Source organism: Epinephelus fuscoguttatus, linkage group LG1 (assembly GCF_011397635.1).
Source record: "Epinephelus fuscoguttatus linkage group LG1, E.fuscoguttatus.final_Chr_v1".
NCBI lineage: Eukaryota > Metazoa > Chordata > Actinopteri > Perciformes > Serranidae > Epinephelus > Epinephelus fuscoguttatus.
In genome coordinates this window covers 47,154,363-47,263,920 of record NC_064752.1, presented here as the reverse complement: position 1 = coordinate 47,263,920, position 109,558 = coordinate 47,154,363, and the positions used below count along the sequence as shown (strand labels likewise).

General features: G+C 40.6%; 1 protein-coding gene across 2 annotated transcripts; it reads left to right on the top strand.

Moving 5' to 3' along the window:
- The first annotated feature begins 3,288 nt into the window (after positions 1-3,288).
- Positions 3,289-88,318, top strand: lhfpl4a (LHFPL tetraspan subfamily member 4a). Of its 2 annotated transcripts, XM_049571748.1 has the most exons (5): positions 3,289-4,481; positions 64,294-64,530; positions 74,092-74,108; positions 78,673-78,705; positions 86,641-88,318. In XM_049571748.1, exons 1-5 carry the CDS (start codon positions 4,076-4,078, stop codon positions 86,692-86,694), a joined length of 747 nt encoding a protein of 248 aa, XP_049427705.1. In that variant the 5' UTR covers positions 3,289-4,075; the 3' UTR covers positions 86,695-88,318. The 2 variants fall into 2 exon arrangements, with proteins under 2 accessions (XP_049427705.1, XP_049427714.1); XM_049571757.1 differs by lacking the exon at positions 78,673-78,705.
- Positions 88,319-109,558: the final 21,240 nt, after the last annotated feature.

Genomic DNA, 109,558 nt, shown 5'->3' with positions numbered 1-109,558 from the left:
CTCTGCTTTGCACTGCTCTCTGTGTGTTCAGGGCCTAGCTGCACTTTGCAGGTGTTCTGAGCTTTTAATTATGTAAACAGTTAATTAGCCTACATTAAGGGGAGTGGTAACAAACTTTGCACCACAAAATGAAACATACTACCACAAAAAACATTTGAGTTAAATAATGAATTGTCAGAAAAAGGAAAAGTGATGGAAAGAAGCCCAAATACTTGACTGCAAATCTCCAGATGTGCTCAGATGACACCAGAAGACAACACAACATACTGGTTAAGCTGTTACGTCATCAGCATCACACGTTTGCCACCAAAGCGACTGTCAATAGACTGATTTCACTGGTTGCAAAATAAACGGAAACACACAGATGTAGCCTACATGATACAAGGTAGCTGGCCTGTGGTAAGATGTAGACATACACAAAGTAGCAAGCTAGTGTGTAGGAATGTTGTGTGTGTTGCTTGGCAACAGTACAGTCTCGGTCAAGTTGCCGAACTATTTGTGTTGGCGGAGCTAAATAAATCATTAAATAAACCAAAAAAAATGAGAACCTGTTTCTGCTTTTCACTAGGCCTATTGATAAATGGCGCTTGTGAACTGTTGTATAAAAGCAATATCACACTTGAGGTTGTGCTAACGTACTGGCTTTTGCTGATTTCCTGGATTTGTAATCTGGCCTTAAAGGTTCTGTATGCAATGTTCAGAGCATTATTACAGCAGTAAACCTCTATTTGCTACATAGAGATAAAGTGGAGTAATGGCATCCTGAGTAGAAAATAAAGTCACACTTTCTCTCTGTGTGTCATAATGAAACCCCTAGGAACAGTGATGGGCTTTAAAGCCCATTTTACATGGTGGCTAAACTTTTACAACTTCCAGGTCCATCACGTGATGCCATGGGGCCCAAAAACACTTTCTCCCATAGATTTATATTGCGAATGACATACTGTAAAACTTCAATTAATAGCCCAGATTATTATTTGCTTAAATCACTGAAATCTACAGGCCTATATTTGGAACAGGCCTTTTATCCCTTGCTCTGCAAAGATTGGGAAATATAATCAAATTATTTATTTAAACCAGTATGAATATTACTCGTTCAAAAATTAGGCATCAGACAATATATCAATTATGAATCATTCATTTGATCTAGCTCCAACAGACAGTGCATCAAGGAGAGAGTGAGTTACAGCACTTGAGGATTACAGCACCCAGCATACAAACACAACATCACTCCATCCTGTTAAAACAATGCTCACAGCTTGGATACATTTTTATGAAAAACCTTTTTGATTCTTTTGATCTGAGGACCCCTACGGACTGAAGGAATATTAATAACTTACAGGGTAATTGAAGAATGGACGCATTATTTGAGGCAGCCAAAAAAACGCTTTTACACATCGGAAGAACTTCTATTAAAAAAAAAAAAAAAAAAAGAACTGCTTGGTAACCAGACCAGACATCTAATGGAGACAGGCATTTATTTGACAAAATGTGTATGCACACCGGGCTAGTAAAAGGGACTTGGCATTTAACTGGGACTAGGCTTTTAAATGAAGTTTAACATTATCTGAAAATCAGTAGATCACTGATCAGTGAGTCACTTCACTATCAGGATTTGATCCATTCAGTCTGATAACATTTTGTAAGTCTAGAAGAGCCGCACAATTAAATGATTTATCCCTATTAAAGTTAGCAGAGGGCGAAACTGAAAGTCTCCAGTGTGCTTGCTCTATGGGCCCCACAATGCAGAAGATCCATGTAATTCCACACCATGGAAATTGAGCTTTTTTGGCTTTATGTGCCACTGAGTAACTTTCATAGAAAGTCACAGGGCCCGCCTCCAAAGTTGTTTCCTCTTCTATTTACACACCCATGGTTGTAATCCAAACTTCTCTCTGGTTTGTGGTAGAGGACAACCTAACACATTTTAGTTTGGGCTAAATGTTAATAGAACTGCTTAAGATTAATCACTTTCAATATGCACGTCTCTCCTACAAATGAACAGCTGTTGTTTTTTTCTAGAACTTTTCTAGAACTATTCTAGAACTAGAACAGAGGGTTAGTTGTAACACTTGTTGGAAAAGTTTGTTTAACACAATAAATTCACTACAGTTCGATCTATATACCGTAGGTTGATACTGTTTATGGATCTATAATAGATATCCAAACATCTGTACATCTCTCACCTAACCACCAATGCTTCATGAATGGAAAGATCAACTCATATATTATATTTTTTTTCTTTCCATCTGTGATAGATTGATGGATAGATGTATGTAGATACCTATCTCTCCATCTACATCAGGGGAAGGATAGGTGTCCATAACGATGGAGAGTCACATGGCAGATGCCAAATACCTTTGCCACTCCTCTTACAGACTTGCCACTATCCACATCCCTGGCACCAAGACACAGAACCTTCCTACTCACTCCCCTATCTGTCATTTGTTTTTGATATCATTCTGAAAAAAAGGAGCAAAAATGAGCTGTTTTTGTTTCATTGGCGCTGTACACTATAGGTGGCTTAGTTGTAACACCACGTTACAAACTAACCCCACTGTGTGGAAATTTTATCAAGCCAAGCTAACACTTGCTGGGAGTTGGTTTCATAATTCAAAATGGTGCTGTGTTTTAGGCAACATGACAGTTATTAAGATGATACATGGTTGGATTCAGTCACTTACATAGACGTCCAATATCTGTGGATTTGGCAGGTGTTACAATTTACACCATGTTAAGAGGTTCCCCGCACCCCCCTAACCATGTGTTTTTCCCACTGGCTAACTCATTGTTTCTTTGCACTGCATTCATATGGCAATTACCACAAATATCGCCATGGCATTGTTGCAGAAACATAGCGCCCACCCCTCAGTTCCCCCCAGGTTAAAACCGTCGGCTCTGTCAGCACTGTTGCTCAACTGCCTCCATGTTGAGAACCATGTGCGGACAACTCCTGCACTCTGTATTTCATACAGAGCCCCTTTAATTCATGGAAGGGTTCTCCCTGGAGCTGATTATTATTGATACAAAAGGTGGCTCCAAATGCCTTTCTTGAAAACTGCTTGTTTAAAAAACGTTAAATTATGTGTGTGTGTGCGTGCGTGCGTGTAAGTGTGTGTGTGTGTGTGTGTGTGTAGACGGGGAGGGGATATCTAAGTTTTGTGTGTGTGTGTGTGTGTGTGGGGTCAAATTTCTGCAATATCAAAAATGTGTGCGCGCCGTCATCCACAAGTCGTCGACGTTCTTCGGCTGCGCGCACGGAGGGAGAGAGAGAGAGAGACCCAGAGAGTGAGTGAGAGTCACAGCATCCAAATCCACAGTCATGGGGTTGTCGGTGTGTGCAGTGCTGGAGGACTAATTTATATTTTTATACATTTTTCATGCATACTCGAACTACGGTCGTGTCACTTTTTTTCCTTTTTTGTCAAGTTTGATTGCTGAGTGAAGCATGTCAAAGACTGCATCAGTGTCTCCGGTTGTTTCTTTTGGATCATTTGCCGTGGATTCATCATCATCACCATCATCTCGGGGAAACTCGACGGGTGCATCTCGCATTTTCTTTGATACATTTTGGGTCTGAATGCACAGCAGAGCGCACGCCGTTATAGGCGGAGGTGATGTGCTGAAAGAAGACAATGCTGCTCAGCCCGTCCATCACTGGCCACTGTTTTTGGCTCCGTGAGCTCGGCTGTCGGCTCTGCTGTGTCTTTACGCGCTGAGAGGAGCGAAAGAGAGGGGAGGCTTTCCCGTCAGCTGAATCACGCACCGCCACAGAATTGATTGACTGATCTGAGCGGAGGAAGGAGAGAGGAGGGGGGTGGGGGGCATTTGGATGTGAGACTTCTCCAAAAAATATCTGCTGGTTTACTGAGGTTCAGGGGAGGAAGGGGACCAGTCACTGGACATTTGGACATTTGTTTGTTTTCTTTATAATTTTTTTCTTCTTTTTTTAATATAATTTCACTCCACCTTTTCTACCTAGGGATAGGGGAGGATAAAGGGAGATCAAGAGAAGAGGGAACACCGGGTTGACGCTGCTGTGCGGGGGGGTTAGTTGGGAGGGTGGGAGAGAAAAATGCTGCCTTCGCAAGAAGCCTCCAAAATCTACCATGACAATTACATGCGCAACTCCAGGGCCATCGGGGTCCTGTGGGCCATATTCACCATCTGCTTGGCCATCATCAACGTGGTGGTCTTCATCCAGCCCTACTGGATCGGCGACAGCGTCAACACTCCCCAAGCCGGCTACTTCGGCTTGTTCCACTACTGCGTGGGCAACGGGAACTCCAACCGGGAGCTCTTGTGCCAGGGCAGCTTCTCCGACTTCAGCTCCATCCCGTCGGGAGCCTTCAAGGCGGCCTCCTTCTTCGTATTGATGTCCATGGTGCTCATCCTTGGCTGTATCGGCTGCTTCGCCCTCTTCTTCTTCTGCAACACCGCCACGGTCTATAAGACGTGCGCCTGGATGCAGCTGCTATGCGGTAAGGACAGAAGACACTTTGACGTGTTTTGGGGGGGTGGGCAGGGTGGGTGAACAGGGGGGTACTCCCAACACTTTTTGGTGTGCGGGAGACTTTAAAGAACGAAGCATCAGTATCCCCACCTCACCTCTTTGCCTTAGGCTACACCTTATCTCGTTGTCAGAAGTGCCACCTTCGCCCAGATCCTCCACAGGATGAGAGCAGCGGGAGCGCGTCGCTCATTCTGCGCACGAACAGCGCACAGGGGACTGATTCCTTAACAGTAGCGCAAAGATGAGTGAAACGTCCCCACTGATGTATCAGAAAGTCATGTGAAGCATTCAGGATCCTCCCTTGAGAGTGACCTGCATGTTTTCACCTAACTGAAAAACACAGTATCTCAGTCATTTGTCATTATTCCACTGTGCCTTCAGACATCTCTTTGAGAGGTTTGGAAGGCTTGTTGGCTGGGTCCTCTCCAAAACCCCCATCATTGTGACACTGCCTGTGTTTTTTTCTGTGTTTTTTTTTTTGTCCAGCTGGTTAAAATAATGTGTCAGGGTGTAATTGTATGGCATTATGATAATGAAATGCCTTCAGTAGCATTGCATCAAAGATCACAGCTTCTACTTTGGTTGCCATATCTGCCTACCAGATTAGCCTGCATTATGCATGATCTGCACATGTATTCCAGTAATGTATCCCCACTCAGTGTATTCATTCATCCGTGCAACACTGGAACAAACTCCATGTAAAGGCTGTATTGCATATGTAATTGTATTAGGAGGTGCAATAAGCTGTCAGATAGACACAAGTGAGCAGATCAGAGAGGGACATTGGAATAAAGCAAGACTCAGTTTTTATCAATGTTAGGTACAGCAGAACCGAGTGAGGTTTCTAAATGAGACCAAAGTGATGAGAATTTTTAGTTTTGTCAATAATATTTTTCTTTAACCTTTAGTTTGCTTTGGACCTTTCATCTTCCTCTCTATAGGCGTAAAAATGCTATATGTGTACACTCAGTTGTGACAAATTCATGTAGTAGCAGTAAGCTGTGTATATGTGTTCATTCCCAGGCTGGTGTTCTCCCATCACTGAGTGTTGGAACAGATTGTATCAGTTCAGGTGGAGCCTACAAGAGTTGCCAGCCCAGTCAACATCAAAGAATCCCCTGGTGGATTCCTAATCACACAAACCGCTAATTAACTCAACATGATGCAGATGAAATTGGTTTTAAATGCGTTTAAAAGGGGGCATAGTGTTCATGGCAGGTGGTTTTCACCATGCTGAACATGAGGTTTGATGTTGCTTTTTGTTGAGTTTTCTCTTTCTACTCAGCAAGATTCATTCACAAATCATCACTCTACTGTTCTCACTGACAGGGTAGTTACACAGTTGTGTGTGTGCAGGGAGGGGGTGGGAGGAAGGTTAATTGTGCATTGGTCTGGAAGGGCTGACATTATCTGGGAGGAGGTATTGATGGCTAGATTATTCCCTCCCACAAAGCAGCAGGAACATGGACTGTGTGAGCCCGGGATCTTTAGAGATCATTGACTTTTCCCTGCCCTCTCTGGCTCTCTGTGTCCTCAGAGACAGAGGCAAGAAAATCATTGCAAAGAGACACATAGACAGATAAAGAAATTAAGAGGTGGAAGAGAGGAACGGTGAAAGTTATTTTAAAAAAGGCACTCAAAAATAAAGGATAGTTGTTCAATAGACGGGTTTGCTGTTTCAGAAAAAGCAGGATGTGAGTGTAGATTACATGACATATGGAATCCCAGTGAGAAACAGAAGCCGATAATGCAGGCTGTTCTCAGAAATTGTTCAGGTGTTTTCCTACAAAAAGCAATGCACCCAAATTTGTACATATCCCATGTATTTTGAAAGGCTGCAATCACATGACCAATGCACTGATGGCAGTAAACAGGGAAGCAGTCCCGAGCACTTGAAAGGAGGCAGGTTGGGGATGGGTCACGAAAAAAACAAACTGTCACACAGGACTTTATCCCAGATTTGTGTGTTCAGATCCGTGTGGACTTTCAGTCATTTTAAGGTATGTCCTCACTTCCTAAACCTAACCACAGCTACTTTTATTGCCTAAACCTAACCTCTGTAATTTTACCTTAATTATGTAACTGTACGTTAAGGACATAACATCATTCATGGGGGCAAATTCTTAAAATATCATACAAACTGTTGTGCATGCTTTTTTCATAGGATACCATACAAACCATTGTATGAGAATACATTGAATAATGCTAACCCAGACTTTACACAAACTTAGTTTCACAGGCAGTTATAGATCTTAAGTGTCTTAAAACATTAACCAGCCACATAGGTTAAAGCACAGAAGCCCCCTCTCACCACCTAACATTAGCAGAAAAGGTTAAAAGTCACATTAGCAGTTAGCATTACGTCACGTCACGTTATGTTGTCAGGTCATGTCACGTCATCGTGTTACGTCATGACATCACGGTGTCACACCACCTCATCACATCATGTTGTCACGTTATTTCATCATGTCACATTATGTTGTCACGTCATGTCGTCTCATCACATTATGCCATTAAGTCACATCGTCACGTCATGTTGTTCCGTCATGTTGCCCCATCATGCTGTCACATCACATTGTCACACTACGTTGAGTTCAGTGTTGGAGGGTAATGCCTTATTTTTGTAACGTGTGACAATAATATATTACTTTTTAGCTGTAAAGTAAGGAATTACCAATAAGATTTCAGATTGTATTATTATTACATTTACAATGTCGTACAATGCGTTACTACCAGAAATAATCTTATTGTCTTAATTTTGTCATTCATCCACACCACACCACTTCCACTAGGAACAAATGTCCTGAAAGGTTTTTGTGTCTTGTAATGTCATTATAGGCTATGTTATAGAAGGGTACCAGAGATCAGCACTCACGCCTCACTGTACCTTGGCATGTTAATAGCCTTTCCTGTCAACTGCACATTAGTATGGACCTGCATTTGTATAGCGCCTTTCTAGTTATCCGCCCACTCAAAGTTTTTTACACTACATTCACACACACATTCATACACTGGTGGCCGAGGCTACCATACAAGGTGCCACCTGATACTTCGACATGCAGACTGGAGGAGCCGAGGATCGAACCGCTGATCGTCTGATTGGTGGACGACCTGCTGAGCCACAGCAGCCACAGTATGTTGGATGTTTTTCCATTCATGCTTAGTCATACTTCTGAGGTCATTTTGGTGAAAGTAATGTGAAAGTGTAATCAGTAACACATTACTGTAAACAGAAAGTAATCTTGTAAAGTAACTTATCGCTTTAAAATGAAAGTAACAAGTAATATGTAATGAATTACATTTTGACAAGAACTTGCCCAACAGCGGTTCAGTATGTAGCAATACTTAAAGAACGTACTGTAACAGGCCAATGACCAATTCTGAATCTTTTTATAAACCTAACCTAAATGGTAGGGGCGCTTACTTAGTGGGTCATATTAGAGGGTAGGAACAAATGACAGGGCTGGATTTTAAAACCAGAAAATGTCGATGGGCCACATTTTCAGCAGCAAGCTTCCTCCTATCCACTTTTTTGTTAGCATATATGTATACACACACACACACACACACACACACACACAACCCTCTTCTTTTTTTTAATTTGCATTTTGCATTTTATAATATAATAAAAAAACAACAACAGCAACAACTATCAAACAAAATAGGAAAAAACAAAACAAAACAAAAAACAAAGCAAAACAAACACAACAAAACATAAAACAGAATAATCGGACAAATAAACAAGTAAATAAAAATAGTTCAATTAATTGCATAAGGTTTCAGTCAGAGGATACATTTTCATCAATACATGCACTAGGTACCATAACAACTAACACATGTAGACTGAGTACTTACTTACTAATGCATATGCCTATATTCAAAAACAAAGACAATGAGGAATTCATTACAGGTATCATAAAATAATAAAAAAATTTTTTTACAAATCATTAGAGATATTGTTTGTTATATACCTCACCCAACCTTTTGGCGTCTCTTTAATAAAAATCTATTAGTCCTATTACTTGGAAAACTGCCAGAAAACATTAGGAAGAATGATGTTCATTTGTTTTGAATAATAAGAGTAGCGTTAATCAAACAAATTACAAGAATTTGGTTAAAACATGATAATTTAAGTAACTCCAAATGGAAGGATCTTGTAAATGAGATACACGGAATGGAAAAAATAACAATGAGAATTAGAAATCAAGTTTATATTTTTGAAGAAAGATGGGAAAAATGGGTGAGGTATATATGACCCTCTTCACCATAATGCAGAAACAGAATAAAAAAGAGCTATCCATGCACAGAGGCATGGTAAGTGGCATTAACAGTAACTAATAACAAACTAAGATACACAGGATATAGTGTTATACAGTCTATGACAGCAACAGTCATGTTTACAACAACAAAGTCACAAAATAAACTCAATAATATCTCACTGGAAACAAATCTAACATGTCAATAAAATAAATATTCCTTCTGACGTCACAATACCGAGTGAAGAAAGTAACGTTATCTCAGCATGAAGAACATCAGTATCAGTCATTCATCCTGCGCTCTGTCCCTCCTCTACTGAGGAGACTCACTGTCTGCAGGTTGCTGCCTCAGGTACAGTTTAAGATTTTAAGACTATCACACTTAACTGTATATTTTGTATATATTTTTCTACTCTTCATATATTTTATTTTATCTTGTTTTTGATATGCCTTCTTTTGCACCAAAGTGGACAGTATCCCAATTTTGTTGTGCTGTGGTACACAAGTATGACTGTACAATGACAATAAAGATTTATCGTATCTTATCTTATCTTATCTTATCTTATCTTATCTTATCTTATCTTATCTTAAGATAAAATGTTAGACTACATACAGACAGTTTTCATTTTAGTTAGCCCTGCTAGCGTGATGTGCTTGTGGAAACCGCAATCATAATAGCTTTTTACTGGCAGAGGTTTTATTGCACTTACTTACAGTAACAAGCGTAGTTGTCATCAACTAGAGTAATCTTGAAATTACATTCCCTTCATATGCACAGCGGCCCCTCTACTGTTGTCTGACTTCACTCTGTTGTGTGTGTGTCTGAGTGTGTGTGTGTGTGCTGTAAGGAGGAGGTGGACCCGACATGCAGAGAGCAGGAGGGAGGCTGCAGACTGATGATACATGAAACCAAAACTTTAAAAGGTAACGATAAAAGCCAATAATGTTCGAGCTCACTATTATTACGGTCTTGATTAAATTAGCCTCCGGCCGTTTAATACCGAGTCTCAGTACCAATCCCTGCCACTCAGAGGTTGCTTCTGAGCCTCATGTGGCCTGTGGGCCCCTAATTGAATAGGCCTTCTATAGATTATAGAAACAATTGATTAACTGAGACGGCTCACTTTAGAGTCATTTCCTGGATCTGTGTGACATGGGTTTCCCCACGAGGGAAGCGGGAGAAGTGAGTGTGAAAATGGGAGAAGTGAATGTGTGCACAGATTATGACTGATTCATTCCACCCAAGGTCATTGAAGTAAATAACGGACCAATTTTTCACAAGGCACACATCTCAACATTCTGACACTAAAATGACATTTTTCAGACGGAAAAGAGAATTCTCTTTGTTCAAGACCTATCCCTATTACTTGTGATGCGTTACCTTTTGTTCTCACCATCTCACTGATGGTGTTGCTCAGAAACCCATTTATATGGGCCTGATATTAAGAGGGACTCATAGTAAGTGTACACCTGTGAATTCAGTTTTTGCTCAACCATAGTGCCTATCACTCCTTATAAAAAATAACCAGCAAAAGCTAAGGTCAGTGAACAGTAGGTTTTGTGTGTGTGTGTGTGTGTGTGTGTGTGCGTGTGCGTGTGCGTGCATGATGTTCTTTCTATTAAACATTATTAATCACAAAACAAAATGCTAAACTCTTATTAAGAATCAATCAGGATGTTCCCAGGTTATCTCTGTCCTCTCCCTGTGCTTCTCAGTGCCTGTGCCTGTTGTCTACCACTTACTGGCTGTAATGAACTGAGGTCCAGAGGTCCTGTGTACTGCAGCATGTCTTGTCATCAGGTGTGTCTTGGGCCATTAGGCTTCATTATGTAGGAGAGCTTCCTGTCTGGGGCGTTTCCCAGCAGGCTCCGTGGTGGTCAGTAAAAACAGACTCAGCATCTCCTCTTGAAGGAGCCAAGGCCATGAAGAGGCAATGCATATGGAATACTGTTAAAATGTAAAGGGAGTTGGAGCTTCATGTCAGATTAAAAAGCAGAAGCTTTAGTTAGAGTGGTTACAGCTCTTTTTTGTGGTCCTCAAGCTTTTAAGACCATATTTACCATAAACTCCTTTCACTTGGATAATTTTACTTGTCCTCCCTTAATCGTCTTCTTTTCTTTTGTCTTAATGAGTAAACAAGTGAACATCTTAGCTGATTATAATCTCAGTGGCAATGTTGGTGTACATTTGCATATTCACTTTAATATAAAAATACTTTCAGCTTGTGTTGTAAAGCAATCTGCCATCATGCTGTAAATACAAAGCTTCCCAGATTTTCTCAAATACTTTTGAATGAAAGATAATTGCTTATTTGTTTTACAGTGATGTTTATTGAGTCCAGGAAGGACTATGTTTTAGACTCATACTGCACAACACTTGAAGGGAGTTGGTACACAAAGCGCAGGACTTGTGGCACATGTTCCACATGTGGGTATGTCATCAAGTTTTATTCATGCAGACCATACAATGACAGTGCCTACTGAATCGCAGGCCACAACATACGATGCAATAGCTTCCCATACTGAGTGCGCAAGGATGCTGCACAGGTTATTACTTCTCTAACTATGAAGCAGTGTAAACCTAAAGTTTTGTGGGCACTATATACTGCGATGTGTCTGTGTGTGTTTGCTAGCTACTTGGTTGCTCACCTGGCAGCTGCAACCCCACCGCTATTTCCTTCAATGCTTCGTCCTTCTTTACGTGATCATGGTAAGCGCTGGAGGACACATTATACTGGTGAGGCTTCTGCTGGCAGAGCTCCACAAGTTTTCCTCCTTTGGCACGATTTGCCTCATGGCAAGCTGCTATCTGTCTGTTTGTTTGGGTTTAGTGCCAGTGTGTCATGTTATGCTGCATTTCTATTGGTTGGCTGGTAGACATAGGTCAGAACAGCAGTCACACAGTAAGATGGCCATGCCAAGTTTCTGACACTGTCAGAAATTTATCCCAGGCTGTCTTTGATCGCAAGACCATGATAACGGCCATTCTTGAATTTCTCTCACTGTGTGACGTAGGACCACTGTTTAAGAGCCATGACCAAAAATATTGCTAAGCTTCTTTCATGTTGGTCATCTTTCGTGTGGGACAGCCCAAAATCGCACAGTGTACACTGGGCTTTAGGCTAGAAAAAAATTTTAGATAAAGAATCTTTACCTCAGGGATACATGATATTGGACTTCTGCAGATATCCGATATGCCGATATGTAACAACTAATTTGGCCGATAACTGATGCTATTATCGATATATCCACTTTTTTCCCACCTAATTTTAGTGATTATCAAGTCTCTCCTGTAGTGGAATTGACATCATATTGTACCTGCAGTCTTATCGTGATGGCCCACCAGTAGATGGAGACATGGAACAGCGTACTTTTCAATGTATGTATTATTTATTCATAGTGCCGATTCTGATATTGTTACTGATGACATACTGATGCTACCATTTTTAAGTTATGTAACATAGGTAGGGTAGGACTTTGGTGTAACAGCATTTCTTATCTTGAAACCTGCTCTGGTTATACACTGCTGGAGTTAAGTTCACAGAATGAATGTTTAGCTGACAAATCTGCTACATTTGAATCCATTGTCATCTGCTTATCTGAGGCCAGGTCACAGGGGCAGCAGACCAAGCAAAGCACCCCAGACATTACTCTCTCCAGCAATGCTTTGCAGCTCCTCCTGGGGGACACCAAGGAGTTCCCAGGCCAGATGAGATTTATAATTCCTCCAGCTGTGTTCTGGGTCTACCCAGGGCCTCCTATCAGTGGGACGTTCCAAGAACACCCTAATGGGAGGCACCCAGGAGGGTATCCTAATCAGATGCCCAAACCACCTTAACTGACTCCTTTCAACGCAAAGGAGCAGTGGCTCTACTCCAAGCTCACTCCGGATGTCCATGCTCCTCACCCTCTCTAAGGCTGAGCCCAGCCACCCCATAGAGGGAAACTCATTTCAGCCGCTTGTATCTGTGATCTCACTGTTTTGGTCACTACCCAGAGCTCATGACCATAGCTGAGGGTTGGGACGTAGCTGGACCAGAAATTCGCCCTCTGACTGAGCTCCCTCTTCACCATGACGGTCTAGTGCAGTGCCCACGTCACTGCAGATGGCGCACCAAACTGCCTGTCTGGCTCATGCTCCATTTTACCCTCACTCATTAACAAGATCCCAGGATACTTGAACTCCCTAACTTGAGGCAGTAACTCTCTCCCAACCCAGACAGGGCAATCCACCGTTTTCCGGCAGAGAACATCAGATTTGGAGGTGCTGACTCTCATCCGGACATCCGGAGGTCACAGCATGATGAAGCCAACAGAACAACATTGTTTGCAAAAAGCACAGACACAATTCTGAGGTCCCCAAAACAAACCCCTCATCCCCGCCTGCACCTTAAGATCCTGTCCATGAATATCACAAAATGGATTATATCAAGGGACAACCCTGGCAGAGGCCAACACCCACTGAGAGAGTGTTTGATTTTACGCAGAGTGTTTGGATGCAGCTCTCACTTTGGTCATACAGTGAACCGATGGCTCGTATCAAGGACCGCAGTACCCTGTAATCCCACAGTACATCCCACAAGACTCCCTGAGAGACACGGTCGTAAGCTTTCTCCAAGTCCACAAAGCACATGTAAACTTGATGAGCTAGTTCCCATGATCCCTCCAGCAGCCCTGCAAGGGTAAAGAGCTGGTCCACTGTTCCACAGCCAGGACAAAAGCCGCATTACTCCTCCTGAAACCGAGGTAGGATAGTCGGTCAGAGCCTCCTTTCCAGCACCCTGGAGTAAACTTTCCTAGGGAGGCTGAGCAATGTGATACCCCAATAATTGGAGCACACCCTCCTGTCCCCTTTTGTGAAAATGGTGACCAAAATCCCATTCGGCCACTCCACAGGCACACATTTGAATCTATACCATAATAATCTAGGCAGCACTAATTGCAAACAACAATCCCCAAAAATGCTAACTATATGTGGTTTTTAATACTCTGAATTAAATAGTAGGGCAACAGAGCAAAATGTATAACATTTGATCTCTTTAGGCAATAGCATGGTAGGATTCATTGTTAAATTTACCATGAAATAATAGAACCTATTGATAAACTGACAAAAGTTATTTAATCATAATTTTATTTTATTAAATCAATGTTCTGAAGCCATAACTGTAGCAAATTGCATGTTTGTGTCAGAGGATGCAGATAACAATAATGCCACAATGAAATGATCTCTGGAGTTACCAAAGTCTCTGTGGCAGGTAGCTAATGCCTGTTAGCACAGCTTTGAGTTTTCTCTCCTGCAGCCACAAAGGTCACATTTTACTTTTTCTGGAGGAAGCTGACATAATATGTGGGAAGATTTCAGATAGGCTTCCTCCTCTTTATTATTCCCCTGTGTCATTTCCCGACACCTTCCTTTTCCGCTCCGTGTTCCCAGCATCCACAGGCCTGCTGGTGTTTCCCATCGACACATGGAGTATCAGCAGTAGCTCAGAGGTGTGAAACTGAGAACACACTTACAGTGTATTAGTCTTACACTCCTCGTCTGAAAACATAAACATTCTGAGAAATGTTGTCACATTTGTTCATGATTTTTAACAACATTCCTCTCACTCTGGGAAAAAAAACCCACTTTCTGCATTAGACGTATGCTCAAGTACTCCATGGATTACAAGGAAGCAAAACAACACATGCTTTTTCTCTTCTTTTTTTTTTTTTGTTAATGCAGCATAGGGAAACATGATCTTATTGACTGAGTTATAGGATACATTGTTCCAGAGAGCTTCTCTTCAAATTCAAAATTCAGGAATCATTCATGAATGCTGTTTTTCCTGTCTTGTCTTTCCCTTCACTGGCGAGCAAATCATGTGATGTTTGTGACTATTTTAAATGCTGGCATGAGCTCAGCTGTAAGCTCAGTGATCTATAAAAGATAGGTCCCATCGGTGGTTTGCTGGGTCAGTGCAAAATAGTGCAGTACAGACAAGTTCTCTGGAAAGTCGACTGTGCTCCAAAGACGCCAGAAAATGCTCAGACGGACAACTTTATTTCCCCAACAACAGATTCCTCAGGTATTGAAGAAGGTGGATTGCCAGAGTGCCAGAGTGATTCCATTTCTCAAAGGCAGCATTCTGTGCAGAGTCATCCAGTGTGATTACAGAGTGTCACTGTGTTGTACATGACACATGTATTACTCTATTCATTATCCTGTATCTAGTCGATTCTGCCTAACTTAAAAGTTGTTTCATGCTGATTTATTGCATCATGCACACAAAGATAATTTGATTTTAGCCTTGATTTTATGTCCAGTTTTGATACTGTTTCAGGTCAGTGCCACAAATTTTGACTTCTGACTTACCATTCCTGTGAAATTCACCTAAATTCACCTAAAACTCCTATCCAAGGCATACCCAAAGTAAACTCAAAACACTGAAATAAAAGCTTTTTTTTTCTTTTTCGACTGAATATTTTCTTGAAAAAAGATGCTGTAGATGACTAGAATTGGAGATATTAGCTGGTAAACACAATGGCATCATAGCACGAAAACTCACATAGTCAGAATTCAAAGTAGATAACAATATCACAGAAAATAAACATTTTACACATGTTTTTCTAAGGTTTGTCCAGGGGCTTTCAAAAAAGTTGGGGTAAAACAATATCCTGAAGGTGTGATCATGAATGAAAAACAAGACAGTAAAGACAGAAATATCTCTTTAGGAGCTTACTGTGTATAAAACACATCTAGAAAACATCATCTAATAAGTAAGATTGTTTTTTAAGACAACATAAGAGCCATTTATTTATCATTTCAGTACATTTGTAACAGTCTATGGTGCCAAGGAATTCAAACCTCCTGTGGAGGTGAGGGGTGTCATTGACTACAAGACACAGAAGCCACTGGGCCAATCGCTGGCTATTGATTGGCTCTGTAACCTAAGGAAGGGAGGCAGGCCCTTCCTTTCAACACAGGCCCTTGTTGGCTATTGAAGCCTAGACTGTCAGTATGGAAACGCCTACTGACTCAAGTGAGGTGTCAATCAAAAGCTTAGAGTTCAGCCACCAACTTATTGATACCAAGCTATTGGCAATATTTATATGCAAACTGAAGTTATTATGGACAGCATGTTGAGAAGGTTTGAAAGATGCAACAGCAATCCGTGGATATCTTTTGATGTAATAATGTTTTTGGACAATTTTTTTCTTGCTGGATTTAGATCGTCTGGACCTTTGAGAGTGTATGAGGAATGTTTTTGTTGGAATATTAGCAATCTGTGGATTAAAATAATGCATAATAGGCGAGTTATACCTGTTTGTTTGTTGTTTGGCTGACATAAGTGGTTATTGAACCTGCTGTGGTGGTTGTAACTTGAAATGGTCCACACCAGTGAATGACAAGAAGTATAGCTTTTGAACAATAGGTTGTACAAGTAAACTGAAACACAGCAAATACAGCAGAATGAAACCTTACGAGGATCTGCGATTATGCTGATTTTTAGAGCTTCCGGCCTGATCTGTCTGCAGGGATTGTCTTTTTTGGCCCTCTGTGCCTCGTTTGTGTTTTGTCTTATCCATTTTGCCACTTTATACCATGCTGTTTAATGAGGGAACACTGAGCCCAAATGGGGAAAGATGTGATTGGGCAAGCCAAGTGTCAATTAAGGAAAAAAAAACCAAAACAATGGGCTGATCAGACAAAACAAAGTTGTGTCAGCCCAAAAGGCACATTGGCCCATTGGGAAAGTGCCCACTCTGTCAGATGGCTTGTCCAGCCCTGGTTACAACACAACTGATGAACATTTTAGTAGCCTTATTAGTAGAAGTCTAATGCTAGGTGTATTCAACCAATACGGCAAGTCATATAGGAATCAAACAACCAGAATGGTATTAGCTAAATTAACCTTTTTATCTCATTTTAGAATTTAATTAACAAGTGTTTGATGCATTTCATTTTTTTTTTGTGTCCCGTGTCCCCTGTGTCCCCTGTGTTTCTTAATTTGCATGTGATTTGTCTGTTTGCTCATGTTTTCATATGTTGCCATGCATTGAGCTCTCAAGGCCACTGTCATTTCGACCTGAGGATCAGAAGACCGTCTTGATACTAGTTAGCTAGTTAACACATTAACAGCACAATCCAGTGTTGAAAGAACAGAGCATATTTACCATGTGCCTAGAAACCATCCAGAAAAGGGTTTGCTTTAGAGCTCAATGGCTAAAGAAGAATATCATACCTTAACAAGTTTGTTTTAGTCTTACTACCTCTAGACTTTAACTCTTTGTTTACTTTCCTCACCTCTGTCTCTTTTCTCCTGCACTGAGCTGAACTGCCAGTTGGAGGGATTTCATTTACTGACAGGTACTGCCATCGCCGATTCAACATGCTGAGTTGGGCAGGAAAAAAAAAAAAGTAGAGGGGAGCATTAATGCAGGATACTCAAAACTGACTAGGGCGACAGACGCTCACACACAGCCCAACACTGACGTCAGACGACCGTCGGCTTGCTGTGTCAGGGCCTCTAAAGCCACTATGTTAAGGATTTTAAAATTTATTTTCTTCTACAAATGAAGTATAAACAGCACGCTATTCACTGAGGTGAATCACTTACACTGCAAATTATTTCCAGAAAGTTACAATATGCAACTGTAATATTTCACAATATATTACATTATTATCACCTTAAAGGTTACAACTGTGGTATTTAACTGTATTCAAAATTTTATTGGGAAATTCATGTAGGTAAATATAGTAATTTTACTATACTTTAGCATATACAGTGCCCTCCAAAAGTATTGGAACAGTGAGGCCAATTCCTTTATTTTTGTTGTAGACTGAAAATATTTGGGTTTGACATCAAAAGATGAATATGAGACAAGAGATCAACATTTCAGCGTTTATTTCCAGGTATTTACATCTGGATCTGATACACATCTTAGAAGATAGCACCTTTTGTTTGAACCCACCCATTTTTCATGAGAGCAAAAGTATTGAAACATGTCACTGACAGGTGTGTTTTGTTGCCCAGGTGTCTCCCAATTACACTGATTATTCAAACAATAAATAGCACTGAATGTCTGAGCTCAGTTTCAGTTTATTGGGTAGGATAGGTTTTGCCTGTGCAGACTGCATTTAGAGGTGGAACCAACATGAAAACCAGAGAGCTGTCTATGGGTGAAAAAGAAGCAATTGTGAATCTGAGAGAAGATGGACAATCAATCAGAGCCATTGCACAAACATTGGCCATAGCCAGTACAACCATTTGGAATGTCCTGAAGAAGAAAGAAACCACTGGTGTACTAAGCAACAGACGTCGAACAGGTAGACCAAGGAAAACATCAGCAGTTGATCACAGAAACATTGTGAGAGCTGTAAAGAAAGACCCTAAAACAACTGTTAGTGACATCAGCAACAACCTCCAGAGGGCAGGAGTGAAGGTATCACAATCAACTGTTCGCAGAAGACTTCATGAACAAAAGTACAGAGGCTACACCAGAAGATGCAAACCACTCATTAGCAAGAAGAATAGGAAGGCCAGGCTGGAATTTGCCAAAAGGTACAGAGATGAGCCTCAAAAATTCTGGGGAAAAAGTTTTATGGACTGATGAGACAAAGATTAACTTTTTCCAAAGTGACGGAAAGGTGAAAGTTTGGAGAAAGAAAGGATCTGCTCATGATCCCAAACATACAAGCTCATCTGTGAAACACGATGGAGGTAATGTCATGGCTTGGGCTTGCATGGCTTCTTCTGGGACGGGCTCTTTCATCTTCATTGATGATGTAACATATGATGGCAGCAGCAAAATGAACTCAGAAGTCTACAGAAACATTTTGTCTGCTAATTTAAAGAAAGATGCAACCAAACTGATTGGGGGATCCTTCATCATGCAGCAAGATAACAACCCAAAACACACTGCCAAAACAACAAAGGAGTTCATCAGGGGCAAGAAGTGGAAGGTTTTAGACTGGCCAAGTCAGTCTCCAGACTTAAACCCAGTAGAGCATGCATTTTACCTGCTGAAGAGGAGACTGAAGGGAGTAACCCCCCAAAACAAACAACAACTGAAAGAGACTGCGGTGAAAGCCTGGAAAAGCATCACAAAAGAAGAATGCAAAAGTTTGGTGATGTCAATGGGTCACAGGCTTAATGCAGTTATTGAAAGCAAAGGATTTGCAACTAAATATTAAGTCTCATTCACTTTAATCTATTTTAAGTTTATATGTTCCAATACTTTTGCTCACCTAAGAATTTTGTGTTCCATTACAAATAATGCTATCTTCTAAGTTGTGTATCAGATCCAGATGTAAATACCTGGAAATAAAAGCTGAAATGTTGATCTCTTGTCTCATATTCATCTTTTGATGTCAAACCCAAATGTTTTCAGTCTACAACAAAAGTAAACAAATTGGACTCACTGTTCCAATACTTTTGGAGGGCACTGTATTTAAACTACTTTAGAAGTACACGGCTAAATCACAGTAATATATGGAGTTTAACTGTGAGATTACAGTGAAATACAGTAAATTTACAGGGGCCTACTGCTAAATCACAGTAATCCAATGTACATAAACTGTGAAGATACAGTTAAATACAGTAACTTCATAGGAACATACCATTATATCACAGTAATGTGGCTTGAGTGTGAGGTTATAATTAAATATAATAATTTTACAAGAGTATACTGCTAAATCACAGTAATATGTAGGTATAACTACTGTGGGATCTTAGTATACTGCTGCCATTTCACAATAATTTATTGTAAAAATGATACAGTAATTTATTGTGAAAGTAATGCAACTATTAGCTAGTAATTTACTGTAAATGTAAAAACTAATGACCATTATAAACTTCACTGCACACAGACACTTTGTGAGCAAAACCTCTGACAATACAAGATTTTTTTATTAATGTGAATTGCACAAAACTGAACTACACAGGCCATAGAACCTTGTCCTCTCCATAAGTAGCAAACTTTCTTGGATGCATTGTTCTGCTTTCTATATATTTAATGTTATAGTTTTTCTAAAATATCTATAAAGTGAGCAGTGTGTGATAAGCTTGAAAGCATATGAAAAAGAAAATTTCCTCCAATAAAAACTGATCACAGCTATTGAAAATATGAAAATATTGGTGCACAATTAAGACCAGGATTAGTTAGATGGGATACTTCATAGAGGTGAGACAATACTGAAGTGACTAAGACATTCATTAACAGTAAAGAACTTGTCCATACCCATTGAGTACAGCATACCATACCATGACTTAGTCATACCAAAAATTAGAAAAACAAAACAAAACAAAAAGCATCTGGCCACAGGGGGAGCCACAGCGATCTGTCGTATTTAAGCCATTTTTAAGCATTTTTCTGTTGTTATAGCGCCACCCAGTTGCCAGTTAGAATTACATTTCTCCAGTCACCTTGAGGCTTCCTGTTCTACATATCTACCAAGTTTAGTAAAAATCTTTATGGCGGTTAGGCCTAGATAAGTAATTAGCTCTCTAGCGCCCCCATTTTGTTTGATGGGGTCAATAATGGAGGGGTCCCCTCAGATTATGTCTGGTCATATGCCTACAAAGTTGCGTGGTGATCAGTGAAACCCTTGAGATGTTATACACCTTTATGTGATGAGCCACGCCCTCCACAATATTCATTGCCTTATAGAAGCTCAGTTTTAGTAAGTTTTACAACTTTTGCCAAGAGGGAACTTTAGATATTGGTCCCTAGATTATGTTCACCGGGTTTCATGCAGATCGGTCAAACTTCCTAGGAAGATATCAATTTTAAGTGTTTTTCAAAAAATTCAAAATGTATAACCGGAAGTTATGGGTTCTCGGGGCAAATTTGTTCTTCGTGAGGAGAGGCATCTCTGTGCAAAGTTTCATGTCTCTACGGCATACAGGGCATGAGATATGCCCATTCAAAGTTTGCAATTTCAATCGGTTGCTATAGCGCCCCCCTTTGGCCAATTGATGTAATATTGCTTCATTCGCATCCTCCCATGACCCTCTACCACTGTGCCAAATTTCACATGGATTGACCAAGTCAGTGAGGAGAAAAACATGGAACAGACACACAGACACACAGACAGAGTTTTCGTCATTATATAGTAAGATGATAAAATAATGATAAAAATCCCATGCCAGCAGAATATCTGTCAACAGTTGGACTGCATGCGATAAAGATGTAGCTCTTTCTTCTCAGTTTTGGCAAACGCCTCACAGAGTCATGGGTGTGTGGTGGCAGCCTTGGTGGAGACAGCAGTGCAGCCTTTGTGTCTGTGCTGTGTAGGAGAAAAAGCTCTTCAGTGATATACAGAGACAAAGCAGTTAACCTGCTTCCATCCACTGCTAGAGAGACAAAAGAGGAGGGCTGCAGCAAAGAGGCAGCAAAGTGCTATGATTTAAATTCTAGATCCACTGCCTCACCTGCTCCCAGCACTCACTCTGGTATCCTGCTGGAAACAAAGGCACTGCCACAAGTTTTAATGTCACCATTGACCCCCCCCTTATACCCCCTCGCTTTTATCCATGGCATATGTGACACTGATGTCATTTATCAACTCCCATTTTCCAACTTCTTGCATGTTGCAGTAATTTCAACAGGGTAGTGTTGTCTCAAATCGCACACTGCCACTTTGCACTTACCCAAAGTAATGACAGCTTTTTTTAAACAGCCTGTTAGAAAAAAAGGTAAACAAATGACATTATTTATCTCACGTGTACGTTGATCGATCACAGTGCGTATAGATGCACAATGGCTTATTTGTCACTGTTAGAAGATGTTGTGGATGGGGAAACTCAGGGACCATCATCTTCATCATCCTCAGGAACCAGCAAGACCTACTGGCCAATGATGATGAGTGGCTTATGAGCCAACTCCGACTGTGCAGTGCTGCTGGATCTCAGCGCTGCGTCGGGCCAGGCGTTACAAAGAAGCACCAAGCAGGAACCAAGCTGTGGTGGTGCTGTGCTGTAAATTGTGGCACAGCTGAAAAACCTGCCAATGCCCTGACCCCAAGCCCTACGCCCGGTCATTTGCTGCATCGTTTATGAAAACAAAGCATATTTTTAAGAAATCAGTTGAGTCAAGAAAATCAGATTTAGAGTGTTTATTTCAGATAGTCACTGAAAATTAGGGGTGGGAATCTTTGGGCACCTCACGATTCGGTAACAATTACGATTCAGGGGCTACGATTCGATTATAAAACGATTATTGATGTATCTTTAATTCATGTATATTGATGCACTTTTTCATAACACACATTTCTTTTTGTCTCACTGAATAAGCATTCAACACTTGCAATTTTTAAAAACAGTGCATTTGTAATAAGAAACAGTTGAATTCATTTCCATTATATTTTATTAAACATGTAAATGGAAATGCGTGCAAACTGAAAAGTTACAACTTCGTTGTATGGAACCAAAGGTAACAACAGGTATCTTAAATCACAAGATAAAATGCGTAGTTAGAGTAACAAATGATTCGGTGGCGACAGACGTCCACGCATCACATGTAACTGCGATCCTGCCTGCCTTCAACAGTGAGGCCATGACTTCTGTTTTGGTTTGGTTGTAGAGTGTCGGTGAAATAGCGTCAGGATGGGATGGTGTATCTGGGCTCCAGTGTATGCAGCAGTCCTCGAAATCCCTGATTTTCCACGACAGAATAAGGACGCAAATCCTTGGCAATAAATGCTGCGATGGCCTTCGTAATTCTCTTCACCTTTTCAGATGAGGGTGGCAGCTTTCTAATTGCTTCCTCGATTGTTCTCTGGTCGGTGGCACCACTAGTTGCTGCAGCAACAACAGCCTGCCGTCTCCCTGACTCCTCCGTCAGGTGGTATCGAGTTACATGGCTTCTCATGTTTGTTGTGTTGCCAAAGTATTTTATTTTAGCACGACACAGCTTACATATAATGTGGCTCTTGTCCAGTTCGCTTCTGCCGTCAACGTTGTAGAAGGAGCTGTTAAATTAGAAGGAGCTGTTCGGATCTCACGGCGAGGTGGGTGGCGGTCAGCCATGTTTGTTTTCCTCTGTGCACGTATTGGCGTGTCTGCTCCAGGTGCACATCCCAAAGTGTCCCGGAGATGACATGTACCGCGCTTCTTAGTTCCACATTATTTAGAGCCTTCTGTATTGCTCTAATTAACAGATTTAAATAATCGAAATTTGGACATTTGTGAATCGATTCAGATTCGTCCACGTCCGAATCGCGATGCATCTAAGATTCGGAAATTTCCCCCTCCCCTACTGAAAATGGCAAATGACAGTCAGCTGGAAACATCCCTCGGTTTTATGTCGAAATAAATCACCGCAAATAGCCTTAACACCTAAGTACCAGACCACATCTTCTTGACTTCTGAAACAGTCTGAGGCCGCAGCATTTACAGCATCTGCCATCAGCTGCCACTCTGCTGCATTTTTAGCCTTAGTAATGCCCATACTGAGTCCACTAAACAACTTTGTCTTTCTGCTATCAACCTCCCCAACAAGAACTTCAGCTTCTCTCTGTGTAAAGTTTCGTTTTTTACATTTTCTTGCTACATTTGCCATGCTCTTCTTCATGCAGTTTCTTAATGAATATTGATTCACTGGCCATTTATAGACACCTGTGGGTGGGGCAAGACCATAGGCGTTTCTAGCCCATTTTTGGGGGCTTAAATTGAATCCCAGCACCCCTAAAATTTGCCTCAAAAATGGTTTGGTCCACCCCATTGCTCTCACCTTTCCCCGACTCGGGCTCTAAGCGCTCTATCTGCACAGAGCAATGCGCTGCCTTCCAGAGTGGTGTAGTGGTGTAAGTACCTGGCTGAAACCAGGATATGTGGCACATTTCTTAACTTCTACCACTCAATACCAACACATTATTATCATTACCAGTCCTCATTTTTGCTGAATTTAATCGTAGGTCACTGTTTATGTTGTTAGGTAGGAGTTAGCTGACGTTTTTTCTAGCTAGGAAACGTTACAGGGGGTCAGTACCACTGTCCTCTGTTTGAATTGGAATGAGAGAAACTAGCTGTTGTGTCATGTGCACGTGTTAATATCAACCCTATGGGCCTGAACGACGCATAGTGCGTCCAAATTCACACCTGTTCTTCGCTATAGTTTTTCTCCGTGACCGTGCGTCATAGCAAGAAGCCACACATATCACGTGAAACAGCAGAATTGCAGCTTTCCAACAAGACCAAGCACTTGTCAGTAGTCCAATGTTTTCACAACGAAAAAAAATGATAAAATTACACTAAAATTATGTATAACAGAGCTTTCATACAGCTTTGCACACAAATTACTCTTGGATGGATTACTCGCAAATGCATTGTGCTGTCATCCCATCATGCTACAAATCCAGATCAATTGTCTACAAGATAAAAACCTGACGAATTTCTTTACAATCCATTATACAGATCTTGTTATCAGTCACTTCATATAGTGAGGAATATCGTATCTTACCATGTCTTAGGCTTGCGTGTGTTTCTCCCTGTCTATCCACATTTGTAGTCTGGCTTTCAAGATGCAAATATCTCCATATTGTCCAGTTGACACTCCATCAAACTTTGTATGACAAGACCAGCGCACTTCACCTTTGCGCACCCAGACAACTGAGGCCTAATTATGCATGCTGACAGGGCCGTAGTCACCATGCCCAATTTTTTTTTTTTTTTTTTTACTGCAAACAAAGTGGCAAATATTATCTTGGAGGACATCATTGCACTTGGTTGACTATTTTTCTATTATCTTAGATGTAAATATTGCATGTTTCTTTCAGATAAAACACATTTTTGACTTGTGAATGAGTCAATGGAATTTCTTGCAATAATGAAAAAATACTGGCAATCTTGCCCGCCTGGCACAAACCACATGTTTTGGACAGCTGTGAAGTGACAGAATGTCCCAGCATCATGGTTCTTATATTGCCAGATTCCAGAGAGTCTCCCCTCTTCATATATGGCAGAATATGTCTTCTTTCAACTTGCTATGCTGAGATACATGTAAAAATGTAAGAATTTAGTCACATGGATTTGTTTTTTTCATTGATAAAAAAATTAAAATAAAATACAGGCACATAGGAGGACATGGAGTGGTGGCAAATCTGGATAGCCCAGATTGTCCTGAAAAAAAAAACAAGGTATAGCATGTGTATGTAGCCTTTATAATGACTGTGATATGAGCTGAAAAGTAAAGGCAGTAGAAATACCCCCAAAAAGGCCTAGGGCCCATTGTGTGTGTGTGTGTGTGTGTGTGTGTGTGTGTGTGTGTGTGTACAGACAGACTCGTCCTGGATATAAGATTGTTTTTTCAAAAACAAAAAAAAGAGACAGTTTCAGGTAAGAGTGTAAGATCAAATGATCTATCTATCTAGAATGATGTTGTAAGTTGGATCAATGTATCAGTTTATATCTCTTATTAGATATAAAACGCATTGTTTGGTTATTTGCCTTTTTTGCCCCAAAAAGTGTTGTGCTTTTCTTTCACAAATGTGGGAATGAAATTGCATTAAAATGTACAAAACAGTGAAATTTATCTTGCCTGGCCGGGCAGCTCTCTGGGTGCTCAGCACCCCTAAACCTCTGATCCTAGACTCGCCCCTGGGCAAGACGCTCACTCACCTGCGCCAAATGTTGAGTTGATTGTGATTTATAAAGGGAAACAGGTATGGGACACGTGCACCGTGTTTTAAATCAGGATATTTTTGTATGTAAGCACTTTCAGTTTTATAAATGAAGACCCTGATCCCAGAAGTCCATTGGCGATTTAGTGGGAAAATCTGACTTTGTCATTGATATCTGCTATGAAAAAAGCAACATGACGCAAACTAATGTATTTATGTTTTTTACGAAACATATAAGTAAGTAATTAAGTAATTTAGGAGCAACCTGCAGAAGAGAACAGACTAGATGGAGAAGAAAGAGAGTTGATGGATGCTAATAGACAAGGACCAGAATAAAAATGAGTGGAAAAGAATGGTCAATGCAGGGCTTATCTCCTATCAGAGGGGAGACTCCCTGGGGTATCGCATCACAGCAGCCCACTCTGTGTACCCATAATCCTCAGTTCTCCAACCAGAGGTTAAGCCTAGACCAGTTATTCTCCATGCCATGTAAAACCCATCACCGCTGACAGGTCAGACCATCAAGGCTTCCTCATCCCCATAGCAGAAGTGGGATGCAGAGAGGGATGCTGGGATATGTGCAGGTTATTGTAAAATGGAGTTTGGCATTATTTGTAACCATTGTCAAGTCATTATACATGGCCCATGGCCACGAAAAGTTACTCTGTGGCTGCCAAATATCACCTGTAGGTGGCCCTTGTGGTTATCAAGTTTCATCAAGTCTCTCTTGAGAATGAGACTAAAGGTAAAATAAAAATTTAAAAATTCCCATATTGTGAGCCTTTGCCAACCCAGCGTTAGATACAGTTCTACAAACATCAATTCATTTACACCCTTCAGTTTAACATTCTTTGAAAACAGCGTAAAGTAGCCTACTTGTTAACTGCCAGCCAGGACTTAAGACCAACCCCTTTTTCCTGGGGGCTAAAAGATATTGTTTTGCGTTGTGTTTGGCTAACAAAGCTACTTAAACCAACAGAGCTAACAGCTAACTGAGCTAAACACAGCAGAACTGAGAGTTTCTGTTCAGAGGAACAAGAAGCTTGAAACAGTGAAGTTGAGTATATTTGGGAGGTAATGTCAAAAGTAGCCTACTTTCAGTTTGGAGTATCAGACACTTTCCATCAGTATTTACAGTTACATTTGACCAAACTTCTGTTATATATTTAGTTGTATATGCTCGATTTTGTACTTAGGTGTATTGCTGAGGTACTTGTACTGAGATAACAAAAAGTGTATGGCTTTTATTGTTGACAAAGTGCTTTATTTAAACTAAATACAAAACAGTTAGAAACAGCAGATACTCAAACAAGTGTTATTTCCTTAACATTTTAATGACGTTAGCTTTCATTAGCAACTGAAGATGATAATAACAAAGTAAAGAAACGATAGACTGTGAACTAAGAGACTGTGAGAGAATATACCATATGTTTATAATGATATTTTATTCTGTTCATGTCTTTTTATTCATTGAAGTGTCACGGTTAGCAAAGGCTGTGTTCTGTAATTTCATTTATTTAATTATTTTTTTGGGCTATCAAAAATGTACTTTGGCCACCCAGTGGAGGTGCTTGGTGGCCAGTGGGGCCAGTGCTAAAAAATATTAGCATTCATGTGCTACAAAATGTATCCAACCAGAGGGTCAGAAACACCTGGCCTCGTGGGCTTCATGTGCACGTGAGAATAGATGAATAGATAGAACACTTTTAAAATGCCACACAATGCACTAACTGTGATGTTAGCAGCCCTACCATGTGATAATGACCTTGGCAGAATTTAACACTAAAGAGCAAGAGGCAACTTTAGTGTCAAAGAGGAACAGTACATTGGCTGGATTCAAACAGAAGATGCTCGACAGAGTCAGTGTATTGTGTAGAATGTGCCTTGCTACTGTAGCTACAACTCAAGGCAACGGTACAAATCTGTTCCAGCATTACGAAAGCAAGGCTGTATGAGGACTGCATAGCTAAAAACCTGATTACCAGTTTGTCAAACAGGTTGACTACCAGCTGGTAGGCATCACTGTCGTTTAGATGTTTGGAGCGGCAGAGCCATAGTGAGATATTGCTATTTGTTGTTTTTGATATTTCTGCACTTTAGTTTGTGTTATTTGTAACATAACATCACATATATTTTCCACACATTAATCTTCACATCAGGCTTGTTCTGTAGTGCTTAGTTGTTCTGTTTCAGATTTCATTAAAAGTTTAAGACATGATGATTATTTCACATGTTTGCTAGGCTTGAAGTTGTCTGTTATTCTGCTGGGATTGAAGGTTTTTACAATTTAACTGCAAAATAAAGATTTGCTATTCATATTTGCATCAGTTCATCTCATTCCATCACAACAGGTAGACCAGGCTTACATGAAAGAGCAGTTAATATGTTGACAAATGTCTAATGTTGCATTGGTCATACGATACAATAATTTACTACTTGTGTATAGTGAATAATACGGAAGATTATGAACTACAGAAAGTTTGTATACTGAATCACAACCACAATACTGGTTTAAAAATTGTAATTTGATTATTTTTCAATATCATTCAGGACTACTTTCTTATTAATTTTCAGACCTGAGCATTGTATAATTTTAAAAAAAAATCTACATATGCTATTTTACACCATGAACCATGTCCCCTATTGATTTACTGTTTGTCTGTTTTGAATGTAGTATAATAGTAAAACCATATGGTCAACCTCTTCAGACAGTATAGATGAAGACCAAATACGGTGCAAAAGTCAGGAACTGACCAATTCACATCTTAAACTTTTTTATTATTGTTTGTTTAGCAGGAGGGTATCCCATACACACTATGAGAGGAGCTTAATTGTATATCTCTGCATGTGTGTCTGTGAGGAAGCAGCCTAATGGAGCTGGAGCTGGGCCTAATGGTCTTGGGTTGGGTGCAAATGATAGTTTAATCAGCTCTGTGGTGCAGCCCCACGCCGGGACTTATCAAGGCTGCTGGGCATGAAGGAGCTCTGCATTGTGCCAGCAGACTGCAGGACTGCACGACAGGCACTTGCCTGGGCAGAAACGAAAGAGAGGCAGCAGCTCTGCCCCAGACCAAATGACCACAACAACACAGAAACTATCACATGAAGAGAAAATGATAGACTTAGACAAATACTGTAAAGCAGCACAGTTTTTAATTCAGAGTATTTTAAAAGTGGCTAACAGGTTACATTTTAGATCATTAGGAAGTTCCATCTGTGTGCAGCAAAATGAACTTTCACTGAGTCTTGTTTAAGCACTACAGCAGACTGCTTCCTAAAGCTCTAATGAGCCTAATGGATTTCTATTATACAAGCATTATCATAAATGTATTTTGGCCATAAGCCATATGTGATTTACAGACAGCAGCACTTTAAAATCTGCTGTCCAACCAACCGGAAGCCAGTGGAAACATTTAAGAACAGGAGTAATGTGTTCAGTTCTACTGGGGAGGAAACCAGACAAGAGACCACTGCAGTTCTCCACCCCTCTGGGGATGAAGGCATGGATACATTTTCTGGACATGAGTGTCATATGCATAGCTGTTGGAAGCAGATTTGTGGTCCTCCAGGATTTGGCCTAAATGTATATTATAGGACCCAGCAGTTTAGCATTTTATTTTTGTAACATTGTCTCAAAAATTAGTTGAATTAAAGCTGCAAGCAGCGTTGGGCGGGATCTCGGACACTCTCCATTTCAGCCTCCAGCTCACGTGCGAATTATTTGTAAGAGTCGAGATGTTGAGAAAACAAGCAATGTTGAGAGTATGCAAGATCATTTTTGGCAATAGAGAGACTTGATATTACAGTACATTACAATATGTATTTAACAGTCGTAATCACAAAAGTAGCAACAGTATTATCAGTGATAAAGGCTGTAGTAGTATGTGATAAATGGAAAACACTGATATATAAGGTGTAGATGCTGTTTAAAATTAAGATTCTGCTGCTGTAATCTGTCCTATAAAGATTGTGAGACGCACACACACACAGGTCTGTGTCTGTGAGAGTGAAGGCAATGTCATGGTGATTTATGAGCTGCATGCAGTTGAGGGGCAGTTCAGCAAAAGGGACTTTTACATGGGAATAAAATGTCTCGAACTCCTCCCTTTAATTCCCAAACCATGGGTCTAATCGTCAATCTGTGCATACCAGCAGAGAGATACACTCGTCCCAAACGCAGACATCTAGTTTTTATATTTGTGGAGTCAAAAATGTGATCTTGGTCGCAAGTTTAAGATGTGTTGCCCCTCAGCTTTTTTCCAGAAATGTCTCCTCTCACTTTACATGGGAGTGAATGAGAAAAAAATCACTGCTCCCTTCACTGGTATAAATTGTGTATGTACAGTAAAAATTGTGACCTTGACAGCCAGTTAAAGACAAATGTTTTAGACGATTTTAGACTCCTCTCTACTCTAGCTCATTGCTAACAATTTCTCCACATTTGTTCATGTATACTTTCAGAGGCACAGATTAAAAACAGTAAAAGATATGAAAAAGATGAAAACATGACTGAATAGATGAGACCTGCGTCAACATTTGAAAGTTGGAATGGAGTCTGTAGCTCAAAGTATGGAGAAGCTGTATAGGCTCGAAAAAGGCCAATGAATGGTCCCTTTCTGCATTCATTTCCAATGGGACAGCTTTCAAAGATCGTCAGGAGGTTTTGTGGCATGTCACCTTTGAGCACTTCTAAAATCCAAACTGTTCGAGTAATGACAAAGTTATACAAAAGTTTTGCTCAGCAGGGTGTGAGCTGTCATGTGTACGAGTTTGAAGCCAATACGATAAATGATGTAAGAGGAGATAGTTTTTGAAAAAGAGCATTTTTGAGGCAACATCTTACTTTGAAAGGGGAAATAGCTCACTTCCTGTTGGATTTAGGTCAGGGGTGTCAGCGCATGATTTGTAGGTCTTGATGAGATGAACAAGCCAGTTTTCGTTTGATCTTTCTATGACATTACAATGGGCTGCAGTGGTCATTTTAGTGTGCCTTGGTGGCACTAGAGAGCCCATTTTGGCACTTTAGGGGTTAATTTTTTCATTTTATCTAATTTTTCGCCAGTCCTGACATGCATGCCAATTGTGGTTAGTTTTTGAGCATGTTTAGGCAGTCAAATTTGGGTTTGGGAGAAAGACTAAAGAAAGAAAGAATAAACGCACCAAAAACAATAGGGTCCCTATTAAAAACCCTTCGGCTGAGGTCCCTAAAAAAACAAAACAATCAAAAGATATCTCTGATTCTGCTAGATAGATTGACATACAGTAACTTGAGGCGATTTCATGCAGCCCTCTTGTAGCCACAAAGGGCATTAAAAAACTTTTTCATGTATGCAGTTGTACTCCCCAAATGGACTTTGATCTGTAAAATCAGTGGAGACCCCCTTTAAATAATAGATGGTTAATAAATGAAGCCTGTGGAACTCCGCATTTTTATTCCTACACGTCTGTTTTCAGGTTGTCCATCCATGTGTCCATATGTCCCATTCTCGTGAATACGGTATCTCAAGAATGCCACAGGGGATTTTCTTCCAGTGGTCGTATCGGTTGTCAAGCTTTAAGGTCACTGTGACTTTGTCCAGTGCATTCTCGTGAACGCAATATGTTAGGAACATCCATCCATCCATCCATCCTTATCCGGGGCCAGATCACGGGGGCAGCAGGCCAAGCAAAGCACCCCAGACATCCATCTCCCCTGCAATGCTTTCCAGGTCCTCCTGGGGGACCCCAAGGCGTTCACAGGCCAGACGAGATATGTATTCCCTCCAGCATGTTCTGGGTCTGCCCCAGGGCCTCCTACCAATGGGACATGCCTGGGATACCTCCAGCGGGAGGTGCCCAGGAGGCATCCTAGCCAGATGCCTGAACCACCTCAACAGAGCCCTTTTGACGCGAAGGAGCAGGGGCTGTACTCCACGCTCATTCCGGATATCCGAGCCCCTCACCCTATCTCTAAGGCTGAGCCAGGCCACTGCACGGAGGAAACTCATTTCCACCGCTTGTATCCGGGATCTCATTCTTTCGGTCACTACCCAGAGTTCATGACCATAGGTGAGGGTTGGGACGTAGATGGACCAGTAAATCGAAAGCTTTGCTTTCCGGCTTAGCTCCCTCTTCACCGCGACGGACCGGTGCAGCGTCTGCATCACTGCAGAAGCTGCACCGACCCACCGATCCATTTCACGCTCCATTCTACCCTCACTTGTGAACAAGACCGAAGGATATTTGAACTCCCTGGCTTGAGGCAGTAACTCCTCCCCAGCCCGGAGAGGGCAATCCACCGGTTTCTGACAGAGAACCATGGCCTCAGACTCGGAGGTGCTGACTCTCATCCCAACTGCTTCACACTCGGCTGTAAAACGCCCCAGTGCATGCTGGAGGTCACGGTGTGATGGAGCCAACAGAACCACATCATCTGCGAAAAGCAGAGATGCAATTCTGAGGTCCCCAACCCAGACCCCTTTCTCCCCCCGGCTGCGCCTCCAGATCCTGTCCATGAAGATCACAAACAGGATTGGTGACAAGGAACAACCTTGGCAGAGGCCAACACCCACCGAGAATGTGTTTGACTTTACACCAAGTATGCAGAGACAGCTCTCACTTTGGCCAAACAGGGACCGGTGGCTCGTAGCAGCGAGCCTGGCATCCCATTCTCCCGTAGTACCCCCCACAAGGCCCCCCCGAGGGACGCGGTCGTAAGCCTTCTCCAGGTCGAATTTAGTGGTCAGAGGTCAAAGGTCAAGTTCACTGTGACCTAACAAAACATGTTATTGGTCATTAAACAAGAATTCATATGCAAATTATGACAAATTTTCACACAAATGTCTAATAGGATAAAAAGATGATATATCCAAAAGGTCAGAGGTCAACTTCACTGTGACATCATAATGTTCTGCAAAAACACTGTCCATTACACAACATCATGTCTCTCAGGAACAGAAGGGTGCCCACCTTGAAACTGTGCGTATTGTATAGATCTTCCATGTTGCCGGGGGAAAGATGTGTGTGAAGCATCCTGATATTTTTTTTTAGTTTAAAAAGACCAAAGGAGAGTGGATACTGGACAACATTAGGTTAACAGAAATATGACTCTAAATAATTGCTATACTGTAATGTTGCTCTATGACTGTTGGATGTGTAATTAAGTGTGTTTGACCTCCAAAATATGACCACATAGGATGTTTTTATAAGCAGACATTACCTCCCAAATTTATTTTTTTTGGCCTGTAACTTTTTAAGGAAGCAAATGAGGAAGTCAGGTGACATAGTATGAAGTGCAAGAAAGACTACTAAGGGAGGAAGGGGAAGTGGACGGGTTGAACAAACTCCAGTGTTTGACCCAGGAGAGCGGTGTTCATTTCCTGTGTAAAACCAAGAATCGATTAAGTTATTTTAATAACAACGTAGTGTGCTAGTATGTGTAGCATACTATGCTAGTGACGTATGTATCCATCGTACTTATTTTGAACCAAACCATGATGTTTTTTTCTAAACCTAACTACGGGTGTTTGTCACTTAAACCTAAGTAAGTAAACCTAAAAACCAAATTTTTTACCTAAGGTCTAATTTTATCCTTAAAAAGACTGTATGCTTTCCAATACTCACGCAGATGGGTACATATTTTGACGTGTAGTACCTTTGACCAAGCGTCGGTATTGACAAGTTGGGACTGAGGATGTGTAAAAAACCCTTCAATTTGCAGCCAATTTTGTCAAAAAAAATTATTTTTTTATTTTTTTATGTGATTTTTGGCGAGAAATTGTGGCAAATGACAAAAATTGCGGCTAATGACAAAAGGAGAAAAAAAATGCAATTTTTTTTAAATTACTACCTCTAAAAAAATAAGTCATGTAAGCACTTGCTATAATAATCATACTGAATATTACAAAAATAGCTGCAAATGTTTTTTATAGTTCTCATCTTTAGTTTTATTTAATTAATTTCAAAACATGGACTCCAATTATGTTGCAAAAAATTCTGAGTGAATATTGTAGCTCTCAAACCAGACAGTTCTTATGTCAATACAGAGCGTTTCTCCATACTGCAATGCCATTAGCGCATTTGATGACGCGTCTCAAGACATTTTAAATGACGTTGCATGTGCAACGACTTCCGGTCAGCCGGAAAATGCGGAAAAACACAGAAAAACTGCAACTTTTAAAAAATTGCAAGCCCCCGCAAATATTGCAGACTTTCATTGAATTTGTGTTAATTATTGCGATCACAAGATTGTGATTTTCTGGAGGGACTGACTTATGCATGGGTTGGAAGACTTGTTGAAATAAGCAACTGTTTGACAATGAGTCAGTCTTAAAAACTTTATATATTAATAATATTTTAATGTTATCTTTCAGCTTACTCTGCTGCCAACAAGTTGCCAAAATTAATGAACGCAGCTTTAATGTGCATACCATTAAGCTATATATACTTCTCCCCAATGTACAACACTTCACTAGCTCATACACTACATTACTAACAGTACCATGCTCATTCCAAAATTGTGTTGTATTGTGTTCTAACTCCCCGTAAGTGATCATAACCACTTTGGATTTTTATTTTAATTAAATTCCTGTCCATAATAGAAGAAGAATAACATTCCTTTGCTCTATAGCAGGTGTGCAGAGGGATGTCCTCTCAGCCAAACACATGCTGGGAGATAATGAGGTAGAGGGTATACAGTGACAAATTGTCAATCAGCAGCTAATGCACAGCTATTGATTTTGTGGCTTGTTAGATGGGTATGCTGGTTTAAAGAGCGAGGCCTCAGGCAGTTGATGTCTTTTTATAACAGAATGCTTTGCTTCATTGAAACAGACAGTTTTCAGCTTTACTCTGCCTTTGCCTAATACTCCCAAATTCAGTACCCCAATTTTTTTTTGTAGGAGTGGAGGAATTCTTCCCTTTATATTTCTTTCTTCTGCTCATCTCCGTCAATATTCTATTTGTTCAACCAGACTGTACAACATTCAATGTGAATGGGAAAGGGAATTAATTTGACAATGAATACATAGAGAATGACTGGCAAGAAGCTGATGACTGTATTTACACAGTCTTTACTTTCAGTAGACTAAAGGAAACTCAATACAGACTTTTTCACAGATGTCCTACATTTGTGTGAAGTTTTGTCATAACTAGAGTATGAATTCTTCAGTCACAGCTAAAAACATATTTTGTGAGGTCACACTGACCTTGACCTTTGACCTTTGACCACAAATTTCTAATCAGTTTATTCTTCAGTCCAAGTGGATGTTTGTGTCAAATTTAAAGTAATTTCCTCACGGTGTTCTTGTGGTCACAAGGATGGTACAGATGTACGGACAGATGGACAGATGGAGGGACAACCCGAAAACACAATACCTATCGCTGAGGCAGAGGCATAAAAAAGGTCCTGGGGCCGGCTGCACCAACTGGTCTTTACTAAGCCGGTCGTAACTCCTAAGACAGTCTTTGTTAAGACCAGTCTTAAGGAGTGGACTTACACCGGTTGCACCAACAGGGCTTACGCCTGGTCTTAGCTAAGCTGGTTTTAGCTGTGCACGTCCATGTGAATGCCTGCCTAGAGGAGCGCTGTGACGTTAAATGACACGCTGCTGAATCACCCCGTGTGCTTGACAGATGACAATTGACAGTTGACAGCCCGGTATGGGCAGAGATAACGGGACACATCAATACGTGTTCAGACTCTGGCTGCCTTCATACGGAGGCTGACATGAGGAAGAAGTGGAAAGATCTTCTCAGCAAGGCAAAAAATACATCTCCTCCAAAAAAAAAATCATCCAACTGGCGGGGGTCCTCCCTGACAACCTCAGTTTACAGTGACATCATTGTTGACGTATTTGGGGAGGATTCCCCTGCCTGGTGGGAAGGCCGGTGGTAGTGCTGTGTTGCAGCCCAACACAAACTGTAAATCCAGTGACAGCTCTTCAATAAGTTCAAACAGATCTCTCCTACCGAATTGAAACCTCTCAATCAGCTCCTCGTCATTATATAGGCTATGTCCAATTGCTTCTGTCCCTATTTACCCTCTCCCGTCTAAATGCCTGCTCGTATACAAATGTTGGATGAGACGTGCCATAACCAAGTTGCGGCAAGCTTGATAATGACCTTACGCCTGCTCTTGACTAGGTGTAAGATTTACGCCCGGTCTTAGTGAGAAGAAGGCTTATGCCCTGTTGGTGCAACTGGCGTAACTATAAGGTCGGACTTAGAACGCCAAGTTACGACCGACTTAGTTTAAGACCAGGCTTAAGACCAGTTGGTGCAACCGGCCCCAGGGCTTTTTCTGCTGGCCTACTAAGTCTGAAGGCACTGGCAGGGAGGAGCAGAGAGAGCTGCCCAGCGAGCCTAGCAATACCAGTTCAAATGTAAGTCAAGTACAATTCGCAGTTTCAATTCGCAGTGACGCTGGATACATGGTAACACTGTAGAAACATTATTCAAGCACAGCAAAAACACAAACATTGTCTAGATGCCTGAATGGAAGCAGCATCAGTATCCACACTCAGCAACTGGAAGTCAACTAAGCTGCAAATCAAGAGAAGAACATTACACAACCGACATGACGCAAGCTAAAATCTTGTGTAAAAAAAAAAATGTTCTAATGGGCCTGCACTGGTTATTTTCTGAAGTGACCTGAGACATTTGTGATGCTGACTGTTGAATCTAATCTGGTGTTTGGTCCGAGGCAGATGATGATACATGAGCAAGCCGCTCTGTGTGTCTGCAGTCTTAGACACAGTTCACTGAACATGCCAAATCCAACATTACATAAAAACACTCTATATACAGATTTAATGGCCTATTTTGGGACACTTGCTACTCGGAAAGCATTTTGTATTTTACTAACACCCGTGCATGATTAGTCTAACCCATGGAAAATAAGAAGGTTCATAACAGTACTGATTTTCTGTACATCTGTAAAAGAAACAGCATGGAATGCTTTATTTCCATATACAGTATGTACGTACATATTCATAGATAGATAGATAGATAGATAGATAGATAGATAGAGTGTTTACCTCCTCTGTGACACAGACAACTCAGAGTTTATTTGTGATTCATTAGTGCTTGACATTTGTTGGAGTGTGTTAGCTGAACCAACATGTATCACTCATCCATATGTTACATTACATATTTTATCACATTTTCATTCTGTGTAGATTTGTGGGCATTCATTAGAGTAAAAAGTACACTGTTGGTGACATATTCAGTCATCATATCTTAAAAGACCGTAAGTGAAGCTGTTGAAATCAACTGGAAAATTTACATGCACTGACTTCAACAGGGGAAGTTGACAAAAGAATGGCTGTACGCTCCTTTGATGGACTACAGAATTGAGAGGGAGAGATGTGAGCTGTGGAGGACCAGAAGTGTCACAGTAATAGTAATAAAGCATTTAATTACATGACCTATGCCCGAACGGGAGTAAACAAGGTAGCAATCCGAGCACTTTTTTTGTGTGTGCCAAAAATGGCTCTCTTGATAGTAAAGGTTGCTGACCCCCAATCCAGGAGAATGCTCTGATATTGTATCTACTATATGTATGTAATGTATATGGATATATTTTCTGTTTGAGAACTGAGAACACTACAATAGAAAAAAAATAAAAAAGAAAGAAGACAAACATTCTGTGGGTGCACAAAATCAGGCTCCTATTTATTGTCTATGAAGTAGCTTGAGCCTTAATACTAAATGACATGACAAGTTTGAGACTTCCTTCTCTGGTTTCTGGCTTTGACAGAGAGTCGCTCATTTTCACAGATATTGATTGAACTTTCCTCGGCCATGGAAACAACATATTGCAATTCTCAACTTAGTTGGTATTCCCTTTTAACATCAGCATGCTAACATGCTCACAATGGCAATGCCGAGATGCTGATGTTTAGCAGGTATAACATTAGTTTAGAATACTAATATTCGATTAGCACTATGAATGTCAGCAGTTATCTACTAAACAATGTAAAACTTTGACCTGATGATTGCTCATTATGAAACATTACCAGACTGAGATATTTCTGTCTTTTAACAGACTAACGTTGAAATGTCTGGTAGCATGGCTAAAACTAAAGACACTGTGGTGAACTTGAACTGCAGGTTATATTATGTTAAGGGTCTGGGGGGGGCTTTCCTGTCTGTTTGCTGTAAATTTGTCCACAGCACAAACTACAGTGCTGGAGTGCAATGGCAGCTCCACACAGATGAGACTGAAGAATATACACATCAGTGGCAGCTCACAGTGTGCATACACAGGACATGGCGCGTGGCGTTGTATAGAGAGCATGCTGAGCCCTTCAGGCCCCTGTGGCCTTTCTTTATGCCGTCCTTAGTTCAAAATGAACCTCATCACAGAAAAGCTCTTAAATGATAAAAATCATCAGTGTTGTTTTATCCATCTGGTGCTTTTTATTGTTAACACTGCAACTAAAAGGGGCCACTATGGTTTTAGTTTTTTTAGCCTACTTATAACAATATCAAATACAGAATATTTGCTTTGTAATACTTTGGTGCTGCTCAGTTAACTGTATGTAAATTTTCATGAATGACAACAAATAAGAGTGGCAGCAACAGAAAGGATTCCCACAGCCTCTGCTTTTGGATGTTGAAAGCTGCAGAGGAGAAGAGTATTCTGCCAAATATTTTCCAAAGATGGAGCCTTTTTATTGACAGCTGTAGGAGGAGTTAAGAGGGAGACTAAAAAAAAACTCACATTCAAATGAGTTTTCAGCCTTTTCATAACAACATGAAGACTTATTTATGCCCCCCACACCCTCCAAAGTTCATACTCTGCGTGAGAAAACCAATAGTCTCATTGCACCACTGCCAGAAAGTGTGCAAGTAAAACAAACACAATTCAGCTAAGTCATGTCGTTAGTGCCAGGTCATTCACTGTCTTTGAAGAGGCCACAAGCTACATGTAACGAAAAACTAAAAGATACAAACCTCAGGGGCACATAACAGGAAATAAGTAGTAATTTCTTCCATGATGATTGACAGGAGCCCTCTGTGACAGGCTTTATTTTTTCTATTCTTAGTGCAGCACTCACCAAATGTGAAAAACACACAACAGTTGTGATTTTCCTCTCCTTTCATAGCTTTGAAAAGAACTGCATTTCCCAGGTACCCTTGAACCCTTGGCATTTTAGAGGTGTTATTAACATTTGGTTAGACAGACTGTGAGGAGGAGGAGTAGATGACTGGTTCTGTTCATTCAAGGCTAAACAGCACAAGAGACAGGCATGTTCCAATCATCTCAAACATTGACATGCAAAACATAATAGCCCCTTTCAATTTTTCACAGCCAATTTTAATTCATGAACATCATTTATTTAATATTTCTGCCAGAGCATGTGAGCGGCGCGGACCAGGTGAAAATTTCCACTCCTCGCAGACCTGTCACTCTGCGCCGCTCGTCCACTCCGCTTGGTTCTGCGCATTCTTCGCTCCACTCCCCTGCGCTCCATCATAAATTTTATCCCTCTCCACTCACTCACCGCTCCGCTCAAAAAAAACTTCGTCGTACTACCCTAACCTGTAATCTTCTTTTCACGAATAAAACATGAGCTTGGTAGATTCTCCGGGGAAGCCCTCTCCTCTCTCCCTGCAGTTAGGGACCGTTCTCCACGGTACCGCTGTCGGCAGGGTGGAAATAAGTCAAAGTGTGGAGGAGACGGACCGGGTTAAGTGGCTGACCTCCGGGAAAGCCCTCTCACCTCTCCCCGCAGTTAGGAACCGTTCTCCAAGGTACTGCTGCTTCTCTTCTCAGTTTCTTTTCTTAAGTACACAGTAAACTCCATAGTTTTGAAAGAAAATAGTGTGGGTGTGCGCAGGTGCAAAGATGCATTCTGGGTGGGGCATGAGCGACCGGAGTGAAATTGGAGCAAGAGAAAAGGCTCCGCTCCACCTGTTAAAAAAAATAGCCACTCCTCGCTCAACACAAAATCCTTCTGTTACCCGCTCAGCTCCACTCCAGCTCCGCTCCGCTCACATGCTCTGATTTCTGCTAAAAATCACCAGTCTGCCCAGCAAAAGACTCACATTAATTATAGAATGTAAAGTTATTGTTTGTTTTCAGCAACCCTGTATGCCTAAAGTGAATATATATTAAAAAATATCACCCTGGCTATCACCCAGCCTCAACCAGAGGCTTGGGAGTTTGAGGGTTATGCACTGTATCTTAGCTGTTCCTGGGACTGCAATCTTCGAGAAAGAGACCTCAGATGTTGTACCTGGAATCTGCTGGAGCCACGTTCCCAGTTTCAGGATCACAGCCCCCAGTGCTTCCTGATGTTGGTGTCGCTCAGGATTGCTACATCTATTACCACTGCCTCCTTCTGTTGCTTGTCTATCAAGACGATGTCCAGTTGGTCAGCCATCACTGGTTTGTCAGTCTGGATCTGGAAGTCCCATAGGATCTTAGCTCGGTCATTTTCAACCACCTTAGGAGGTGTCTTCCATTCTGACCTTGAGACTTCCAGCCCATACTCAGTGCAGATGTTCCTGTACACTATATCAGCCACTTGGTTATGATAGTCCATGTGCATTGTAGCCAATACAAGGACAATGAAGGTAGCTCACCTAAATGAAATGCAGTTGTTTTAATGTCATCAATGTCACGCTCAACATTCAAACTTATTGTCAGAATAAATGTTGATATTGTATGTTTGTGCAAACCACAGATACATAACATTTATACGGTATTATGAAGCAGATACGTTGAAGCTTTACATTTGTTTATGTTTCAACAATGCTGTGGTTAAAGGCGTACTTAGCTGATTTTTAACCGGCCCTGCATCAAAATAATGATGGTAGTATGTGCAAATGAACTGGTTAACTTCCCTCCATCTAACCAGTGCCCACATACCCCCCCACATACCCTTATTTAGCCAACACACGCACATGGTTGGATTTAGGCAACGAAAGAACAGGGTTTGGCTTTACAGGTGAAAGTCAGTGGTTGTTGGACCAATCTTTCACCCCTCTCACCCACCCTTCTCAGACTTTAGCCCCCTTAACTTTTGTTATTGTCCCCCACGTGTCCCCAACACCACCAGGTGCCATTACACAATAACGGCAACTGGCTGCATATCATGCCGACGTGAAAGGATGGCTTTTTCATCGGTGTCTGACGCCAGAAGTCACTGACCAAGTGCCGGTATTTGACGTCTTTGGAGTGAGACCAGGTGGTATTAAAACAATCTGTGTTGTTGTTTGTTGGTTTTCAACAGTGACCTGCAGCTTGGCAGCCATTTCATCTAGATCTCACAGCATCCACCCTCTCCTCCACTTCCTGATGACAAATACACCATTTGCACATGCAGTGACAGTTATATAACTTCAAAAATGTTGATATGATACTTTTGAAAGGTACAAATGTAATGTATATCTGGTTTGCAGCCTGGACTGTAACATTATATATATATATATATATATATATATACACGCATATGTTTACCAGTTACACAGCTTTTTGCAGGATACCTGTGGAGTACCTGCAGGTACCTGATCCAGTGCAGGACTCTGGACTGACATTACTGTTTAAGTTAACTCTAACAGCTGGATAACAAATCAAAAATTTTGCTCGGGTTCAGCCCACTTGGCATGCTGCTGTGTTGTGCTATGGCCTATTTAAGCGCTGGAATTTGTTATTTACGTGAGAACGTCTGAACGCAACACAGGCTCGGCTCCATTGACTGTTTACAGTGCCGTGCTGCGGGTTTAGGCTAGGCTTGGTTATAACTGTCTCGGACTCGGGTCGGGTTCGGTCAGGAAAATGCGTCCCGAGCCGCGCTCTAGTGTGCTCACCTGTGTCTGTGTGTGTGTGTGTGAGTGTGTGTGTTTGTGCACGTGTCTGTGTGCGCATCAGGGCCGACCTCCGCCGTGTGCGATACAGAGAGCAGAGGAGAATTGTAAACGCGCGACCATGTAGAGACAGAAACGACATGCCGTGGTGTAAATAAGATAAATAACATAAGGTTATTTAGTTTGTTTAATAAAAGGACAAGGTATAGACCTGTTCTATAGGCCACATGGCCTTTGTTTACCCACACACCTTTAGTCTCTCTCTCTCTCTCTCTCTCTCTCTCTCTTTCTCTCACTCTCTCACTCACTCACTCACTCACTCACACACATACACACATACACACACACACACACGCTTGTAAATTGTCAGGTAGTTTGTGAGAATTTGTGTGTTGTGTTTTGCTTTGCTTCCTTTGTGAATAAATACATTTTGAATCATACCTGCTGTCTTTTAAATGTTGCATAAGAGTGATAGAATAGTCAACTTCTGCTATGTCAAGAACTCTGAAATTCTTTAGCCTTTACTATTAGTATGATAATTTTGGTCATGGTTATTAATTTGATTAATAATGACAATTCCAAATGGATAGTTTAGTGTATTTTATGAGACTGATATTATTATCTAGCTATCATTTTTCCCTTTTTGGGAATGGTACCCCTGGAGGTGATGTAATGTAAATTAAGTCACATTAATTAACATAATTAATAATTATTAATAATTTCTGATAGCCATTTTGATACTTAAATTGGACAACTGTCATGAGATCAGATCCCAACAATACAACCAATTATTCCCAGAGTGGTGTTCCTACAACTGTCAGCACAACACAACTTCAAGGTTAATGAGCACACAGACACACATACACACAGACACACACACACACACACACACACACACACACACACACACACACATACAACACAGTACATTGTCAACTGATTTGCTAAACATTAGATGCAGTCACAATCATCACGAGTATGACGACAGGAGGAAGACAAAATGGGAAAATACAGAAAGAAAACATGAGCAGGAGAAAGGAGTGAGGAGGAGGAGGAGGAGGAGGAGGAGGAGGAAGAGGAGGAGGAGGAGGAGGAGGAGGTGGAGGAGGAAGGAGCCCGCTGGATAGAAAACCAGGCTGACAGAAGTAGATGAAAGACAGAGAGTGAAACAGAGAGACAGAAAGAGGAGAAGACGATAAAGGTGAGGAGATGGAGGGATTCAAATGCAGGAGGGGAAGGGAGGTAGGGTTGCCGTGGCAACTGGTTGGGCCTATGAGGGGGGGGGTGAGAGTTTGGGGGGGCTGGCGTAGATAAACTAAATATCTGCCTTCTGGTTTTCAGACCCTGCTCAGATGGCGAGACAATAAACAGACATGAAGACAGTGAACAGGACAGTCAGTGTGTTGCTGTGTGTTTGGTGTGAGGACGAGATGAGTCACATTAACAGGAGCAAGTCCAAGGAATACACAGCAGCAGTATACACACTGACAGCCAAAACATAGCAAACAGCTAGGACAAACACACACACATACACACACACACACACACACACACACACACACACACACACACACACAGATAACATTTCTAGGATGTCTTGATCTATGATTACTGTCATCTGGCTAACTTATTTGATTGTCAATAAGCCAATCACATTGTTTCACATCATCTAAAGTGGACAGCAGTAGAGTTATGCCCCCTTTCTTCACAAGCATGGTGCACTGTGAGGCAGGGAGGAAGTGCAAGGTGGAGTCCTGCATGGGTCCATTTTTTAAAACCTCTGTCTAAGTCAAAGCTGCACCTGCCCACAACCATTAATAAAAGACCCGCAATCCTGACCCGCACCTGTTACAGTCACTCACATTACACTGGGTTCTACGTTCTTGAATTTCAAATCCAGTGGAGGAAAAGTCTCTTTCACTAGCTGCACTCAATGCCCGGGTGGCGAAAACATTCTGCACAATCACCTTCCGCACCAGGTTAGGAAACATTTAAGCATGCTCCTTCCACCATCATAAGACCTCAAAAGGATCCTCCTTGGGTGTATTGAACTTGATGTAAGCTGCCACCTCATCTTTAGGCTGCAAAGTTTCATCTCTGGAGTCCTCCATATCGGGGACAAATATGACGAACTGAAAAATAAAAAAAAATATTTTTGTTCTCACCCGCTGCCTGCCCGCGTGTAGTTCATTTTTACCCGAGCAGTACCTGTGAATTTATATATACACATATATTACATATATACATTACCCATTATGCAGCTTTTTGCAGTAATCCAGCCAAGAGGCAACAAACAGAATAACAGCTGACCAGTATTTAGTATAAGCAGTCTAACATTTTATGGTCAGAGTGTCAGAGAGTGCCATTCACCTCTGCTCTGATTGGCCTAACGTTATTGTTTGGACTGACTCTCAATCAAGCAGATCACAATAACCTAAGAGATGAATGTCATTGTGTCATAAAATTGCTTGTTCTGCTTTGTGATGGTGATTCAAAATGGCTGACAAAGATCTCTTAAATGTTGCACACTTAAAACCGGGAGCTTTTAATACTGTGTTCGGATCTCCTGTCTGCTTCTTGCAATAGTAATTATAATGGCATTTTAGCAAATTCACATTTGTGTAAAACTGGGTTGAGTTTGAAGAAAGATATTCACACATCCAACTGTCTGAGATGCAGGTGCGTTGGAAAATATCATTTAAGTCTTTAAACAGAAAATCCTTAACACTGCTCTTGCTCAGTTTTTATTTAGCAACACTAACATTTTGGTCCTCCTGGGCCTTGACTGGGTTTGAAATTAGCACCAGCCACCAGCCAAATGCTGGTAAAATATGCAAGTGACTGCTAGATTTGCCTCACTCGTCAGCCAAAAACAACAATGGTAATTTATTGAATGGCTAGTAAATTCTGGAATCCACCAGCCAAACTGTCAGGTGGACAAAAATGTTAATTTCCACCCTGGTATAAAACCACAACTTACCTAGTGTATTTTGAATTACCACAGCTGTATATCTGAGTGGGAAGGGCTGTGGTAAATCAACTTTTTTCTCATATGAAACATGACAATCTCTGCATGTCTCCGACCCTGGATCTCAGTGTGTGCCTCAAACAAGAGGCAAAAAAACAAAGAGGCCACCACACTGTAGAAATCTGTAGTTGTAGAAAAAAAATTCTAAATACAATTTTTATATAAACCTGTCACCTTGATTCTAATTTCTGATACATGAATTAGGCAAACTGGATTAGTTTAAAGATAAAAAAAAACCATATAGAAAACATAATGACTAAAAGTTGACTAAATTGTCATTGATGTTTGTCGATAAATACTAGACTAAAACTATGAAGGCTAAAAATGACTAAAACTAATAAGCATTTTCGTCTCAAGACTAAGACTAAATCTAAAGTAGCTGCCAAAATTAACACTGCTCTCTTGCTGTTTTGTGTCATGTCCAGCAAATTTAGCTTGTAATGGTCTTAACGTTAATGCAGAAACCTCAGAATTTTTTCCAAGAATAACAAAGTTAAATCTGTTTGTGCCTGGAAGAGTTTCAAAATAGAATTGAAGGATGCCCACTCATTGAGTGGAGATAATAAAGATTATGCTCAGCTTTTTACTGAGGCCGCTGTTGGCAGTGTGTGTTATTACTGTAGAGTGAAAGGCTGAAATAACCCCACAGTGTGTGAGGAGAAAGCAGAATGACTGAGAAGCAACAAAGTATAACTTCAAAGTCTAGTGTCACAAAAATGGAATCAAGTCAGTGGTGATGTGGAAAGCCAGGCCACACACACACACACACACACACACACACACACACACAGAATGTTTCTTTCTCACATGAGTGAACTAATTTGCAGATAATTCTAAATTCATTCTTTTGAGCATACATGAGCGCACACACACACACACACACACACACACACACACACACACACACACACACAAACAGTCATGCAGGGAGAAGGGTTAGCTGCTGGCCAGTGTAACCCTCTCAGCACCCCTGACACACATTTAAATGAGGCTCGATGAATTATTAAGAGTGAGTCTTGTTCACTTCTGTCAGCCAGGCAGGACTAAGGGAAAACCACAGGGAACACACAAACTCTTCACACCACATTAAACCTGTAGTGGCTGCTTCCAAAGAATGCTGCACAAACTGGATGTCGTGTTTTCAGTGTGCCAGTAAATACAAAGGCAGCACAGTTCAAACCTGTATAATGTCTGTAGGCAACAAAGAGAGGTGGGACATGTTCAGCAGCTTGTAACATTTACACAAACCTCACATGGGTCAGTGCTGCAAGGAAATCTGGAAATCTGAACTGAACAGCAATGCTGGGAACCATGCACTCACCTGTGTGCCTGCTTTCTATTTTTCTTTAGCTTCTTTTACCGCAGAAAGAGGCTCTGCCTTTTTCATTTTCTATTTGGGAGAACATGTAATCAGAGCAGTTTTAAGATGGGCAGAATCTATATCGCATTTCCATAGACATCGGAACTAGGGGTGTGGGGGTGCGGCCGCACCCCCTCCCATCCGCAACCCCACACCCCAGCCTCCCTACCCACTGCATTACGCTTTAAAAAAACATCAAGAATCTGAATTTAAACTCAATTTGTCTGACTTACATTTATCTTTTTCATATCATTAATGCATAGATCTATGCTTTTGATGTGATATGCAGCCTGCCTGACTACATACAGTAGCCTTGGCATCCAGGATGTTGCATCCATCCTGCAAACCTTGCAGCCCCAAACCCGCTCCATGCTGTCGGAGGTGGAGAAGCTCATTAAGCTCTGTCTGGCCCTGCCCTGCATCCGAGCGCTCTTTCTCAGCCTTGCACAGGCTGAAAACCTGGCTGCGCAACACCATGACGCAGGAGAGACTAACATTTGGCCATTATGAACGCTCACAGTGACCTTATGGATGAAAGCGATGTCTCGACCCTGCTTAAAATCTTCATCAGTAGGTCAACTGAGAGAAGGTCCACTTTTGGAAATGCATGAAAGCTCTGAGGGCCGAATTCACAAAGAATGAACTGCGGTCACTGAAGGCACCGTGAATGGCACTTCACTTGCACCCGCAGTTTGCTCCGTCTTAACGTCCTATTCACAAAGGATATTGCGCTAATGATATACCAGCGCAAACACGGCCGCAAAGTTTGGCAGCTGAGTGCAGTTTGCCCATGATTGCAATAAGCCACACATGGCAAAGTTATTTTTTTCACTTAACTGCTTGTGGCTATTAGCGCTGGTATTAATTAGACTTTGCTTGGCAAAGTACTGAATACTGTTAACTAGGGGTGTAACAATTCACTTTTACAACGATTCAATTCATATCATTTTCCATGGTTCCGATTCAATTCAAGAATGATATTTGGCTCATCTAGAACGATACGATTCAATTCAATTCAAGGGCTAGAAATCGATTCAGTAACTTTTTTTGTTTTGCCAAAAACTGAACCAGTGTGACTGTGAAATACATACCTGAATACTGTGGACGGTGCAGGGGAGTTTTTTCTTGAAAGAGAATCAGGGATTAATTAATTTTGGATATAAATAAGTAAACACAACGATGTGTGGCTTGAACTGGGCTTCTGCAGCGGCCACTATCATGTTCTTGGCGTTATCTGTGACAATGGCAGGACTCGGGTCAGAGAGTCTCCATTCTGTACAGGCTTCACGCAGTAATGTGCCAAGATTCTTGCCCGTATGTGCTTTGTTCAAAACTCTGGTTTGCAAGACATAACTCTGCATTTTCCACTCTGGATCAATATGATGAGACGTTATTGTAACGTACCCCTGATTAGCACACGATGTCCAGCCATCCGTCATGATCGCCACTCTTTCAGCTTGTGAAACCGACAGCTTCACACAATTTTTCAACTTTTCGTACTGTGCAGGAATGCATTGTTCTGAGAAGTATGGTCGGCTCGGTATTTGGTACCAAGGCTCCAATGTTTGGATCATTTCATGAAATCCAGCATTTTCAACCACACTGTATAGTCGCATGTCTTTACAGATAAACTTCGCAATTGATACCGTTATGTTTTGAGCCCGAGTTGAGTTTTGGCCTAACTTCTGCCCAAACATGCTGGTGAGAGCTGAGGGGTTTTTTTCCGAGCCAATGTTAACGTTAAAGTTACCTTGTGCCGCTTCTGCTGCTGCGTTGTTTATAATCCCATGCCGCCTTGCTAAGTGGTTGGAGAGGTTTGTTGTGTTGCCACTATATCTGACTTGGCCTTTATGCATTCGACAGACAGCCACCAACTTGTCCAGAACACCTCCTTTTTTGCAGAAACCAAAGTGTTTCCACACAGTCGACTTCAAATTCGGCTTGAAAATCTCCTGCTCGTCCACCTCCTCTTTGCTGTTAGCCATGCTTCGTTTTGTTTTGAGTCGGCACTACCGGCACATGCCGATGACGTCACACTCAGATAGAGTGAAGTGAATCGAGCAACTTTACGATTAGAAGTGATAAAAATACATGTATATAACGTTGTTGTGCTTAAATACAACGCACAAATGCTTAGTAATCGATATAATCGATTTTTGACCTTGTAAATCGATTTCACAGTGATATCGTCATCAGTCAGTACGTTTACATGGACAGTTTAATTCCACTTTTAATCGGAATGAACGGCCATTCCGATTAAAAGTGGTCACGTAAACGGTCATTCCGATTGAAAAATGGTCATTCCGATTGAAAATTAAAGCCGATTTAAAGGGCTGTGGTTTATTCCGTTTGTCATTCCGAATGAAAGAGTTTTGTGTGCATGTATACACTCATTCCTCTTTGAGTTCATTCCGGTCTTTCTGCGCATGCTCGTTTCCTTGCCCTTCTCGTGCAATGACGTATATAGCGCGCATAGCAACGGGCTGCATAGCAACAGGCTGAGCTAGAGCAGTCGGACTCGTTGCAGTCACCGGTTTTTCATTCGCCACAGCACGGTCTTCTGCCTCCCTTCTCCTGCTCAACAGATGAAGCATTAGCAGAACAAGGTTGTTGTCGTACGGCTGCTTTAAGAATATAAGCAAAACACGCCCGAAAAAGGCACTAAGAACGGCATCGTCAAGCATCTTGTTATCCAGAGCGAGGACTACAGTGTTTTCTTCCATTAAACGTAAACACGTAACATCCGCCCCACCCCCTATCCAATCAGAAACCTTCCCTGCCCCAAACCTTACGCAGACCTGAATAAAGGTGATTGAACTGATCTCCCATGTAAACCCTCATTCGGAATTAATATTTCCCATGTAAACTACCTGGAAACACTTTAATTCCGAATGATTTCATTCAGATTCATTTCATTCTGAATGAGAAGCCATCATGTAATTGTAGCCAGTGAGGGACAACTTGCCAAGGCTCTATCGATGCAGTTTGATTGTAGGAAAATAAATCGATGCATCGATGTAATCGATGAATCTTTACACCCCTACTGTAAACCCTCATGTAGTGATGTCTGCTGGTGAGTCAGTCTAACAGTGTTTGACCAAGTTTGACCACTTTATCACTATTCCCTCTCACTTGTAGCTGTTTTTTCGTTATCTTTTGAATTTAATATGAATTATGGAACCGTTTTTGTTCACGTTTGTTTCCCCCGTTTCGTAAATTATTGAAAGTTGCTTTTGAAGTGCGTCACAGAAGTGCGTTTTGAGAACAACCGCAGACTGTCATCTGTTCAATGCATCAATATCTTCGGATGCCATTAAAGTAATAATGATTACAATAATAACATCAAAATATTATGTGCAGACTGATTTAACAGATGATCACTGCTGCCACGATCACTGGAAAGTCTGGGCGAGAGGCTTCCACAGAGGAGCGCCCAGTTTGCACCAGCTTTCTAAAGACGTTATTTACTTCACTCAAACTGCGTGTGGCTATTAGCGCTGGTGTTAGTGAATTAGACGTTGTTTATCAATGAGGCTCATTTGCATAAATATATATTATATTTTTGTGCCAAATATATGCGTATTACGGGGCGGCACGGTGGTCTGGTGGTGAGCACTCTCGCCTCACAGCAAGAGGGTTGCCGGTTCGATCCCAGGCGTGGGAGCCCTTCTGTGCGGAGTTTGCATGTTCTCCCCGTGTCAGCGTGGGTTCTCTCCAGGCACTCCGGCTTCCTCCCACAGTCCAAAGACATGCAGATTGGGGACTAGGTTAATTGATAACTCTAAATTGTCCGTAGGTGTGAACGTGAGTGTGAATGGTTGTTTGTCTCTATGTGTCAGCCTTGCGATAGTCTGGCGACCTGTCCAGGGTGTACCCTGCCTCTCGCCCGATGTAGCTGGGATAGGCTCCAGCCCCCCCGCGACCCTCAAGAGGATGAAGCAGTTAGAAGATGAATGAATGAATGAATGAATATATGCATATTACCTCATTTAAATACGTGCAAATAACACCGGAGCACCGAGACGCAATCTGCTTGGCAGCGCAGTTAGTGGAGCATTTCACCCTCTGCGCGTGCTCTGTGAATTAGACGGGATCTGTTTGCTCCATTTTTACCAGTTTAGCGGCCGCAAAAGCCACGCAATCCTTTTGTGAATTCGGCCCTGAGTCAGGGCTGTTATGTTCCTTAAATGGCTTGATTTAGTTATCAAAGTTTCATTTTCTTAACAATAAAGATGCCGTGTTCATCCATTCTAGTTCTCTTATGTGCATGTTATTATAAAATAACTTCAAATCAAATCCTTAATCATTGATAAGTGTGCGTGCTACCCCCACCCCTCCCAACAAAAATCCCACCCCCCCTCAGAAAATAGTTCCGACGTCCATGCGCATTTCTCTTAACAAGATGATCAGCCCTATGTCCTTTCACAGAACTAAGACTAACACTATAAGGTCTAGTCTTATTTGGCCCAGCTGCAGAAAATGTTCACATTATTTGACTAAAAAAATACAAATATTTTAACATCAGTTTGCACCACTCCAGCTAGTAGCTACTTTATAGTAGGCTGTACATAATCCTATACAGTGAGGTGATAGTTTTTCTATGTATGCTACTTTGTACTATAGGTTTAGTAGTAACAAATGAATCTAATGTATTCTAGAAAAAATGTTTTCTTTTTGACATCTTTCTTTCCCTCTTCTGTCACTTTCTGACTTGTTTTTTTCTGTTTTTCTGTGTGTGTGTGGTGGTGGTGGTGGGGGGGTGGGATAGTCTGCTTGAAGATAATTTGGAATGATGGGTTTGATGGGTTTGAATGTGATTAGTATCAATCAATCAATCAATCAATCAATTTTATTTATACAGCCCAATATCACAAATCACAATTTGCCTCACAGGGCTTTACAGCATATGACATCCCTCTGTCCTTATGACCCTCGCAGCGGATAAGGAAACCCCCCCCCCACCAAAAAAAAAAAAAAAAACCTTCAGGAAGAGCAATTGAGGAGGGATCCCTCTTCCAGGACGGACAGACGTGCAATAGATGTTGTACAGAACAGATCAGCATAATAAATTAACAGTAATCCGTATGACACAATGAGACAGAGAGAGAGAGAGAGAGAGAGAGAGAGAGAGAGAGAGAGAGATGCAGGTAATGACAGTAGCTTATAACAACATTATTGAAAGTAATAATATTATAGTTATAGTTCTGGCTACTGTGGTACAATATGTTGAAAGTATCTATTAATATCTGGCAGTATACATGTGTGACAATAGTTGTGTATAATAACAGTAGAAGTATGACTAATGACTAATGATGGCAGCAGCAGCAGCAGGAGGCATCTGGCAGGACCACGGCAGCAGCACAACCACACACGTCACGCTGTCCAGGCACCGCTGCGATATGAGTTAATTTGAGAGACAGTGGAGCACAAAGGCTCTGGAGAAGAAGCCGAGTTAGTGACATCCAGAATGGCCGAGTTAGCAAGATGCAGTAATAGAATACGAGAGAGAGAGAGAGAGAGAGAGAGAAGAAGAAGAAGAGAAGGTGCCCGGTGTATTATAGGGGGGTCCTCCGGCAGACTAGGCCTAAGTCAGCCTAACTAGGGGCTGGTACAGGGCAAGCCTGAGCCAGCCCTAACTATAAGCTTTATCAAAGAGGAAAGTCTTAAGTCTAGTCTTAAATGTGGAGACGGTGTCTGCCTCCCGGACCGTAACAGGAAGATGATTCCACAGGAGAGGAGCCTGATAGCTAAAGGCTCTGGCTCCTGATCTACTTTGGAGACTTTAGGGACCACGAGTAACCCTGCGTTCTCAGAGCGCAGTGTTCTGGTGGGATAATAAGGCACTATGAGCTCTCTAAGATATGACGGAGCTTGACCATTTAGAGCTTTATAAGTTAACAGTAGGATTTTAAATTCAGTTCTGGATTTTACAGGGAGCCAGTGCAGAGAAGATAAAACAGGAGAAATATGATCTTGTTTCTTAGTTCCTGTTAGTACACGTGCTGCTGCATTCTGAATTAGCTGGAGAGTTTTTAAGGACTTACTAGAGCTACCTGATAATAGAGAGTTACAGTAATCCAGCCTAGAGGTAACAAAAGCGTGGACCAATTTTTCTGCATCTTTTCGGGTCAGGATAGGCCTAATTTTCGCAATATTACGCAGATGAAAAAATGCAGTCCGTGAGGTTTGTTTTAAATGAGAATTAAAAGACAAATCTTGATCAAATATTACTCCGAGGTTTCTTACAGTAGTGCTAGAGGCCAGAGCAATGCCATCAAGAGAAACTATGTCATCAGATAAAGAGTCTCTGAGTTGTTTGGGGCCAAGAACAATAACTTCAGTTTTGTCTGAATTTAACATCAGGAAATTGGTGCTCATCCAAGTTTTTATGTCCTTAAGGCAGTTATGGAGTTTAGTTAATTGATTACTTTCTTCTGGCTTCATCGATAAATACAACTGAGTATCATCCGCATAACAATGGAAATTTATAGAGTGATTTCTAATGATGTTACCTAAAGGAAGCATATATAGAGTAAATAGGATTGGTCCGAGCACAGAACCTTGCAGAACTCCAAAACAAACTTTGGTACGTAAGGACGATTCATTATGAACATGAACAAACTGAAAACGATCAGATAAATAAGATTTAAACCAGCTTAGTGCAGAACCTTTTAGGCCAATTAAGTGATCCAGTCTCTGCAGTAGAATTTGATGGTCAATTGTGTCAAACGCTGCACTAAGATCTAATAAAACAAGTACAGAGACGAGTCCTTTGTCTGAAGCAATCAGAAGGTCATTTGTAATTTTAACTAGTGCTGTCTCAGTGCTATGATGCACTCTATATCCTGACTGAAATTCCTCAAATAAATTATTGTCATGGAGAAAATCACACAGCTGGTCTGTGACTACTTTCTCAAGGATCTTTGACATAAAGGGAAGATTAGATATTGGTCTAGAGTTGGCTAACACCTCTGGATCCAGGGTGGGCTTTTTTAGTAGAGGTTTAATTACAGCTACCTTAAAAGACTGTGGTACATAGCCTGTTAATAAGGATATATTGATCATATCTAATATATGAGTGTTAACTAAAGGAAAGACCTCCTTAAGTAGCTTAGTTGGGATGGGTCTAAGAGACACGTTGATGATTTGGATGAAGAAATCACTACAGTCAATTCTTGAAGAGAAATTGGGAAGAAGCAATCTAAATATATATTAGGTTTTACAGCTGTGTTTGAGGTTAGATAGGTACTATCTGAGGGCAGGAGGTCATGAATTTTGCCTCTAATAGTTAGAATTTTGTCATTAAAAAAGTTCATAAAATCATTACTGCTAAGGGCTAAAGGAATACAAGGCTCAATAGAGCTCTGACTCTCAGTCAGCCTGGCTACAGTGCTGAAAAGAAACCTGGGGTTGTTCTTATTGTCTTCTATTAATGCTGAGTAATAGTTTGCTCTGGCATGTGATTAGTATCAATTTCTAGGCTGGCAAGAGTAATGCAACAACAACAAATAGCAGCTGACACAAACATGTGAGGTCATGTACTCTTCAAATAAGTGAATAAAGCACTGCATAGTGTAACAACATTATTTGATGTGGTTTAAGGCTTCAAGCCACTGAATAGTGTTCAGACAGATAGAGGGATGCTCTTATTGCCCAGTGCATTATATATCAAATACCCACCTCAATCAAATCTAGTTTACAACATACAGGTGCATCACCATAATTTAGAAGATCATAATAAGTTACTTTCGGGAGCATGGCACTGACTTAATCAGCTCACATCATACATGATTAGCCAGTAGCTTTCAACTCATTGTGTCACAGCTAAAACTTCTAACATTAACTTTACTTAGCAAGAACGTAACTTTTTCTTAAACTTTAACTTACAGTGGGCTGCTTGATTGTTGCTAAAATAATAATAAGAAAACTGTCATTCACTCACCTTGTCTGTCAGCTAGCAGTATCATCGTCTTCCTGTAAACTGAATTCAAGTTTTCCGCGTTCCGCCGATACATCAGATAACTTCCTGCGTGTCGTTTCAAAATAAAAGCTGTCTGGTGTGTAAATATGTTTATCATGCTGTTTGGGGCTTCTTCTTTTTTTTTCTCTTTGAAATTTTTACAGAGGTCTGAACCTTGGTGACCTCATAGCTGGCTACGGCCATTGGTAAGGACATCAAGATTTAATGTACAGTAAATTTTACAGTTTGTGTGCTAATAAATGCTGCGGCTTCTCCTGTGAAAATAGAATTTAGTATAGTGAGGTTATAATGCTGCTTATTATAGTGCTTAACATAGTGCTCCTACTAAATAAAAATAGTCTGGAGCTCTGTCTATGTATGCACTGCTGAGATTTCTATACCTTTGTACTGGCAATAGCTGTGGCCAGAGACACGTTTTCGTGTTATCCATCCATCCATCCATCCATCTATCCATCCATCCATCCAAACAATTCTTGTGAACATTATATCTCAAGAACACCTTGAGGGATTTTCTTCTAATTTGGCACTAACATCCACTAAACATACTGTTTTGAGCTACAGATCAGATGATCTTGATGACTGTTTCTTTAATCAGTTTCCTGGACTGATGCATTTGGCCTCCAGATGATATATAACAGTATAATAGCTGTGGGCGGTTCTATGCTTTATAATATCATCCACACATTACAACACCATTATTCCACAATCATATCTTTTAATTCTCAAGTTTTTGTAGTTTACAGATTAGTTTCAGAATTTTCATAAAACAATAAAACAGATGTATAGAGTAACCTAACAAGCAGCCCACTATTCTTTGGTCCCTCAGACCCCATAGACTTCCACAAAAGACCTGAATCTGATTGGTGCTGAGATAAACTCTTGGCCAAATCAGATTAATTTACGTTGCCACTGATTGGGTAATGTGACAACGAATGACAAGGTTTATCCACAAAACTTACATCTGTTGAGTCAGACTCTAATCTCACCTGTAACCCTGATGCATCTCCAGACTCCTGCCTCTCCTGATCTTTCCTTTATGCTGCTTTGGCAAAAAAATGTCGAATGACCATTTTTCTTTTCTTTTTTGGTGCCATTTTGCCCTCCACTCACCACCCATCATAAAAGGGAAATGATTGACAATATCAAACTACTTGCAGACAGAAACACTCTTTTCCGTGTAGCCTACAGCCTATTCTGTGTAGCCTATGTAATATGACCGTAATTACGTCGGACTAGTTTTTCTGCAGTCACAGACATCAGTTGAATTGCATAAACAAACCAGACATCTACTAGATGCAATTCAGTGGGCTAGTGAACCTAGTCATTGCTTAAACCTTACCTAGGAGTTTGCAACAATTTCTAACATTACATACCAAAACTGATTTATTACTAGCTAAAGGCAACTGTTATGACAACAGGACAGCACCTTATCTCTGCCTCAGCAAACGTTACGAGACCTATTAGCTAATAGCTAGCTACAGTGGCTAGAGCTAGCTCTCTGACTAGCTGCACCACCGGCTAGCAACGTTACAGTTTATAGGCATTTAGGACGCAAACCAAACTATTAGCATTGATACAACTCTGTACAGAAAAATAATAGTCGTTCAACATTTTATTCCCTATTTTCAATAACTTCAATCTTACTTGCTGCCTAATCAAAATCCTCGCTGTTGCCGATCGATTGTGCTTTGACTCTGACCATCTTATAAGAGGTGAACACTTGCCCCCCCAGATGAAAGTCAGTGATTGTTGGACCCAGACACCACCCCACCAGCCCGCCCTACTTGGACTTCTGCCCCCTTAACTGTTGTCCCATCATGTTTTCCCCTAATGTTGCTGAGCGCTGTTAAACAATAACAGTGACAGGCTGCGTATCATGCCAATGTGAAAGGATGGCTTCATCTGTGTCTGACACTGGAAGTCACTGCCCAAGCACCGGTATTCAACGACTTTGGAGTGAGACCGGGTTGAAAATATAACTGCAATTTGACTGGTTCGCAGAGGCATACAGTCATGAGGCCCTAATTCTATTTGGTTTTTTTTATATATTTGCAAATCTGATTACACACACACAGATTCTGAATATACATTTGCAGATCCCTGTACACATTCACAAATCCCAGTACACATTTCTTTTTACACAACTCTCCACACACATTTGCAAACAGTTTTGCCACAATAATGGCCCCTATAGATCTTGACCGCACTGCCTCTCTGCTTGTCTGTCCACTTTTGCATTAAACGGGATGTATAGCGTTAGTTCCTCAGAGCCCCTGCAGCTCAATTTCAGAGACTGTGGGGACTTCCTATTCCTCACTATCCTCACATCAGCTAAAACCTACAGTCCCATGTGTCCCCTCACACACTGAGCCTGTGCATCAGCTGAGTTTCATCTAGTCTGTACACAGCTCTCAACAGTAGCAGTGGTCCAGTAAATGAGGCATTCAGGGACCCATCTGGTAGGGACAGCCTGGCCTCAGCTGGACCCTGCACACACCAGGGAACCATTCCAGCCTTATGGGAGCACACACACAGTTTTTCCACAGGAAAGCAGAATAAAAACATTCATGCCAAATGTGCACAAACACACAAACACTAAGGACCTCTTCTGATGAAGAGAAAATAGTCTCTCACAGCATTATGGTTAACATCATATCTATGTACCTATCTAATGTACAGTGGTGTGTGAGTTTGTGTGTGTGTGTGTGTGTGTGTGTGTGTGTGTGTGTGTGTGTGTGTACACCCACATTGTCCCTTAACAAGAAGATGTCAAAATTTATGGTTTTACAGCATCATATGCTGTACAGTAAGTGTGTCTTGGCAAACAGAAGCCTGGTCCAAACAAACAGGATGTATTAATTAGCAAGCTTTCAAGGTGCTGGTAGGAATCAGTGGCGGCTGCTGGTCTTTCAAACAGGGGAAGCTCACTTTAAGTTTACATCATAAAATCTGTCATATTGTAGCGAGGCAGTAACTTATAAAAGGAACATTTAATTGAAGCCATTTTTCAACCACACACATGCCATAGAATCACAGCAAAACTCACCTCAAAGAGATGGGTTTTCAGATGGGTTTAAACACCTGAACTGTACTGTACAAATGGTGAAAATGAGCTATATCGCTTATGGAAATAAGGAACTCCAGACGGCATTCTGTCAGAAGACTCCACTCGCAAATATCCGCATGGGACTGAGCTCGAAATACGAAGTGCTGTCAATCACAAAGGGGTTCAGCCTTTTAGACGATTCCTCCAATCATCATGCATACACTGAGCATCCTCTCCCGCCTACCGCTCCATTAGGTCCCAGAGAAGCTAAGCCTCCCTGGAAGTGACGATTTTGTCGCATTTATCCAATGACCGTCTTGCTTTGCTGCATGAAAAAACCTGCTCAGTGCTGCCGCGCTGTCTCATAGGACTGCTTGGAGGCTCCGCATCCACTGTGCTGACACATGTATGCTGTAAAGCCCTGTGAGGCAAATTGTAATTTGTGATATTGGGCTTTATAAATAAAATTGATTGATTGATTGACATGAATGTATGACAGGGAGGTCGTGTTTGAAAACTGGTGATAAACAGCTGACGTTTGGACATCATAGTCATGATGTTAAATGCATCCGAGCGCACGTTTAATGCAATGTAAATTCTTATTTTAATGTAAATTCAGTAGTGCATATTTGACCATTTCTTCAATGAAATTTTAGGGGAAGTTCAGCCTCCCTTGCTGTCTAAGAGCAATCGCCCCTGGTAGGAATATATCCAGATGTTGGACGGAGCTAGGCTAACTGTTCCCCTGTTTCCAGTTTGGTAAGCTAGTCCTCTCCTGTCACCAGGTCTATAGTTAATGCACAGGCATGACAGCCATGTCAATCTTCTCATCTAACTATCGATAAGAAAGCGAAAAAGTATAGTTCTCAAAATGTCAAACCACACATGTGATGGATTCAATAGTTTTGAGTGTTTCAGTGTTTTAAATACTGTATCTCTTTCAAAATGTATGTGAATTTATCCCATTTGAACACCATTTTGCAAGCATGTTTCACAAATGATGAAACAAGACTAGGTCAAAACCTGGTATGTGGCTGGACCGTGTATGAAACACCGGAGGGCTTTAAATCAGAAATAGGATGTGGTGGCAGTTCAGTTCATTCAGTCATGGACTTTGCCCCACTGTTGTGGTCCAGCCCAAAAATTCCTGTAACTAGATGTTGAAATGAAGAACAATACAGTTAAATTTAGATGCAGTCACAGCAGAAGGGAGTTGCTCTCTCCGGAGCTGTACCCACTGATCACTGATTTCTATCATTTTTTCCCTAATTAAGGGATTTTTGGGGGGAGTTTTTCCTTATCTGCTGTGAGGGTCTAAGGACAGAGAGATGTCGTATGCTGTAAAGCCCTCTGAGGCAAATTGTGATTTGTGATATTGGGTTTTATATATAAAATTGTATTGAAACAAGAAAATTGAATTGAATTGATCATTTAACACAACCCTCCCCTCTGCAGCTCCCAATATGCAGGAATAATAAAATAGAATAGGCGAAATTACATAAATACCGCACGCAAAATAACCGCGTGGGTTTTGCACAAAACTGCAAGGGATTAGAGTGAAGTGGATGTGTCTGTAAAGGGGTAAGCCTTATTGTACGAAAACATTTTCATTCAGGTATCTTGAAGTAAGAGAACAAGGGACCCCTTGCTTGTGCCCTGTTTTCCATGCTAAACGTTAGCCTAAATTTAGAGAACTATTTACCCCCCTTACCGACAAGCTAACATGACATGGTTAATTTTCATGGTTAATGTTTCATATGACATAAGCGTCACTCTAGCACAAAATATAGGCCTGCTGAATGTAGGCCTGTGAGTATTAAATGACTACAGATTTAATTTATTGTAATGACGGTGGTTGTCCAAATATTAAGCTAAAACATTTCTAAGAATTGTAGCTCAATTATGCATGCATGCACACGCGCATGTTAGCTAGCTCTTATTTTAATATCAGGCAAACCAATGGCAGACAATATCTTTGCAGACTTATCTTAGCCAAACTAATAACCAGTGCTTAATTTGTAAAATTAGAAGTAGGGGAACACTTAGGGCCTCTGAGAGAGCAGAATTCCCCCACTCCCAAAAGTGCCTTATTGGCTACAAAGATGCAGATGAAAGGTTTGAATATTAATTCAAATTGTGGGCGTACTCAGTAGCGACTTATGATTTTAAAAGTAGCGAAGTAGATTACATGGTGTAAATTCTACTCAAGCAAGAGTAAAATTACACACTTGAAAAAAATACTCATAAAAGTACAAGTACCCAAAAAATCTACTTAATTACAGGAATGTGAGTATTTGTAATTCGTTACTTCCACCCCTGCATTTTTGTGACTATTGTAGTACTGTTGCTGCTAGCCAATAGGTTCCACCAAAAACAATAAGTTCTAACGTTCAATAACTAATATTTTAATATTTTCTTTAATTTAATAATTTTCTCGTCTTTATTGTAAAAGATAGGCAGGGCTTAGCCCTGCTAGCCTATTTTTACCAGCCGTCTCTGAAAATGTTACTTTAGTAGATTTCAAGGATTTTGTGTCATACAGACACAGCTGGTCCTCAAAGAAACTGATGAGGTGATCCTCCTTTTCCGTCATTCAAAACTTGAAATGGGCATCACTGTAGTGTGTAGTGACCTCTAGGATAATCACAGCCTCACGAAACTTTACAGCTACAAATTAGAGACCTGAAGCATTAAGAGGATGTTTGGCTTTCTTAGATATATTAACAATAAGGGGGTTTCTTGGCAGTTCCCAGCACAGAGGTGCTCACCATCCAGTTGTAAGAAAAAAGCAATTCTTACAGAGATCTCCAAATGTCAGAAGTTTTTGATATGAAATCACAGCAAGACTTTTTCTGTGGTGTTCCTCAAGGATATGGTAAGGATGTGGTATACTGGAGGGATCTCTGATAATTTCTATGAATTCTTGAGTGGTAAAAATGCTTAAATTTAGCACCAAATTTGTGTAACAAATGTTATCAACCCAAACATTGTTATAACAACTTATAAGACAAAAGTGAGCATTGGAATGGTCATTACATACTGCCATAATGATGTTCTAAGCCTGACTTTAAAAGTTAACAAAACACAATGTTTATCACATATTTATGACTAGAAAAACTTGACACACAGTGCTAAGCTCCATCTCAAATTTATCATGTGGGTGTGTGGGTCTCAGAGGGTTAACTACGACCCCTTAAGTGCATTTCAACAAGAAATACTGCAATCACTGAGCTTAAAACTACGGAAGCCCTAAATGGTCATACATACATTTTATTTCCTCTGTTTTCTCATGATAACGAGGTAATGCCTACGTTTTCCCGTGATAACAAGATAATTTCCCTCCGTTTTCCCCGTGATAACGAGATAATTTCCCTCCGTTTTCTCGTGATAACGAGATGATTCCTCCGTTTTCTCGTGATAACGAGATAATTGTCCTCCGTTTTCCTGTGATAACGTGATTATTTCCCTACGTTTTCTCGTGATAACAAGATAATTCCTCCGTTTTCTTCTGATAACGAGATAGTTCCTCCGTTTTTCTGTGATAACGAGATAATTTCCCTCCGTTTTCTTGTGATAACGAGATAATTCCTCCGTTTTCTCATGATAACGAGATAATTTCCCTCCGTTTTCCCATGATAACGAGATAATTTCCCTCCGTTTTCTTGTGATAACGAGATAATTCCTCCGTTTTCTCATGGTAACAAGATAATTTTCCTCCGTTTTCCCATGATAATGAGATAATGCCTACTTTTTCCCGTGATAACGAGATAATTTCCCTCCGTTTTCCCGTGATAACATGATAATTTGCCTCCGTTTTCTCGTGATAACGAGATAATTCCTCCGTTTTCCTGTGATAACGAGATAATTTTCCTCTGTATTCCCGTGACAACGAGATAATTAATTTCAGAGATAATGAATGAAAACGTCCAGTTTCTCCTGAGTGAGAGGAGCAGACTGATATGCACGCTGCAAAACACAAAACAAAACACAAACAAGCAGAACTAGGTTTAACGTTGGTGTTCAAGGAGACGTCAGTCAGCATGACATGTCACTGTGATGGAAATCTCAGGCCTATCATGTTTCTCTCAAATTAATTATCTTGTTGTCACGGGAAAATGGAGGGAAATTATCTCGTTATCACGGGAAAACGGAGAAAATAAAATGTATGTATGTATGACCGTTTGGGGCTTCCATATAAAACAGCCGGGAAGCTAAGCTAAACTTTTCAAGAAACTGAAAACCCAATATGCAGCTTAACCCTTAACCCAAAAACATGTTATTGATATCATACTATTTAAATTCTTAATTTATCATTTATATTTTTAAAAGATTGTAGTTTTTGTATTACTACCCCAAGCTTCCATCAGTGGGTTAAAGAATGGCACACTGACTGTGGGCTTTGTGATCTTTGTTACTTGGGCAGATCTGTCACCTCTTTCTCTTTGGCTGATCTCACTGAGGACTCTACAACAGAACAAGCCAGACATTCTACCTCTGATGAAGGCCTCCAAGTCCAGGGAGATTCACAGCACAGAATTTGGATTCCATGGCAACCTTACCATGGTCAGCTATGTGAGAAAAAGATGAATGGGTGTTGTTCTTCTGAACTGTTGTTCTTCTTTTGAGCTTGATGCACTGCGGCAAAGTGGTGGCTGAAAATACCAGAAAGAATAAACTGAAGTGATCAAATTCTACAACAAGACCAAAGGAGGTGTAGACACCACTGTCTGTGTCTGTGATAGTTGGCACCTACACCTGCAAGTGCTAAACACACAGGTGGCCCATAATGCTGTGGTACAACATGCTTGACATCGCCACCTTAATGCCCACACCTTTTTCACAGCTAAGCAACCTGAATTCAAGAGTGGCTTTACCAATGCATGATGGCTCTTTCTCAGTGAGCTCTCAAAGGAGCTTGTCACACCACACATGAGGAGTTGACTAGAAGGCTGCCCCAAATTGTAAACCCCGATCACTGAAGCAATGGGAAGATGGGGGTTACAAAAGCCCATGGACGCTGGAACTATTTTCTGTGAGGGGGGGGGGTGGGATTTTTGTTGGGAGGGGCGGGGGAAGCATGCGCACTTATCAATGATTAAGGATTTAATTTGAAGTTATTTTATAATAACATGCAGTTGTAAGAGAACTAGAATGAATGCACATGGCATCTTTATTGTTAAGAAAATGAAACTTAAAACAAACTAAATCAAGCCATTTAAGGAACATAACAGCATTATTTGTAACCTTGAATGAAAAAAAGAAAAGTCTGCGCTCCTCACTCAGGGCTTTCATGCAATTCCAAAAGTGGACCTTCTCTCAGTTGACCTACTGATGAAGATTTTAAGCAGGGTCGAGACATCGCTTTCATCCATAAGGTTACTGTGAGCGTTCATAATGGCCAGATGTGTTAGTCTCTCCTGTGTCATGGTTTTCAGCCTGCACAAGGCTGAGAAAGAGTGCTCGGATGCCGAGACAGATATGGGCAGGGCCAGACAGAGCTTAATGAGCTTCTCCACCTCCGACAGCATGGAGCGGGTTTGGGGCTGCAAGGTTTGCAGGATGGACACAACATCCTGGATGGTGCTAACTTCTCGTCCCCTACCCACATCCCTCAGTATGTCCAGCTCAAGGCTTAGCCGCTCTTGTGGAAAGGAGGTCAGTTCCGGGGAACCCACATCTCCTCGTTTCCCCTGAGCCGCCTCAAGAACTGCCTGCTCTCGACCTGCAGCTACGCGGAGTCCCTCCTGATCAAAACGCTGCTCCACCTCTGAGCGCAGCAGGTCCAGGGTCTCAAACAGTTGTCTCTTCCACAGGCTACTGTATGTAGTCAGGCAGGCTGCATATCATATCAAAAGCATAGATCTATGCATTAATGATATGAAAAAGATAAATGCAAGTCAGACAAATTGAACTTAAATTCAGATTCTTTATTTTTTTAAAGCGTAATGCAGTGGGTAGGGAGGCTAATGGGGTGCGGGGAGGCGGATGGGAGGGGCCGCACCCCCCGCACCCCTAGTTCCAACGCCTATGCAAAAGTCACAATCCAGCTACAGAAAAGAAGCAGACAGGGCCATCCAAAGAGAAAGAGGTATCAGGTCTGCCCGAGTAACAACATCGCAAAGTCAACAATAGGTGTGGGAAATACAGTGTGCCTGTGTGCAATTATCACAGCCAGAAACAGGAAGTTTGTCACAATTGCATACAGTAAGGAGACAAGAAGGCAAAATAGGAACTATCACATCAAGAGCTTCAACAAACACTGTGACTTACCAGCAGGAAAATAAACAAGAGAGGAACTGTCAGTTCCACACATGCACGTACACATACACACAAAAAAAATGACTGTTGACAATTTATATTGGTATTTTTTGTTGTTTTTCAGTTATTTAAAAAAAATGTTCAAAATGTTAAGAAGTGAAAAAATAAAACATATTTCAAATATGAAATCTTTCTTGTGTGAACCAAAGTATAATACAATGTATATACAAATGATTATTCTTAACCAAAATGACAAAAATGGCATATAAACATACTGATTCTAATATGGGTCATTTTTGACCTAGCTATGAAAGAGTGTATGGTCTAACCACTCATGTATATAAGGGTTAAATCTATTTACTTTTTTCAGTTTGGGATGAATTCAAAAACTTTGGCTTCTTTTCCATTGCAACTGTAGCCACAGCTCATAGTATTTAGAGTGGTCCACCATGCCAAAATAACAGGTGAAACACGATTTCTCCAAGACAAATTTTAAATCATGAAATCTGGTGGTCATAACATAAACCTATAGGGTCATTAGATTCTCCAGCTGAGTCCTGTGTTTCTGAGTTCACTAACACTGAAGATACTGTGTGAAGAACATCTTCACTGCCCTGTAGATCTCATTTCACTCTTCGAACAAAAAGGCAAATAAGAGGATTTCCCAAATGCTGAACTAGTCCATTAATACAGGTTCTAATGATGTTCAAAGAATGTTCACTTGGGTGTAAAATAATGTGACAACAGCTGAGTTTGATGTGCCTCTGCTCTATGGTAATAGTGGTAGCATGGCTGTGGAGCCTGCCTGCCAGCTGCTCTACATGCTTCTTTATTCATTTCCTTTCACACACTCTCTCTCCTTTATGTTGGCATGTTCTGTCTCTCGATTACTCTCTCAGTTCAAAGACTTGACTGTACTGAAGAGTAAAGAGAAGAGCTGAGACTGAGTGATGAGGCAGATACTGGAAACACCAATGCAGCAGACATACAACCCTGAGTAAAATGGAAAAAAATAACATTCTGTCTTCTCTCCTCTGCTTCCCCTCTTTTCTCTCACTTTCATCTTGTTAACTTCATGTAACCCTCCGCCTGGCCTGCTGTTTTACACCCTAAACCTATTTTCTTTCCCCACCTGCTTCACCCTCGTGTTTCATTGCCCTGACTTTCAATCTTGCGTTGTTCTCCAACTCAACCCTCTTCCCATATTGATTTTCTTTCCTGTGCTGCTTGTCAATGGAAAATAACCCGTCACCTTAACCCATCACTCTGCACATTATTACATAAACTGCCACTGACAAAATCCAATATCACACAAACCAAATACCATTACACTGTTCTGTATGTGACTGCCATATCCATCTCACACAATTCCTCATCAATCGTTCTACTCACAACTCCCATCCAATCTTTGTTCTGTCTCCTCATTCCTTCATCCCTCCCCTCTGCCCTCCAGCCGTGTGTCTGGTGCTTGGCTGTATCATCTTCCCCAACGGCTGGGACTCAGAGGTGATCCGGGACATGTGCGGAGAGGACACAGGGAGGTACACCCTGGGCAACTGCTCAGTGCGCTGGGCTTACATCCTGGCTATCATTGGCATCCTGGACGCCCTCATCCTCTCCTTCCTGGCCTTTGTGCTCGGCAACCGGCAGAGTGACTTCCTGCAGGAGGAGCTGAAGGCTGACAACAAAGGTGAGAGGAGGAAAATGAACAGTTACAAGCATTAAAATTACAGGTTATGGAAAGGGCCAGGAGAAGTGAAAAGAAATGTGTGTTGTGGTTACAATATAATAACACTGTGCATTCCAAACTCTGTCAACGTTTATGTCAACTCAAATATGATTAAATAAGTAAATTAAGAGATAAGCTGATCAGCACAGGGCAAAAAATATTGAAATTCAAATGGTCGATTGATTGTTTAAGACATTTATAAAGTTACATGACCAAATATTTACTGCTTACAGGTCTAAAAATGTGAGGATTTACTGCTATTTTCCATTGAATTTCATTGAACTGTAACTCTAATGTCACTGTACATAGTGCACTGTTCCTCATACAAAATAAGCTATTACATAGTATGGACAAAGTGTAATTTATTACAGGGAAACTTTACCGATTTTCAACCAGTTCTCTGTCATCACAATGAGAGTAGTATGTGTGGTGTGCGCAGACGAATGGTGTTTGGCTTCCTCTTGTGCCACAAGAGTCTGGATGAAGTCTGGACAATGGACAAATTCAACTGTGTTTTCTGTTTTTAAGTTTTAAAGTTGCTGAATCAACAAAATTATTGAGGTTTTGAAAATATGCACACGTGCTAAATTAAAGACACATGTTGGCATGCATGATTAATGTGTTTATTCAGGGTGTGGCCAGAATAAATGAGCATACTGTTCACATTAATTGACCAGAAAAGGATTTCATGTTAGCACACAACATCATCATACAAACTTTACTAGGACATAGACATGTAGCTACTTTTTCTGTAACAATGCTAAATGAAGATGTCCTCAGTAGTGCTGACTAAGCTGATAAATCCTGATAGTCCTCAAACTCGCACTGTAATTACAACGAATCCCTCAGCTGTGTGGTTGATATTTATTGCTGCTGTATTATTAAATAAGATGTTGGTCGTAGCTTTCTCAGTGTATGACTGGTGTTGCAATGAGAGATATCGCAGCATCATCAAAGGAGGTGAAGACTGTCTTGAGAAGCCTTAAGAGAAATGAAGAATAACTCCAATTCCTCTGAGCGTGTGGAGGAAGTTACCATAGTTACGAGTTAGATTCCAGAAGGATGAGGCTGTAATTTCCTCTCGCTGGATATGTTTATGTCTTTTTCCTCTGTCACAGTGTCTCTCTCTTAGTTCATTTGTTTTTCTTTCTTTCTCAATGTGTTTGTGTCTATCTCTCGATTCTTTGTCTCCATAGAGCATCGTTTACATCAGTAAGTCCGTAAACATAAGCAGGTGTCATGCACAAACATTTGCATAGATGCCTGCCATCATACAAGCATGTGACATTAAAGATCAACTCTGACTTTGTTAGAGCACACAACTGCACCCTCTAATCTATGAAAAAAAATCCAATTGATATCTTAAATGTCAACTGTGCAGAGAAATTAGTTCGGATATAAAAAGGAATCAAAATGTAGAGGCAGCACAAATGCGTAGAATGTCAATTGATCAGCATGAACAGAGCTGAGCAGACATGCCTCTTGAATTAGGCAGCATACATATGAGGATGTGTCCGCTCCATTTAGAAGTAATACAATGTGTTTTATCCTGAGCTGCAGGACTGCACTTAAATAAATCAAGCTGGGTTTATAAGCTACTTGAGATGCATCAAAGTACTTTCTGTTTCACAGTCTCTCATTACTGAAGAGAAGACTTCTGTCATGCTAGTTGTAAAGACTTAGTTTTTTCACATACTGTGATAGAGTGATGGTCACAGTGAGCTGAAGCTTTGGAGTGTCAGTCTTTTTTATTAGATAAACAAGTCTTTCTGTAATTGTTGTCTTTGTTTTCAGTGATCTCTATCAGCACCAGAAACTTGTAGGAGAAAACACTGGCAGCCAAACTGACCAATCACAGTTCTTTTCGTCTCCATGTAGTGTGTCCATAGTCATTTGTAAACAGTGATGACATATGCAGGGCTGCGCACACAATGTGGCAACAGAAGTGATGTGGAGTACAACAGCTTGTCAAACGATTCCTGGACATTAACCACCAAACACTGCCAATGCTACCTAAATAAACTGACTTTGACAAATAGTGGCCAACATCCAAATCCTTGTGCTATTAGTCTGTGTGTAGAAGACATTAGCAAGGGGCCCAATATTGAGAGGGCAGATATATACATGTGTTTTGTAGCATTTACACTAGTGAGAAATTACAAGTATGCAAGTCATGATATGCTTACAGCTATGTTATCTGTGGTCTTGTATAGAGCATCAAAATACCGTACCACAGATTCAGAGTTTTGTGGCTTAAAATCAGAAACCCTCTCCAGCCAAAGACAAGGAACCAAGACCACTATGGATGAGGCTTGGGTTATCATTAACAAATCAGAAAAGTAACATCCTAAAAAGGAATCACAGCTGCATTTTGTGTTGTTGGCTTGCAAGCTAGTTCAGAGCTCAATGATATATAGTTTTTATGCAAACATGAATTCTACTTCCTCTACTCCTATTTTACTGTAACATGAGATACTGTGGTTGTCAATGTGCTTAACAACCTGCAGCCATGGATACTGCTAGTGTTTCAGTTTAACCAGTGACCGTGGTTTCAGCTGAACGCATCTGTGGTTGCTTGTAGTACCTCACATAAGTGTTTGGTGTACAGGGGTAGTAAATCCAAAAGTGCAATGGCTATCCTGGTGCTGTCTTACAACTGTCGTGGCCTGCATATGGGGCAGAATGCAGGAGATAAAGCTTGACGTCTAGTTCTTGACATCTTATGTCTACAAGAGACTTTTTTAGCCAAACAGGACTTGGATAAACTGAATTCCCTTGACCCAAATTTTCATGGGGTGGGCAAGTCAATAACTGATCTCAGCACAGCAATTGTCAGGGGCAGAATACCAGGGGGGTGGCTGTGCTCTGGGACAAAAGGCTTGATGCTGTGATAAAACCGATTAGGCTCAATGTTGATTTGTGTATTGCTGTACAGTTTTCATATTAAAAAAAATAGTTTTTTAATGTTTTTTATATTATTTATTTATTATTATTCCAGTGGAAGTGGGTGTAGGGGATTCATAGCAAGATCAGCTGTCTCGCTCCTGGGGGAACTTGGAGTACAGGGACAGAGTTTGAGGAAGACAGTGAAGGAAATGTCAGATGAAGCAGCTAGATGTAGTCAGTGGATTTGGATGAGGAGAAATAATGTCAGTTGGGGGCCAGCAGGGGGACCTACTAGGCAGGGTACATAACTCCTTGAGATCGAGTGGAGAGATCCACCGATCAGTTCTCTTAGGAGAAAATCCAGGAGGAGGAAGGTTATTTAAGTTTGGGAGTGGCCTATTTGAACCCCTTTTGTTTGAGACCATGCTGCAAGGTGAATGTGTTTGCTGATTCTGTGAGTTAATCTTTTCTATCTCCCTTAACTTTAGCTTATATTGGAGTTATGATATGTAGTGTGTGAAATAGGGTATGGTGAATGTGCTAGGAAAGGCAGTATCGGCACGTGCACTACCTGGAGCTTGCATAAACGGAGCCTGGGTTTGTTGAAGGTGGCAGTGCTGTTTGGGCTGAGAAAGCCATGTGTAAGTAAGGTAAAGGAGGTTGTTGGGTTGGTGCGGGGAGCAGTGAGAGCTGGTATTAGTGGAGTGTCTCTGGGATGCCAGAGATCACTGTCTAGCCTCCTCGAGATGTCGTGGGACCAACTAGACGAAACACTGGTGAAAGGAGGTTCCCACCTGATGACCCAAAGACGTGTTAGTTATCACTGCTCATTGGTCTGTGTAGTTAAGCCTCGCCATAATAGCTTATCATAGGGCTTAGGAGATTATTCACTGAATGCCGATCCTTTATCTAGAGCACAAATTTCTTGTGTTTATTTGAACTATCAATAACTTAACTCACTTTTGTGAGGATAACAAGCTCATACTATCAAGCAAAGTGTTACTGCCCATATACAGCTATACATACATAAGTGAAGCCTGGCACATCACCTCATGGCTTGACCATAGTATTAATACAGCTGATGGTCATGAAGCCTTAGAGAACATGAATATTAAGTATCGGGCGTCAGTAACAGATCATATACTCTTAGCCTTCATTATTAATGTCAACTCTAACCACAGAGGATGTCCTGGATTACTATAATAACACAGACAATTACCTAAGGAATATGCTTTTGCCTAAAGATGCAATTATGTGTAAGGATGCCAATTGTATGAGTGAGCAGCATAAGGAAGACCTCTGTACAATGTATGATGATGTAGTGGCCACTCTGTATGATGGAAGCAACCCGTTCTATAAACACAATAAGCATGGAAGTACAACATTAGACCTGGTTGGAATGAGCATGTAGCCCCATATCATGCTGAAGCCCATGAAGCCCATAAACTCTAGGCCATGGCTGGTAGACCTAGGCAAGGCCTGGAACTTGAATATAAAAAACTTGCAAATGCAAGATTCAAGTATGCTGTTTGCTGTATATCCAGAAATGAACAAGCCATGAGGGCTGACTCCATGGCCTACAAAATGCTCTCTAATAATGTGAATGACTTCTGGAAAGAGGTGAGAGCTCTTCATAATTGTAAACCCTCACTCCCATGTACAGTTGATGGAGTATCTGGAATGCGGATAACATTGCAGAGTTATGGAGGCAACACTATAGTTCCCTGTTTAACTGCATAAAAAGTGATCTTGAGTCCACTGTGTCCAACAGAACACAAAACAACCAGACATTTTGATGCTGGTAATAGTTTTAAGTCAATGCTTAAAGCTTGCTAACTGGTCTGGATGGCTGGGGTAAAACACAACTTTCATTGCTAACATGTGCACATGTATTTTTGATGATGTCGGTGGTAGTTATATTTTTGAGCTACGTAGCATATGTAAAACATTAATTCAGGACTATAAATCCATTTAAAAGGTAAAGTATGCAGGAATTGATGGTCACTGATGGTTCCTCCTCCCCACACTGCCTGTACGTACACTGCAACCTACTGTAGTATCAGAGTCGGCAGTATAACAAATCTAATGGGGGGGTAACCAGCAGGGGGGCACAATGAAATGCCATTCAAGAACTCAATATACAGTATGATGTAAATGCTTCTTAATATGAGTTTGCCATCAACAACCAACACACTAACCCAGCTCCAATTACAAAACATTCTGCAAAGTCCCTCTTTTTAATACACAGACACACACACACACATACCCACACACTGTGCACCCAAACTGCAAAAAAGGCTGGATTTAGACAGACCCAAACCCAAACATTCCACATTTTGCATAATAATGAAAGCCAAGGCTGGCGCCAAGAAGTGAATTAAATGCATGTCTTACCTTTAGAAGAGTTGCAAGCAGCGACTGTTGGTGCTGAACCTACTAAGAACAGTGTCCTTCCACTCAGTTGTACACTTTATGGTTAAGTCCCTTTTAAACGCCAGCTGAACCAAGTGGGCCTTTCTTTTGTGGAGCATTACGCGTCTGTGGTCTGAAAATATGTTTCTCAGGGTGGAGAATGAGTTCTCACACATGACTGTGGAGGCTCCAAATGTTAAAGCATGTTTGAAAGCAGTCAGTACACTGGGCATTGCGGTGAGATGCGAGTGGTACTTGGAGATGATGTGCTGTACAGTCCATTCCCCCTCGACTGGCTGCGATTGTTTTTGCAAGCTGAAAAACTGTTAACCAACCTCGTACCCCATCTCAACAACAGGCCGTCGTGACAAGTCCATAATGTGTTTCACAGCCTTCACATCCAGAAATGTTCAACTTTTTGGGTTCAATGCAACAAGTGCACAGGCCAACAAGTACCGAATCAATAGTGCTGTAGTTCTGTCTCTTCAGTCCTGTTTTGTCATCATCATCAGTGTGTCTTGTGGTTCCCTCAATGACATACTCATCCATATTAGCTGCTGCTTTGCGTCTCCATTTGGAAATCATGGGTCTCAGTGTAGCGCTCGCAGCCGCAGCTGCGGCCACATCCCACACTTTATTGAACTCCTCATCACAGCAGAGTTCCCGCACACAGGCTGTCACAAGTCACTAGTGGGCGTCCTCTCTCTGAATTTGGTGGATCCAGCAGGGCAAGAACTGTGTGCACTAAGTTAGCAATGAATAAGAAGCTCTGCTTTGGTCATCTTGCGCAGCAGGCCCACAGTCTCCAAAGGCTGGTACAGTATCAGTACAGTATCAGTCTCAGTAAATAGGGATGTCAGGTTGTTGAAGGATTTCAGGATGACTGAAACAGTCAGTCATCAGACAGTGGCGAGATGTCCCGTCCATCTCTGTTCCAGTTGACATTTAAGGTGCACACCCTTAGAGTGCACAGCAACTGTCGGCTTCTTGCAGAATTTGTAATGGGCCTTATACACATGAAAAAAATCCACTTCAGCTGTCTCTGCTGACAGTGCGTGTACTGTGTAGTGTAGTGTAGTGTAGCTGGTGATTCAGACAGTACATAAGGTATGTCACGACCGAGCTTCTCTTACAGTAGCTTCTGGACACCACCATGTTTACCAGACATGAGAGCAGCTCCATCAAATACCTGGCCAAGAATCTTTGATGTGTCCAGGCCAGCTCCATTTAGCTCCGCCTGTCTGTTAATGTCTGTGTGTCACCCTTAACGGCGGTTGCTATGGTTAGCGGATGCTCTGTGACCACATATGACTCATTTACAAATCTGATGACAATCTGTCATGTGGGGTCACAGGTCCCATCTACTTTCAAAGTGTAATAGGAGTCCCCAACCTCCTCCACTATAGCCTCAGTCACCACACTGGTCAGTGTTCTAATGAGTTCATTCTGAATGTCATGACAGGTGTATGTGGCGTTTCGTGGGATTGTTTTCAGAACAGCTGCCAAATCCAGGTCCTTTTTAATCGTATAGTCCAATAAAGTCTTCCCTCGTAGAGGCAGCTGGTTTTCAAAAATCCCACAACATCAATGAGAGAGGAGACATAATACCTGTTCTTTCGTAGTTGGTCCGCGTTGAGAAGTGTTGAAATCTCCATTCTAGCATCAACGCATCTCTCCCGCTCCTTCCACAGTGTGTAGGAAGAAAGATGCTCCTTTGAAGATTAGTGTTTATGAAATCCCCAATCTTACTCTGTTGATTTTTTCCAGTTATGGAAACCAACATTCACAAAAGCATCCAGAGTTTGAGACCTGCGGTGGCAGCTAAATTGCAGACAAAAAAAAAAAAAAAAAAAATGCTGCATCGGCTTTGATGCTGTATTCAAGCCAGTTGCGGTTATGAAAGCAGGGACAAATGAGCGCTTCCTTCCACTGAAAATGCCTGCAGGGTACTGCTGTAAAACAATTTAGTTGGGCTGGTCGGCCCCAAGGTCATCCATCGGTGCTATTCACAGGTAGCACTTAGGCTAGCAGATGCATTGCTAGCTGGCTCTTGCTCTTCAGAGGCAGCGGTGCTGGGGCCGGGCACATTTGCTCCCTCTTTCATAGATGGAGCGTGAGGAAGCCTTAAAGAGGCAGCACCGTGTAGCCACTTTCTTATTTCCATTCTCCGTTCGAGGTGTTATTTCAGCCTGATAATAGCTTGCTCTCACTGTGAAAAATGTTAGCGCCGTCTTGCTAACTGACCGTGCTGTCTCTTGACGTAATGGCAACGAATCAAACCAGTAGGGTATGGCCCATGAATGCCATCAACCCCACACTACAGTTGTTGTAATGGAAAAGCTGATGCTAGCAAGCTAACTTAATTGCCAGTACCCACATGTTCAACAAAAAACAGGCCTCAGTCTTAATCTTCTCCTTCACTGAAAGCCAACCCCAGATTTACTCTCATTTTGGAACAAGCTTTGTCCGCTTGACATTTCTTTTTGCTATATTTGCATTTTTTCAACGCTGTGTCCGCAATTTTTGTAGCTTGCTCCTCAATGCATGCTGCTGCACCTCTTCGCTACCTTTTTTTAAATTCCCAACCTCATCTGTGCCTTGTTGGCCAGGAATGTCCTGTACACAGCAAAGTAAGAAGAAAATAATGAAATATGGGCAGAGGACAGAGAGATAATTATACCGTCACACAATGAGAGTGGGTCATAAGTGGTGACTGAGAGGGATTACTTCTATACGAGTCTATACATTGGTTTTTTTTTAGGAAAATCCTACATAGAATATTTTTAAAGTAGAGGTTGTGGCAGTTCCTTGTGTCTTCATCTTCCTGGCACACACATACATTTGGTGTGTTTCAATATGTTTGTTGTTGTGGCTAAAATCAAGGACTGCAAAAGCACTGCAGTGATCAAATTCACACAAACAAAGACAGATAAAAAAAAATCAGTCAACAGTAAATTCTGCTCTGCAGACCACACAGGTGTTTTCAGTTGTTCTGTTTTGCTCAGATTCAAGTTGTTTGGAGTTATGGTGGGAATTACTTTGCATTTTTATAAGAATGATTACAGTGGAAGCTGTCCTGCCTTTGCAGATATACAACAAAACCAACAGTAGAGTGAGTGAAAGCCAAGGACAGTCCTGGTTTAATCAGGCACAAGTAAAAGCACCTGTGTGGATAAACCATAATAGTGGTGATGCATGGGTCAGGGTTTAAATCCTGCACCAATCCGCCCAGTCCAACAAGTAAACATATGCATTAATCAATGGCCTGAACCCGACCTGAATTGGAGCTGAAAGTTTCTGGTAATGACTGTCGCCGATAACAACCTACTAGCTGTTGGCTATATAGTATGACATTTCCAGTAAATGTCATAGTGTATAACATGTGTTTTCTGTTTAAAAAGTACAAACTTAGAAAGACAGCAAGTACTCACCCATCTTTTAAGTGGTTACGCCTTGAAGTATGACATTACAGAAGTGCATATTTAGCAGATTCTGCATGGACAGGGAGGCGCTTGCTGTTAGGACACGGTGTTAGTTACACGCAGAGCAAAATATTTTTACCGGACATTATGACCGCAGAGTTATAAATATGATGTACCTCAACAGATTTTCCTGGTCAAAAGCTAAATAACATTAAGGCTGAGTACAGCAGCTGAAAAAGCGGCTTACTGTGCTAGAGATAGGAGGAGAGATGAAGAGAGGGTGGATGTTGGATTAGGCTATTTCACAATGTTTCTGCACGTTATTAATAACTTGCTCAGAATGCTGCTATGTCACTTTATTACCCACCCACCTGACACCCACTTATCCAAACTGCCCAGCCTGCAGGTCAACCCACAGGACCCACAGACTGTGGGTCAACCCACTCATCACTACACAGGTGTATGGTGTCTTTAATGTGTCCTCTACAGGACAGTGTAGCATTTGATAAACCAGAATGTTTAGGAAATGAAGACAAAACTTAAAGGTTTGCATAGCAGGTCTTCTGCAGTGATAACTACTATCACACACACACACACACACACACACACACACACACACACACACACACGGCTTTGTATGAACTATTACTATGTATGGACTACAGCAGGACCACTGATATTACAGTACTATACAGTATAGTGCATTTTAGCCTCTGTTAGCCTCCTGATGAAGTTCAGTTTCCAGGTAAATATAGTGAAATTATGACTCTTTCTCTTTTGTATTTTTTTTTTTTTTTTACAGATTTTGCTGTGTCAAGGGTAAGTTCCCATTATTGTTGTTATCGTGTATGGTTGTGAATAGTCTGTGTGTTGTAATGCATGGCACAGTGTGTATCTGAACACATTAACACTGTACCTACTCACAGACACAGTACCGTGTAATACATGTATTATATGCAAAACACTCAGAGGCTGCATGTGAGAAAAAAAGGGAAGAACAAACAAAAAAGAGGACAAACAAATTCATGGACATAACATAAATACTATCTTTAGTGGGATGTAGCTATGAACTGCTGATGACTGACACTGATTTTTACTGAAACTTTTATTTTCTTATTAATTTATAAAAAGGCTACAAATACATCTTTAAAAAGATACGTTATTGATTTTCAACAAGCTTTGTATCATAACTACTGAGGAGGATTAGGGAGAAAAAAGGTCGTAGATTTCAAGAATAGAGTCATAGATCTACAAGAATACAGTCGTAATATTACGAGAATAAAGTCGTAAATCCACAAGAATAAAGTCTTAATATTGTGAAAGTCAACCTGTCATTTTAGGGAGAAAATAAGTCAGATTAAGAATAGAAACCCGACGTAACATGGTATAAAAAGCTAAAAAGTGTTTACAAACAGTGTTGGGGTGATTAATATGTGTTTTAACAGTACTGAAGTACTATAATGTGTTACCCAGGCCAGTTCCTTATCCCTGCTGCTTTCAGGCAGCCTTAGGACACAAAGTAATACAGGATACATTGTTATAGGTAGCCTATATGAATGGGAACACACTCAACATGGTAACGCACAGTGCAGCATCACCCAGATGTTCTTATCACTGGCACCCTTCTATAATGTAGTCTGTAATATAACATAACAACACTCAGAGGATATTTATTTTCTGGTGGCGCACTTGCAAGTGGAGTGGGATGTATAAATGACAACTGAATAGATGCGTTAATAAACGCGTTACATGACACTGTAAACCTAATAATATCACCTGAAATCTGCGTTTATATCACTTTGGCACTGCTAAAATGTATATTACTGTCACCCCAACAATGTTTGTTGGGGTGACAGTAATATGTTGTTGTTTTTTATTCTTGTAGATTTACGACTTCCTTTTTGTAATATTTCGTCTTTATTCTCGTAGATTTACGACTTTGTTCTCATAATACTTTGACTGTATTCTCATACATTTAAGACTTTATTCTCATAATATTTCAACTTTTTCTTGTCGATTTACAACTTTATTCTTGCAATATTTAGATTTTTATGGCATAAATTTAGGACTTTTATTCTTTATTTCAGCTTTATTTTCGTAGATTTACCACTTTATTCTTTTAATATTTTGATTTTATTCTCGTAGATTTATGACTTTACTCTCATAATGTTTCCTCTCCTAACTCAAATCCAAATGCGTCATCCAGCACATTTTTGCTGGCTCTAGGGCTGTCGCTCGAACTACTGATAGAACTTACTGTTACGTTACTGCCTATGTCTCGCCTAAAATGTCTTCAGAAACATATTTTAATGTACTGTTTGGCTGAAATACAGTTATTTGCGAACAGGAAAGGAGCATCATACTGTTTCCTGTATTATAAAAACAGGCTGAAAATACTGAAATTAAACTGTAAAACGAAGCAGCACTGATCAAATATAATCCAAGATTCTGTTACTTTGTTGCCTATTTCTCTCCTCAAATGTTTTCAGAAACATTTTTTAGCTTACTGTGTAACTGTAATTTGAGATTTTCCACTACCAGACGGCTGCCATTGTGTTTCCTGTGTTGAGTTTGCATCCTCCATCAACAGGAGCATTTAGTGGTTCAGTGTGGTGCAGTGTATTCTGATAGTTATTCTGGTAGTTGTATGTATCCTACCTCTTGAGCAAAAGCAAATGCCATAGCCCTTTTTCTCTGTTTTCTCTGGTCATGTAGCACCAATGACATCGGCTTGCCGCTTTTTACTACACAGACAGGTCAAGCAACACATTCTCACTCCGACCTTGTCATATATCAGACTTTGGTCATGGACTTTTTAACGTCATGATATGATGGGCAAGGTAGCCTGGGTGAGTTGGTTGTTGACGTTCTGGCACATCGTGTCAACTTCAGCCTGTTACATGTATTGTCTGTTTTCAAAACACACTTGTGTTTTCACAGGAAATGTACAGTTTACATACAGTCTCTTTCAAAATAAATGCACGCATGTCAGTAAAACATCACAAACTGATGTTTTTTTTTTTTCATTCAACAACAAATGCATGTGGTTATGTTTAGCCAACACACGCACATGGTTGGGTTTAGGTAAGAAGAACAGGGTTTGGCTTTACAATCATGCGGGAAGCGAACAGCTGCCCCCGGGGGAAAGTTGGTTGCCCTACTTTTTTCATCAGTGTCTGTCGTTGGAAGTCACTGTATTTGACAACTTCGGAGTGAGAGTTTTATCAAAACATCATCCCTTCAGCAGTGAAATACTTCTTTAAGTTAACTTCTCTATGACTCATCATGATTTAATGCAGGATGTATCACAAATTTCTTTTGCTAATTGAAATACTCTAGCTCTGCACAACCTGCCATAGCTGCATGCATTTCAGTGTATCTATTATCATGTAAGAAAAGTGTTAATATGTCTCTGTTCAGACCATCTATTAAATCTCATGCACAGATTGTATCTCGCAGTCACATACTTGTCAGAGTAATCCTGCTAGCTATTGTCATTTAACACGTCACAGTGAGTGCAGTTTCCCCTCAGCTGACTCTACCTGGTGTCAGGTCAGATATCTTACACTCCTCCTCATGAGAGAGATAATGTGTGGTCACATTAGAGACTCTGATAAAGTGATACATTCTATTCAGGTAATGTTGGCAGGCTAAAGGGCTGTGCTGAGGCAGAGGGGTAGAAGAAGAGGAGGAATTAGTGAGAAAACAAAAGGTGGTGGCATGCTGTAGGAAACATCCTCAGGCATAATTCCTTCCCAAAGGAGCCAGGCCTACTGCGAATGGAGAGGAGACGTCAGGTCGAGAAAGGCCTTTCACTGAGGAGCGTGTCTGCTGCGTACACCAGGCCCTGAAGCTTCTCTCTGTGTGTACGTCAGCATCAAAGACAGAGAGGGCAGAGAAAAATTACAAGCCAAGCTGATGTACAAAGAAATCCCTCAACACAAATGTGACGTGAGCAGCTGGGTGCTCCGTGCATAAAAAATAAATAGTTAAAAGCACCAGCATGAAGAAAATCATCTCTACCTCTTAGAATTTTACAAGAGGAAAAGATTGGGGAACTCTAAATGTGTCTTAATATTTTTTTCGTGCCTACTCTTGTATATTTCAGAATGAAAAAATGCATTAATATTCCAATATGCAATAATTGTGGTGTTTCTTTTTTGTTTGTTTTTTTACATTTCCAGCTTTTATTGTGCATGTATTGTTTTGATGCAGATGAAAAGCTAGAAGGTAAAAGTTTGTGACTGTGCAAGGAAACTAATTAATTTAATTAATGAATTAATTAAACGTCACACCCATGCTGCCCATGATCCCATCCTGCCAGCTCTCCCATTTATACAGACATTTGGCACTTTAACCACCTCCATTCTCAGCTCAGAGCTGAGACAACTTTGTGTCCACATTGTACAACTGTATTTTAAGCATAGCACAGTGAGGTGGAACAACAGCAAGAAATTCGGGCATCAAAGAGGCAGTGTAGAAGTGGCCATAGTAACAGGGCTAACTGTTAGCATCACAAAGCTAACATCACAGAAAGGTCATAAACAGTTTTAACAACAGACCTTCGTCCATATTTCTTTTTTCTTTTTCTTTTGTGAAAAAGTCAGTAATAATCTTTAACAAGATGATATGTGCATTTAACATGAAGTATGTAAACTACAAATAAAGTATTTTTAAAAAATAAATTTAAATGAATAATTTCTTATTTTGCAGACTTGCAGTGATGATTGGCAATGTATATGTTGATGTTGTTCAATGTCAAGTCTGTATTTGATAATGTGAGGATACTATAAAATGTACGGTAGCTGTTCTGACACAAAATCTAACACAAGGGCCCGTCATCAGTGTGCACTGGGGCCCACCCTAACTACCATACACCACTGCCCAGTCCATATGTCAAAGTATTCTAAAGTATACTGAACCCTAAATGGCTGTACAGAGTGTGTGTAAATGTTTAAGCTGGCTAGCAGGTGGCACCATGCATTCATACCATACAAGGTGTGATAGAGGGAATGTGACTGTCGGGAAAAAAGTACTTTAGGTAGTCAGAAGACTACAGAGGTGCTATAAAAGTGCAAGTCCATTTAGCTTTTGTATGTTGAGTGTGAAACAGTAATGAACAGAGGCAGTCATCGCCTGGATTTTATGAGAGTGGGCTTGTGAATTTTGGGTTGGTAGTTTGAATCTCTGGACCAGTGAGGGTCCATAGTCTGGCCTGTAATAATAGTTGTGCTAAACCACCGCACCACAGAGCAGCTCCCAATGTGTATGTCTGAACTGGTGAGAATGTGAAACATTGTTTGTGTTAACTTTCTTTAAAAAGACATTTATAAAAAGAAATAAACCATGATGATCTGATTTTGAAACTGTTTCCTCCCTTAAGCTCCATCTTGGCTCATCTCTACAAATGGATGGAGTAAGACCAACCAGTTTTTTCCTATTAGTTTATATGACGTGTTGATCCAGCTCTGCAGCATGTCACCCTTGCATGCACTCGGATCAGTTACCTTTTAGTGAGGAACTGATGGCTGTCCTCTCCTCTGTCTTGTGAAAGGCAATGCACTGTGAAACCCCCTTTACCTCTTCTTATGTTGTCTTTGTGTTGAATTTGCTCAGCTGTAATAGAAAATTAGTAGCTGTGTTCTAGCCACTGATGGTGTGAATGATGCACTGGTTAAATTCATTTTTTTTTAAGATTTCTTACACTGAACTGCCAAGCTAAGGTAGAAGGGCACTACTAAGTGCAGTCCATTTACCATTTGTGACAAGTTAGATGAGAAAAATAAAACCACTAGTGTCAGCAGGCAATATTCTTAGATAAGTTTTCAGACCTGAAGCAGGGGGAAACAACTACCATGGCTCTGTCCAGTATTATGACTGGCAATAACTCTAAAACTTAATGACATGTTGTATCTCATTTTTTTAATCTGCACACTAAAAGATATGTCAAAACAACAAATTGTGGCTCAACTCATAGATAGGACGTCTCAAAATTAAAGGGACCTATTTAGCTATTCCTATTTTTCTGTCATATATTTAATGTTAAAATGTTAAATGTTCATTTTAAACAAGTGATCCCTGTAAGCAAAAACCTCAGGCTAGAGATAATTCTGAAAACTTTTTCCCCAACTTTTTTTTTGCAACCAAATGACATCAGCTCTTGACAGATTTCTTTTTATGATCATCTGTGTTTACATTATGTACACTGTTACATGCGGCTACATGCTAAGGTCAGGGAAACATGCAATCTTGGTTGCTGATGTTATCAATTTCTCTCTGATTTCTGATCATAATGTGCCTGGAGCACGTGATTTAGGTAGGGGATTGTCCTGGATCAACATCCCACTTTCCCATTTTTCAAAATTTCTTTGTGCTTCTTCAGAGCTAAGCTAGTTTTCCAAATTGAAGTTAGTACAATTGAACAAAATCCTTATAAGCACCTGCAGGGTTAGCAAGTTGGCTTGCTAAATAGGGAGATTATGCTAACAAGTAAGCTTACCAATAGCCTACAATCATAGCTAGTTATCCTGCTAAGTAGGTTCACCAACAAAAAGTAAGGATAATATAATTTTTTCAGTGCAAATACCTGTTTTATTTTGTTGTTATTATTATTTTGCAAGATTACAATGCATGTGTTGATCCAGGACTGCACTGTCATGTTGACCTAGATCATATGTTTATGTTGATCCAGCACTATCCATGTTGATCCTGGATAGATTTGATTGTGTTGATCCAGGGCCATCATTGCCACACTGATTCTGGATATTTGTTTATGTCAACATCAATAAAGCAGTGATTGTCCTGGATCACAGTTTGTAATTCTATTCAGGATCAACATGGCAATGATGGTCCAAGATCAACCTACACAAATTATCCAGGGTCAACGTTGATGATGATGATGATGATGATGGTCTTGGATCAACATAAACAAGTTATACAATATCAGCATGTGAATGATGATCCTTGATCAATATAAATAAATTACACAGGATGAAGATGACAATGATGGTCCTGGATCAACACTAGCACTACAGTCTTGCAAAAAAATTGTTTTGAGTGGGCTATGGAACAAAAGGGGAAATGTGTCCATTGCAGGTCTTTGCAGCTGTGAAATCACATTATCCTTACTCTTAATGTTAGTGAACAATATTCTAGCCTATTGGCAAGCTTACTCGTTAGAATGTCCTACCTAGCTAGCAAGCTAACTCTGACCCTTCAGTAGGCCTAACTTATACAGATTTTGTTGATTGTTAGTGAGGATTTTGTTCAGTTGTACTAACTTCAATTTGGAAAGCTAGTTTAGCTCTAAAGACACCCAAAAGAGTGCAGGAGCAGCACAGTGATGATGTCAGAGGGCTTTGATTGGTCAATTGCAATGTTAGTCCAGGAATGCAATGTGGGTTGATCTAGGACCGTGTCCTACTTGGCAAAATCAAATCTTGCTACTGCTGGAGCATGTCAAGTTGTGTTTAGATGCTTTCATCAGTGAATTTTCATGACAGACAGTGCTGTTGTGCTCTTTAAAATGCATATGCCAGCTGCAATTACAGTGCAGAGTGTGTGTGAGTGCAGATCCGGAAGATCTGGAAACTCTGGCACTGCCTCTGGGGAGTGCTGTTGAGGTGGGGTACTTGGTCTGCAGTGGTGTTTGGATGGACGGAGTGCGTCAGGTAGCATCCACATGAATGCCAGGAACCCAAGGTGTCCATAGACTGTATAAAATAAGCTGAGAGGACAGGTTCAATGCCTTGAACATGGGCACGAATTGGCTGAGATGACGCCGAGCAGACGGCCGAGTCGAGGCTCAGCTCTGCAGCAGAGCCAGCGGCTAGTTAGCATGCTAGTTAGCTACCCGTGATGGTGCGACCTGTCAGTCAAAGTGACCACGCCCTTAATTATGCGCAATTTCAAACCTTAATAACATTTAAACAGAAGAGTTAGAAAAAAATTCACCCTCCTCAGAGTTGTCATGAAAAGGGAACTTAACTATAGAGACCAAAACCATTTTTTGTACCAGGCTGTAAACATATTTATTTCTGCTCTAAAGTTGGGCATTTTAACATGGGGGTCTATGGGAATTGACTCACTTCCGGAGCCAGCCTCAAGTGGACAGTCAGTGAACTGCAGTTTTTGGCACTTCCGCATTGGTCTCACTCGTCTCCCCCGGAGGTTGGGGCTTGAAGGTGTCCTAGCAGAATATTGCATTGTAACAAGATGATCAGTGTTATTCACGTCACCTGTCAGTAATTTGAATTACATGAAACATACAAATGTAGAATATCTGTGGATTGCAGAAATGTACAATGCCAACATTTCTGTCTGGCGACTGGGCTGATTTATTACTGTCAATAGTATTAGGGCTGTCAGTGCAAATTTGGCATCCACCGGGGAAGACAAAGCTAGAGTGACAGGTCATCCTAAACAGATTAATAACACAACCAGAAGCTGAACCAGCTGAGAGTGCTCAAGCTGTTAATATCCTGCTCTATCACAACATATCGCCGTTTGGTCAGTGGACTTTCACGTCTACATATTACCCACTAGGTATCCTGAGTGTGTCTCTAGTTTATGTTACGGAACGACATGTCAATTTATACCTATTACACTGGTTGTGTCTTTTTAAAATACATTTCCATTTTCACAGCAAATGTACAGTTTCTGCTCGTTAGATGCATAGCCTACAGTCAAAATAAACTTACATCGGCAAAATACTGTGTATTTATGTTTATTTCACAGTGGAACTAATGCATGTGGTTAAGTTTAGAAAAAAACATTATGGTTCGGCTCTACATTCATACGAGAAGCAAACAACGGGCTTCCTGGGTGAATGTCCAGTGTTGCTGAGCTGCTTACTTAAATGGTCTTTATTATGACCTCATTATTGACAGGTCAGTAAGTAGCACCCATCTGCATCACAAGCTTCTGTTAGTGTGCCTTTCTGTTTATCTAATAGAGGGAAAGGCACTAATACATTATTTATTTGATGAATCTTTCATCTCTTATTGAATTTTTTAAAAAAAATTGGATGCAATGTTAGAATAAATACATATAAAAATATATTCAATTTGAATCCTCCTGTATATAGTAGGTATTACATTTTAAACCAGTAGAAAAAAGGCTCTCTAAAATAATACTGCATTGAAAGAGGGAGTGTGGAAAATGCCAGAAAAAAATATATTAAAGGCGTGACCTTTCAAGCCCATTGAATTAGTATGTTTCTTTTTCATCTCGCTGGCTCACACTGACTCATATGTCAGAGTCCTTCTGCCGCCTCTCTCCCTTCCATCTGCAACCGAATAGAGCAGAGCAGCAGACATAGGAAGGAGATTAGGTGTGAAGAAGACTATCCAAAATCTTCTTCTTCATCTTCATCTTCATCTTCATCTTCATCTTCTAACCGCTTCATCCTCTTGAGGATCGCAGAGGATATCCCTATCCCAGCTGACATCGGGCGAGAGGCAGGGTACACCCTGGACAGGTCGCAGGGCTGACACATAGAGTCAGACAACCATTCACGCTCACATTCACACGGACAATTTAGAGGATCGAACCGGCAACCCTCTTGCTGTGAGGCGACAGTGCTAACCACCACACCACCGTGCCGCCCCTATCCAAAAATCACAAACTACAAATGATGATGATGAGATGACACAGCTGGTGCGAGTCAAACATGTTTTAGTGGTTTCAGAGCCAAGAGTCAAATAAAGTTAAACATGCATTAATCACTATTTTTGATATTAACATTGAATCCAGTGACTGGATGAATGAATTATAGTGTCACAATATAAAGCAAAAGATCCAGACAGTTGGTGGAGACCAAAACAGAAGTGAAAGAAGGAGCAAATACTGAACATCACATGACCAGAAACAAGGATTCAGGGACAGGCCATGGTGGTGGCTGTGGATCTGTGGTGTTTTTCTGCCTCCTGGTGTGCAAACATTGATTCATGCAGCATTAAACAAATGTCACATGACTATCAAATGGCTTGAATCATCTGAAGAAGCATGAAAATCAGGCGAATCAAATTACATGCAACAACAGCGCCACAGAACGTGGAGGAGACTGACGTCACTGTATTGTTCTTTGTTATATGTCTGTCACTGTGACACTTAAATTGGTTAAAGGAAATGAAAAAGGGTGTAACATTGCATTTTCTTTTTGCTGCTGTTTTGTGTCAACTGTTTCTGGAGTTTAAGATGTAACTGCATCATAGAATTAAAAGTGGTTGCACCAAAAAAAAATAGTTCTTATATAGTTATTGCTAAATATTTACACTCAGTAACTGCCAGGGATAACTGCTGCTACGTTTAATATATTGTTTGGGCTGTTAAAACTACCATTATTGTAAGTCATGTTACAGGTACTGATGCAGTAACTTATTGTTTATGTACTTTATTGCTTTTGTTTTTTTAGGTTTCAATGATGCAACTCAATTTAGCAAATCGCTTTGAAAGTATGCTTGTAGTAGCTTGTTAGGACTTCATGCAGATTATGTTTAACGAGATCCTGGTTGCTAAAAAATTCTTGTAGTTGAATAAATCAGTCTCCAGAATGACAAATCTGATTCAGCCCACAGTGAATGTAAAAATACAAAGCCAGTACAAGCATTAATGTTTATCCACCTTATTCCTGAGGGACTGTCTATGGTTAGACTCAGTGGCTAATCATGGTGGCTAACCACCAATGGTGGTTCTTTTCAAAAGTAATTCACCTTTAATTTAGCAAATACTGCTTTGCTTTTCATTTAACAGATATTTAACCAACAGTAAATTAGTGTTTTCTAAAATGTCCTTGCAGGGCTCTGGTACATGTTGTGCTTTCCACAACTCTAACATTACTACTAACCAGACCAAGCTAGATTTGATTCTTCAACCACAGTGTGTTGACCATGCACCCAGAACAAAAAGGGATTGTTCATGTAACCAGCGGTACAGTTTCATTTGCCAACCTCCAGAGAGGAATAGGATGCCACCCATCCTGTATAAGACCAGATCATCTCTTATTGAAAAATAAAACGCACTGTCCTTCAGTGACCCAATACAGGACTTAATTTGTCCTGCATTTTCTTGCAAACCCTATTCTGATACTGTATATAGGCCTACAGTATGTTTTCATGTGTTTGGAATGAGAGAAGAAATAATACACCATAAAAGTTTCAAGAGCGGAGAAGTATTAAATCAGAATTTATGGAAGTGAATGACACCTACAATGACAGGTCTGTCACTACTGTCTGTCAATGTCACTACATGATATTTGTGTCTCCCTGTCTGGGTGGATTCTCACCCCTCATTAGAAAATTGCCAATTATAAAATAAACTCAGCATCATACCTTACATTATGTATTTAGTCATCTAGGCTGAGAATGTGTTAATGATTAATTGTTCCTCTTTCACATCATAAAAAATGAATGTCTAGAATTATTTATTTTACTACTACTATTATATGACTGATATTACTGAAGTCTGCTACTAAATTCAGTGTCATGTTTCACTCAGGAAAACTCTGATTTAATAAATCATCATCAGCAGCAGCAGCAGACAAGTGGAGCATCATCTGAGAAACATCACATTTATTCACTTAACATGGAGCTGAAATTTATACTGAATGTGTTAATGTCTGTTTATGAGTTGTAAGAAATCATAGATCATCTTTTAGAAGGAGTAGATGTTTACTGTACACTAGCTCAGGCTGTGTTAAAGTTAACAATATGACAAGCTAACTGTTAACGTGCTTGGTTAAATATGAAAACAACAAATGTTTTGAGATGGCCGTCAGAGATGATAGAGGTATGGTCACATTATACCATCTGAGGTGTAACAGGTGGTGTGTTCTACATGTTTTATTTCCCAGTCCCTCTTGAAGAGAGGATTAGTGTACTGTTAGTGTACTGTTACCACTGGAAAACGCCAGTCTCAGTTCAGCGCTGAGAGTCGTGCCCATAACTCAGGCAAGGTATCATGGGGGCTGGGAATAAGGTGGATATCAACTTCTATTTTGACTCACTCCCTTTAAATGTTCAGTGTGTAGGATTTAGTGGCATCTGGTGGTGACAATGAAGATTGCAACCAACTGAAACCTCTACCACGGGCCAAGCATGTAAGAGAACAACGGTGGCCGATGTGAAAATACAAAATGTCTTTATTTAGAGCCACTGTTTGGTTTGTCAATTCTGGGCTACTGTGTAAACATCATGGTGGGCTCTGTATAAGAGATACAAAACACAATTCTAATTTCCAGGTTATTATAAACGAATGAAAACAAGTCAAACTAATGAAAAGTTATGAATATGATATTCCATCTCTGCCATTAGATCCCCCTTAATCCCACACACTGGACCTTTAACTCAGTGTATGTGTTCATTTATACTTTCGACTTCTCAATTTCGAATTCTGTGGTTTTGTCTCCCTTAAAGTCAACATTATATATTAAATATGCACAGTGTTGAGAAGCTTACTTTTGAAATGTAATAGGTTACAGATTACTAGTAACCCTGTTAAAAATGGAATAATGTAATTATTTAAATTACCTTATCAGAGTAATGTAACCATGGTAATTACATTTGATTTTTCTAACAAATATTTTAAACTGTCCAAAGACATGCAGGTTGGGGACTAGATTAATTGGTAACTCTAAATTGTCCGTAGGTGTGAATGTGAGCATGAATGGTTGTCTGTCTCTATGTGTCAGTCCTGCGATAGTCTGGCGACCTGTCCAGGGTGTACCCTGCCTCTCGCCCGATGTCAGCTGGGATAGGCTCCAGCCCCCCTGTGACCCTCAAGAGGATGAAGCGGTTAGAAAATGAATGAATGAATGAATATTTTAAACTGGGTAATAAAGCTGAAAAAAAATTCCAGAAATAGGCTATGCCAATGGAAGACATTCCTGCACAGCCAACAGATGCAAAGCAACACAATGAATGTTTCATTCCACATACAATCTTACAACTGAGAAGAATATGTCCAGACGTAACCCCTCTGTTATCACCAACATTTTGATTAGTAACTGCAATGTAATTCCTTTTTTCTCGATAACTGTAACTGATTACAATTACAGTCATTTTGTCATTTCATTACAAGTAACTAGTTATATTACTGAATATGCATTTGTTATTTGTCACTTCTGTGGCTTCATAAACACGGCTCAGTGTGTGCCAGTGTTGAAAGTGTTGTTTCCAGTACAGTACAGTGTAAAGTACACAGCATAAATGAGTCCTGCTGCTCCCTCCTGTGTCACCCCCTTTTCTCTTGCTCACCTGATTAGGCACATTTCTCATCAAACATGTCTAATTATTTTTTCTCAGCTAAGATGTCTCTTGACGCTGTTTCTCTTCTCTCTCTGTTCCCCCTCCAGATTGAAATCCGGGACACCAAAGATCCAAGATTTGGAGTCCAGCGGTTCCACTGAGAACCAGACTTCTCTCCTCTTCTTCCAATCCCCCACCTCCATCCGTCCTGCTCTTGCTCCTCCTCTTCTCTCTGAAGCTCTTCAGGTTAAACCTTTGATCCGGGCCTGGAGGCCAAACTCCAGCAGTTTGTAAAATACAGCCGAAGTGGAATCACCTAACAAAGGCAAACCCGGTGTGATGGAAGAGAAACACATCCTGAGAGGAAGTATGATGATCAGCTTTACCAAACTCTGGGATAAAATTATTCCTAACACACAGTGTTACTGTCTCTAATGTTGCTATAAGAAAGATTATGAAGTTATTGATAATGATAATTATAATGCTTGCAGTAGGAGTATTCTATGAAAATATACATATTTTTATTGAGTGGGAAAAGGTGTTTTCCAGCTTTAAAAGCAACATTATAAAGTGCATATGTAAAAGCACAAAGGTGCTACTTCTGACAAAACAGAAAAAAAAACAAGAACAAGGAAAAAAGATGATTTTGTACAGCCACAGAGTAATTTTGAAGTCTTTTTCAGGCCAATTTTCAACTGCTCTTTGTATATGACAAAGTCTAATCCCAGGAACTACAGAAATAAAACACGTATGTAAATGAGATGTTTGTATGTAAACAGGGTAAAAAGAAGGATTTTGAGGCACTTTTTTGCCCCCATACATGACACATCTTTGTACGCTGTGGAGTAGAACAAAAAAAAAAAAAGGTGTGGGTTCCACTTGTCTTTTAACCCTGCGTGTACCTTTGAGCCACCCATCATCCTTCAGCCCACACTACACTGAGAATCAAACAAGGTGAGAAGCAGAGACACATCCTCCCTGTCCCCGGCTCTTTAAATCATTCACATCACTACATTCTGTCTCTTCATTTCTAAAGAACGTTTCCTCCCCCAACCCACTAGACACATTCAGTTGTGCTGTAGTTTGTACTAGGTTTTGTTTGTATGTTCACCACCAGGAAAGGCCCTGCATGCTGCATCTATCTCAGGCTTGCAAAGATGAGGCTTCCTCTAAACAATCAGCAGGGCTCAGACTCCGTTAAGTCAAACTGGCAGTCTGCTGCACTATCCAGGCCCACCAGCTGAAGAGCACAGAGCTAAGCCTCCATGTCGAGAGGACAGACCCAGCACAGACTTTCATCAAGACAAAAGACACCATGCGCCGTGCTGCTCCCCTGTTCTAATTCAACACAGGACCCTTTCTATGGAGAGAGATTAGTGCTTAGAAATACATACATTTTTAATTTGACATGTCGATTTTGGAAAGACGACGCAGCTGAATGCAAAGGCTGGATAGCAAGTGAGAATGGCCTAGATGTATTTTATTTAATTTTACCTTTAAATCTACAGTTTTAGTGCGATGTCACATGTGAGTGAAGTTATCACCAGCGAATATTCGCTTCCCGCTCACTTCCATTCAATGAAAGCAGACAACGCGTTCTCATCCCACCTCGTCAAATACTGGCACTTTGTCAGTGGACTTTCACATCCATATATGACATGCTGACATTCTAGGATGCCATGTCAATTTACACTTGTTACATCCATTGTGTCTTTTCAAAATACACTTCCATTTTCACAGGAAATTTTACATGCATACAGTCTTTTTCAAAATAAACTAACAATAGCCGCGTTTCCCAGATCCAGTTAAGAAGATCTTAGTGCTAAGAGCTTCTTAAGAACACTCTTAAGCCGCCCGTGAAAGAAAAACACGTTGCTCTTAGCTTAAAAAGATCTTTCACTAAAAAGGAGCTGTAAGATCGAGCTGACCCACTCCTAACAGTCTTCTTAGCGACCAAACACTCACAGCTCCAGCCGCGTCAGGCACATTAATATTACACTAAGCAAGGAGATATTAAAACAGTGTGCACTGTATATATTTTGATCTATTTTATACTTCAGATTTATATTGTCAGAATGAAATTTGTTATTTTCTGTTACAAATTAATGCTAAACAGTATAAATCTGAAGTTTAAAATAGATCAAAATATATATGGTGCGCACTGTTTTAATATCTCTGTGTAGGCTAATATTAATTTGCCTGACGCGGCTGGAGCTGTGAGCGTTTGGTCGCTAAGAAGACTGTTAGGAGTGGGTCAGCTCGATCTTACAACTCCTTCTTAGTGAAAGATCTTCTTAAGCTAAGAGCAATCTGGGCAATGTGTTTTTCTTTCACGGGAGGCTTAAGAGCGTTCTTAAGAAGCTCTTAGCGCTAAGATCTTTTTAACTGGATCTGGGAAATGCGGCCATTTTTCCTTGAGCCTTCCTGAGTGACTGGTGGAAAGTTCATGACCTTCCCTCCACTATGAATTAGTTGTTAGATTTTTTTTAAACTTGATGTTTGAAAGTTAAAAGTTGAAGATGCCTTGGTTTTTCAGACGCAGAATAAAGTGATTGTGATGAAATATCATTATTTTAAACTTGGATTTGATTATGTTTTTTCTGACAGAAGCATTCATCCCATGTACTGTGTTCACGGACCATCAGAAATGATCATTTCTGTTTTTACACTTCCTGGATATGATAAATGGTATCATTTTGATAACTTGTAAAGAAAAACTGCCTTCTGGTTTGGAATGCATGCTTTCTTTAAACATCAGCAGTAAAATATAAAACACAGCCATTAAGTTGTATACCCCTCCCCTAATCCAAAAAAAAAAAACATTTATCACTTTGCAGTGCTTAAAAAATTATCTGACATACCTCTCCCTTTCTGCACCGTCCTCTTCCCTCTCATAGGTGATGAAGAGTCTCTTACTAAGTTGTTACTGGAGGTGTTTCAAACTTATGCAGTTTGGCAGCATTATAAACTGATGCCGCCTGGCGGCATATCATACAGCCACAAAAGGTGCATTTTTGTGTCTGTGTCTGACACCAAAGTCACTGACAAAGCAGCGGTGTTTGACAAAGCGGGGATGAGAACAAGCTGGGGCAGTAGGCAAATACAACATTTGCTTCTGGTTGCAAAGCACATTGACCGTTCTCTAAGTCCCGCCCCCGGATGCAGAATGGCCAATCATAGCGTAGCATCAGGCCCGCTCAGACCAGGGTGTGACAACGACACAGCTGTGCCCCATAGACTCTCACGCAATAATTTCAGATTTCCTTCATTTTCAGGCTGGTTTTGTGGATTTCAAGCTAAATGTTTGTGTCTGGATCACATCGTGTATTATATGTTACTCATTACCTGGAGAGGTTGGAAGGAGAAATACGTTTCTTCCCTGTTCCAAAACCAAAATCAAACCCTGAAAAGTGTAGCTAGCGATCACCAGTGGTGTGGTGGTTCACTTTTAAACTGTGATCTGTAGACTAGTTCGGCTCTGGCTAACTATCTTGATCTTTTTAACCTATTTTTGCTGCTGAGTCAGTTTGACATCCTGGATATATCCTTCAAGTGCATTTTGTAGACCCCTCTGCCTGCCTCTCTGTGGAATCACTATTTCGTTTTTCCAAATATATAATATTATCTCCTCAGGGAGTGCAGTTAGTTAGAGTGTGGTTTACATGCTTACTCCAGCAGCTTGTTGAACAATCACAAAGGGGCATGGTTAAGTGAAATGTCAATTCTCATCTTTGCGTCACATGGAGTTCAACGTTGGTGAACTTTGACCACTGAAGTTGCAGCCTCACCCAACAGCAAAGAAGTATGTGTGAAGGAGACACTGACTGAGCCAGCCTATTGTATAATATTAGCCATAAAAAATCCATGCTGCCCCAAAGGAGAGATGCTGCCTGAGCTGGCAATGAGTTGGGAGACAGGCATGGAATATAAGAAAATGTAAAATGCACCAATAACATATTTCGCGATATTTATTAACAAGCTAGTTAACATTAGCTGGCAAGCTAGCTTTCCACATGTCTCACACACAGCATTCACAAATTCAGCCCAAATATTGCCACAGCAGGCAATGGTCACTTGCCTGCATTCCCTAATGTGTGACTGTGCCCTTAGACGTGTCTCATTGTTCTCTGAAAACCACACAAGTATAGATTCAGTCCAACAACACTGGGCTGTAGTTGCATGCTAGCACCAAGCAGATGGATACAAATGCTGTCAGCTGGGTTCACGACAACTTTTTCCCATGCCTGCACTTTGGTTTGGTAGTCTCATAGCTAGGGGTATATTCACTTCACAGTGAGAATAACAAGGCTCTTGTGCTGCACATTTCCCTTTGGTCGTCACAGTATTTACTGCTCTGGAACAGTACTGTAAGCTGTACTAACAGCTCCACCCACAGTGCTAATGTTGCTGGTAAATTGCTACAGTTAAAAGTGAAGAAGCATTTTTGAAATGTGAACTTTTGGCACGTATCTGCAACACTTGGCACATATGTGTATATGGCAGAACATATACACAATAATGGTGAGGCATACGTAAAGGCTGTTTTTCTGCTATTATGTGACAAAAAATTCAAAAATATATATCAATCACATTTGACTATAGTTAAGTTATAGTAAGACCCTTTTTGAATAAAGTAGGTCACAAAGAGAACTGAAATTCTGATCAAAACAAAATATCTGCAGGCACTCTTTTGTTTCCATAGTTTTCCACACTCAAATAAACACAATTATGCTGTTTTATTATTTTTGTTTCCATCTTTCTATCTATTCACTTCTATGTATAAGTATTTGTAAGTCTTTAGTCTAGGGTTTCCAAACCTTTTCTGATCCATGACCCTGCTTTTAAGTCCAAAATTCTCATAAGCCCGGCAGGCCAGCTCTCATTTGATTTTTGAGTATGACATACTTTTTATAAGCATGGAAGGACATGGAAATACTCATATATTTCAAACTTCTGTTTTCAGAATATTTATAAATAAATGAAATTAGCTTTATTCTTGCTATTTGGACATATTTGCTGGCATTACTATCAAGAGATAGCATAATGATTAACATCAATGGGCAATGCACATTTCTTACTCATTTCAAAATGCTCCTTTCTTGTCAAATGCCAATTTGAAAGACATGGCATTGTAGGAATACCTTGTGCTCCCCTTGGTACATTTTTTGCATTTTTCAATTAAAAATACTCAATGACTTTGCATTTCTGACTGTTGCTTGGCAACAGAATACATAATTACAACAAAAATGGTCTGTTTGTGTTTGTATTGATGTAAAAGTTTGGTGTGAATGTGTGTATTGAGAAAATTATTTGTGTGTGTGTATGTGTGTGTGTGTGTGTGTGTGTGTGTGTGTGTGTGTTTGTGTACAGGGAAACAGAAAGTCTATTTTGCTCGCTTTTGCAAGTCTCGCCACCAGACAATCAAAGATCTCCGCCTTCTGATAGTCTGGGGACACTCCTTTCTAAAGTGTGTTTAACACACCGGCAAAAACAGCCGGCAACAAAGCAACGCCTCTTGCATTTTTGAAAAGGACACGCCTTCTCGGAAATGTGCGCTCCTCCTTTTCTCGTCCGCAAGGAAACAAACACACAGAGAGCTTGAAAATGGATGCCAAGAGATTAAACTCTGTTTTATCAAACGTGTGCTCATCCGTGAAGAAAATATTTTTTCTAGCGGATGTCTTAGTTACAACATTATTGAGCTAAATGGAGTAGTTTCATATCGTATCCGACAATGGGAGGCTTTTAACAGATGACATCCTGATGTTAGCTTTGCTGCTAGTGTTAGCTGTCCCTGTCAGCTGCAGCCACTGATGCTTTCTAGACATTGTGATTTCCCAAAACTGAATAAATACCACACATAGCAACACAAAACTGCTTTGCTAGCTCAATCATGTTGTAACTAAGATATCCGCTGGAAAAGATATTTTTTTCACGGACCGTTTAATGAGTTATTACCTGCAGTACAGGCCAAAAGTTTGGACACACCTTCTCATTCAATGCGTTTTCTTTATTTTCATGACTATTTACATTGTAGATTCTCACTGAAGGCATCAAAACTATGAATGAACACATGTGGAGTTATGTACTTAACAAAAAAAGGTGAAATAACTGAAAACATGTTTTATATTCTAGTTTCTTCAAAATAGCCACCCTTTGCTCTGATTACTGCTTTGCACACTCTTGGCATTCTCTCCATGAGCTTCAAGAGGTAGTCACCTGAAATGGTTTTCCAACAGTCTTGAAGGAGTTCCCAGAGGTGTTTAGCACTTGTTGGCCCCTTTGCCTTCACTCTGCAGTCCAGCTCACCCCAAACCATCTCGATTGGGTTCAGGTCCGGTGACTGTACTGTATTACAGACACTGCTAACAGCTAATAGGGCTAACAGCTAACGGTTAGCCCAGCTAAAGTAAACGTGCACACAGAAATAGTAATGTTTGGTCAATCATTGTGTTTATAGACTTTACAACATCGGATTAGTCCAAACGGTGATACAGTGATGTGAAAAAAAATGTGATACATACATATATATATATATATATATATATATATAGCTAAAAGCTCTGCTGGTTTTCTTTGTAAACAACAAGGCGATTCCCTCTATAGTCCGGCCAGACGGATGAGTCATGGCCTTGTAAAAGACTATGTTTGTTTCTTTTAGTTGTCGCTGCAAACGCGACAAACATCCACTAACTTTGACGGCGTTTTCTGTGAGCACGGCTGAGCCATTTTGTACCGCTACACGCGTTTCTAGTGTGACTATGTTTACAAGCACAAGAGTTCAGCGAGCCACTGTAGGACCGCCCTGCAGATTTACTATTGGCTCTAAAACGTAGGGAGTTGTGAGTCTACGCTTTTGCACACCCTTATGTCTCTCCCACTTTCTTATGCCCACAGACCACATATTCACCCCCCACCCAAACACACACCAACACAGAGCTCCATACACACTACAGTACTTGTACTCGAAGTCAAAAGTAGCACTTTGTTACCAAAGCAAAGTCTTTTTTGCACTTTTGCATATCCTCGTGTCTCTCCCTCTCTTTCTTATGCCAATAGACCACATTTTCACCTCTCCCCCCAAAACACACACACCTACACACACACACACACACGCAAATTGTTTCATATTTTGTGTTTGTAGCATTTCAAAAATGTGGGTTAATATTCCCACTGCAACAACTTCACACACACATATATATACACACACACACACACACACACACACACACACACACACACACACACACACACACACACACACACACACACACACACACACACACACACACACACACACACACACACACACACACACACACACACACACGCAAATTGTTTCATATTTTGTGTTTGTAGCATTTCAAAAATGTGGGTTATTATTCCAACTGCAACAACAACTTCACACATACATATAGACACACACACACACACACACACACACACTCACACTCACACTCACACAAACACACGCACACACAGACACACATACAGACACACATACATACACGCAAATTGTTTCATATTTTGTGTTTTTATCATTTAAACCATGTGGGTAAATATTCCCAAAATGGCATTAAAGGGTTAAAATTATATAAAAAAAATACATATAAATTGAATAGTTATGATCAGGACTGAAGTTGATCAAAAGATTTAATGCAGTGAAAGTGAAATTTTTTTTTTTTATGTATAATATTTTATAGCACTTTTTAGAAACTGATCAGTGTTTGCATGACGTGCAAAAGGTGGCATTTTTTTCACAAAAACTCACACTGCTCAAAAAATAATAATGCATTAAAATCAATGTTACTGTCAATTATTGACATATCCAAGGGTGTAATAATCCCCCAGAAATATTCCAGTTTGCACTTAGTATATGGAAAATATTTCATATTTTGTGTTTTTATCCCTTAAAAAATGTGGGTTAATATTCCCAAAATGGCAGCTGGAAAACTACCTGTACATATTGCTTGTATAAACTAGCCAAGCTAAGAGGGCTGAGTGTATGACAGGATTTAGAAAAGTTTCCAGATTTTTTTCTCCTATTAGCTCTGTTTTTGTTTTTACTAACTCACTAACACCAGAAGGAAATATCTAGCCCTTAAGGTGTGTTTAGATAAAATGTGAAGCAAATTTTACCTTTGCAATTCCAAAGTTGTTGCTTGAGCAGTGACTTCAAGCAATAGACACCGACGAAAAAAAATGTCCTTTCACATCGGCATGATACGTGGCCAGTTGCTGTTATTGATTAACGGTGATCGACACCGTCAGGAGAAATGTGACCAGACAACAACGTAAGTTAAGGAGACACAAAGTCCTAGTACAGTGGGTGGGAACAGAAGTGGACTGGTCCAACATCAACCGACTTTTACCCGGGAGGCTGGTGTTCGCTTCCCGTTAAAATGTAAAGCCAAACCCTGTTATGTTTTTCCAAACCCAACCATGTGCGTGTGTTGGCTAAACATAACCACGTGTATTTGTTGTTGAAGGAAAAAAATGTCAATGTGCTGTGTTGTACTGACGTAGTGCATTTATGTTGAAAGACACTGTACGCAAACTGTACATTTGACACTGTGAAAACTGAAGTGTATTTTGAAAACACACAATGCATGTAACAGGCTGAAGTTGACACAGTGTCCCAGAACGTCAACAACCAACACAGCCAGGGTACCTTACACGTCATAAGTCCACGTGGAGAGTCCATGACCAAATGTCAATATGTGACAAGGTTGGAGTACGAATAGTGCTAACTTGGTTCATCACAAAGAACAACTGATAGCTGGAAACAAATTCGAATTCTCAGAACTGACCATGTTGCCCTATGGCTTCGCTCCCTTTTCTTCAAGTCCTCTCTTTCTCCTCTATTATGTAACTGTACAGCACTGACACTGTGTGGTAAAACTCCGGGTGCCCACAGACAGTGACAATAAGTTTGTCCTTCATTTCTGATTCTCTGTGATGTCATGAGAATCTCCATGCTAGTAGGCTTTCTCGGCAAAGCATCACGTAAATTCTGAGGACAGACTGGGCGCTACAGTGACTCTATCACCTCTCAAGGTACAAATGGTATTACAAGATTATTTAGGCTAGGACTTGCTGGTCAGTGTAACCTCATAGAACAGTTCGTATGATATTCTGCAAAAATGCACACACAACAATTTGTATGATATCCCACAAATTAGCGCCCCACGAATGATGTTACATCCTTAACATGCAGTTACATAATGAACATAAATTTACAAAAGTTAGGTTTAGGCAAGTTAAGTTCCTATGGTTAGGTTTAGGGGGAAAAAACACAGTGAGGACGTACCTTAAAATGACTCAAAGTTCACACAGTTTTCTCATGGTTCCAAACACTTATCTCCTGGATTAAGTCCTGTGTATTGTGAACCCATCCAACACCCCAACCTGCGTCCTTACAAGACCGCTCAGGGCCTCTTCCTTGTTTACTACCATCAACACATTGGTCACATGATTGCAGCCTTCCAAAATGCGTGGGTAATGCATGAATTCTGGTACATTTATTTTTGTAGGAAAACAAACAGTTTATGAGAACAACCTGAGCTGTTCAACTACATCTCATGGTTCTCCACCCAAGGGTCAAGACTGAAAAATCATGCTTAAAAGTGATAACGATGTTTCCAATTTGCGCTACTGTAATATATTACAATCCTTCTTTCTGCTCATAAGAAATGTGAGACAACTCTTAGAACTACACTCACCACTATTCTATTTGAGTAATTATAAGGATTTAGTTCTGCTCTCAAGAATTTTACAGAAGTTACCATTGGTCTAATAACTGCACAATGCAGAATCAGATAAGGAATATGGTATGATTTTTTTTGTGTTAAAGTTTTATTTTTTTTCCTTGAATGATCTGTGGCTTACACTGTGTAGGTTTTGATCAGTGAGATCATTGGTGCGAACCATGGTATTTAATAATAATAATAATAATAATAAATCAGTTTTATATAGCGTTTTAAAGGAATACTTCACCTGCAAATTGACCATTTGTGTAATGGTCAACGCATTACCTGGAATTTGTAAAGAAATCTGTTTTTCTTGCATGCCTTCACAGTGAACGGAGAATCCAAAAAGAGGCTAACATTCTCATGAATTGAAGTTTAATAACAGCAAAACTATATCAAAACATCAATTTACAAACTCTCCCACAACTCATGCAGGAAAATCCTAGTCTCACTTATTCAGCCATACACTCAGTACTTCCCAAAAACATCACCAAAACATCACAATCTAAAATACGGTCTGATGTAAGGATGAGTAGTATGCCGGATCACGTGTGCGCACTTGAACTCTGCTCAAGCGTTTTGTTCTAATACAAGCACGTGTTCAGGCATCCTCAGGATACCCTACCTGTGGGCAGCAATGTTTTTATTGCTGCATTTCAGCACAAATGTGTTTGGAAAGTACTGAGCATACAACTAGATAAATGAGGCTTGGATTATACTGCATTGTGTGAGAGTTAACGTGGTAAATAGATGTTTTAGTATAATTTAGGTCTTGTTAATCCAGGTCCCCGTTTTCTTTAATTCATGAGGAATTTTTGCCCTCTGCCTTTTTTGGATGTTTCATTTACCACGGAGGCATGAGAGAAAAACAAAGTGTTCTTCATGAATTCAAGGTAACACACAGTTAGTAATTGATATACAAATGGTAATTTTGTGGGTGAAGTATTCTTTTAGGACTCATCAGTAGTAGTTGGTCCTTCTGAACGAATCATATGCCAGGGACAAGCTCACTAAGGAGTATCTCTCTGTCTTTTTATTGTACATCTGCCCACAAATACTAGACCTTCCTTTTCCCCTTACGCTGTTATTCAACTGTGCCGAATTAAGATATGGAAACTGTAGTTTTATATTTGACCCCTGACTTTCTATTTCAGTGCTTTTCAACATGATTCTTTTGTACATGACTTTATTTCAATTGTCCTGTTGTTGTATTGCTATGTTTATGGGTATGGGATGCTGTGATGTTTCTCATATTGAAAAAAGAATGTTTGTGCAGGATTACAGGAAGGTTCAACATGGCAGCCAGTGTCATACACCACTTTATCACCATGGGTGTTAAAAAGAAAATGAATAAACAGATTGACTATTATTATTGTGCTACCTTTTTCATTATACAATTTCAGTTTCTTTTTTTTTTAACACAGTTGTATTACCATACACAGTTTGTTACTCAACCTCACTGAGGGTAACCTGTCAAAGGAGAATATCATGTGACTGTTGCCAAGTGAAAACCTTACACTGTAGCTCCAAACGTCTGATTTTCAGCAAACAAGAAACGGCTTTGTCTTAGCTGACTGACATTTTTATTTAATTGAGGCGATTTATTTCTCCAGCCATGTATTATTATATATTTATTAGATTTATCCAAGGGGTACTGAAAGTTAAATTAGCTGAAGAAGTTAAAATTGGTCTGGACCCATAGAAACAAGTAATCCTTAAATTATGATAATATAATGACTATCGCAGCAAATAGAAGATTAGTTTATATGAACTTGACTGAATGTCTACAGCCAGTCACAGTGTCCCATGTCATCTAAAGTATATGATAGTACATGAAAAAGAAGATGGCTTCCATGGGGTAAGTGCATGCAACAAACTCAAGTCTGCTGGCTCAAACATTTGTCCACTGTGAGACAAACTGTCCTTGCGAGATAAATTTGTTACTCAATCTGTCTGTGACAATCAAACCTACTCATGGTGCATCAGAAATCACGTGCTGAAGTAACTGCAGTAAATCCACAAGTTATTGGACTAAATTGTTTTCCTCATTGTTAGAAGGAAAGGCAGCAGCCCCCCCAATAGATTAAGGCTCCATCTCCCTCCCTTTTGTGTATGACAGGATTAAAGCCCCTCATCTTCCTCCAAAATGTATTAGAGTTCGATAGTGTAAGAACATTAATTTTGACAACCTCATACGCAATTTGATCTCAATGAACTAGCACAGATTTTAACTTATACCTTACATTAAAGATGCTTGGAACTACTCTTATTGTGAAATAACCTTAGTCCTTGATAATCATCCTCTAAAGGGAAATTAAAGTTAAAGATAAGCATCTACCCTGGATCACTTCTGATCTGATTACCCTATTTAAAGAAGCAACAGACAGCGTTTTTGCCTATATATATCATTATGAAAATAATGTGGGTTGCACAGGGTAGTATACACAGTAAAATCAGACTATCAGCGTTTATATAGGTTACTTAGTGACTTTGCAATAAGCTTCTGCAACCGGGGACGAATTTTCGCGGAAAAAATCTGCTTTACGGCAGGAAATGCGTCATGTATTGCCAAACTGGTCGGTCAGCCAATCAGGGACTGGAGCTGGTCCTCATGAGGAACTGGCCGGGCCATGAGATAGTTGAGTCAGGAGCACAATGACAGAAGGACAAAGTTTGGAGACAAGTGAGAAACGGCCTCCCAAAACAAAACGAGCTAATCTGTCTGAGGAGGCGAGGATGCACATAAAAGGAGAGTGATAAAAGAAGAGGAAAAACAAGAGTAAACCTCAGTCAGGCGTTCAAGAGATGGAGGGAGCTCTCTGACCAAAGAGTCTTCAAAACCGATGTCCAGCTAGCTTTCTTTCTAATGGATCAGTAAGTAACACGGCTAAATGTTAGCTAGACGAGAGAGGACTGTACTGTACTGGCTGCTAGTTCATTCCTAGCTGGCCAGCATCGCAAATCGCTGCAACCAGGGACCGGGTAGCGAGTGTTGGTCGGCTGACATCCTCGTTGCCATTCTACGGCAGCCCTCAGACAGTGATACCCCCCGCCGCTGCCCGCCGCCGCAGCTACTGGGCGCCCAGCCTCTCAGACCGGGAGAAGTGGAGTAAAATCCTCTCCTCCGCTCCCGTTTGTCTGGTGAATGCCTCTTCTCTGTCAATACACTCTGCCAGCAGTTTAATAATATTGATCCCAGTTGTAACATTTGAATCTTTCAGCAGTAAGCCATCTTCTAAGGGGGATAATGTATAGTGAGCCGGTGACTGTTGAAAAATAACTCCGCTGCATGGCGGGGTTCCATTCCCCTGTCAGGAGTTATTTTTCAACCGTCACTGGCTCACTATACATTATCCCTTACGTGTCTACTGTTGTTTGTACTGATACTGTGCATATTGGTATCATTTACTGTGAGCTGTTTGTACTGGTACTGTGCATTCTGCTATAATTATTTGCATTACTATTTGTTTTTTCTTCAGATAAATCTGATAATTGTTGCTCAGTCTCTTTACTCATTTATTTAGTAAAGTGTCCACACACCTTGTCATTCTACATATACATAGAGGTATACTGGTGGCTTTACTGTGTACATTTTATTGATTATCTCTGATCCCCATGGTCAATTTGGTAAATCCTATCTGTCTGCCTCTTTAAACAATGGGATAACATTTGGAAGATTTACAGGAAAACTAAGGACCCCGCTGACTGGAGCAAATATTGATCTTCAAGGAACTTATGTAAGACAAAATCAAATCAGACTTTTACAAAAACATCTCTCTGAGGACATACATAGCCCAAAACAGTTCTGGAAAAATATAAATACTACTCTCAAACAGTCATACAAAAATACCAGTACACAGACTCAAGTCAACAACAATTTCATACATGACCCTCACATTATTTCAAATGTCTTTAATCAGCACTTCTCTGTAGGTTGCTTTCTTGTGTTCAACTCACCTATGACATGTGATTCTTTTAGTAGCTCTCCCTCTAGAAGCTCTCTCTCTTTTCAGAGTATACTACCTGTTAAAATTCAGTGTGTAATTAATCAACTTAAAAATGACTGCACATCTGGTCCAGATGGCATTGAGATCAAATTTATTAAGTTGGCCGCTCATATTTTCAATATATCCACCCAGTGACTTACTTAACCTCTCTTAACTTGTGCTATCCCTTCTGCTTGGAAATGTGCTATGGTTACTCCACTTCATAAGGAAGGTGACCACCATGACATTAACAACTATCACCCAATATCTATTATCAACTCAGTGGCCAAAATTTTTGAGAAATTAATTTTCAATCAATTACCACACTATTTTAGAGACTAATATTTTATCTCCATACCAGTCTGGCTTCAGACCTAATTTCTCAACAACTACAGCTTTTCTGAAATTCACAAATGATTATTTCACTGCATCTGAAAATGGCAGACTCACTGGTGCATTTTTTTTTTGATTTATCTAAAGCCTTGGATGTTGTTGATCATTATTTGCAACTGGACAAACTCTATTCCATTGGTGTTTCTCCAAACAATTTACTTTGATTCGTATTTTCATAATAGAAGCCAGTGTGTCAGAATCAGTGGAAGTCAATCAGATTATTTGATTGTTGAGAAGGGAGTCCCACAAGGGCCATCTCTAAGACCACTCCTTTTCTCCATTTTTATCAATGATCTGTCAAGTACATTTATATACTGATGACACACAATTTTTTACATCTAATGTCAACATATCTAAAATTGAGAGATCTTTACAATGTGACATTGCCTCTATTCAGAAGTGGTTCTCATCCAACAAATTATTTCTAAATAAAAACAAGTCACGCAGTATGTTGTTTGGTAGTAGATCAGGTCTTGGCGACCTCTCAGAACTGACCATCTCTTTTACTGATGTATCATCCATTGAACAGGTGACAGGTGTGCGTGTCTTTCGGACCTGTGTGTAATTGACAAGCAAGAGTGAAAACACTGAATTTCCCCTCAGGGGGATTAATAAAGTAAATAAACTTATAAACTTAAACTTCTTTCAAATACCCTGGCCACTGGATTGATCCAGTGCTCACTTTTAAACAACATATTGAGTAAATAATCAACAGATTAAACTGCAGTCTAGCTATGCTGTATTATTCCAAAAATTGCTTTCATTTTCAAACAGGGAAAAGAACTGTTACACTGTTGTTACTGACGATATTCGACTATGCTGATGTTGTTTCTCAGAACACCTATAAACATATCTTCAACCTCTTAACTTTCCCCACCATTGATGAGATTTTCCATCATCTATGACACAAGGCTTCCCCGCCATTGTCGAGATATTCTGTCAATCTGTGTTTTCACTGTTATAAGATAGTGGGCGTTGTAACACATCTTGTGAAATAGAATGGCACTGCCGTGTCCAAAGACAAACCAAGAAGAGAATCTGCTGAAAAATGGAAGAAGATGTTGCTTATGGAAATGTAGCAGCTTGTAAACGGCATGAAAATGCCAGCGCCAAAGGAAAAGTTTACGGTTGTGCAAGCCGTGGAGCTGTTGATGGAATCAGACTCCAATAATTCCTGTTTTGATGTACATTCTGAATCCGATTTGGACAAAGAAGCAAATGAGTTTGGTGGGATGAAACAGGATCGTCATGCACCAGGTCACATGCTGCAGGACCTGCTAGTCTGCTGCTGGAAAAATGAACTAAACTAAATACAGACAGACACACACACACACACACACACACACACACACACACACACCCTTTCTCAAGCCACTTCTTTGATTGAATCTGGGGGAATACAGTAAAAATGTCAAATATAATATAATATATATATATATATATATATATATATATGTATATAATGCTGACATTACAGAATGCATGGTTTAATACTATAATGGCAGTGAAGTGGAAGTCAATGAGACATTTTTGGCCATGAAGGTGTCCAGAGGGAGTATCTGGCACTACATTAAAAATACTAATGCAATCAAATCAATTTTGTTGCTATTCTTTGACATATCTAAGACTCTAATCATCACCGTAGCCCCATCCCCCTACTATTTACATGGAAAATATTTTTTTTGTGTGCTTTTTCTGGTAATAAATAATGAAATATTTCAAATAATTAAACTGGCATTTAAAGGGTTAAAATCCTGAGAATGGTAGTTTTGAGCAGGTTTGAAGTTGTTTAAGTAATTTCTGGGGAAAAAATAGCAGAAAACAATATTGATGTATGATGATTTAATAGCAGGTTTTTTTTGTGCGTGTACATTTTTGCCACAAAGGTGTCCAGAGGGTAGTAAATTTGAGGAGGGCACATGGGTTAAGTGGAGAACAGCTGATTGAAAAAATAACCCAGCATGTTACAGAGAGAAAACTTAGACGCGTCTCCAAACAGTCTCTCCGTTTCTGCAGAGACATGCCTCATTTCTGCAGTTGCTGTTCCACATACTTCCAAGCAGACGCTTCAATCTGTGCAGAGCGCTTGTTCAGAGCCTGTGGTTCTGGTATTAGGTAAAGTACCTGCAGTCATGGTACCAACAGATGTCCTCTTGCAGACTTGGCCAATGGAACTTGTTTATGCCATTGCACTGCATAGATTTAACTTTCACACTGTGTCCTTCTGCATCCATGATGACACCTGGGTATGCATCATTGTCGTAATTAATGACGCACTACTCTCCAATGTGGTTCCCTCAATCATTACCAGTCTCCCGGGTTTATCTGGTGTCTTTACACATGCTGGGGATTCGTCAGATGAAACAGGAACATCAGCTAGAGTGACCTCTTGGAGGTTAAAGCAGGGGCAGTCCAAAACACCTTCCTCCCTTATACACAGACATGAAATGTCTCAGTATTTCACCTGGCCAGGTGTCAGACTGGTAGCTTGGTGGATTCTCATAGTACCAGCTATTGCAGGTACCCAAGGCCATAACTACCATTGAGGACACCGAGGTCATGAACTCGGTATTTTTTCCCGACCTAAATGAATAAATAAAATGAAAATAAAAATAAACCATTTCATTTGTGCGGTGAAAGTACGTGGGAGGACCGATGGAAGGTGATTGAGTGACTCTCTCTTCTCTATAATAACAATTATTCGCCCCCCCGAATGCCCAAAATGTCCCCCCAATATATAACTGAAACTGAAAAACAACAACAAAAAACGTTCAGGTCAGGCCAAAGAGCAGCACAGAGCACAGAGAAGTAAGTCAAGATCATGTCAACAAGAAAACATCCAGATTTTTTTTTTACTGCAATTGGCAAATATTACCTTGGAGGACATCATTGCACTGGGCTGACTATACTTCTATCATCTTAGATGTAAATATTGCATGTTTCTTTCAGATAAAACACATTTTTGACTTGTGAATGGAATTTCTTGCAATAATGAAAAAATACTGGCAATCATGTCCGCCTGGCACAAACCACATGTTTTGGACAGCTGTGAAGTGACAGAATGTCCCAGCATCATGGTTCTTATATTGCCAGATTCCAGAGAGGCTCCCCTCTTCATATATGGCAGAATATGTCTTCTTTCAACTTGCTATGCTGAGATACATGTAAAAATGTAAGAATTTAGTAACACGGATTTGTTTTTTTCATTGATATAAAAATTAATATAACTGACAACTGACAGATGAAGAGAAGTACTTCCTGCTAAAGAATAAGTGGTTCAAACATAATTATAAATACCCACAAACAAAGTTTGGTGAAAGGCAATTTCGCTACAGTATGAAGTGGGAAGAGAAACATGATAAAATGGGATTAATCTAATATGATGTGTGTAGTTCTTTATAGATGTAGCCTCTTAATTTGGCTGTCAAAGTACACCAGATTGAAGGCTTTTGATATATAATTGACAAAAATTTCTGACCCCCCCCCCCACGTGCACCACGACTAAATGACCTCGGTATTTCAAAAATCCTGCATACGGCCCTGCAGGTACCTATAGTGAGGGGGTGGAAAATCAAATTAATACACTTTACTTAACCACAACACATGAAAGGATCAGATTTGTCAAAGCTAGTCTGTAATCTGGATGGGAGAGGGGGGACAGAGACCTGAAACTGGGACAGAAGGACTACGGGGTGCATTGTATAACAGACTGTTGCTTTTACCTCTAGTCTTCAGTATCCCACTCTGGGACGAAGAACAGCTCGACAGATGAGTTGGGTGGTGTCTCTGACTGTAGCAAAGCACTGGCCCTGTTTCTGGCTCTGGCTTGACTTTTTGCCTCTCTCCATTTCTTTTGTTTTGCCCTATTATCTCTCTCACTGGGCTCATTGACAACCTTCTTCTTGCCAGTCTCTATGTCTTTTTTCCATCTGTCCCTCTCTTTCTCAAGGTACTTTCTTCTTCTGTCCAGGTCAGCATCCTGACGTTCCTGATGCCTCCTTGCTCTCTCAGCTCCTTTTGACCTCGTTCCTTGAAAAAAACAATTCAAAATGTACCCTTACACACTTTAATTGGCGGTCCAGGGAAACTAGGCTTGCCTCATCAGTCTAGGCTTTCTGATACCAATATCGTCCAAAAAGTCCATATTGTCCACTCCTACTATGTATAGCATGTACTGTTATGAAATATATGTAATAGCTGCTGTAATATGTGTGACATTATGAGATTGTGGCATAAACTATGCACATGTCCTTCCTGTCACGAACCATGTCCACCCTGTCAGAGAAGGCTTGCTGACAGGGTGGACAATGACAGGGTGGACATTTCTGTCTAATGTTAGCATTTACTGAACACATGTTGGACCTTCAGTTAGTAACATGATTCGGTTAGCAAGGTGACTATGTACTGTTTAACAAGTATATTTCGAATTTCTGAAAGATTTTTAATTGATATTTCATTATGACGGAGTGGACATTTTAATCTTGAAAACATCCAGCTACACATATAATATGATGAAAATTACGAAATTTAAGTGTAAATACTTACTCTGCAACTAGCCACTGCTTCAGCCTCCACTGGAGAAAGACAAAATGGTGGTAGTAATATAACTGAAAACATCAGAGGGTTTCTTAAAGGGGCAGTTATCCCATAATAACAGGGTGGACAGCAATATCAGGGACACATGCCAAATGTTCAATATATTATGAAAATAGAACGTGATCAAAATTACTCATTTTATCAAATCACTTGCTGTGGGCAATAAAATCATTTAAAAAAAGATTTTGTATCATTTAACCACTTATTACACACATTGTAGTTAGCAGAGCAGTGTGTGGGACATGCCAAAATTATGTGCATCCAATGAAAAAAAATGGTATAAAGTGAAGGAAACACATTTCAAGAGACTTACTGATATGTGTGTAAATGTTTGGCCATTTATAAGAGATCAGAGTTTCATTTTTCTGCTACATTTTCATGATGACTGAGTGATTCTGATGAGGACACCAAAGGCACTTCATAGTGATATTGACTCATGGAGAAGATACCAGGAGACCGGCTGTTACACGAGGAGAGCTGTACAGGGTCGCAGAAGGGCATCACCCCAGCAGCAGGACTGCTGCTTTGTGCGAGGAGGAACAGGAGGAGCACTGCCAGAGCCCTTCACAGTGACCTCCAGCAGGCTACTGGTGTGCATGTTTCTGATCAAACTGTCAGAAACAGACGGGAGGCATATCCTTGGAGGGTTGCACAGACTGTCTGCAGACTCATCAGGAACATGACCAGATGTTGTCAGGAGTGCATATAGACACATGGGGGGCCATACACACTACTGAATCACATTATGAATTGCTGTGAGAAAAAATTCACACAAGTTGGATTAGCCTGTGGGTTCAATTTTTTACTTTGATTTCCGGTGTGATTTTGAATCCAGACAGTTTCTACTGGCCATTGTTACATCATTTGTTTTAACTTGAACATCTGATGTGTGATTTAAGTGTGACTGACAAACAAGTTAGCTATGGTTAGCTAGTGGTAAACTGGTACCATGGTGGACACACAGCATGATCTGTGTCTCCTCATCTGTCTGAAAATGCTCGGCTCTGGATGTAGATTTTGCCATGTTGTTACCGACTTCTTTTTCTGTTATGCATTTAATGCTGTTTGACTTTCGAACAAAGCCCAGGGTGGAAACTGTAGAGCATGTGCTGAGCGCCTTGACCAGTTTGGGTCCGATTGACTGTATACATGCAGGAGTAATTTGGGTCCCAATCACATTATCTGGGTGTGAAAGTCAGTTTAGTACAATTTCAGTTGGACTAACACGTTTACATGTATTTTAAATATATTGATATAAATGGGGTGGACAAAACATATATTTTTATTGAAAGAAAAAAAATGTGGCCAAACCAACAAACATAAAACATATATACAAATATAAATTTAACACAAATTCAGACCTATAGCCAAAAGCTATTCTCGTCTTGACTTTTGACATCCTTGACAATAGGTGTGTGTAGCCCACCTGGCCTCCTAGATGCTCACCTAAAGGACCACATCAGCTCTGTGAGGTCATGGCTCTTCTTTAAGTTGTGAGGACAGGCAGACAGAGAGATGACAAAATGAGTGAGTAGAAGGCTGAGAGGACTGCGAGGCACATCACTAAGGATCTCTGTTATTATCCCCAATCCAGCCAGCAGTCTGGACACGCTGTTCCACAACAAAGAAAGTGCCAATCTCTTCTGACATACCGTGCGGCCCGACGCCCCCCGGCCATCTTTTAGCCGCTCTGTCATGGCTATAAATAGCGACAGCTAGCGTGGGCTAACCAACTCAGCGGGGTGGAGAGATTTGTGCAGTGTGCCAAGAGATGTTTCCATGAGGTTTGGTTTACATGTTAGTGTGTTTTCTAAAGCGGCCTATCGTCTCTCTGAGCTTGATGTTGCATTTGCTGATGGGATGGAGGCTAATGATTGAAATGGATACTGTTTATATCTGTGTTGGTAGCATGGCAGCTACAGTCTGTACAGTATGTGGCAGATTCTTGAAGGATTATTTCGTGATCCCTGTCTTTATGCTGTCTGTTTCACATTTATGCATCTGAATTCACTTGCATATAGGCTACTACTGTACAGTTTGTATAATCAAATGAATCACTCGTCTCAGACTGAGACCATAGTAAACCAATTTAAGCTGAAACCATCTTTTCTTTTCGTCCTTGCTTTGTATGTACACAGTGCCTTTCATACCACAAACGGTTTCTTTTTCAATATTTATTCAAAACTGAATATGATATTGCTGACCTTGCATTTAGTTCTAGACTGAGCTTTTGGAATACAATAACAGGCTAATCCTGCCCCAACAAATCTGTGAGCTGGGTAGCAGTAAAGAAAACAGTATTCAGTTGTATTTACCAGTAAGTCTCTCTGAGATAATTTGTTTAAATGTCAATATAGCCTATCAGGTTTCTGCCCTCCAAGGACACGAGACACACATTTACTTAAAAATGATGTTCAATATGGAAAAGTCCAATGCGTCAAGTTCAAAGAGGTCTTTTTCAGACCTTTTGACCTGTCATAGTAGAAAAAAGACCGGCAAAACAAATTTCTTTATCGATGGCTCGGTTCCATAAAGAGTCCTAAATTACAAGCACAGCCAAAATGCTGTGAAAAAATGTATGTTGGCTCTTTGTCAGGTACAGAGAAAATCAAAACAGTAAAGTGAGGGAAATGTTTTGCTTTTATTTTTATGTCCAGAGCCAATGGTGAAAATCCTTGATGAAGTCATTTGGGGCCGTGCTTAAAAGAGCAAAACTATATCAAAACATCAGTGTACAAAGTCTCACACCACTCAAACCAAGTATCAAAAACTTTTGTCGTTTTTTTTTATGTTTGTTTTGGAGAGGGAGAGACACAGATAATTCGGCTCCCAGGAAGAACATCTGGATCAAAAAAAAAAAAAAAGGTGAGGACACATTAAAGCCACAGTGTGTAGGAATTTCTCCCGTCTAACGCTGAAATCATATATTGCATTCAAACGGATAGTGTATTCTAGCGCCTTACTGTTTCAAACGTGTATTGCAACAACAGTAGCTGCTGTGTACCAAAAAGCTATGATAACATTGATGAAACCATGTCATCCGATACTACACAGAGTATTCATTCAGGCTCCTACACAGACACACGCAACGCGAGTTGACACACCCCGTCCTCACCATGCTGGCTGTCTTTACAACATAGGACTTTTGGGGCGGGTGTAAATCGAAACAAACCAATCACGTCTTGTCCTTTGACAACTGACAAGTGGCTCAACCTCACACACCTCATCCCTTTCCTCGCATCACTGCGCCGCTAACAGCCATTAGCGGTCAGCGCCGCAGTTAGCCGTTAGCACTGTTAGCTGTGATTGCATTAACTTTCGCCTTGAGCAGCTCTTTCCACCTGGGAAAGGCTACCGTGATGCTGACCCTTGTTTTTTGAATTCGCCGGCACGTTGCCTTTTTGATTCCCTTTTGCGCTTTCTTGGGAATGAGGATTCCATCTCCTGTGATGCTGCATATGCATGATGCTGCAATATGCTCAAAGACTGGGACTTTGTTTTGCTGCAGTAGTAGCAAAGCATCTCTTGCTCCTCTTCTTCGGCTTCTCAGTCACGCAGTGCTGGCCTGGTTCTCAATGAAAACGCTGAAGGCGGGGCTGCTGTCCCTTGCTGGCGGATGTATTCTCAAGATGGCGAAACATTATAGAACCCCCCAGATGACTTACCCGCACAATGTACAAACAAATCTGAAATTCTCCTTTTATGAGAATAAGTCAGATTATCGGTGGAGGTAATAGTAAACCAATGACGACATATTTATGAATGCAGACTTTGATTTTTGCCAATAAACAACTGAAAATGTTACACAATGTCCCTTTAAGTTATCAGAGAAAAAAAGACGAGCACATGTTGCATTTAATTTGTACTGGTAAGTCAGAATTTCTGAGTTCCCAGTTGGAAATTCGAATGCCCCCTGAAGTTGGATTTCCAACTTGAAAAGCTGGAGGTCCTAGACTCACCACCAGACAATCAGAGATCTCCGCCTTCTGATAGTCTGGGGACACTCCTTTCTAAAGTGTGTTTAACACACCGGAGAAAACGGCCGGCAACAAAGCAACACCTCTTGCATTTCTGGGAGGGCGTGTCCTTTTCAAAAAGGACACGCCCTCCCAGAAATGTGCGCTCCCCCTTTTCTCGTCCGCAAGGAAACAAACACACAGAGAGCTTGAAAATGGATGCCAAGAGATTAAACTCCGTTTTTTCAAATGTGTGCTCAGTCCACAAGATTGTGGAAATGAAGGACTTACAGCGACTTTGTTTAAAACTTTTAACGCAGTCAGACTATGTTTACGAGCACGAGA

Coding starts and splice junctions, on each gene's coding strand:
- lhfpl4a (XM_049571748.1), top strand. CDS start 4,076: ATGCTGCCTTCGCAAGAAGCCTCCAAAATCTACCATGACAATTACATG. Junction 4,482..64,293: donor CTGGATGCAGCTGCTATGCG/GTAAGGACAGAA, acceptor TCTGCCCTCCAG/CCGTGTGTCTGGTGCTTGGC. Junction 78,706..86,640: donor CATCTCTACAAATGGATGGA/GTAAGACCAACC, acceptor TTCCCCCTCCAG/ATTGAAATCCGGGACACCAA.